The 144,179-nt window shown below is 38.6% G+C and overlaps 1 protein-coding gene across 4 annotated transcripts; it reads left to right on the top strand.

Moving 5' to 3' along the window:
• The first annotated feature begins 35,901 nt into the window (after positions 1-35,901).
• LOC120535113 (LIM/homeobox protein Lhx2) lies at positions 35,902-138,502 on the top strand. Of its 4 annotated transcripts, none has more exons than XM_039762704.1 (5): positions 35,902-36,158; positions 92,136-92,338; positions 93,895-94,271; positions 120,155-120,360; positions 136,560-138,502. In XM_039762704.1, the coding sequence occupies exons 2-5, from the start codon at positions 92,139-92,141 to the stop codon at positions 136,848-136,850; spliced, it is 1,074 nt and encodes a 357-aa protein (XP_039618638.1). In that variant the 5' UTR covers positions 35,902-36,158; positions 92,136-92,138; the 3' UTR covers positions 136,851-138,502. The 4 variants fall into 4 exon arrangements, with proteins under 4 accessions (XP_039618638.1, XP_039618636.1, XP_039618637.1 ...); XM_039762702.1 differs by lacking the exon at positions 35,902-36,158 and adding an exon at positions 79,485-79,567; XM_039762703.1 differs by lacking the exon at positions 35,902-36,158 and adding an exon at positions 88,254-88,570.
• The last annotated feature ends 5,677 nt before the right edge of the window (positions 138,503-144,179 follow it).

Here is a 144,179-nt window from a genome sequence, read left to right as displayed (position 1 = left end):
TCACATGAAGGTTCCAGGAAGAACCTTTATTTATTTAGATCTGTTATTTTATACAGTAAATAACCGTAGTAAATGTGTGAAATTCCAGTGGGTCATGATTTTAAAAACACATTTGCTTCATGCAATAAGGCTAAGTTCAGAATTTCTTAAGCTGTTAGTGTTCTGCTAAGTAGCATACCATACATCAAAGATTTCAGTTTTTTCTACATTTGAGGAAGTTTTTCAAACCACAAAAAACAACTTCATATGCAAAGAACCGTCCCCAGACTGAAATGATGCATTATTAAGCATTAGTTGCACTAATAACCACACAATTCAATAAAGAACCATAGAGTACCAAAGAACCATTGTACTTTACAGTCTTAAAAATAATGGCTCTGTAATAGCATTTTTGGGTTAAGTGGTTCCTTGTAGAACAAACACAGTTTCATTATGGGATATGTTCTTTGCATATGAAATTGATTCTTTGAGCTTTGAAAAGGTTCCTAATATGTGGACAAAACAGAACTCTTTAATGTATAGAAGACTACCAGAAGGAGTATGATAGATTGCGAAAACTTAATTGTTACTGTAAGCAACGAGAGTCCTTTTCAAATCAGAAGGCAAATCTGTTGTCATCTATTCATGGTTATTTATGGAGCTTGTTACAGATTTAAATACATGTGGATGATTCATCTGCAAATCAAAAATGGTTCCCTGATGGCAGGTTTGAGCAACACCAGTCCTATAGGGTCTGCAGTGTCTTCAGCTTTTTGTTCCAACCTAGTTGATTAATTAGACAGCAATACTTGACCGGATTAATGGAGTTTTTTAATTTTTTTTATTATTTTAACGGCTTATTACTGTTTTAACTCTGCCATGTCAGCTTATTCTTATATGGCAGATTTTTTTCATTCCAAGGATTTCATCCAATTTTTTGAAGCCTCAAATGGATAAGCAATTCTGAAATCTTCATTATTTTTCTCCTTAGTTTCCTTCAAAATATTTCAGTATATCAGATGATTAATACACACAGGAATAAATAGAAACATGTTTGATGGAGAACTGTTGGTTCCTTTCATTTGTAACTTATTGTTAATAAGGAGCAATTAATAGCAGAGAATTCAGCTGTTTAAGACTAAAATAAGAAATTAAGAGTGCAGAAATCTTAACACGTGAGGCAAGTAAAAGGAAGCATTGAAATGTTACTTGAGCAATACGTTCTTCATCGGCAATAACCAACTTCTCCATAAGGGACTATGTTGGAAAAAAAAAACTCGCAGACACTGCAGCCCTCCAGGACCAATGCTGCTTATCCCTGCCCTATGGCATTGTCATGAAGAACAACTTTGGCACCCTTATTTTTTTTTAAAGTGTAGATTTGGCTAAGTAGATCTTTCCACTTTAATTAATTTGAGTGCTGTAACTGCAAAGCTGTCAACATCCTTTACATTCCTTGCTTCTCACTTTCCACGTGTAGGATACTTTCAGGGTGAACATGAATCATGTAACTGAATATGCTGTCCTCTCACCTACACTTTTAAAAATGATGGTTCTGTAATGGCATTTAACTGGATTGTGGTCCCTTGTAGAATCATTACTAGACAAAGAACCATTTTATTCTGGGAATGGTTTCTTGCACATGAAGTTGGTTATTTGGAATTTTGAAAAAAGGTTCCTAATGTGTGGACAGAACAGAAATCATTAATATACAGTAGGCAACCTAGCAGAATTCCATCAGTTCAGAAAAACTCAAACTTAGCCCATGATACTGTAAGCAGCAATAATCCTTTTAAAATCAAGAATCTGTTTAATTATGGGAACTGTTAATAAATCTAAGTCAGTAAAAGTTCTTTCTGGAACCTTCTCTTTTGAGAACTCAAAGCTTTTTTCCCTAAGGCATCGTTCCAAAGAACCACTTTGGCATCATGTTTTTTTAAAATAGTGAATTTGCAGGTCTCCTTAATAAGCTTTGAGGGTTACATGGCCTCCGCCACTCTTCTGCATGGACATCTCCATTGAAATAAGAGAAAAGCTAATGAAAAATATTAACAGCTGCTCAGGATAAAAACAATTATTGTCAGCGGGGAGATACTAAAAGTTGTCTAGGCGTGCTTTAATGCCACATTTTCACCAGGGAGCACTACCCTGGTTTAAGTCTGTGGTTAAAAACGGAATACCAGACGTTGAAAACTATTGCATCCTCAGTGATTGATTGGCAAGTCAGCTGTGGTTATTTTCCAGAAAAGTCTAGAAGCATTCCGAAGTGCATTGTAGAAAACATGAATGTAACTGCAGGCTTTAGGCATTGTTCATGGCTTAAGTACTCTTAAAAATAATGGCTCTGAAATGACACCTTATTGGGTTGTGTGGTTCCTTGTAGAACCTTTGCTTGGCAGAGAAGCATTTCATTCTGGAAAATTGTCTTTGCATATGAAATGGATTCATTAGTTGCAAATCAGTTTATCTATTCATGGCTATTTATGAAATATGTTACTGATTTAAATAGCTTTTTTTTTTAATGTAGATAGATCTTTAAGAAACACCAAAATGGTTCCCCTATGGCAGTGGTTATAGCAATTTTTACATTTACCAGAAATTTAGGAATATTTCTATTTTTGTTATAGCTTTAAATACTTACCTCTCCTTTGTTGTTTTCCTATTGTTTTGCCTTTTTCTGTGTAGTTTGCTCGCCTCATTTTATTCTAATAATGACAATTTAAAACAAGTAGAGCAGATCTGGGGAAACAACACTGAATGGTGAAAGGTTGCAACTACTTCAGCGTTAGACCCACTAATTAGTAAATAATGGGTTAAATAACTAGAAAACATGGAAAAGCAGAATGAAAATCAGAATATAATTATTGTTAAAAAGTAGAAAATAAAAGAAGCATTATCCTCCTATATCTGCTTAACTCTTTCAGGGCGGATGTCAACTTTTGTCGAAATTCAGGGGTAGAGAACGGTAATTAGCTATAAACAGCAAAAAAACTTGCCATTATGTTTTAGTTCGTCTCTCATTGCTAGAAGGAAAGTTAGCTTTGTTGATGTCGCCTTGATTAGCTGCGCATGCGTGCGTAGCGAAGAGCAAACGACCTCTAAAATGGCATCAACATCTGGTGAGAGACCAAAGCAAATGCACAAAGCAAAATACTCCATTGACGACATTTTGAGTATTATCGCCGAAAATGGACTCTGACTTGTTGGACTCTGATATTTGAGGCAAGTGATCTGAAAACTAATCAGTGGTGCTGAACACGCTTACAGTATGTAGCTGATGCACCTACAGCAATGTTCGCCTGGGAGGACCGCCACTGACAATGACAAGAGGTACAGGCGAAGACAGGCCAGGCAGCCGGCCCGCCACGCATTCCTACTGGCCATCGAGCTGCCCCTACACAGCCACCAGAGACGCTGAACAGACGTCGACAGCAGTCACTGCAGCAGAAGTTCTATGTTGATTTACATGGGAAACCTTTGCTTTGTGTGCTTTTCAGAAAACTGAGTTGCTTGCCCTCAAAAAGTTAATCAATTTTAATTAAAAATTACAAAATTTAATTTTGTAATGCATACACTGACCCAAAAATACAAAAAAACTGGGATAAAACAGCTCTGTTAATTAGGCTAGGAGTCCAAGTAAAAACTGGAGTTGGTTGGAACATAAAAATGCAGACACAGTGGATCCCCAAGACCAAGTTTGGGATCCACTGCTCTATGGCAGCACTCTGAAGAACCTTTAAACACCTTCATTTTTAAGAATGTATATCTTCATAATCAGGTTCATTTTACTTTTTTTATGCCCAATCACCCTAACATACAATGGGAACTTTAGAAGGGACGTCTTGTCTGGCAGGAAGAAAGTCCATTATTGGTGGTGCACTCATAACCGTTACGTTCTACGAAGCATGCATATGTTCTTCTTGCACTCTTATTAATGTCTCTGAAATAGCACTCAATATGGGTTGTGTAGTTCATTGCAGATCTACTGCTTGACATAAGTCCTCTTTCATTCTGGGAAAGGTTCTTTGCATATGGAATTGGTTCTTTTTGCTTTGAAAAGGGTCTTAATATGTGGACAAAACAGAAATCTTTAATGTACAGCATGCAATCTAGCAGAATACTGACACATCAAGAAAACCTGAATTGTCAGTCAGTCAGTGTCTAACCCGCTTAGTCCAGAACAGGATCACAGGGATGTGCTGAAACCCATCCCAGCTAACATAGGGCACCAGGCAGGAACAAACCCTGGACAGGATGCCAGCCCAACACACACACACACACACACACACACACACACACACACATGCACATACACACACACACATCTGTGCTTCATTTTCAGGTATTGCATGACGGAGACAGGTTAGCTGGTCACATGCTGGCTTGATTTGTATCTCATTCTTGTTTGGCTGTGTAAATAAGGCGCTATATAGGCGCCCGACCTGACACAGATTCACACGGAGGCATGTGTAAAATCCCAAAGACTTTTATTTTTCTGGGCATGTCTTCCCCATGAACCCCACAGGCAATACACTGTCCCAAAGTACTTCAAGCACAGTATCACACAAACCAATCCTTCCTCTGGCACCACCACTCCTCCCAGGCAACCTCATCCTCTTCCTCCCGATTCTGGCCGTGGAATGGTGGTGGCTGGCCCATTTTATAGCCCACCCGGAAGTGTTCCAGGTGCTTGACCACCCGGTTCCAATTGCACTCCCGGGTAGGGCTGAAGACTCATCCAGCCGGGTTGTTGAATCCAGGCAGCGCCCCCTAGCGGCCACCCCAGCTCCCAACCAGGCTGTGGAGGACTCCATCTCCCATGGAGCCCTGTGGAAGGCTGGGGAATCACCGTCGGCCAGGGAGGCTGCCACCAAGCGCCCCGGGGGAGGTATTGAGCTGCCCATGGTTGCTCCCCAAGAACATATGCAGCAGGGGTGTCCCGGACTGGTCCCATCACAGCTGTTAATTCAGGAGACAAATAGCAATTAAGGGATCTGAGTCTTACGTTGTGTTTGTCATACAAAAGAGGTGGGGAGCTGGAAGTTGCAATTGCGTCATTTGCGACTTCTGCACATTCATGTTCACGTCGCCCAAGTGGGAGAGTAAACATTGATGCCTCCATGAAAGCTGGTATTTGGCTGGTGTTCTAGCAACAAACACTGAGTAATAGTTTCATAGTACTGATTGAAGATGAAACTGAAGAGCAAGAGAGGGGCAAAAATGTTGTCATATCTATAAAATATTTTTATGCTAATGGCCATAATAAATAGTACTGAATGTGCAATTAAAAACCAGTACAAATCAATCACTCAGTTCAATGTACAAATTGCAAACTGCTATAGCATTACTGTTTGTGCTCATAATGTAAATGTTTACCTTCTTAATATTCAGTACAATATTATGGATTAAGTAGATAATTTTAAAGTAAATTCTTTTAATAAACAAACCTAAAGGTGTTACTGTACTTATCAGCATTCAACTAAAATTTAAAACTTGTAATTTCTGATCTCCGACTTGGAAAATGGAAGGAAAATGCACCCTCAAACTCAGGCCTGGTCTCTCAGTTCTGAGTTCATCCAAATTCAAATTATGACATCAATGCAAAATGGTGATGTACACTGTAATCAGGAAGTATAGTAACACTTTATAGGTTTAATTTATTTATTAGAAGAATTTACTTTAATCGAATCAGCGCAATTCATAATACTGAATATTGAGAATGTAAGTGTTAACATTATTAGCACGGACTAACCAGTGTTAGGATGATTTGTGCTACTGTTTGTATATTGCAATCAGTGGTTACTTTGTGCAGTTTTTAAATTGCAGTTTCCAAGCAGAAATAGCACTATTTATCATGGCCAAGAGTATAAAAAATTTTTTAGTCATGACAACTTACTTTTTGCGCCTTCTAGGCTCATCAGATTCTTCTTCCATTTAGATTATAGAGCTATTATTAATGCTTTTTGCTGAAACACATAGTTAGAGCAAATATGCAGAGGTCGCAAATAATGCAATTGCAACTTCGACTTCCTATCTCTGCTGTACGACGAATGCAGCACTACAGTTTGCAATGCATGCCGCCATGTCGGGCTGACGTCATCATTTGAAGTCAAACAACTTGAGAGACTAGGCCTGAGTTTTTGAGTAGTAATTCTGAGTTTGGGATGTGTTCTCTGAGGCAGAGGTTTAATATTGCAAGATCTGAGTTTCAGTCGAATGCAATTGTGTATAGCAAGTCCGGTAAAAATAAGGCAAAATAAGTTAATTAGCAGTTGATCATCAATTAAGGAAACAGTTAGAATGTAAACCTGTAGCCACAGCGGATATCCAGGATTGGAGTTGGACACCCTGGCCCTACGGCTTTGCTCTAAAGACAACTTTAATATCTTTATTTTTAAGAGTGTGGTATTTTACGCTGTTTGTTAACTTTGATTTAATCTCCTATGTGTTTGTGCTGGAATCACCTAGCCACTGACCGCTGACTCACCTACCACATTTAACGCACCACATTAACCTGTATTGGAATAAGTAGAATCAGATAAGTGAGGAAACTTTCATTATGCAAAAAGATTTGAGGATCTGGCGCTATGTGCATTAATCATATGGCAGTCATAGGGTATTGTGCTTTAATAGTATTGTATTATTAATACATCTGTGCTCCATTGTAGACAGCTTGTGTAGTTCTCAGTCAGCCAACTGTGAAGGAACTATAAAAAAATAAAGTGAACTGAATTTTCAGGTGCTCCTTCACCCCCAAAGCTAAAATATATTCCATATATGTCTGTTTACTGTGTTTTAACTCTCTTAAAAGAGTAAAAAAAAAGAAAATTTCTTGTAAAACACCAGTCGTACTGCCCATTGTGAGTTGGTGTGTTTTCAATTAACAATTCAAGCTTGTTTATTCGCTTATTCTGAGGTATATAAGCTGTTAATGAATACTTTTTTTAACCTGCAGTGTATATTTTAAGAATGAAAATTGTACTTAATTTAAAAATCTGGGAATACCTCAGAAAAAAAATCAAAATATAAAAGTTTAATGAAATTTCATTATTGTTAAAATCCATCCATTCTCTGCATGAGATTGAATGAGCAGAACAGGGCACGAGTGTGTAAGAGCTGGTATTTGAAGGCCACTCAAAAAAAGTATTGGAACAGCTATATTTAATTACATTTAAAAGTACACTTAATTTAATATCATAATTCAATTCAAGCTCACCATGACTTGTTTTGGGTTTATTTTATAAAGACTTATTTAATATAATACTGGGCAGAAGCAGAATTCAACTTTACTATATTATTTTATATATTAATGTTTTCATGGTGGCGCAGTGGGTAGCAGGTTCACTTCCCGGGTCCTCCCTGCATGGAGTTTGCATGTTCTCCCCGTGTCTGCGTGGTTTCCTCCCACAGTCCAAAGACATGCAGGTTAGGTGCATTGGTGATTCTAAATTGTCCTGGGTGTGTGTGTGCCCTGGGGTTTGTTTCCTGCCTTGTGCCCTGTGTTGACTAAAATTGGCTCCAGCAGACGCCTGTGACCGTGTAGTTAGGATATAGCGAGTTGAATAATGCATGAATGTTTTATGTGATATATTTTTCACTACTGCTGTATATAATGCTGTGATAGTGTTATGTATTGTGTTATTTAATTGTATTCAACTTGTTATGTGTATGAATGCAACACCAACAGAAATTCTTAGTATCTATGTTTGCCTGGCAATAAAGTTCAAGTTCACAGTGGAATAAATTAGGTTAATATAACTTATTTGCATTAATAAAACTAATTTAATTAATAGCTCTTAACAGTATGGTTAAACCAAATTTCTATAGGTTAATCAAACTGTATTCAAATATATTAATGAAATGTGCTTAAACATTTTGTGATCATTTACCATCACATACTATAAGTAAACCCAAAACACAAACCTTTGTTTTTAGAGATTTTTTTTCCACATATTCATTACATTAACAAATCATTTGATAATTCGATCACCCACTGCCCATTCACCTCATTATTGAAAAGAAATGCCAAGTAACAAAATACACAATATGGCCTAAATAATATGTTAGGTAGGATCTGCAACCCTCCTAACCCTGAACGTCATGTTCTCTGGGAAGTATGCAATAGTTGTTCAAGATTGAAACCAAATAGCCTGAAGCCACAATCAAAATTATAGAAAATCTCTGGTACTTTCAAAGTAGTCTTTATGCAAGTTGTTCTCTTTCCTTGACGTTACACTATATGAATGACTGGAGACACCCAATATTCGTTGTTGTATCTTTATGAAAAGAGGGATACCTTATTGCAAATCAAGTACATTTATGCTAACAAGGATTTGTTTTGTTAAGACAAATAAATGTAAAAAATGTTAAAACAAATTGGAAATTGTCTCTAGCCCAAGACTCTTTTTACCTATTAGAAAATGTAAAACAAAAATACCAAATTTAGGGGAACCTGTCCACTTGGCAACACTGCTAACTGTCTAATTGCACTTATGATTGGTGATTGTAATAATAATAATAGTGCTTTTCTCACTACTCAAAGTGCTCAGCAATTGCAGGTTAAGGGCCTTGCTCAGGGGCCCAACAGAGCAGAGTCCCTATCGGCATTTACGGGATTTGAACCGGCATCTTTCCAATTGCCAGTGCAGATCCCTAGCCTCAGAGCCACCACTCTGATATAGTATAATATATATGATTATATACTAATGAAATTTATTGAGCCAGGTTAAACTTTTTAAAGTTGACATAGGAGAAAACATCCGTTGCTGAACTTTTTTGAGAAGACCAGTTATGTTTTCATCCCTGGTTCAGACTATGAGTGACAGTGGTGCCAAGAAATGTAAGGGATTCCACCCTGTTCATAGTGACAGCATTTACTGTAAAACTATGGGTGCGAGAGGTAAGGAGTATCTACTAAAATCCTCAATCAAAGTAACAAGAATTGTCTGCAATAATTGTATATTTTCTAGAAAGGTTTATTTCAAGCTACTACTTACTCAGGTAGGGCAGCATGGTGGTGCAGTTGTAGCTCTGCTGCTTTTGCAGTAAGGAGACCCGGGTCTGCATTGTACAGGGTGGTCCAGATCTAATTATGCACATCCAGATCGTCTGGATGACTTTGATTTATGTGGGGACGATTCTTCATGTCGTCAGTTCGCTTACTTCTTGATGGTCCGGGATTTTTTGAGTGATTTTCTAAGTAATAAACTTAATAATAGCATAATGAAAATTGCATAATTAGATCTGGACCACCCTATAGGTCTTTCCTGCATAGAGTTTGCATATTTTCACTGTGTGTGTGGGTTTGCTTTCCTTCAGGTGTTGCGCTTTTCTCCCACTGTCCAAAGACATGGAGGTAAGGTGAATTGGAGAGGCTAAATTGGTCCTAGTGTGTGTTTGGTAGATAGATAGATAGATAGATACTTTATTAATCCCAAGGGGAAATTCACATAATCCAGCAGCAGTATACTGATACAAAGAAACAATATTAAATTAAATAGTAATAAAAATGAAAAGAATTAAAATAAAATTAATGTTCGCATTTACTCCCCCGGGTGGAATTGAAGAGTCGCATAGTGTAGGGTAGGAATGATCTCCTCAGTCTGTCAGTGGAACAGGACAGTGACAAAAGTCTGTCACTGAAGCTACTCCTCTGCCTGGAGATGATCCTGTTAAGTGGATGCAATGGATTTTTCATGATTGACAGGAGTGTGTGTGTATGTGTTTGTATTTTATCCAATGAAGGACTGGTGCCCTGTCCAGGGTTTACTCCTACCTTACACCCTATGCTAGCTGGGGTAGACTGTAGCACCCCCCCCTCCACAACCCTGGTCTGGATTAAGCAGATTAGAACATGGCATGACTTGCTCAGATTGATGCAATAAAATCAGATTGATATGTGTCTATTAATTTAAGTGACATACTTTGCTAAGACCGTTATCTCTAGTAGGCTACAAGTTATCAGATAGTATTTGTCTTATTTACTGAGCAGTCACAGCATTAAATCCACGTTTGCCCTCTGAACTTCTTGAATTTGCTGGAGCTTGAATTTAATAAAGTGTTGAAAGTGTATCACAGGGAGGCTGTGTCATATTAACTCCACTGCGCCCCATACTTGTTGCAAATAAGCTGATGATAGATCTCTTTACAAAATAGCTTGTTACATCCCACAGATGTTTGATTAGACTGAGATATGGTGCCTGGGGAGGGCACTGCATTAAGATTAATTCACTGTCATGTTCCTGAACCAATCCCAGGATTTTCTTGGCTTTGTTACATGGAGGATTATCCATGTGAAAAACTCATTTGTAGATTAGAGCTCTGCTGCCATGAAGCAGTGAATGTGATCAGTGTGATGTCTGGATATCCTGTGCCTTTCAAAAATTCCTCTTCTCATATCACAGGACATAATATGTGTCACGAGTACACATTCCATAGAAATGGAATGATATATTGAACAACAATGCCAATACAAGTGCCCTGCATTGCTGATGGGATCCATGGCATCATACGGCTTTCATTATATTCTAATCAACAACAACAACATTTATTTATATAGGGCCTTCCAGTACAAAGTATAATTTAAGGTGCCTTACAGTAAGTGGAAACAAAGACAAACATTAATCAAATAAACAATTACACTAAGGATCAGATGGTCAGTGGGAAAAAAAAACAATAGAGTGCCATGAATGATGTTTTTCTAAATACTTTATGGATATATTTAAAGGTACATCACTACATGAATTTTGGGGGTTTTTGAACACGAGTAATCAAATTCTGAGGTAAGTCTTTTGAATCATTGCTTAATGTTTTTGTTGTGTAATATTTTGTCATCACCATTTTGCCTGTCATGAACTGCACTATTTGTTTACTCCGTCGTTAGATCAGTACCCATATTTTTAGGGGCAGTTCCTCAAAGGCTGTGACCTTCTGATTGTGATACGATGGGTTTAAAGGTCATCCTTTTCATCACATAACAATTAATCGCTCTGGTGTCTAATAGAATCTTACAACTTTATTCTTCTAATAACTGATTCAAAATGCACAAGATTTGTTTTTCTGCTGTTTGTTTTATGTAAATAATTCAGGGACAGATTAAGCCAAATCCAACTGATGCACTAAACACAGCCCAACAGGGTACCCTTCCATTGCTAACCTGCAAAGACATTAGGATTTAATAAATGCTAAAGGTGAAATAAGAGGTTGAAAAATTGTTTTCTTTCAGGCCAGACCCCATATTAACTATGAACTTTTTAAAAAATGTATTTAACACTGTATTCTTTCCTACAGCCCCTTGGGATGTTACTTTTAGAGCACTCCCATACAGTATGCTGGAACTCTGCATAACACTTTGGGACGGGTCTGATATTTAAGATGTTAGCTTCCAGGTTTACTGTAAAAATTTCTCTCATTTAGGTTTCCGAAAGTTAAACCTTGGTTTTGATTGTGTCTCTCTAGGTCTTATTATGGGCTTGATGTCAATTAGGATTGGTCGGTGTTAGGAGTTAGGTATGGGATTTGTGGTGGACTTTTTGAAATTTGGGTAGTGTATTGATGAGGCAAAAACCAGGTCTGGAGTGTACCCTTGTTTCCAGCGAGCACGTTGGAAGGATGGCTTATCTTTAACATTGTAGAGAATTGTGAGGTAATTAGCTAGTGCCCATTCTTCCACAGCTTCACCATCTTTATTGGTTTGACTGTATCCCCAGATGGTATTGTGACTATTAAAGTCACCTACTATGAAGTGAGCTTGTTGTTCAAGCTGGACTTCCTGGGGCCAATTAAATGGGGTTGGAGGAGGCTTATACACCGAGATGACGTTCATGTGTTCCATTTCCACAGACAGGATCTCAATCCCCTCGTTTGTAAAATCTCTGCTTGTCAGGATGGCGGATTTGTCCTGGACATATATCGCACTTCCATGAACCGAGCTTGGATGGAAGATGACAAGGCCCATTCCTGGTATTGTGGGAGGTGTAGAGGTTTTATAGGTCTCTTGCAGGCATATGAGGATTTGTTCTGTTCTGTGTATTGTACTGTATTGTATTGACACCCTTCTTTTTGACACCCACTGCACGCCCAACCTACCTGGAAAGGGGTCTCTTTTTAGATAGATAGATAGATAGATAGATAGATAGATAGATAGATAGATAGATAGATAGATACTTTATTAATCCCAAGGGGAAATTCACATAATCCAGCAGCAGTATACTGATACAAAGAAACAATATTAAATTAAATAGTAATAAAAATGAAAAAAATAAAAATAAAAAAAGCAGACAATAACTGAGTAATGTTCGCATTTACTCCCCCGGGTGGAATTGAAGAGTCGCATAGTGTAGGGGAGGAACGATCTCCTCAGTCAGTCAGTGGAACAGGACGGTGACAAAAGTCTGTCACTGAAGCTACTCCTCTGCCTAGAGATGACACTGTTCAGTGGATGCAGTGGATTCTTCATGATTGACAGGACTTTGCTTAATGCCCGTCGCTCTGCCACAGATGTTAAACTGTCCAACTTTACTCCTATAATAGAGCCTGCTTTCTTAACAAGTTTGTCCAGGCGTGAGGCGTCTTTCATCTTTATGCTGCCTCCCCAGCACACCACCGTGTAGAAGAGGGCACTCGCCACAACCGTCTGGTAGAACATCTGCAGCATCTTACTGCAGATGTTGAAGGATGTCAACCTTCTCAGAAAGTATTGTCTGCTCTGACCTTTCTTACATAGAGCATCAGTATTGGCAGTCCAGTCCAATTTGTCATCCAGCTGCACTCCCAGATATTTATAGGTCTGCACCTCTGCACACAGTCACCTCTGATGATCACAGGGTCCATGAGGGGCCAGGGCCTCCTAAAATCCACCACCAGCTCCTTGGTTTTGCTGGTGTTAAGATGTAAGTGGTTTGAGTCGCACCATTTAACAAAGTCTTTGATTAACTTCCTGTACTCCTCCTCCTGCCCACTCCTGATGCAGCCCACAATAGCAGTGTCATCAGCGAACTTTTGCACGTGGCAGGACTCCGAGTCATATTGGAAGTCTGATGTATATAGATTGAACAGGACCAGAGAAAGTACAGTCCCCTGCGGCGCCCCTGTATTGCTGAACACAATGTCAGACCTGCAGTTCCCAAGACGCACATACTGAGGTCTGTCTGTAAGATAGTCCACAATCCATGCCACCAGGTGTGAGTCTACTCCCATCTCAGTCAGCTTGTCTCTAAGAAGCAGAGGTTGGATGGTGTTGAAGGCGCTAGAGAAGTCCAAAAACATAATTCTTACAGCACCACTGCCTCTGTCCAGGTGCCATTCCCAAGGTTTCTTCCATTTTTTCCCTACAAGGGTTTTTTTGGATGTTTTTCCTTGTATTGTATTGTATTGTATATAACATCAACATTGAGTGATTTAAGGTGTTGCGCTTTGTTGGCAGACATGCCTTCAGCATTGAAAGGAACAACTCTAAATTTGGACATCTTTGGGGCCAAGGGTTTATCCTTTTACCACCCCTGGGTGAGTGCAGTGGACGGTGTAGTGTAGCAATTGGTCTCTATCTGGTAGGGCAGATTAACAGGTGCACCACGAGAAGGTTTGCTACATGCCCCCTATTTACCACTAAATAGCAGGAGGCAATGCCAAATACGCTGGTCTGCTCCAAAATCCTCCTGTATTATTTTTTTTATGACATAAGTATTTTTCATGCTCACAATATTATTTGAAGTATGTTTTGAGCTGAAGATGTTAGTCAAGGTGGAAACAACCTAAAATCAAACATATATTACACATTTTTTGCTCTCAAACAGTATTTTTTTCCTCTCATCTTTTTATTCAGCTGACATTGTTCTTGAATGTGACTTATAAAATAAATTTGAGATACAATTGGTTACACTTCTTCTTTCCCCAGTTGGGACACAAGCAAGGGAAGTGACTTTCTTATCATCATACAGTGTCAATAGCACAATTTATACCCACAATCTCAAGGTTTAAAATTCAAAGTCTTAATCTCTCCACTAGACTGACTGCACAATAGCCAGCTATTTAGTAAGGTGTCTTTTTATTGTCCAGAAGATACGTTGTTTTTATATAGCTGGGTTGATCCATCTATTGTCCTGAACAAGTGACGGGTAAGCAAACAGTGAAGGAATATACACCCTTCCTTAACTGAAAAAAAACCCTACTTTTTAGGAAAACAAAGCTGGATAACTATAAAGAACTAGTGGGTCGGCTTCTCTCTTCCTTACCCAGCCCTTGGGTGCATATTGTCTTAAAAATCCATTTCCTACACTCTAGTTTGAATGTTTTTCTCTGAGAACATGGGTGCAGTTGGTGATCGACATGGGGAGAGGCTCCACCAGGATAATCATCAAATGGAGAGATGTTATAGTGGAAAGTGGAGTGAATTTATTTTAGCAGACATCTGTTGATCATTGTGCTGTAACTTACTTCAGTGGGTTATAAAAAGGAAAAAAAAAAACTTTTCATAAGTAATAATTTTATTTAAAACAATTTGTGTAAATAGTTAATTTAAAAAAAGTATTCCCTTTTTTTTCCTAAAACAGTGTTATTTTTTAATTTTAAACCTTCATCTCTCAAAAACTAGATGTGACTGAGCGATTTGGATTCAGCTCCGTCAAATCTATAAATAAAACCTAAACTATTTGATAATAGAGTTTTTTTTTTGCAGTCCAGTGTAATTTACTTAACAGTATGGGGCAACAGAAAAAACAAATTTTCAAAAAAAATGTAGATTAAAGTAGACCAGTGCAGATAAAGACAATTACAAAATATCAACTAAAGAGTTAAGGGCATGATAGCTAAATGATGAACACTCTGAGGTGCCCCCCATCCCATGATTCCCTAAGTGCAAGTCAGTTGCTTTTTTTTTTGCTTAATGGTTAATTAAGGGCTGAAATAATTCCACAAAACATTCTTTTATATGGTGGCGCAGTGTTAGCGCTGCTGCCTCTCAGTTAGGAGGCCTGGGTTCGTTTCCCGGGCCCTCCCTGCGTGGAGTTTGCATGTTCTCCCCGTGTCTGCGTGGGTTTCCTCCCAAAGACATGCAGGTTAGGTGGATTGGCGATTCTAAATTGGCCTTGGTGTGTTCTGTGGTGGCTTGGCACCCTGCCCGGGATTGGTTCCTGTGTTGGCTGGGATTGGCTCCAGCAGACCCCTGTGTTTGGATTCAGCAGGTTGGAAAATGGATGGATGGATTCTTTTATCAATTACCTACATTCTCAAGCTCAGGGTCACAAAGGTCAGAGTGCAGTAGTATTTCAAGGCACATCCATGCATCTCTCCATGCTCTCTCATAATAAGCTACCAGCTACTCAGAATAAGTTACCGAGTAGTGTGGTAGACAATAAGACGTTAGGGACTTTCAAAACTCGACTTGATGTTTTTTTGGAGGAAACAAGTGGATAGGACTGGCGAGCTTTGTTGGGCTGAATGGCCTGTTCTCGTCTAGAGTGTTCTAATGTTCTAATATGCCAACAGATAAATTAAGCTGTGTGTATATGTGATGTAGTAAAAAATCTGAAGTACCCTGGAGAAAAATCTGCACAGGTACAGGGAGAAAATACTGTGTTTGAACTAAGACTGACAGCGACTAGAATTTAAACTCATCTTTTAATACTTCTTCAATTCTGTGAATGATATTATGCACCTAATAAAAGAAACACTCCATTATTTATAATAATAACTAGGCTGACCCGCCTTTTAAGGCGACCGACTTTTAAGTTGACCACTTCTTAACGCAATTTAATATGTAGATCAATTTGATATTTTATACAAACTCATTAATTTGGTTATTTTGCATTTGAGCGGCATTACTTTAATACTCGCAGTTTCTGTTATTTTTGTGATGAAATGTAAACTTTTTTCTATATTGAGGTCGCCCTTATGAACCCCCTGATATTTACTACGCGGTGAGGCATTTGTACTCCATCAACATTAATTATTTCCAGAGACATACTTTTGTCTATTTTTTCAACGTATCGCGCACAAAAGCAAGGGAACGATGGGAGCACCAGAATTCTGCTCACATCATGTCGCTTCGTACCGCAAGCTGCAAAGAGTAAGTCTGTGATAAGCGGAATACCGCTACGCTTTCCACTCACAGGACGGAAAGACAATCCCGACTGCTTTTATATAGTAAGAAAGAAGAAGAAGATATCGCACAGTCTGGAGTAGAAAATCATCTTTTACCTGGATAAACGAAACTACAAATCCCATCGTGCATTGCAAAATGGACGGGGCATGTGTGAAACTCCACGCCTGCGTAGCACTTACGGGACGGAAGGACAATCCCGACCGCTTTTATATAGAAGGATAATAATGGGGTGGCACAGTGACGCAGTGGTAATGCTGCTGCCTTGCAGTAGGGTTTGCGTCCCGGGTCTGTCCATCATGAAGTTTGCATATTCACCCCGTGTCTGCATGGGTTTTTGCAGGGTGCTCCAGTTTCCATCCACTGTCCAAAGGCATACAAGTTAGGTGAACTAGCGACACTAAATTAGTCAGAGTGTGTGGATGTGTGATTATGTTCACCCTGTAATAGACTGGTGCCTTGTCCAGAGTTTGGTCCTGCATAGTGCAATATGCTAGCTTGCAAAGCCTCCAAAATTGGCTCTGGTCTGGATTAAATGGGTTAGAAAATGGCATGATATAATAATAATGATAATAATGAAAATAATAATAATAAAGTTATATAACACCTTTCATATATTTAAAATGTAACACAAAGTGCCTTACAAATATAAAAAGGCAAAATAATAATAAAAAGTTGCAAATAGTAAAATAAGATTAAATGCAGTAATGATATGCTGTATATAGAGTCTTAACATGAACCGATGCATTAATTTCCTGGGCATCTACATTGAAAGAGGCAATGATGCATCAGAAAAGAAAAAAATTTAAAATAAACAAATACTAAATAAATAAAGTAAGTTTTAAGTTTGTTTATAAAACTATGCCTATCATATCTCAAGTGATAATATGTTCTGCATCTTTGGAGCATAAAAGGCTACTTCACCACTTATATTTTGTTTAACTCTGATAACAATTGGAAGAGCAGAACTAGATGAATACAAATCTCTACATGGGACATATTCAGTTAAGGATTCTGAGATGCTTGACACTGCTAAACTATTTAGTACCTTAAAAACTAGTAATAAAGCTTTATACCAACTCTGAAGGAAATGTTCAAACAATGCAAAGATGCCAATACAGGAGTAATATGTTCCCTCTTTCTTGTATGTGTCAGTACTCTTGTTGCAGCATTCTGGTCCAGCTGTAGCCTTTCTGTTATATAAATATGTACTTCCATAAACAAGGCATTACAGTAATCGAGCCAAAAAAAGCAAGTGTATTAGTAGGGTTTATAGCATCATGAAGTGTAAGATAGGGTCTAACTCGTGCAGTGTTCCTTAGACGATAAAAGACATTTTTTTAATTGTATTATTAATGTGAGGTTTGAGTGTTAATTCAGAATCTAGGATCACTCCAAGATTACTAACTTTGTCTCTAGACTATGTTGCCAGATTTTCTAGTCTGTTTACTGTCTCACTTCTATTTTATTCACTACCAATTAACTCAAATTTTATTTATCATGTACAAATTATACATATGGTACAATATGTAGTGAAATGCTTAGTTCTGAACTCAAATGACTGTAGCTTTAAGATGAATATAAAGGAACAATAACAATACATGACTTTATAGATATTCAAAAACCATTAATAGAATTATAAATATGTGATAAATAGTAACTAAATAAATAACTTGATAACTTCATACACATTCAATTCTGCAATTTAACATAGTCATGTCATATGTACTACAGATATGTAAAGTTTGATATCCTCAGCACAGCTGTGGAAGTTGACTCCATGTTCACTAATAATTTGACCCAAAGGCAGTATGCAGAGCGAGAACAATAATGGTCCTAAAATAGAGCACTGTGAAACTCCAAATAAAATTATTTTCCCAGATACATTTGAGAAGGTACTGAAACAAACATTGATCGTCTAATGGTTAGAATTGCTGTCACACAGACCTGGTGTCCTGTGTTTGAATCTCATGCTTATTGCTGGTGTTTGCACATTCCTTATGTAGTTTTTCGTCCAAAAGCATGAAAGTTGCATTTTTTTTGGCAATTCTAATTTGGCCTGAATGTGATTGTCAGGATGTATGTGTGTGCATGGGAGGGCCCGGGGTTTGACTGCTGCCTTGTTCAGGTTTGCTTGATGGAGGCATCAAGGTCTCCTGGGATAATTGTTTTTGAGCATGTTATGATATAGAACATGCATTAGAAACATCTGCTAATTTTCCCCACTACAAGATTTCAATTGTAGAATTTATGAAACGATAGATAGATATGAAAGGCACTATATAATAAATATATAGATAGATAGATTGATAGGTGAGGCACTGTATGATTGATAGATAGATAGATAGATGGATAGGAAAGGCACTATATAATAGATAGATAGATGTGAAAGTCACTATACAGTATAATAGATAAATAGATAGATAGGAAAGGCACTGTTTAATAGATAGATAGATAGATAGATAGATGTGAAAGGCACTCTGTAATAGATAGATAGATAGATGAGAGAGGCACTGTATGATTGATAGATAGATAGATAGATAGATAGATAGATAGGAAAGGCACTATATAATAGATAGATAGATAGATAGTTGTGAAAGGCACTATATAATAGATAAATAGAAAGACAGATAGATGTGAAAGGCACTCTGTAATAGATAGATAGATAGATGAGAGAGGCACTGTATGATTGATAGATAGATAGATAGATAGATAGATAGATAGATAGATAGATAGATAGATAGATAGATGGATAGGAAAGGCACTATATAATAGATAGATAGATAGATGTGAAAGGTACTATGTAATAGATAGGTAGATAGATAGATAGATAGATAGATAGGAATGGCAGTATATGAGAGATATATAGATAGATAGGTTTATTATTATCTTGAACTTCATAATTTAAAAATGTCTGCACAAGGAAATAGCAATCAAAAAGAGCAACTCACTATGTTTTGTAATTCATTGCCTCCTGGGCCCCCAGATCGTTGGCTGGAATGAAGAAGATAATAAGAACATAAAAGTTAACAAGACTCAGACTGTACCTCAGCTTTAATTATGTTGTCTAAAGCTACGCATGTAACTTGCAGCACACTTAAATACAAGATTGAAGACCATCACTAAATAAAAGCAGTTGTGGAAAGACAGGATGTGGGTTTCACTACAAATTTTTACCTCTTCTCTACATTTAGTTTTTACAAAATCTCTATTAGACAACTGTAAGAAAAAACATTCTTAATAGAAAATGTTTCCCTTTAAAATAATTAGGGGCACATTACACAACAAAAATATTAATTTGAGTATTTTCATAAACCTTTTAGCTAAGTGTTGGACAGCAGGGAGCAGGAAGCAAACCCTTCAGCAGCATGTTCAAGACAAGAACAGTCACAGACATCAGGGCAATTTAGAGTTATCGGAAGTCCTGACAGCATGTTTTACTGGACTGTGGATAAGAACCATAGTTAAGTCAAAGAAAAAGGGCAACTGAAAGCCATGTATAAGGCACCTCCGTCTGGAGCTGGACTTAGGGGCCAAGTGTTAAGAAGAAGCTAAGCCATTTTCTACACTCTGCACCAGAGTACTTTCTCATTCTTGTACTGGTGAGTCTACCTATATGGATAAGTAACTATAAATGAATAAAGAAGTTAGAGTGCATTATTATTTTTAGTGCTTCACAAAAATGGAACTTCCCTACATTTTTCTTTTTAGAGAGATAATTGTTCTGAATAAACTGAACATATTCATAATTGGAAGCTTGCAAAAGTATTTTTAAAAGCATTTACGTAAAATGGAAAAAAAATGTGAACAGTGTATGTGTTTGTTCCTGTGAAGGATTATCACTCTGACCAGGGCTTTTCCCTGCCTTTCACCCTGAATGGAATGAAGCCAGTTTGAAAGTGCTACAGTATGTTAATACTAGTAACTTAACTATAATCTTACATAAATTTATATAAACACACACAAAGTGACCTCATTAATGTATACATACTTTGCTAAACTGTTTACTCAGCTGCAATGATTACTAAAATTATCTTATTCTATTACTGTGATGCTTTGGAGAAATGTTCATTTTTATATGTTCAATTAACCCCTTCAGCCCTGAACTGTCTTATATTCTAAATATGTTTATTTTTTAGTGATACTCTGTCTCCCTCTCTCTATATCTTTCTTTCTTATTATGCAAATATACACATATAGTTTATTTACATCTATTTATATATGAAGGTGAATACATTCAAGGCATTCGTAGTCTGAATCACAATCTGACTGTATGGGTGGTTACCAACCAGGTAACGCTTGTGGTTGGTCAGCAAGTCGGCTAACATCCGCCACGGTGCCCTCTTTCAGTTGCGAGAAGAAGATCATAGAATGGTTGAAAAAGTTTTACTGTCAAACAATGTAAAGAGTACGCGACACGTGTTTCGCCCTAATTCTGGGCTCATCAGGCGTACACACTCACTGCACCCCCTCTCGGGAGTCGAACCTTGGACGTCAGCACCAGAGGCGAGAATTAGGGAGAAACACGTGTCGCGTACTCTTTGCATAGTTTGACAGTAAAACTATTTCAACCATTCTATGAAGGTGAACATATCCATGTCTTTCACAACCTCTCTGTATATATCTATACACTCACCGGCCACTTTATTAGGTACACCTTGCTAGTGCCAGGTTGGACCATCTTGTGCCTTTAGAACTGCTGTAATTCTTCGTGGCATAGATTCAACAAGGTGCTGGAAATGTTCCTCAGGGATTTTGGTCCATATTGACATGATAGTACCATGCAGTTGCTATAGACTTGTCAGCTGCACATCCATGATGTGAATCTCCAGTTCTGCCACATCCCAAGGTTGCTCTATTGGATTGAGATCTGCTGACTGTGGAGGCCATTTGAGTACAAAGAACCAAGTTCAAGAAACCAGTTTGAGATGATCTGAGATTTGCGACATGGAACGTTAATAATCCTCCTGGAAGTAACCATCAGAAAATGGGCACACTGCGGTCATAAAGGGATGGACATGATCAATAACAATATTCAAGTAGGCTGTAGCATTTAAATGATTCTCATTTGGTACTAAGGGGCCCAATGTGTGCCAAGAAAATATCCCCCACACCATTACACCACCACCACCCACCTAAACTATTGACACAAGGCAGGATGGAGCCATGTTTTCATGTTGTTGATGTGAAATTCTGACCCTACCATCCAAATATTGCAGCAGAAATTGAGACTCATTAGACCAGGCAAGATTTTTCCAATTTTCTATTGTCAAATTTTGATGAACCTGTACAAATTGTAGCCTCAGTTTGCCTGTTCTTAGCTGACAGGAGTGGCAAATGATGTGGTCTCCTCTTGTAGATGTGAAAGGCACTATATAATAGATAAATAGAAAGACAGATAGATAGGAAAGGCACTGTTTAATAGATAGATAAATGTGAAAGGCACTATATAATAGATAAATAGATAGACAGATAGATAGGAAAGGCACTATATAATAGATAGATATATAGATAGATAGATAGATAGATAGATAGATAGATAGATAGATAGATAGATAGATAGATAGATAGATAGATAGGAATGGCAGTATATGAGAGATATATAGATAGATAGGTTTATTATTATCATGAACTTCATAATTTAAAAATGTCTGCACAAGGAAATAGCAATCAAAAAGAGCAACTCACTATGTTTTGTAACCCATCTGCTTCAAGGTTTGATGTGCTGTGCATTCAGAAAAGCTCTTCTATGTACCTCGGTTGTAACGAGTGCTTATTTGACTTACTTTTGCCTTTCTATCAGCTCAACCAGTCTGACCATTCTCCTTTGACCTCTGGCATCAACAAGGCATTTTTTTCCAGAGAATTAATTGGATATTTTCCTTTTTTTTTTGACCATTCTCTGTAAACCCTAGAGTTGGTTGTGTGAAAATCTCAGTAGATCAACAGTTTCTGAAATACTCAGACCAGCCTATCTGGCACCAACAACCATGTCAAGTTCAAAGTCACTTCAGTCACCTTTTCTTCCCCATTCTCATGCTCAGTTTGCAGTTCAGCAGGTTGCCTTGCAATGTCTACATGCCTAAATGCATTGAGTTGCTGGCAAATGATTGTGTGATTGGATATTTTCATAATCAAGCAATTGAACAGATGTACCTAATATAGTGGCCTTTGAATGTATATACATACAGTACATAAATATATAATATACATAATATACTGTACATCATTTCTGTCCATTCATCAGCTTCAGTAAAATTAAACATGCTTGCTTTCAGGTAAAAGCAATTATACTACAATTACAAGAATCTAGGCTTTTGCACTTAATTTTTTTTAAAAGCTAGATGAATAGTCCATGTTTATTATGGACCTGGCCACCTTGTGTGTGTATACTGTGTATATATGCAACAGTGAAAAGATGACACTGACATGCTGGCCTAAGAGGCAGGGTTTCAACAAAAAAAGCCACATCTCAAACTGGCAAATTCAAAGAAAAGATTAAAATAGGCAAAATAACCTGGACATTGGATGGAAGATGAATGGAAAAGTCTGGACTTGTCTTTTTTCTATTGCAGATGACACAGGTATTTGGCATGTGTTTAATGAAGAATCCATCTGAGGACCTAGAAGGTGTTTGTTTCTCAAACTACACACTCAGTTTTCCTTCTCCTCTTATGCATTTGTCAATCTGGACATTCCCCTTCTTTTTTATCCTGTTATATTCAGTTTGTCCTCTTCTCTCAAGAGACTAACATGCTCCTTTGTATGAAACTAGTTTTGTGGCCATCAGTTACATAAAACAGCCTTCATTCTCCAAAAAAAAAAAAAAAAAAACAAAACAAAACAAAACAAAAAAACAGCAGACTGACACATTTTTTGAAAAACCTGTTTCATTTTGACCATTTTTGAACCCAGCGATGAACTTTAGGAATGCCAGTACCTTGCAATCCAAGTGAACAGAGTAACAGGTTTCAGCAGTGCTAATACATTTAGAAAGGTTTCTCTAATAACCGATTAGCATGTAAGTATGGCTTATTAAGGATAAGGGAGCTGACCATTAGGACACTGAAGGCCACTCAAAATGGAGCTTTTCGATCTTAAGTGAAAAGCAAATTTAAAATCAGTTATTTAAAGCAGTAACAGCCATTAGCATCACTAGGAATGTCTTGGCTGTATTTTGTGAAAAGTCAAGCAAAATTACACCTTTCATTAGCTAACTTAAAAGATTACAATATGCAAACTTTCGAGGCAACTCAGGCCCCTTCTTAAGGCAAAATGTAATCATTACATTAAATTTTGCCTGAAGAAGGGGCTTGAGTTGCCTTGAAAGCTTGCATATTGTAATCTTTTTAGTTAGCCAATAAAAGGTGTAATTTTGCTTGGCTTTTCTCTACATTCATAATGGCTAACACGGTACAACACCCTAGTACTATTGACTGTATTTTTAAATAAAGTTAAAGGTGTCTTCATAAAAAAGGTATTAATTTCTAGCAAATACATAAAAGCATGTTAGTGTGCTCAGACATTTGACTGGTACTGTAAATCTATCTATCTATCTATACTATATATTTATGCATATACTGTATTTACATTAGATTTATTTTTATCTACCTATCTATCTATCTATCTTTATACTGTATATACTATATATATTGTTTTATAATTGTGTCTTTCATTTTTCTATTCTTTAATATGTAAAGCACTTTGAGCTACTGTTTGTATGAAAATGTGCTATATAAATAAATGTTGTTGTTGATATGCATGTATATATTATATTTACATTAGATGTATTATCTATCTATCTATCTATCTATCTATCTATCTATCTATCTATCTATCTATCTACTGGATATACAATATATCTATGTACAAAGTATATATTGTGTTTACATTAGATGTATTTTTATCTATCTATCTGTCAATCTACTGTATATACTATATATGTATTTACATACTGTATTTACATTAGATGTATTTTTATCTATCTATCTATCTATCTATCTATCTATCTATCTTTATACTGTATATACTATATATCTATGTACAAAGTATATATTGTGTTTACATTAAATGTATTTTTATCTATCTATCTATCTATCTATCTATCTATCTATCTATCTATCTATCTTTATACTGTACATACTATCTATCTATTTGTCTATCTACTGTATATATTATATATGTATGTATATACTGTATTTACATTAGATGTATTTTTATTTATCTATCTATCTTTATACTGTATATACTATATATGCATGTATATATTATATTTACATTAGATGTATTATCTATCTATCTATCTATCTATCTATCTATCTATCTATCTATCTACTGTACATACCATATATGTATGTATATATTTTATTTACATTAGATGTATTTTTATCTATCTATCTATCTATCTATCTATCTACTGTATATGCTATCTATCTATCTATCTATATACTGTATATACTATACATGTATATTTATATTGTATTTACATTACATGTATTTTTATACAGTACATCTGATTGTCTCTTAGTCTAGCTGTTGGTTAAATTATTACTACTTACTTTGGTGCTTGCACTTTCTAATCAGTCTTGTATGTATTAATTTTAACTTGCTTTGAAAGTCGCCTTGGATAAAGACGTCTGCTAACTAACTAATAATAGTAATACTCATAACACATCTCCCATAATATGTGTAGTCTAATTGAGCTGGAGATCTTCGAAGTGGAGTTATTTACTTTAAAGCTTACAAGAAGCTAACGTTTCATTTTTAAAAATGTTCCTGCCTTGAATCTGCTCCTGCCAGGATCGGCTCCGGTTCGAGTGATCCATAAGTGGAACGAGCACGTTTTGCATATGAACAGAGGCAAGGATTTAGGCTAATAAGCGCTGGTCTATTCATGCGTAAAATAAACCGTTTTTTTTTGTGTAGCTCCCTTCATTGGCACTCGGCTCACTTTTACAAGCGCAGGGTTACAATAGATTAGCCCAGGATGGGGCTCAGAGTACTGTTCATATATATATATATATATATATATATATATATATATATATATATATATATATATATATATATATATATATATACACACCAACTATGAAAAATAGTAAAACGGGGACGTAGTAGCCCATTAGCGGATCTTTACTCGATTTTTACTGCACTTGACATGAAAGGAGAGGGCTATAGTGCCAGACTTTTGCGCAATTAAAAAATGACTCAGGACTGTTTCTTCGCAAATAATTAAAAATGACAAAGGTGATTGTTTAGGGGAAGAATAACAATTAAATTGGTTTAAAGTGCAGGGGGTTTAATTTCGTGTTTGGCCGGGCTAACCGTGCACGTGACTCTAATTTCGCATCACGAGACCCAGCAGTATTTAATGAGCCCGTCCTCAATGACAGATTCATTATTTGTATTCAGTCGCTTCAAGTCAAAAGAGATTAGTTACACTTAGAGCAATGAAGATTTAATGATTTTATTGTTTAACTTCAATTTATTTTGATTAACATCTCACTGTTTTCAATCCTGTGCGCAAATAACCGTATTGTAAGACCGTCTCTTTCCAATCTGTTTAAATTAAGGCTAACAAACGACAGATAATGATGTCGTTAAGAGTTAATATTTCGTATGCTGTTTAGGGAGGCGGCTAGATAAAATATTCACTTGAAGAAAACGCACGACTCTCAATCCAGTGCTCACGGACAAATAGCTTAATGCTTGTTACGATGATCTGTGCATGTTTTGTACATCTTGACCTGAAATAATTCACGCTCTTCTCCCCCGCCCCCCCTAAAAAAAATCCACACAATTTGTAAATTATCTTTTTCTAACTGAACATTTGCAACATTTCTGGCGCTCCTTCTATTTTATGTTATGCCAAAATGTAGACTTGTTAATTATATTGCATCAATAAATTCACTGCAAGCATTTTTGCGTCTTGGCAGTAAGTTATATGTTTGCTTCGAGCTGCCAGCTTCTCATTGTTAAATGTATATGGGTATAAGAAAAAAAAATCCCTTTGCACCCGCAAATTATATCCATCCATTTAGCGTTCCGCTTTCTAGACTGTTAGCCAGGTCGCTGTGTCAAGGAACATGGGAGCAAGGAGAGAACCAACCCTGGATGGTGGTGGTGGTCTGTGGGGCAGTATATCACATCATAAAGACATGGACATTTTTACACATTCTGATGAAACAATTTACCTTTAAGTTATGAGTCAAATGTACAGTATGCTGTAATCATCATCCATCCATCCATTTTCCAAACCTGTTTATCATGGGCAGGGTCATGGGGAAGCTGGAGCTTATTCCAGCAAACATCGGGCATAAGGCAGGAATCATCATAACTCTGTTAATTACTGTGTGATGGCCGTTAATACCATCATACACTCTTAAAATACTGGTTCATTAATGGCACTTTATGGTTCTTTACTGGGTGGTGTGGTTTTTCATAGAACCAGTTCTTGAGAAAATAAAAAGGAAGAGTTCCTTCCATATGAAGTTGTTTTCTTTGTGCTTTGAAAACTTTCTAATATTTAGAAAAAAATTGGAATTCTGGATGCATTGTAGACTACCTAGAAGGAGACTAACAGATTAAGAAAACCTGGACTTGACCTGTGTTATTGTCTGCAGGACTCATTTCATAAATCTGTTATCTGTATACTAGCCGACACCCGCCGTAGCATATGGCGGTGTAAGAATAGGACCAGGAAACGGTGAGATTCAGAAATCAAGAAGAAAGAAATACAATACTTGTTGAAAGACGTAGTTGTGAACATAGACATAGAATTACTAGACGCCGCATGACCAGCAGAGTCGTACATCAACATTGCCGCCATATTGTGAGTGGCACTGCTGTGGAGTGAAGTAATGGATAAAGGTGACTCACGCATGTGCTGCTTGGGATTGTACAAACCGCTGTACGCTCCAAACCAGATCCCGGGGGATTACATTTCATAGGTAAGGCTGAACAATTGTTTTGGTTATATTTGGCCATTAGAAAATCTTGTTTTATAATCTTAGCACTCAAGGCCACCTTACAATAAAATTAAACAACATTAGTAAAATTAAAACAAGAGAATGATGAATCAAAAGGCAATAATTAGCAAACAAACAAAGGTAACTGGCAGTAACAGTGCAAAATTCACAATTGGTATGCTCGAGACACTCGAGCTCCCATAGCACAGAGTCTGACGTGTGGTATAGAAAGTCGAGCTGCAGAGTAGGATCTGAGTGAGCGAGAGGAGTGTCAGTCTGGAGGAGATCAGCGAGGTTGTGGAGAGCTTTAAATGTTAAGAGCGGTATTTAGTATTGTATTCTGTAGTTAACAGGGAGCCAGTGAAGTTGAGAGAGAATAGGTGTGATATGTCCAGTGGATTTAGAGCAGCAGGTTATTATCCTGGCAGTAGAATTTTCAAGAAGTTGTAAGCGATGGATACGTTTTTGTGGGATGCCAGATAGAATAGCATTACAGTAATCTAAACGTGAGGTGACTTGGGCGTTAACAGATACTTTAGTACTGTGCTGCGTAAGAACAGGACGAAGTCTAGAAATGTTTTGGAGATGGAAGAAGTCAGTCCGAGAAATGTTACTTATATGGGAGGAATTATTTAATAATAATAATAATTATTATTTTTATTATTTAATAATTGCCATTATTAGTGTATAAATTAATATAAATAATTGCATTTAAATGATTCACCAAAATCTGTTGTATGTAAACGATACTGTTTTAAACGTTATTGTTTTTCATCAGAAAACCCGGTTTCCACATCTACCTGTATTAGTTTAAATGGCACTTTTGCCTCTCGCAATATGGCGGATGCGCTGATGTATCGTGTCGACTGGGCAACACAGTGAATGCGGCGTGTACCTATATATGTCTACGGTTGTGAATAGGTGTTTGGTAGTCCAAAGGAGGAATAGGAATCGAGAAAAGCGACGTGGGGGTGTATGGGAGGCTGCAGGCAGCATGATTAAGAGCTTGGAAGAGGACGAATAGGAATCGAGAAATGCCATGTCGGTTGTGTGTGGGTGGGACCGGTTTTGAAGAGGAAGCAGGACGAACAAGAAGAGAAATATATATATATATAAGAGATGATTATTTATGGAGTCTGGATCTAATAAGAGGTTCTTTCTGGAACCTTCATGTGAGGTTCATGCTTCACGGGAGTCTTTTGGAAACCAAAAATGGTTCCTCTATGGCATCGCTCTGAAGAACCACCCCAGCACCTTTATATTTAAGTGTGTACAAGGCAAGGGCTGTTTAAATTCATCAAACATACATTAACGTGTCTATTTCAGTCATTTCAAGTCTATTTATGGAAGCAAATGTTCTGATTTCATGTATCAGACTTTAAGCTTTAATTTAACACTGTTGTTAATTTTTTGTGAATATGAACAATTTAATGCAGTATCTAATCTGGCAGCAAGTGTAATATGCCCCGGCATTCATAAGTTCGGAATTACACAGAAATCTTGATGTTTTGATAAAAGTTGAGACATTCTGTAAAATCAATGTATCACTGAATTTATTTGAAAAAAAAAACAACAAAGAAATTACTATTGGTACAAATACATTCTTAAAAATAAAGGTACTATTGGAAAATAATTTTTGTATCCCAAAAGAACCATCCACATGAAGGTTCCAGAAAGATCCATAACAGGTTCTATAAATAGCCATGGATAAGATGATTAGAGATTTGTGAAATACCAATGGGTTTGTGATTTCAGAAGGACTCTTGTTGCATACAATAATGCAGGCTAAGTTTAGGTTTTCTTGATCTGTTCGAATCTTGCTACAATGCATTAAAGATTTCTATTTTGTCCACATATTTGGAACCTTTTCAAAGGCTAAAAAACAAACCTCACATGCTTTTCAGAATAAAATGGCTCTTTGTCAAGCAATGGCTCCATGTGGAGCCATACAACCCAATAAAGTGTCATCTTAGAAGCATCCATCCATTATCCAACCTGCTATATCCTAACTACAGGGTCATGGGATCCGCTGGAGCCAATCCCAGTCAACACAGGGCACAAGGCAGGAACGTTTCCCCAGGCAGGGCGCCAGCCCACCCCTGGGCACACACACCAAGCACAATTTAGGATCGCCAAAACCCTAACCTGCATGTCTTTGGAAGGAAACCCAAGCAGATACGGGGAGAACATGCAAACTCCATGCAGAGAGGACCCGAGAAGCGAACCCAGGTCCCCTAACTGTGAGGCAGCAGCGCTACCCACCGCGCAACCATGCCACCCCATCTTAGAACCCTCCATCAATTTTCCAACCTGCTGAATCTGAACACAATGTCATGGGGGTCTGTTGGAGCCAATCCCAGCCAACACAGGGCTCAAGGCAGGAATCAATCCCAAGCAGGGCGCCAGCCCACCACAGGGCACACACACACACACAGTATGGTCAATTTAGAATTGCCAATCCATCTAACCTGCATATCTATGGACTGTGGGAGGAAACCCACGCAGACACAGGGAGAACATGCAAATTCCACGCAGGGAGGACCGGGAAGCGAACCACTGCACCACCGTGCTGCCCCATCTTAGAACCAGTATATTCAAATTGTATAAAACACTAAACAAAAACAACAGCTCTCAGTGTTTAATGAAGATTCACTCACTTTTCACACCATTTATTTCAATTCATTGTCGTGGCATGCAAATGTTTTACACACCCATGCATGCCCAGCAGAATGTAACCTTAGAACATTAGATAAATTGTGAGGTGATCAGACCATTCAAGCCAACAAACTTGCCCATCCTATTCACTGAGCTTGTCCAAATAACATTAAGTCGAAATTGTAAGTTCGCTAAAGTCCTACTCTCCACCAATACTTCATTATTTATTTCATGCGTCTATGGTTCTTTGGGTGAAGAAAAACTTTCTAACTTGTAAAATCTGCCCTTAAGATTCCAACTATGTTTCCGTGTTCATGTTGCAAACTTTACTTTAAAGTAATAGTGAAGATCTAATTACCTTTATAATTTTAACCACTCCAGTCATGTCCCTTCTCAATCTCAGTTAGCTTCAACTGAAAAGGTTCAGCTCCTTCAATCTCTCTTTGTATCTCAAACTTCATAGTCCTGGAATCTGCACAGCTGCACTGCTTTGAACTTTCTCTAGTGCTGCTATATCTTTTTTGTAATAAGGAGGAAGGCTTAGTACTTCAGGTGAGGAGGACGAGGAGGTTTGAAGCATATACTGATACAGTTCATTACCACAACCACCACATGGCAAACCACCTCAGGATCCCAAATTAGGACCCGAGAGCAGCTGTGCAACGGGTGACATCAGGTGGGGCCTCACTTATATACCTTAAGCAATACCAGTCTTGACTTGTACTCTACACATTGTGACATACAGTACAACCTAACAATCTATTAACCTTCTTAATGCTTTCTGTCCACTATTTGAGAACATTAGAGGGTCAGCTCAAGTTGGATGGTTGGGAGACAAAGTCAGAAAGGCGAGATTGCGTTGGTTTGGACATCTGCAGAGGAGAGATGCTGGGTATAATGAGAGAAAGGTACTAAGGATAGAGCTGCCAAAGAAGTGGAGAAGAGGAAGGCCTAAGAGAAGGTTTATGGATGTGCTGAGAGAGGACATGCAGGTGATGGGTGTAACAGAACAAGATGACGAGGACAGGAAGAGATGGAAAAGGATGATCCGCTGTGGCAACCCCTAATGGGAGCAGCCGAAAGAAAAAGAAGAAGTTAAGCTGAAAGGTGAACTGTTACTCCAGTCTAAGATACATTCTGAGTGCATTCTGGAGCAGGTTTTATTGAAGGAACATTCTGTATTTGTCTGGATTCATCTGTCCCTCAGTTCTGACCAGTTTCCCAGTCATTATCACTAGGAAGCACCCCCTTAACATTGTGGTCGAATAAACGTCACAAAGTACAAAATAAAGATTTGGGGACAGTCCCCGTATATTGTCGTCAGACAATAAGAAAATGAAAGGATTCAGAGCCTTGAAAAAGTACAATGAACAATTTACTGTTTTGAAAATGGCGGTTATATAGAAAGCAAAAAACATGTGACAGGAAACGGTTGGCAATGTGGTGACGTTGCAACAGGATCCGGAAACAACGTTTTTCTGATGAGCCGGAAGTGAGGTGTTTTGTGGGTGCCGGAAGTGACATCATCAATGGTGGCCGGAAGTGACGTCATCACGGCCATTTGGGAACCCGGAAGTTGCGGGATTATTTTTCTTCTTGTTTTCTGTTGATGAGAGAAAAGAGTTCAGGTAAGTACCACGTGACAACCCCTTATCTCGCAATGTTTTACTTACCTTTAGGCTCTTTGACTGCCTCCTAATCACCCATGTGTGACAACATGATGCTGCCAACCACCATACTTAGATAGATAGTTAGATGCTTTATTAATCCCAAGGGGAAATTCACATAATCCAGCAGCAGTATACTGATACAAAGAAACAATATTAAATTAAATAGTAATAAAAATGAAAAAATGAAAAAGCAGACAATAACTTTGAGTAATGTTATCATTCACTCCCCCGGGTGGAATTGAAGAGTCGCATAGTGTGGGGGAGGAACGATCTCCTCAGTCTGTCAGTGGAGCAGGACGGTGACAAAAGTCTGTCACTGAAGCTACTCCTCTGCCTGGAGATGACACCGTTAAGTGGATGCAGTGGATTATTCATGATTGACAGGAGTTTGCTTAATGCCCGTCGCTCTGCCACAGATGTTAAACTTCACCATAATGATGGCATTAGGCCGGTGATGAGCAGTGCCTGATCTTCACCAGACACAGTGTTTGAAGTCCTGCCTAAAGAGTTCAGTTTTTGACTCATTAGACTAGAAACTCCGAGCAGACTGTCATATGCCTTTTACTCATGAGTGGCTCCTATCTAGCCAGTCATCGCCTGTTTGATGAAGTGCTGCTGTGTTGGTTGTCCTTCCAACAGGTCTTCCCATTTCATTAAAAGCCTGCTGAAGCTGTTTTTAGAGTGACCATCGGGTTCTTGGGCACCTCCCTTACCAATACCCGTCTTGCCTGGGTACTTAGTTTGACTAACTTTAGGCAGAGTTTTTGGTGGTTCCAAACGTCTTCCATTTCACTATAATTGAGGCCACTGTTTTCCGGGAAACACTCAGAGTTTTACAGTCAATCAATCAATCAACATTTATTTATATAGCACATATTCATACAAAAAAATGTAGCTCAAAGTGCTTTACAAAATGAATAGAAAAATCGAAGACACAATAAAAAATAAACATAAGTCAACATTAATTAACATAGAATAAGAGTAAGGTCCGATGGCCAGGGTGGACAGAAAAACAAAAAACTCCAAAGGCTGGAGAAAAAAATAAAATCTGTAGGGGTTCCAGACCAAGAGACCACCCAGTCCCCTCTGGGCAATCTACCTAAGATAAGTCAAACAGTCCTCTTTGTATTTAGGGTTTTCATGGAAGGACCTGATGATGATGGTCACGTAGACTTCTGGCTTTCAGTCCATCAATGTTGGTGCATCATAAATTTGACTGCACTGATGGGTGAGGAGAACGACCTTGAACTCAATTCTGAGAGGAACAGGGAGCCAGTGAAGGGTTTTCAGGATTGGGGTGATATGGTCATGCTTTCGCACCCTCATCAGTTCTGCACTCGTTGCAATCGATTGATGACTTTTTTGGGTGGTCCTGAGAGGAGTGCTTTACAGTAATCTAGTCGACTGAAAAGAAAAACGTGAACTAATTTCTCAGCATCTTGCAATGTTATAAGAGGTCTAACTTTATCACCCAGTTAGATGAAGGTCCAGGAGGGCCACAGTGGCTGCAGGTTTTTATTCCAACTAGTTTCCAAATTAGAAAGCAGTCCATGCTGATAATGAAACTTGGTATTGAACTGATTGGCTTGTTAATGCTTGCATTCAATGCTCTGCAGTTCGCATACCAGGAGAAGGTGGGAGTGGAGGATGCCATCATCTAAATGCTACACCGATCCCTCTCCCACTTGGACAGAGGCAGTGGTGCTGTAAGACTTATGTTTCTGGACTTCTCTAGTGCCTTCAACACCATCCAACCTCTGCTCTCCAGGGACAAGCTAACAGAGATGGGAGTAGACTCACACCTGGTGGCATGGATCATGGACTATCTTACAGACAGACCTCAGTATGTGCGTCTCGGGAACTACGGGTCTGACATTGTAGTCAGCAGCAAAGGAGCGCCACAGGGGACTGTACTTTCTCCGGTCCTGTTCGGCCAACATACATCAGACTTCCAATACAACTCGGAGTCCTGCCACGTGCAAAAGTTTGCTGATGACACTGCTATCATGGGCTGCATCAGGAGTAGGCAGGAGGAAAGTATAGGAACCTAATCAAGGACTTTGTTAAATGGTGCAACTCAAACCACCTACACCTGAACACCAGCAAAACCAAGGAGCTGGCGGTGGATTTTAGGAGGACCAGGCCCCTCATGGACCCTGTGATCATCAGAGGTGATTGTGCAGAGGGTGCAGACCTATAAATACCTGGGGGTGCAGCTGGGTGATAAATTGGACTGGACTGCCAATACTGATGCTCTGTGCAAGAGAGGACAGAGCCGACTTTACTTCATTAGAAGGCTGGCATCCTTCAACATCTGCAATAAGATGATACAGATGTTCTATCAGACAGTTGTGGCGAGCACCCTCTTCTATGCAGTGGTGTGGTGGGGAGGCAGCATAAAGAAGAAAGGACGCCTCACGCCTGGACAAACTGGTGAGGAAGGCACGCTCTATTGTAGGCAAGGAGCTGGACAGTTTGACATCTGTGGTGGAGTGACGGACGCTGAGCAGGCTCCTGTCAGTCATGGAGAATCCACTGCATCCACTGAACAGACTGAGTAGATTGTTCCTCCCCACACTATGTGACTCTTCAATTCCACCCGGGGAAGTAAACGTTAACATTATACAAAGTTATTGTCTGTTATACCTGCATTTTTATCTCTCTTTAATTTAATATTGTTCTTTGTGTATGCTGCTGCTGGAGTATGTGAATTTCCTCTGGATTAATAACGTATCTATCTATCTATCTATCTATCTATCTATCTATCTATCTATCTATCTATCTATCTATCTGTCTATCTATCTATCTATCTATCTATCTATCTATCTATCTATCTATCTATCTATCTATCTATCTATCTATCTATCATTTAAGAGCAATTTGAATTGCACGGTAGAGTGTCCTTCTGTGAGAACATTATCCAAGTGTTTTGTGGACCAGAACAGATTTAAAGGTAATGGTCCTTCCAATTCACCTCTCATTCATTTCTAAACATTTTTATCACAGATACTTCATGGTAAAAATGTGAGCTGGAGAGCTGCTGGCTTATTGGTTATCTGCATCTCATTATTAACTAATGTCTGATTAAGAAAACAGGTAACAATTAAAACTTAAATGCAGCTACTAATATCTAAAATAGGCAATTAAGGGTTCTGAATAGTAACAGGTAAGAGAACTAAAATTAAGGCCAAAGAATGTATTGCTTTAGTAATAAATAAAAGGGTTCTAATTAAGAAATTGGTTAAAGGGAAAACCTGCAGCCATAGCAGACCTCCAGGATGTAACTGAGGACCTCTGATCTACAAAGTAACTGAAATATGTCTTTGATGAATAAAGGCACTAACAAGGCATAGAGTTAAACACCAATGATCATTATCAGCAAGGACTGAGGTCTAGTTAGGACACTGGCTGGAATGAAAACCCGTAGCCACTGCAGCCCTCCAGCACTGTGATTGAGGACCACTGAGTTAGAGAAACTGGGGTGATAATTTCTGAGAAACCATGTTAACAGATTAACCTGGTTATGTGGCCATGTAAACCCTTAACAAGGTTTTCAGTTACGGATTTTGTAGTCTGTTGTAGTTAGTTCACCTGCTTAGCTTCAATCCACTTATCAGCAGCCATGGATAGAAACATCCACAAGATAATTTTCCAGAGGTAGATGCTCACACAATCACATTATTCCTTCTCCTGGTTGAAATAGTCTGTCTCAAGATTTACAGAAATTGCTAAAGTTATGTTGACAACATGAATGTACATTATAGTGCTAAGCTATCCAGCACAAATTTGGGAGTAGTATTGTGGGTAACACTTTAAAACTAATGTGCATTACATAGTCTGATTACTTTTTAAAGTAACGAGTACCCTAACAAAATTCTTAATGTAGTGAAGTAAAAATACCTGCATTATTATTATCTCAGCAGCAGAAGGCAAGAAGCACGTGTACTGGTATTTTAGTCCTTTGAAAGACTTAATCAGATGGCCGAGCAGTCTGGACACAGAACTCTATAATTAAAGTTTCAGTTTATTTTTCATTTTTCATAGAAACAATTTGGCCATACCGCCATACCACATATCATTGCTGGCTCAGGACAAGGAAGTAAAAAAGTGATGATGTTATTTACTTCATAGCACATGAAAGACTAAATGTATTTATGAAGAAAAAGAAAATTATCACAGGTTTCACACCTTCTTTTGGACTCACCTCATCAAAATTCACACCATGATTTTTGCAAAGGGTTTACAGTAGGTTGTCCAAAACCCAAAATCTCTGGTGTGTATCCATTTAGACTAAGAAAATTTAATGGCATCCATGTTTTAATGTCTTCTAGATATTCCAATAAAGGTTTAAGAGAATTTGTTTTGATCTGTTTCTGTGGGAAATATATCTGTGTATCATCTGTAGTCACATAGGAGACAGTTTACAGACTCAAATAGTGTTATGCCTCACTTGGACAGGGGGTTGGTGCTGTCATCTGATCCTTTCTCCTTCTCTCCCTCTGCAGACCAGCCGAAGACCCTGCCTCTTGACATCACCACCTGTCTGGCCCCTGTTGATGTCACTTCCAGTACACTCTGATGAAGTCATATGTGGTACCTAGAACCATTGACATAGAATTACTAGACGCAGCATGACCAGCAGCATCGTTCATCAACGTCGCTGCCATATTGCGAGTGGCACTGCTGTGGAGTGAAGTAATGGATAAAGAGGCCTCACGAATGTACTGCTTGGGACTGTACAAACCGCTGTACACTCTAAACCATATCCCGGGGGATTACATTTCATAGGTAAGGCTGAACAATTGTTTTGGTTATATTTGGCCATTAGAAAATTCTGTTTTATAATCTTAGCACTCAAGGTCACCTTACAATAAAATTAAACAACATTAGTAAAATTAAAACAAGAGAATGATAAATCAAAAAGCAATAATTAGCAAACAAACAAAGATAACTGGCAGGAACAGTGCAAAATTCACAATTGGTATGCCACTTTGAAAAGATAAGTTTTGAGGGCAGTTTTAAAATGTGTTATTGAATCGACCTGACGTGTATGAGAAGGAAGAGAATTCCCGAGTTGAGGAGCACAATGAGAGACGCTCGAGCTCCCACAGCACTGAGTTTGATGTGTGGTACAGAAAGTCGAGCTGCAGATGAGGACCTGAGTGATCGAGAAGGAGTGCAAGTCTGTAGGAGATCAATGAGGGTGTGGAGAGTTTTAAATATTCAGAGCAGTATTTAGTATTGTATTCTGTAGTTTACAGGGAGCCAGTGAAGTTGAGAGAGAATCTGTGTAATATGTCCAGTGGATTTAGAGCAGCAGGTTATTATCCTGGCAACAGAATTTTGAAGACGTTGTAAGCGATGGATACGTTTTTGTGGGATGCCAGATAGAATAGCATTACAGTAATCTATACGTGAGGTGACTCGGGCGTTAACCAATACTTCAGTACTGTGTTGTGTAAGAACAGGGCGAAGTGTAGAAATGTTTTGGAGATGGAAGAAGTCAGTCCGAGAAATGTTACTTATATGGGAGGAATTATTTAATAACTAGCAAAATACCCGCGCTTTGCAGTGGTGAAGTACTGCCTTAAAATTTTTATTAAGAATAAAAGTAAACCTTTTTAAACTGAGGGAAAATATACCAATAATTATTTGTTAAGGATCTCTTTGTATGCCACGTTGTCAGTTCGGTCCTCCGGTTGTAATATGACAAAGCTGTGCGCTGAGCTTACTCTTGAGCATGTAACGTACAGTTGGCCATGTGAAAAGCAATCTTGCCTCAAATATCACAGCTTGGATTGCTGCTGTCATAATCGGTTTGAGTTTCATGGTTTGTTTCAATTCCGACAGTATTTGTAGGACTTGTGTTGAAGTGACATTCGGCATCTGTCAAGCGTTGTAAGTATACAACCGGTTTCATCGATAACTTCACATCCAGCTTTTGAGAGTTTAAACATTCATAAACATTAAAGTGTCCACTACTAAAATCGTCACCTGTGAGTCTAAGATGTTTAAGAGGCATTGGCAGTTGTCCAAAGGTGTAAAATATTTGGCCATTTCGGTACACTTGAAAGCGACAAGCAAACAATTCAGTGGCAGCCATCAACTCACATGCAGAACCATAGGTGAAGGGCTTAAGCATTTCACTCTTCTAGTGCTCCTGTGTAGTCTAATTATCTCCTGTACCGTCATCAGTCCACACCTTGAACCTGTCCCAGTCATTCAATACATAAGACACAATGTTCCTCCGGATATCAAGAGTGAGCCTGATATGGCCGTGCAATATGTAACACAAAAAAGTAAAAGGCAGGTGCCATCACCGGGCAATAAAACAGCGGAGAAGCCGTGGATTAAATAAAAAGGCTACAATTATCAGCAGGGAGACGTAAATCCCGTGGTGAAGCAAGAAAGAAATGAAGAGACCGGAGCGACGGCTGGCCTTATATAGGCAGGCAGCCAAGAACGTGGGAGGCTTTGGGATGGGGGAACCAACGGCGCCTCACATGGTGACCGAGCTGCAGGCTATGGACATATATATGTACTGTACGTAAGTAGGATTCAGTTAGCGTTGGGAACCCGCGTACCAAATTTCTTGAAGATGGGCCCATAAGTAACAAAGACCATTGGAAAGTTCAATATGGTGGCTGACAGTGGCATCATACCACCGAAATAAGAACATACATCGGTTTCGGTTAGCGCAGGGAAGCCGCCTACCAAATTTCGTGAAGATGGGCCCATAAATAAGAAAGTTCAACATGGCGGACATTGTTGACCGTTATGACCGTTATGTGTAGAATTTCGAAATGAAACCTGCTTAACTTTTGTAAGTAAGCTGTAAGGAATGAGCCTGCCAAATTTCAGCCTTCTACCTACACGGAAAGTTGGAGAATTAGTGATGAGTGAGTGAGTGAGTCAGTCAGTCAGTCAGTGAGTCAGTGAGGGCGCAGCCTTTTATCAGTATAGATAATAATAATTATTATTATTTAATAATTGCGATTATGAGTGTATAAATGGATATAAATAATTGCATGTAAACGATTCGCCAAAATCTGTTGTATGTAAATGATACTGTTTTAAACGTTATTGTTTTTTCATCAGAAAACCCAGTTTCCACGTCTGCCTGTATTAGTTTAAATGGCACTTTTGCCACTCGCAATATGATGGACACGCTGACGTATTGTGTCGACTGGGCAACACAGTGAATGCGGCGTCTGTCTATATATGTCTATGGCTAGAACCCGCCTTCCTGCCACATCAGTTCCTGTTCTGTCCTCCCTGACTCCACCTCGTCCTCCATTTTTATAGAGCATCTTTCCAAATATTAGTCAGTTCTGTTTTGGACTCCTGTCTGTAAAGACCTTTTTTTTTTTTTGCATTTTTTCAACTATATGGGATGGCCATCCCCAAACCTTATTGTAACTCTTTTGCCTCCTTATTACATTGTGAAGCAATGTAAGGAAATATATTTTTTTAAAAATGTATCCTAAGGGCAACATATACAGTGAAAAAAGAATAAACTCCAGAATAGATCCTTGAGGGACCCCACAGGTGATCGGTGCTGAGGATGAGTAGAAATTGCCCATGCTGCCCATACTTCTGCCTGTGAGGTATGACCTGAATCATTCCAAAACAGTTCCTTGTATACCCACATAGTTCTCAAGATGGGCGATTAGGATGTCAAGGTCAATGTGTATCAAGTACTGCAGTCAGATCTAATAGCAATAAGAAAGGAGTATCCCCAGAATCACTTATTAAAAAGAGATCATTTACAACCCTTAAAAGTGCAGACTCCATGCTGTGGTGTGTCTTAAAACCAGACTGAAATACTTCAAAAATGCCATTTTCATTTAAGGAAGTTTGCAGCCATAGAAAGACAACCTTCTTCAGAGGTTTGAAGTTTGACAAGTCTGTAATGTCCAGATATGTTTTTTAAATTGAAATCTGCATCACAGCATGTTTACAAAAGTCTGGGACTGAACCAGTTTCAAGACAACTATTTATAATGTCCAAAATGCCTATTCACAAGGGTTTTTTACAGTCAGAGTACAAGCAGATTAGATGACGTGCACAGGATCACACATTTTTTAGACCCTGAAAATGAACCAGCAGTCTTATACTTGTAGTTTAAGGCCCAAGTCCTCAGCTACTGCATCACACTGTAAGAAATGTACTCAGTTTTACATGATAGCTCCAAAATAAAACATTATCATATTTTCTTTACCTGGAAAAAACAAAATATGCATGACCCCAGTTTCAAAAATTAAATCTATCTATGCTGAAATGTTTGGGTAACTGGATGATGAACTTTTGTTTCCTTAAAAGTGTATATGTACAGGGTGGCACGGTGGCGCAGTGGTAGTGCTGCTGCCTCGCAGTTAGAAGACCCGGGTTCGCTTCCCAGGTCCTCCCTGCGTGGAGTTTGCATGTTCTCCCACAATCCAAAGACATACAGATTAGGTGGATTGGCGATTCTAAATTGGCCCTAGTGTGTGCTTGGTGTGTGGGTGTGTCCTGTGGTGGGTTGACATCCTGCCCAGGATTGGTTCCTGTGTTGGCTGGGATTGGCTCCAGCAGACCCCCGTGAAAATGGTTGGTTGGTTTGGTTTGTATATGTACATTGTTAAGCCTGGTTCCCATGGTAATTCATGAATTCACCTCAATGAAAAGAATTCTACATTTTCAGTCTGCTGTCAGGGATGCCAGGGGCCATGACCCGGCCGGGACGCCAGGAGGGACCGGAAGAGGGTCAGAGCCCTGCCTGGATCACGTGGGGTTCGCCTTCCGGGTTGCTTTGGGGACCACGGGTCAAGGGCATGGAAGCCTTTTCCTGTAGGAGCCCGTGGTCACCGCCAGGAGGCGCCCAATGCCTTGGGACTTGTTTCCCAGCACTCCTGCCACACCAGGAAGTGCTGGGGGGAAGATTTATAACGCCGCCCGGAGAGCAGCCGGGAGGACAGCCGGCACTTCCGCCACGCTGGGGCGTGGCCAACGAAGGAATGCCGGGAACACCAGGTGCTCATCCGGGTCAGCTATAAAAGGGGCCGTCTCCCTTCATTCAGAGCTGGAGTCGGGTGGAAGGAGGACGAAGCAGTGGAGAGTGGAGGCGGCCCGAAGAAAGGCATTGTGGCCAGGACTTTGTGTTATTTGGGGTTTGTGCACTGAACTGGGTCTTTGTGACCATTATTTGGGGGTCTTTGTGACCATTATTTGGGGGTCTTTGTGACCAGTATTTGGGGGTCTTTGTGACCAAAGAACTGTAAATAGTGTAAATAAACGTGTGGTGGTTGTGAAAAACAAGATGTCTGCCTGTCTGTGCTCGGGTGCCGTTGACACTGCATAGGTACAAAGACAGTGTATGCAGCCAGCTCTCTATCAAAACTATAAATGTTCTGTTTACCCTTTACTTTTAAAAGAACTAGTATTACATGTAAAAGGAGAAAGAAGGGTGAAATGACACCATTCTTATAATTTGGACCGCAAGCAAAAAAGACCTTCTTTGCTTCCAAAGGAATTACAATTCATTCCACCCCAGCATAAACTTAAATTATTCACAAACAGAAATCATCTTTCTGGACACTTATCATTCACATAAAGGACGCTACCCTTATGACCTCTATTTTTCACAAACCAACAGACAGAAGGACATATCTGAGAAATGACAGTTTCCACCCAAAGCATATACGGAACTCCATCATCTACAGCCAGGCAATATGTTACAATCGTATTTGCTCAGACCTAGTGGATCGGGACACACAACTGCAGAAACTCAGGACAGACTTCATCAAACAAGGATACACTCCCAAATCAACAGACCTACAAATCAGGAGAGCTACGGTTATACCCAGAGAAAACCTTCTGGAATACAAAGGTGCAGAAACCAAGAACTGGGTCCCACTAGTTGTAACTTATCATCCATATCTGGAAACACTTCGCAAAATTATGAAAGAGCTTCAACCTGTGGTACAGAAAGACAACAACAACAACATTTATTTCTATAGCACATTTCCATACAAATAATGCAGCTCAAAGTGCTTTACATTATGAAGAGAGAGAAAAAAAGACAAAGTAAGAATTAAAATCAGAGAACACTAATTAACATAGAATAAAAGTAAGATCCAATGGTCAGAGAGGACAGAAAAAACAAACAAAAAAAAAAACTCCAGATGGCTGGAGAAAAAAATAAAATCTGCAGGGGTTCAGACCACGAGACCACCCAGCCCCCTCTAGGCATTCTACCTAACATCAATGATCAGTCCTCATTGTATTCAGGGTTCTTATGGAAGGACTTGATGATGACGGTCACATGGACTTCTGGCCTTTAATCCATCAATGTAGGGACATCATGGTGCTTTGATTAGGTGGTGGTGGTGCAGGTTGCCACTACAGAAAACCGGAAAAAGAACAGAAGAGAGAGTAGGGGTTAGTACGGATTTTGGAGCCACCATGAATAGTAATGATAATTAATTAAATATGCAGAGCATCGGGATTAAATTAAAATGAAGTTATGAGAAAGCCATGTTAAAGTAATGTGTTTTCAGCAGTTTTTTAAAGTGCTCCACTGTACTAGCCTGGCGAATTCCTATTGGCAGGCTATTCCAGATTTTAGGTACATAACAGCCAAGTTTTGCTCTTGGAATTCTAAGGAGACACTCATTTGAAGATCTAAGGTTACAATTTGGAATATAAGATGTCAGACACTCCGATATATAAGATGGAGAGAGATTATTTAAGGCTTTGTAAACCATAAGGAGGATTTTAAAGTCAATTCTAAATGACACAGGTAACCAGTGTAGTGACATCAAAACTGGAGTAATGTGTTCGGATTTTCTTTTCCTAGTTAGGATTCTAGCATCTGTATTCTGCACTCGTTGCAAACGATTTATGTCTTTTTTGGGTAGTCCTGAGAGGAGTGTACAGTAATCTAGTCGAGTGAAAACAAACACGTGAACTAATTTCTCAGCATCTTTTAGTGATATAAGAGGTCTAACATTTGCTATATTTTTTAAGAGAAAAAATGCTGTCCTAGTGATCTGATTAATATGCCATTTAAAATTCAGATTACAGTCAACAGTTACCCCTAAGCTTTTTTCCTCCGTCTTGACTTTTAATCTTAATGTATCCAGTTTATTTCTAATAGCCTCATTGTATCCATTATTGCCAATCACTAAGATTTCAGTTTTCTCTTTATTTAACTTGAGAAAGTTGCTATTCATCCATTCTGAGATACAAGTCAGACATTGTGTTAGTGAATCAAGAGAATCGGGGTCATCAGGTGCTATTGATAAACCTCGTACCCGTAACACCAACTCTCGTCACCTGTTATGGCCCTGGACAAGAAGTCTTTGTTATTTTCAAGCTCCATTTTCAAGTCTTTACACACATTGAGCTGTGTTCCGCTGGTCATCTGTTAGCAGATGGGGGACAAATTTGGCTGAAACACGGCTTATTTCTTTCACAGATTTTTGCAATGTGTTTCGTTGTTCTGGCTGCTTGAAGGACATCCAGAATGGGGTTTTTCCTCGATGCTTAAATTTCCATTTTTGAAGAGCGAAAACCATTCAAAAACTCCCACCCGACTCAGAGCTTCTTCCTTGAAAGCCATCTGAAGCATTTGGAATGATTCCGTTGGTGTTTTACCAAGTAGATAATAAAAGTTCTTTGTTCCGTGAAATTCAACATCACAATTTTGACAGGGTCGCGAGAACAGCTTCTAAAAACCATGACTGCGTGACACGTGAGATCATTTCACAGAGGCTTCTGCCTGGCTACTGACTGGCGAGGGATGAGAGAACAAGCACTGACCTTGATCCAACCCCCTCCACTCTCGTTTCTTTTGGGTCCCCCGTCGTATGTGCATGACATATATTATTTTAAAACAAAGCAAGAAACTGCTGAAAGCACCAAATTTATCCAACTATTAATTTTCAAACACTAATCAGGTACATTTTTTTTATTAAAAAGTGAAGAAAAGCTAATGTAGTGTACTTTTCAAAAGCTACTTACAGTACGTTTAGGTTGGAGTGGTGGTGGTGTTTTATTTCATTCGAACATTAGAACACTGTAGATGAGAACAGGCCATTCAGCCCAACAAAGCTCTCCAGTCCTATCCATTTATTTCTTCCAAAAAACATCAAGTCGAGTTTTGAAAGTCCCTGAAGTCTTACTCTGTACCACACTTCTTGGTAGCTTTCAGTCAGGGTTATTCCCGAGGCTGGGGTTCAATTCCTTGTTTGATGTCCTTTATTTATGCTAATGTTACTTTTGTTAAATACAGCATTTGCTTTATTCCTTATGCATGTGTTATGTTCCTTGTGTTTTGTGGCTGGTTCCACAAAAGGCAGGGCCACCTGCTCATCACCACAACAGATGGCACCACTGGGTGTAAGGTGGCAAACAATCTTACGCTGCCGACCCATCCTTGATAATAATAATAATTCTTTGCATTTATATAGCTCTTTTCTCACTACTCAAAGTGCTCAGCCATTGCAGGTTAAGGATCTTGCTCAAGGGCCCAACAGAGCAGAGTCCTTTTTGGCATTTACGGGATTCAAACCGGCAACCTTCCAATTGCCAGTGCAGATCCATAGCCTCAGAGCCACCACTCCACCTTGTTTATAATTGCCGACTTCAGAGTTGCTAATCAGTCTAGCACATGTGTCTATTGCAGTCCATACCCATGCACATTCATACAGGGCTTCCAATTTATTCATGCATGTGTTTGTGATATCAAATGATAATTTGAGTGCCCAGAGGGAAATAAAAACACAAACACCGAGGAAAATGCTGTAGATGCCATATGGACTGGATGGGCATCCTGGCCAGGTGAGGGGATGGTTCCTTGTCAGGACGGGAAACTCCTAACGGACAAATAAGCATCCCAGCCGTGGAGAAGAAAGGGAGCAGAACTGGAATGAAGAACCAGAAGGTATGGACAGACAGCCCATTGAAAGGAAAAAATATTGTTTTTTACTTCCCCAGCACGCTAGATCCTAGCACGCTAGCAATCCTGGATATTGGTGCCCAGTGGAAAGCCAGCAGAGCATGCAGGGAGATGTAGTTTGGCATGGCTCCTTGGGATCAACTGGTGCCGCAAGAGGGTGCTAAAGGGTGTAAAAGAGTAGAAGCAAACAGCGTAAAGGTTTGGGGTTTTCCGGCCCTGTATATTGTAGACAATCCACAATAATTCAAAAAGAAAGCAGGTCAAAATATAAACAAAACAGTTCATATTCGCGACGCCCTTCAGAGGCGCCGGCCATTTTATAGGGGAGGAGCCGGAAGTGGAGGAATGCTGGGAAGGAACCGTGAGGGAGGATGGGACTGCTGACGTCAGGAAAGATGGCGGAGGAAGGGCAGAAGTGGACGTACTGCGGGAAGGCTATGATGGCGGAGCGTCTCTTTTCCTGGAAGACAAAGGAGAAAGGTTAGTACCCCGCCACTCCCTGACGGCGAACGTCTTTCGAAGCGGTTTAAGGTCCGTCCGCGGCCTCATACTCGCGCATGCGTGACAAGGGATACAAGCTCCCTGCTGTGATGGACTTCCATATGACCCAGAAGTGCTTCCAACGGGTAATGGCCCTGGCACCGTACTCCTGGGTCCTTAATAAAAGGGACCATACTTCCTTGGCCAGGCGAGTTGGAGCTGGGAGGAAGAGAGGCGACACTTGACTGGAGGAGGGCAGTGTGGTGGTAATAGTTGAAAGGAGAGAAATTTTGTGAATATTGGAGAAAGAAACCTGTGGTTTGTGCTTTTGCAACTGTGAAACGTATTTTTGGTGAATAAACCAACCTTAATTTGAACCCGGGACTGTGTTTGTGTGTTTGTGTCGGGGTTTGGGCTCGCTCATGCCCTGGTTTCCATCACAAAGCATATCCCACATAGTCTGTGGCAGGGCCTGCAAACATTGGAATCAATGGATAGAAATATTCTGACAGCTGACCTTTGACTCGATTAGAACATTAGAAACATCCAGATGAGAACAGGTCATTCAGCCCAACAAAGTCCTATCCACTTAATTCTTCCAAAACAACATCAAGTTGAGTTTTGAAGGTCCCTAAAATTCTACTGACCACAAAAGACAGTATTACAGAATGCCCAGGAGGGGATGGGTGGCCAAATGGCCAGGTTCTCCAGGACTGTGATTGTGTCTGACTTTGTCTGTTATAATTGATTTTGGACCCTCCCCAGTGGTTTATTTTCTTTAGAGATGTTGCTGACTAGAGTTTTTGTTTATCTCTCCTTCATTGTCAACTGGCCATAGTTCAACAGTCATCAATGGGTGTATAGTGCTGGGCTCCATTAATGTTACTCTCTATTAATGTTAATACTTTGTGTGTTTCTGTACTCATGCAATTAGTACAATTTATACTGGCATTTTTATTTTACACCTCGGTGATGACCAGAACAATATTTTACACTGTGGTTTGCTGTGCTAGTAGCATCACTTCAAGAGAAGCCCACCTAATCAACAAGCTAATTGAAACAGCAGCCTCAGTTATGTGATGTACTATGGGCCCCCTGGAGGTAGTAATAAAGGAGAAACTTTTAAAAAACTCAGTTCCACTATAAATAATCCTACATATCTTCTTTCTTATACACCAGCATTGAGAACTTTTAGCCAGCAAATTATTCAACAGAAGTGTGCCTGAAATGCTACAGGATCTACTTTATACCAATAGCAATACACCTGTATAGTGCCTCACTGGCACTGTGACTGCCCAGTCAGTTGTTTTATTTTCTTCCTTTTCTTTTCCTGTTTCTTGGTCATTCTGGTGTGTGTTCAGACCATAGTGTGTGTATATTTATAAATGTAATATTTATGTATTTGTTTATTCAAAGAGCTTCTGTAAAAACCAAACTTCCTTTTGGGAACAAATGAAGTACTACAGTTCTATCTATCATTTTACCTTAGAATTTGTCAGAGCACTCTACACTTGTACTCATGAAAAACATAATACAAAATTAACTGAATACTAAGGACTCCAGCGTTGTGAGACAGTGGTGCTAACCTCTGCACCACCATGCCAATCTATCTACATGCACTTAGTAAATACTCTAAAGTTTCTGATTTTCACTTAAATAAAAAAGGTTTTAAATAGAGTTTGAAAATGGAAAGTGGATAGACTTGTTGCATTGGACTGTTTCTTAATGTTAGGAAAGACAAATGTGATTTGCAGTTTTGAAGTAAATTATTCCATGACTGGCACATATTCAGCAATGGTGTAGTCTGTGGAGAGTTGACCTCCATTTATCGTGTGATAATCGAATTGCAAGGTACTGTTCCCAACATTGCTTTAGAATGTCTAATACTGTATTGTTGAGCAGAAACTGGCAATCTTTTAAATTATTTCCTTTATTAGTGTGGGTAGTTCATATTAGTTTTTGTGGGGAATCTAGTTAATACAAGTCAAATCTTTGACTTGTATGCAATGAAAGAAATGTCTGTAGGAGATTAAAGTTAAGGGAAACTCTCTTGATATTATGTATTTTAAATATAATGTTAAAAAGAGGAAAAAAATACAATTTTATTAGTTTTTACATGTGAGTATGACAGTAATAAATAAGATGTAAGATACCCTCCACACTAGTACCATATTTTCAGTGAGGACAAAGCCCTTGGGTTTTAAGTATGACAGCTTGTGTATAAGGGTGCTCAAGAGAGAGCATATAAGGAGGAGGAGATACAAGAGCCAATTTATAAAGTAAACGTGCCATTAAAGACTTAGTGCTGTATGATTTAGAGGCCATCATGACTAATGCTGCAAAGACTAATAATGTGTTGTCCTAGAGCACCTTTAACCACCTGTTCATTGCTGGGGGTTCACTTTTCATTATCCCTGTTTCATCATTCTAGTTGTAAACAGACACAATGGCATATCTATCTATCTATCTATCTATCTATCTATCTATCTATCTATCTATCTATCTATCTATCTATCTATCTATCTATCTATCTATCTATCTATCTATCTATCTATCTATCTATCTATCTATCTATCTATCTAGTTCAGGGGTGCCTACACTTTTTTGGCTTGCAAGCTACTTTTAAAATGACCAGGTCGAAATGATCTATCTACATTAAAAATGCTAGCTATATATCCTCTTTAATAAAACCCCTGTGTGTGTCCAGGTGTCCGTGTGTGTGTGTCTTCTGGTGAAGTGCGCATGCGTGGGCCGCGCCGCACATCGCAGCATGCCCGCCCCTGCGCCGGCACCGTGGACGCAAACACACTGGAAGCTGGGCACACAGTGAATGGCCTAGCGCTGCCGCATGATAAGCAAATAAAGCACACACACTGGAAACTGGGCACACGGCAAATGGCCTTGCCACAGCCGCGCATGATAAGAAATAAAGGACACCATTGCTGTGGAGAGTGCTGATTGGGTAGTCGCGGTCACGCACATAAAATCCGTTGCTGGGGAAACGCCACACATACAATAATTAGCTGCACGCCCCCACAGATTACAATACTTGCTGGAGAACTGCACAGTACTTGCTGGGGAGACGCCACAGGCACAATTATAAGCAGCACGCCACACATTACATTAGTTGCTGGGGACACTCTGCTGATTGCCCACTGTTGGGACAGAAAATTAAAGTCATATTACGGACAACGAAGCCAGTATTACTGTCAGAGAAAATTACAGGCATTTTACGGAAATACAAACCAGTATTATCGCGAGAGAAAATTGATGACACACAATACAGTGATGCATATTACAGCCACATACAAGCCAATATTACTGTAGGAGAAAATATTACGGACGTATCTACTAACAGCATGCCACCCAAAAAAAAGGACACGTCAAGTAGGACAAAAGACACAGACAATCAAATCCTATATAAGCAACATCTCCTGGAAGCACGGTCAGCTAAACAAGTAAACATCAACAGAAGAAAGGCTGAAAGACAAAGAAAAATGCGAGCAAGTAGATCGATTTGAAGAAAAAGAAAATGACCGTCAGAAAAACACTAAAAGAGAAAGACTCAGAAGAGCAAACCTTAGAAAAAGTTGGCATTTACTTGCCAGAACCAGTATTCAGCCATGGTCAGTTAAATGTTGCATTATCAAGAGTAAGAAGTTTTCCTGATGTTGTTGTCAAGGTTGTAGAGATTCCTGAACAAGGCAAACTGTTGCCAAACTCAGACAGAATATTTACAAGAAATTTTGTCTATAATGAAATTGTATAGAAACATTTCATGAGGTAAAAAAATAGAAAATTTTACCTAAATATCTTCTTCAGATATTGTGTCTTACAGATTATTACAAACTTTTACACTAAGGCAATATTATTTATACTTACTGTATTGTCATATACGTTTCTATTTTATTTTTATTATTATTTTACTTTAGGCTTCTTGCAAAAATATTTTTGACAAAAAAAATTAAGACAAGAAACAGAATGAGGTCAAGGTCCCTTGCCATTTAATATAGACTGTTCCTACTAATGTTTATGCACTACTGTTCTAGCGCCCGTTATTGTAATGGGCTTAACGTCTAGTATATATATATATATATATATATCCATCCATCCATCCATTTCCAACCCGCTGAATCCGAATACAGGGTCACGGGGTCTGCTGGAGCCAATCCCAGCCAACACAGGGCACAAGGCAGGAACCAATCCTGGGCAGGGTGCCAACCCACCGCAGGACACACACAAACACACCCACACACCAAGCACACACTAGGGCCAATTTAGAATCACCAACCCACCTAACCTGCATGTCTTTGGATTGTGGGAGGAAACCGGAGTGCCCGGAGGAAACCCACGCAGACACGGGGAGAACATGCAAACTCCACGCAGGGAGGACCCGGAAGCGAACCCGGTCTCCTAACTGCGAGGCAGCAGCGCTACCACTGCGCCACCGTGCGCCTATATATATATATATATATATATATATATATATATATATATATATATATATATATATATATATATATATATATATATATATATATATATATATATATATATATATATATATATATATATATATATATATATATATATATATATATATATATATATATATATATATATATATATATATATATATATATATATATATATATACACACACATAGCATTCAAAGTCTGAATCACAATCTGATTATATGGGTGGTTACCTACCAGGTAACGCATGTGGTTGGTCTGCAAGTCAGCAAACATCCGCCACGGGTGCCCTCTCAGTTCAGATCATAGAATGTTACATAGTTAACTGTCAAATAATGCAAAAAGTACATGATACATGTTTCGCCCTATTTTGGGCTCATCAGGCGTACACACTCAACCGCACCCCTCATCGGGGATTGAACCTCGGACATCAGACAAATGCACTTCAACTGTGACACTGAGAGAAAAAAAAATCCTCTTCCAATTCCACATTCAGCCCACACCCTTCCCAAACAATTTTTTTTTTAAATCCCTTCTTTAGTCGATATAAATTGGAAGGCTAACTAGATCACAGCTGGAGTTTTGCAGTAGCTCGCGTTTGATTGTGTGTGCGGGATCACCAGTGTGTTAGAAGAAAAGAGATCTCAGACTGGCCGCCCCGTATGACAATCAAGTGGAAAATGCCATAAGGAGGATATATAATAGACTAAAATTAAAAAAAATTTTTTTTTTGAATGCAACACGATGTACCTGCACTACCTTTGCGATCTACCGGTCGATCGCGATTGACTCATAGGGCACCCCTGAACTAGTTTGTAGTGATGGCCTAGAAAATTTCTTTATCACATGTTTTTGTGGAGAACAGACATATCAAAGTTTCTATAGACGCAGGTCGCAATGGTGTCCAACACTTGGGAGTAGCAAATAATATCAAAAACTTGCGCATAGGTGATGCATATTGTGTAGGTAGCACAGATCGGGTAGTGACATCCCAGCCAACACTGATCGTTATAGCTCTCTATCTATCTATCTATCTATCTATCTATCTATCTATCTATCTATCTATCTATCTATCTATCTATCTATCTATCTATCTATCTATCTATCTACAATGGATGCAGAAAGTATTCAGATCCCTTAACTTTCTGCACACACAAGATCTAATTTTAAATTGATAAATTTGCCATTTTTGCCCAGCAAAACTCAACAACCCATAATGACCCATAGTGAATCATGCTTTCAGAAAACATTTGCAAATTTAAAAAAAATCCAAAACTGAAATCTCTTATCCATAGTCATTTGTGACACCCTTTGATGTGGCACTCCAGATTATGACTCCTTTTTGCTTTTTTCTTTAGACACAGGAATCAGAGGGTGATGGTGCAAGAAATGTTATCAGAATTGGCTGAGGTTAAAGGTGGTGACCTGCAGGGGTTAGTGCTAGGGCCACTGCTATTTTTAATATATATAAATGATTTGGAAAGGAATATGAATAATAAGCTGGCTGCGTTTGCAGATGATGCCAAAACATTGGCATCATTGGCAGATAATCTAGAATCAGCACAGAGGGACTTGGACAGCAACTAGGCTTGAGCAGATTTGTGGCAGATGAAATTTAATGTCAGTAAATGTAAAGTTAGGAAGTAAAAATGTGAGGTCTGAATACACAATGGCAGGTCTGAAAAATCAAAGTACTCTTTATGAGAAGGATTTAGGAGTTGTGTTGCACTTGTCATTATCAAATGCCAGACAGTGTTCAGAAGCCATTAAGAAGGCTAACAGAATGCTAGGTTATATAGCGCCTTGATGTGTGGAGTACAAGTCACAGGAGGTTATACTCAAGCTTTATAACACACTGGTGAGGCCTCATCTAGAGTTCTGTGTGAAGTTTTGGTCTCCAGGCTACAAAAAGGACATAGCAGCAAAAGAAAAGGTTCAGAGAAGAGCAACTAGGTTGATTAAAGGGCTACAGGGGATGAGTATTTAAAGAGCTGAGCCTTTCAGTTTAAAGACACGATTGAAGAGTTTAAAATTATGAAAGGACCTGATCCAGTGGCTTGAGACTGTTGCTTTAAAATGAGGTCATCAAGAACATGGGGACACAGTTTGAAACTTGTCAAGAGTAAATTTTGCACAAGCATTAAGAAGTTTTTCTTCACCCAGAGAACCATAGACACATGGAATAAGTGACCAAGTAGTGTGGTGGACAGTAGGACTTTAGGGGATTTTTAAAACTTGTCTTGATGTTATTTTGGAACAATTTAGTGGATAGGACTAGCATGCTTTGTTGGCTGAATGCCCTATTCTCATCTAGATTGTTTTAATGTTGTAATGTTTAATGAACATTGCTTAGGAAGGGACATATGTAGCTGTTGTGATGGGTGGCCACGGCCATTACCTGGCCTGGATACCAACACAATGGATGGACTGAGGGAGAGGGTATCAGTGAGGCAATACCTCCCATGGGATGCTAGAGGGCAGCCCTTCTGGGTGGCTGTGGCACCACGGATACCTGAAGGGCACACTAGGAGCCAGAGTCGGGAGGAAGTGGACAAAGAGTTGGAGAGAAGGAAACTAGGACTGTTCTGTGCTGTGCTTTATTTACTGTGCTGTGGGGGGCAGAGAAAAGCGCTGCCCAGCTATAAATAAACGCGTGTGCTGGACTGGAACTCGCGTCCTGTCTGTATGTGTTGGGTTGGGGCGTCTGTATGTGCCCGGGCTTCACGCTTTGTGTGAAAGGTCAAAAACTCACACTGAATGTAAGGACAAAACCAAGACAATACATCCATGGAACTTTGCTTACGCTTCCATGATAAAATTGTGGTGAGGCTTTCTGAAGCTTTGATTGTTCCCAGGAACACAGTGTCCTTAATAATTTTGAAATGGAAAATATTCGGAACCACCAGGACTCTTCCTAGGGTTGGCTGTGTGGGTCAAAATGAGAAAGAAAGGGCTTCGGTTATGAATTCTTGTAAGTGTTTTGCATAACTGCCAACCAGTGTATGACAATGACTTTGTGAAACTTTTGACAGCTCCTCTATTCAAAATTCCTTCAGTTGCAAAATATTTGGGGGTGTTCTTGCATGTCCCTCCTGTTTCAAATTCCCTCACAACCTTTCAAAGGGATTCAAATCAGGACTTTAACTATGCCAGTCCATCACCTTCCCTTTCTTCTTTTGAGCCATTCCTTGGTGGATTTGCTAGTGTGCTTCAAATCATTATTTGCTGGGCCAGCCAGTCCTGGACAAATTAACAGTTGTTTGAAAATCTACACCACCTATAAATGATTTTTCTTACAGTAGAACGACTGATTTCAAATAATTTGGTGATCTTTTGAAATCCCTTGCCAGACTCCAAGGCATTCACAACTTTCTTTTTGAGGAACTTAGAGAGCTCTTTTGATCTTGGCATGATGACAACACACACGTCAATAGCAAAGAGAAAACCAGACCCCTCAATATCTGTGGCTTAAATAAGACAGTAAGGTCCACCTGTACACTTCCTAAGGAGGTTCTAATCAGTAGCCCCTCATTTTGGAACACCTGATTCTAATTTTATGGATTTGAAGTGATGATAAATATAGGGATGTACTTGAGTTTTCCAAGTGATATATCTACATTTTTGTTCATTTTCAGATTATGGCAAAGAATATATCCTGTCAGTTTGATGTGTTATTTGTTCAAGTAGATCACCTTTATCTGTAGGCACTGTTTGCATGAAGCTCTACTGTTTGGCTATTCAAAAATGTTGGAAAACGTCACCAATTTCTGTAAGGGTGTACTTACTTTTTCACATAACTGTTGTCACACACGGGTGATTGGGAGGCAGCAAAAGAGCCTGAATAATGGTAGTTACACACTAGACCGGGGGTGGTGAGTTGCACTGACTTTCTTTCTCAATCCTCTGCAGACCATCCATGGGAAATCCCACTAGGTTCCGACGCCATTGATGACATCACTTCTGGCACCTGGTTCCATCGATGCTGTCACTTCCGGCTCCGATGACGTCACTTCCTTTCCCAGCCTTTAAAGCCGCCATATTCTTACCCTCAAATCAGTTCAGTTTTGGACTCAAACCTGTGAAGAACTTACACCAAATTACCCATTTGCAGCCAGGGCATAATACACGGATGGCTGCCCTTTTCGATGTGTTGTGACTGTTGTGGACTAAGCCCCGTACACAGACAGGAAGACATGGCAAATTCACCACCACACGTTTATTTGCAATACTAATATTTACAGTTATAAAAGTGCACACAACCCACTGTCCCCAAAGTCCAGGCCCTTCTCACACTGCCTTTTCGCCTCCACTGTCTTCTCCTGCTTAGTCCTCTCCTCACCCGACTCCAGCTCTGAATGAAGGGAGGCGGCCCCTTTTATAGTCACCTGGATGTGCTCCAGGTGGGTTCTGGCAATCTTCCACGGACACACCCCCGTGTGGCGGAAGTCCTGGCTGCATCCCCGGAAGCACTCCGGGTGTCCCTGCTCCTCTTCCCCCCAGCACTTCCTGGTGTAGCGGAAGTGCTGAGGTCCAGGGCTCCCAAGGCATTGGGGCGCCCCCTGGCGGTGACCATGGGCCCCTACAGGGTCGGGCTTCCAAGCCCTCTACCCGTGGCACCCAACACAACCAGGGCGGTCGCCCCCTTCATGGTCTGGAGGAGGCACAAGTCCTCCTCCGATCCTCCTGGGTGACCCGGCTGGGTACCACCCCCAGCTGCGTGCCACACTGTGTAGAATATTAATTTTGTTTTTCTTGTTTCTCCCAATGAATTTTGCATTAATACTGGCTCAGCTAAAGCAATCTAGTTTAATATGCTCAAGGAGAGTTTTAAAATGTTATGTGAATAAGTCTTTAAACAGTTTTGTGATTGTGGCTCCTAGGTAGGTAAATTGGTGTGAAACAAAAAGGGAAAAATGTTTACATTTAGATTTGCATGTGAAAGAATTAATAGCCAATAAAACAATGTGATATAAGTCAACACTACAACCTGAAATTTGTTGAACCTTTTGTTAAATTACTGAGTCTTAATCAGATATACAGAGCAGCATATGGATATGAGACAGGGGTTATTGTGGTACGGAACATTCCACACACTGCGGTGGGCTGGCACCATGCCCGGGGTTTGTTTCCTGCCTTGCGCCCTGTGCTTGTTGGGATTGGCTCCAGCAGACCCCCGTGACCCTGTGTTAGGATATAGCGGGTTGGAAAATGACTGACTGACTTTCCACGCAAATGTCAGGATATATAAAAGGAAACTTGATGGGTATATAGTTGTCTATAAGTCGGGTCTTGAAACCCGAAAAATCGATCATAAAATCTGACTCAGACTTATACGCCCGTTCAAAAATGCAACACTTATTTGTTTTGTTTTTTTTTTTAAATCTTCCCTCCTCCAATCTCACATCAGTTTCTCAGACACATCGAGTTTTGTTGCAGCAGCACAGTTATCAATTTCTTTCGCCTCTTCAACGACTTTTAATTTAAAACCAGCTTCATATTTTCTTCTGAGTGAATGCTCCATTGTAGATAAGGGATGCTCTTACGATAAAGGTGTATGAGGATGTGAGATACAAAAAAACACAAAACAGTGCAAACATCGTTTCGGAATAGTTTGGGTATTACTGTGTGGTCACGTAGGCAGAATACATAGAAAAAAAAAAGGCTGCGTGCTCCGTGGTTACTCTGTCAGGTGTGCATTAGCATATTGTAAACTCTTGGACCAATAGTGTGAGTTTTATACATTCGACTTATACGACCAACATTATAAAATACAAGAAATTATACAGTAAAATCAAGCCCCAACTTATTCACGGGAGAACTTAAATGCGAGTACATTTGGTTTTTACAGCAACTCTGATTCATGCGCACGCAACATTCTGGTCAAACCAGTTAAAAGACAACTCAAAGTCGTTATTATTATTTGCGTTAACATGACAAACACATTGCACTTCTAAAGTGTTGAACAGACTGTTTTTTAATGTTGTTGCATATTTGCACTGAAGAACTTTTTTGTTTTTCATCAATTTATGTTGTCTTTCTGTTATCACTTCTCAGAGAAACTGGCTGACCCGTCATAAATATTTCATCCAAGTTCAGCTCCATTGTGTCTGCTGTGCAGGAAGTCGCTAACTGTCACTTATGGCATGGGTGCACTTATATAAAACATAAAATTTTTTTGCCAAGATAAAAAGGCAATTTGCAGCAGAGTCTAGTTCTTCCAATCGGAGCTATTGAATGTACTCACATTGCAATAAGCGCACCTAGTGAGAATGAAGCTGCTTTTGTTAACTATCTGCAGTTTCATTCCATTAATGTACAAGTGATCTGTGATGCCAAGATAAAGCTAAGAAGCATTGTGTCTCCATGGCAAGGGCCAGCCCATGATTCATTTATGTTGAGGCAACGTAGCTTTGATAGACACGATGGTGCTGTAAGTGCTGGCTGGCTTGCTTGTTTGTGAGGTAGCAGGCTCAACTCTCAGTGTTTCATATGACCTGTACTATTTATTGTAACAGCAATCATAACCTTACCTTTGCCAGGTGTTAGTGGCTCCCTGCTCAGAAACTGGCACTTTATGCATTATGTGTAAATGTTGCATATGATCTTGAGATCTCAGTTGTGCAGCACAGCCAGATACACTTGAATGCATGTGGCGGGTTCTCAATGTGTTAAGAGCGATTCTGCTATACCAGCCAATGAAGTTCAGCGGCATCATAACTGCATATGTTGATTAGAATGCCCTGCATATGGATGTTTCAGGGCGGAGTTCAACACGTGTGCCCACATGCATATTGATAAGGTGCTTCTGATTTATTAAAGGATAAATTACATAGAAATGAGAGCACACCATAAATATATGTTTTTTTTTTTTTATTTGGCAAATGCATTGTCCTGTTTTTTTGGTGCGCGCATATCTTCACGTTCAAACCCACGCAAAGTTTTATAAATGAGGACACTGGAGACAGTAATGCAATTCAAAATCAGAGTCAGTGCCAGACAAAAGGTTAAAACTAGGAGATCAAAAATATATTGCGAAACAAGGCTCTGGGGCAAACCAACATTCAAAGTAAAAATCAAAGTCAAAAATAATTCATGAAAACGAAACAAACCTAGCAGTAGGTCTACTTGAAAAGAGAAGCTAACTATCACTAGAGATTAAAGTTTCATCCAACTGAAGAATACTTCCTACTTGTGCCACAGCCGTATTTATATAGGAGCATCCATGTACAGTATGTCATTGATGTTATGAATTGTGGTCATTTGACCCGTCATTCAAAGAGCATAAATATAAAAAAATAAATAATAAAATGAATTGTAAATCATATCAACAGTAGAGGGATATCTCTTGTTGGTTCTTCAAGAATAATCCAAATCTCTGAGCTGTTGGGTAGCAAGTGACTCAAATTCAATAACAAACAGAATGGGGAGCAACATTACGAGTGCCACTTCTTAGGGAACTTAGATCAGAATCTATATTGTTTAAATGAATTGAAAATTATTTGTTGAATGGTATTTCTTTATATGTTAAGTTGGTAATGGAGTAATTAGTGCTGTGGTTTCACAGGCCATTTCCTCTTGTTTTGGAATTACACCCAGCTGTCTATCTTACTGGAGTCTGCATGTCTATGTGTGTTTCTCAGTGGACACCTTGGTTTTCCTCTTTTATTCAAATAAGATTAATTTGTGATTTGAAACTGGGGATTTGAAATTAGCCCAATGTGGTTGTGTGTGTGTGCACATGAGAGGGCCCTGTCATGGACTGGTTGGTCACTGCTTAGGGTTAGCTTCAATTCCGAGCAAAGTGGGTGTAAGTTTAAAGTGTTATATATATATATTAAAGGAACACTTTTTAATCAGAATATAGCATCAAGTCAAAGAAACTTCTAGGATATTAATCTGGTCAGTTAAGTAGCAGAGGAGGTTGTTAATCAGTTTCAGCTGCTTTGGTGTTAATGGAATTAACAACAGGTGCACTAGAGGGGCAAGAATGAGACGACCCCCAAAACAGGAATGGTTTAACAGGTGGAGGCCACTGACATTTTTCCCTCCTCATCTATTTTGTCACTAGTTTTGCATTTGGCTACAGTCAGTGTCACTACTGGTAGCATGAGGACATAACTGGACCCTGCAGAGGTGGCACAGATAGATAGATAGATAGATAGATAGATAGATAGATAGATAGATAGATAGATAGATAGATAGATAGACAGATAGATAGATAGATAGATAGATAGACAGACAGACAGACAGACAGATAGATAGATAGATAGATAGATAGATAGATAGATACTTTATTAATCCCAAGGGGAAATTCATATAATCCAGCAGCATCATACTGATACAAAAAAAACAATATTAAATTAAAGACTATTAAAAATGCATATAAAAACAGACAATAACTTTGAGTAATGTTAGCATTTACTCCCCCAAGTGGAATTGAAGAGTTGCATAGTGTGAGGTCTCCTCAGTCTGTCACTGAAGTTACTCCTCTGTCTGGAGATGACACTATTAAGTGGATGCAGTAGATTCTTCATGATTGACAGGAGTTTGCTAAGTGCCCGTCACTCTGCTGCAGATGTTAAACTGTTCAACTTTACTCCTACAATAGAGCCTGCCTTCTTAACAAGTTTGTCCAGGCGTGAGGCGTCCCTCTTCTTTATGCTGCCTCCCCAGCATACCACTGCGTAGAAGAGGGCACTCGCTACAACCGTCTGGTAGAACATCTTATTGAAGATGTTGAAGGACGTCAACCTTCTAAGAAAATATAGTCGGCTGTGACCTTTCTTACACAGAGCATCAGTATTGGCAGTCCAGTCCAATTTATCATCCAGCTGCACTCCCAGGTATTTATAGGTCTGCACCGTCTGCACACAGTCACCTCTGATGATCACTGAGTCCATGAGGGGCCTGGGCCTCCTAAAATCCACCACCAGCTCCTTGGTTTTGCTGGTGTTAAGATGTAAGTGGTTTGAGTCGCACCATTTAACAAAGTCTTTGATTAGCTTCCTGTACTCCTCCTCCTGTGCACTCTTGATGCAGCCCACAATAGCAGTGTCGTCAGCGAACTTTTGCACATGGCAGGACTCCAAGTTGTATTGGAAGTCTGATGTATGTTGGCCGAACAGGACCGGAGAAAGTACAGTCCCCTGCGGCGCTCCTGTGCTGCTGACCACAATGTCAGACCTGCAGTTCCCAAGACGCACATACTGAGGTCTGTCTGTAAGATAGTTCATGATCCATGCCACCAGGTGTGAGTCTACTCCCATCTCAGTCAGCTTGTCCCTAAGGATCAGAGGTTGGATGGTGTTGAAGGCGTTCAAGAAGTCCAGAAACATAATTCTTACAGCACCACTGCCTCTGTCCAAGTGGGAGAGGGATCGGTGTAGCATATAGATGATGGCATCCTCCGCTCCCACCTTCTCCTGGTATGCGAACTGCAGAGGGTCGAGGGTGTGGCGGACCTGTGGCTTCAGGTGGTGAAGCAGCAGCCGCTCCATGGTCTTCATCACATGTGACGTCAGAGCAACAGGCCGGAAGTCATTCAGCTCACTAGGATGTGATACCTTTGGGATGGGGTGATGCAAATTGTTTTCAAAAGCCTCTGGACTGTCCCCTGTTCCAGGCTCAGGTTGAAGATGCGCTGTAGAGGACTCCCCAGTTCCAACGCACAGGCCTTCAGCAGTTGTGGTGATACACCATCTGGACCCGCTGCTTTGCTGGCGCGAAGTCTCCTCAGCTCTCTGCTCACCTGTGCTGCTGTAATTGCGGGTGGGGATGTAGGTAGTCCAACTTCTCTAGGATGGCACATCAATACGTGCCTGCCATTGCCAAAAGGTTTGCTGTGTCTCCCTGCACAGTCTCAGGGGCATGGAGGAGATTCCAGGATTCATACAGGCAGTTACTCTAGGAGAGCTGGACAGGACTGTAAAAGGTCCTTATCCCATCAGCAGGACCTGGTATCTGCTTCTTTGGGCAAAGAGGAACAGGATGATCACTGCCAGAGCCCTACAAAATGACCTCTAGCAGGCCATTGGTGTGAATGTCTCTGACCAAACAATCAGAAACAGACTTCATGAGTGGCCTGAGGGCCTGATGTCCTCTAGTGGGCTCTGTGCTCACAGCCCGGAACCATGGAGCTCAATTAGCAATTGCCATAGAATACCAGAATTGGCAGGTCCACCACTGGCGCCCTGTGCTTTTCACAGATGAGAGCAGGTTCACCCTGAGCACATGTGACAGATGTGAAAGGGTCTGGAGAAGCCTTGAAGAATGTTATGCTGCCTTTAACATCGTTCAACATGACCGGTTTGATGATGGGTCAGTGATCAGCGGTCTGGGGAGGCATCTCCATGAAGGGACGCACAGACCTCTACAGGTTTGACAACGGCACCTTGACTGCAATTAGGTATCGGGATGAAATTCTTGGACCCATTGTCAGACCCAATGCTGGTGCAGTGGCTCCTGGGTTCCTCCTGGTGCTTGACAATGCCTCATGTGGTGAGAGTATGCAGGCAGTTCCTGGAGTATGAAGGAATTGGTACCATTGACTGGCCACCACACTCACATGACCTCAATCCAATTGACCACCTCTGGGACATTACGTTTCGGTCCATCCGATGTCACCAGGTTGCACCTCAGACTGTCCAGGAGCTCAGTGATGCCCTAGTCCAGATCTGGGAGGAGATCCCCCAGGACACTATTAGGAGCATGCCCCCCCCTGATGTTGTCAGGCATGCATACAAGCACTTGGTGGCCATACAAACTACTGAATATGATTTGTAGATGCTGCAATGACATTTCAGCCAACTGGACTCGCCTGCCTGCCTGCCGCATCATTTGTTCCCTTTGATTTTCAGGGTGTCTTTGAATTCAGCCCTCTGTAGGTTGATAATTTTCTTTTCCATCAAATGATGTGGCATCCTTTCGTTTCTAACACATCGCCATATCAGTCCATAGCAGTAGAGATAGCAAGCAGGATTTTTTCCCATTGAGATCTGATCTGTTTTCAAAGTGTTCCTTTAAAATTTGTGAATAGGATATTTCATTGTTTGATTTTTCATAAGTTTGCAAACCTTTTTGAAAACAACTTTTCACTTCATCCTTATGAATTATTGAATTTAGATTCTTGGGCAGAAATGTTGAATTCATGCATTTAAAATTGATCTCCAGCACAGTAAAGTGCACGGAAAGTGAAGGGGTCTGAATACTTTCTGAATTCACTCTATATACAGTAGATATCCATGATATTTTCCTATCAAATACTTATTTGGATGATTTTAAAGGTGATCTTTACTATTTTGTAAGACTTTCATAATAAGGTGATTGGTCCAGAACTGAAAGGACATGCCTTAATCATAAATAATTATTTGTTAATGATTAGAATTTCATGTTTGATTGCTTAGAGAAGTTAGATGAGCATGGTGAACTACTTGACCTGTTCTGAATATTTTCTAGAATCACAACACACTGTAAATGTGCACAGTAGCTGCTGAATGTGAACATTCTTTTGGATTTCCAGCTCAGTAGTTACTTTATGTATGGAGTTTTGCCTGTAATATCTCTTTCCTTTGAGTATTGCAGTTTCTTCCCAAGACCCAAAGACATGAATCTAGTCAACTGCTAACAAAAATAACTCAATGTGAGTATGCACATACTTATAGGAATCGTTAGAATCATAATTCCAATGGAACGACATTCTGTCTGGTTATATCTTGTTCTCATTGTTTCCATAGCATGTTCTGGCTCACCCGAATTGAAAAAAATAACCTTCTCAAACCTGCTTAATCCAGTTCAGAGTTGAATGGGTGGAATGGGATGGGAGAAACCTATACTCATCCATCAAATGCAAGGTGGAAAATAAATCTAAAGGGGACAACAGTCCACCACAAAGTCCACTCAATCATACTTGAATATTCATAAAGGGACCATTTAGAATCACTGATCAACATAACACAAATCTCTCTGGCAGTAAGAGATCATCATGCCTAAAGAAAAACAGACAGACAGATAGATAGATAGATAGATAGATAGATAGATAGATAGATAGATAGATAGATAGATAGATAGATAGATAGATAGATAGATAGATAGATACTTTATTAATCCCAAGGGGAAATTCACATACTCCAGCAGCAGCATACTGATAAAAAACAATTTTAAATTAAAGAGTGATAAAAATGAAGGTATAACAGACAATAACTTTGTATAATGTTAATGTTTACCCCCCGGGTGGAATTGAAGAGTCGCATAGTGTAGGGTCTCCTCAGTCTGTCAGTGGAGCAGGATGGTGGCAACAGTCTGTCTCTGAAGCTGCTCCTCTGTCTGGAGATGATCCTGTTCAGTGAATGCAGTGGATTCTCCATGATTGACAGGAGTCTGCTCAGCGCCCGTTGCTCTGCCACGGATGTCAAACTGTCCAGCTCTGTGCCTACAATAGAGCCTGCCTTCTTCACCAGTTTGTCCAGGCGTGAGGCGTCCTTCTTCTTTATGCTGCCTCCCCAGCACACCACCACGTAGAAGAGGGCGCTCGACACAACTGTCTGATAGAACATCTGCAGCATCTTATTGCAGATGTTGAAGGACGCCAGCCGTCTAAAGAAGTATAGTCGGCTCTATGCAAACATGGGGAGAATTTACAGTCTCCATTAGGTATATGATTCAAACCCATGAGATTGAAAAAATTAATTTGGATATTAAGGGGAAGTGCATTTCATTATGGAAGCCTGAAAGCACTTCTTTATATAAAGAGTTGTGGAAATCTGAAGCAAACTGCCAAGTCATGTAGTTGAGGAAGTAATTGAATGAGATATTGGGATAACTTAGCTATTAGTTAAAAAAAATGAGCTTGAAGACATGAATGTCTCCTCTCATTTGTCAAATTTCTAATGGTCCTTTTCATTATCCTTCACTTGTATCAATTTGGCATACTGTATATCTTTTTGAAACCTTGATACATGAATTTTCATTACATTCAATGACTGAGAAGTACAAATGCAAGAGTCCTAGAGATGTGGTAAAGGGCCGATTCTTGAATAATGACTATGCTTCAGACAATAACAACCTTAAAACCGTGCCCGGGTGTCTGAAGAGATAACACACAACCTGTGCCTCCGCTCCACTGAATCATCTGCACCCTTTAAGTTTAATGAAAGTTTAAGAGAGTAATCCAGCTTGATAATGGCTAAAGGGCTAGGTCCCTATCATGTCAAATGAAATGGCTCATAGCTGAACAGTCATGCTCTTGGACTTCATTTGTGTGGCTAACAAAGTAGTATATACACATTATAATTTAGTACGAGGGTACATCAAAAGCGTAAAGGCAAGTTCAAAATTACACGATAACAGCAGTGGATAGAAGCTAATGCAATGCACCAGATCTGTGATGCCTTATGAGTAGTTCAACATGCAGGGCTGCATTCTGCCATTAGTCTAGTTGTAGCCAAGGTCAAATGAACATGGATGCTCCTCTGTAGAACTGTTCCATTGTTGAACAAGGCACCAGAGTAAAACCTGATGAAATTCACTGAAGGAGGTTAGCTAAATACAGAAGTGAAAACAGCATATCTCAACAAAGTGTTTATGAATGGGTACAAAGATTTGAAGCCTGAAGAAAAAGAGTGCTGAAGATGCTTGATCTGGCTGACCAAAATCACATCCAGATACGTCATAAAGATTAACAACTATACTAATGGCAGAGCGCTACGCTACGTGTGTTCGAAGTAACCATAAGCTATCATGAATGTGTGCATATTGCATATTGCGTCAGTTTTGATCCTTTGTGGTTACCACGTAATTTTCATATTGCTTTTACTTTGAGATTTACCCTCATATATAAAGAGACATGCAGCTGAAGCTGAAACTTTGAGAACCTTCAAGAAGTATCTGGATCTGATTTTTGAGGCATCTTAGCTCCACTAATGTGGTTTCCACTGTTTGTCAGATGTCTTATGTTCTTATGTTGGATCCATATGGCAGCAGCACAAACCATCTTCATCCATCCATCCATTATCCAACCCACTATATCCTAACTACGCAAGGCAGGAAACAAACTCCGGGCAGGGCGCCAGCCCACTGCAGGGCACACACACACCCACACACACAGCACACACTTGGGACAATTTAGAATCGCCAATGCACCTAACCTGCATGTCTTTGGACTGTGGGAGGAAACCAGAGCACCTGAAGGAAACCCACGCAGGCACGGGGAGAACATGCAAAATCCACACAGGGAGTATCTGGGAAGCGAACCCGGGTCTCCTAATTGCGAGGCAGCAGCACTACCCACTGTGCGACCCGCACTAACCATGTTTTTTCCCTGAAATAGAAAAAATGGATTTAGAAAATAGAACCAATTCACCAAGAAAAAGAAATGTTTTTAATCTTGCACAACCTGATTTTGAAGCTCTAGATTTTGACCTTTTCTCTGCTTATAAAGTAATCACAAGACTTGGCTTTCTAGAATGATCCACAACACTAAAAGGGATTCTTTTGGGATTAACTCACAAAATTTTTTTTTTTCCTTTCTTGGTTCCACATTGGCAGGGTGCAGTGATGGCTCTGTAGCTAATGCTCTGCCAAGAATGGCGTTTGGGGGTGACCGCTCCAGTCTACGCATCTAAGGGGGCCCCGCTTTTGAGGTCCACTTGTCCCGTTTGAGCAGATTTGTCATAATATATTATCCAGTATATACAGTATATACTGTATTTGAGATGCTTCTAAGAAGATCCCTTTGAAAATCCCTCTTCATGGTCACATTCTGTAAACATACGTCTTTGAAAACATTCCATAGTCCAAATATAAATGCATAAAAACATGTATCGCTAATGATAACCGGCTGACATGATATCAACGTGAGGTACGACTATGAAATCCTGCATATTGAGACTCAGTGTATACTTGCAATGTGGGCACTTTTCTAGAAGGCTAATTTCTGCATGTCACCTCATTGCATTTCGCACTGTCGTGGTATTGTCTTGAATTATGAATCGCCCTTTTTTAATAGATTATATCGTGATGTTTTGTTATCTTGCAAAAATTTAGCTGAATACTGTAATGAGAAAATCCAGTGTATGTTAACATTATTTTTATTAAATTCGCATGCAAGTTAATACAATCCACACATAACGGTAACAGCGTTTGACATAACCGGCCCCTTGTGGGGATGGTCAGCCCTAGGCCCTGCACACCACTAAGGCCACCTCTGTGTTCTGAACTGGTATCTGGAAGGCTGCTGGTTCAGATCCTGTTACTGCAACAAGGGATCCTACTCTGTTGGGTTCTTAATCAAGGCCCTTAACCTGAAATTTGTTTAATGGCCGACAATGCATTCTGACCCATTCATGCAAAAACACAGTTTCCCCTCAGAGATTAGCAATATCAAAGCAAAAAATAAATTTCAGTACCTTTGACCAATGCTGATATTTTATTCTGTTTAGGGGCAATTATTAATATGCATTATTTTGACTGCAATAAATCTGCATAAGTCACTGGACCAATGTTCTAAGCCTTTCTATTGTATCTGTTGTTCAGAGTGGGTACCATGGAAACCAATATTTCTAGCAGATGTGTGAAGCACAGGTTGAAGCTAACATTTTGAAAAGTTTCACTTTTGGAACTGCTTCATAACAACTAATGCAAATATGATGGTCACTAATAAGTACCATGCAGTATTACTTGTGCATATCTAATATTTTTGACAAAAAAAAAAGTTTAGGATTTTCTGGACCCAAAAGTGAGTCCTTATTTGTGAGCCCTTTTGGGTGGCACAGTGGTTAAGGCTTTGGTGTTCAAATCCTGCTTTGTGGGTTTAAATCCCATGTGACTATGAGCACTAAACTGGCCATTGCTCCTCTTTGGGAAAAAATAAATAGTTATAATTTTATCCTAAATTAGTAAACTGCCTTGCATAAAGGCATCCGCAGATTAAGTAACTAATAATAATATGTGATGTGATGAACAAAAGCTCAGTGATTAATGGAGAAATGGAACAATTAATTATGTAGCGGGTTTAAACTGATAAGGAAGAAGATGGGATTACAAAAGGAAGAAGTGGTGTGTCTTTTCACTCTCTAAAATAATGCTGTTAGTACCGGAAAAGTGCCAACGTGCAGCAGCTGCCCCTTAATTGCTGAAGTGTACCACAACTACCAGAAAACAGGGTGCCCACTGCATTCATGGGATGCACAAAAGTGACGACTCTTTTAAATGTAATCACGTGGCTAACAGACACATAAAGGAAAAAAAAATAGAAAAGCAATGGGAGCCATAAAATACCCTGAAAGGACAATACTTAAAATATACTAGCATTACTACTCATTTTAGCATTTTATTTACCTAGCTTTTGTTTTCTCTACTTGCAACACGTGTATGTCTAAACGAAATATGGAACATATTTTTATAAATCTAAACATGCGTACTTATTGAAAGTAAAACTTTATGAAAGTATGAAATAAATGGTTTTAGCCAATAATTCTTGAATGCTATATATTCTGACTTAGTAGTTCTAAAATATGGTGACTTAGTAAAAAAAGAACATTTCTCCACTGTATAATGTAATAAACTTGTATGAGTTCGTGCAATGTAATCGGCATAACCTGTTAGACTCAGTAAGGTCATTGGTTGGGAAATGGAAATTTTGCACAAAGTAAAGTTTAAAAAAGAAGGTGGAGTTTTAAAAAATAAACGTTCTAGATTTAAAGAACATAAAAAAGAAAATGCCGTAAGAGATATTTCCAGATGAATGTATTTCTAGTTATCCTGTTAAACGTTTGAGTTAAATTATTGCTTATCGTGTTGAACGGCTGGCTGTAAAGTTTCTAATAAAAGCCATTTGTGAAAAAAAAAAAAAAAAGTTGTCCTTTTCTTTCTTTTTTCTTTTTCTTTAAAAAGAAGAAAGCGCTGTGGAGGTACTTATTTGTTTCCGGTCTAACACTCCATCGGAAGGATTTGATTTCCAGAGACTTTGCAATGAAGGTAAAGGGCAAGGATTGAACTTATTAACGGGGTTAAAGTTGGCCCGTTACAATAACCTGGCTACGTGGTTATCAGCGGAGTATGAGGGTTGGATGTTTACAATCCTATTTTTACACAAAGTTCACTTACAGTTAAAAACCACAGCGATTTATAATAAACGTGTATTTCAGAAAACAGACGGCTTCATATTATTTAAATAAATCAGACTGATTGTGGTATGGATAAAAAGTTGCATAATCAAACAATGTGAAAGTTCATTTTTATACTGCTTTTCATGTCTATCTATCTATCTATCTATCTATCTATCTATCTATCTATCTATTATATAGTGCCTTTCATATCTATCTATCTATCTATCTATTATATAGTGCCTTTCATATCTATCTATCTATCTATCTATCTATCTATCTATTATATAGTGCCTTTCATATCTATCTGTCTATCTATCTATCTAGACATATAAACAGACTGAGCAAATTCTATAAAAAAGGCAATTTACGCAAAGCATGGGATTGTTGTGGGCAGCTTGTGGAGGGGTGGGTAGCGCTGCTGCCTCGCAGTTAGGACACCTGGGTTCGCTTTGGAGTTTGAATGTTCTCCCTGTGTCTGTGTGGATTTCCTCCGGGTGCTCCGGTTTCCTCCCGCAGTCCAAAGACATGCAGGTTCGGTGCGTTGGCGATTCTAAATTGTCCCTAGTGTGTGACTGGTGTGTGTGTGTGCGTGTGCGCCCTGTGGTGGGCTGGCACCCTGACCAGGGTTTGTTTCCTGCCTTGTGCCCAGTGTTGGCTGGGATTGGCTCCAGTAGACGCCCGTGTCCCTGTAGTTTGGATATAGCAGATTATTTTAATGGCAACAGAACCAGAAAATTGTATACAGTATATTTCTAATCATATATTGCAAATTCTAATGCTGATATTTGGGAGAGAAAATGAATAGATATTTCTAATGTGTGTTACATAACATAATAAGCTGAAAGACAATAATCCCAGTCAAACTGGATGCAAGGCATGAATCATCCCTAGACAAGGGCCCAGTCCACCACAGGGACCACATAGGTGAACACACAAGCACAAACACGAATACAAATTCAGGCCAACTTAGAACTGCCATATAATAAAACCTTTGTCTTCATACCATGGAAGCAAAACCACCCATTCACAGGGGGAAAGTGTAAAATCCAGCCACTGGACATGGGATTCAAACACATAATGCGGGATTTGTGAGGCAGCAGATCTGTTTATCTTTCTCAAAAAAAAAAGAAAATTCTTTCTTCACACATTACTTGTGAGGCAAACATTTCTTCATTATAAGTTACTATAGTGACTAGTCCGATGTAGAAGTATTGTTTGAAATATTCATCTCAATGTTTAGAACAAAATCTTTACTGTGGCCTATTTTATTACCAAGGTAGTAGAAAATGATTTAATCCTGTAAACATGTCTATTTCCAATTTAAAAGAAATGCAACAGGATAGGTACGGTGGTGGGTATTCATAAGACATAATGTAAGGAACATATACACTTAAAAATAATGGTGCCAGAACAAATCTTCAGAGTGATGTCATAGGGGATCTGTTTTTGGTTTTCAAAAGAAGCAAGTCACCTGAAAGTTCACGAAAGAACCTTCATTTAGATCCATAACATTTTTGATGAATAACTATGAATAGAAGATCACAGATTTATGAACTACCAATAGGTTTGTTATTCTGAAAGGGTTCTTGTTACATACAATAACACACATAAAGTTCAGCTTTTCTTGATGTGTTAGTAGCCTGAGAGGTAGCCTATTTATTGTATTATAGTGTCATTTTTTTAATTATAATTAGTAGGTAGGGTGGCACAGTGGGTAGTGCTACTGCCTTGCAGTTAGGACACCTGGGTCCTCCCTGTGTGGAATTTGCATGTTCTCCTTGTGTCTGTGTGGGTTTCCACCTACAGACCAAAGACATGCAGTTTTGGTGCATTGGTGATCCTAAATTTTCCCTGGTGTGTGCTTGGTGTGTGTGTGTGTGATGTGTGCGCCCAGCGGTGGGCTGGCGCCCTGCCCAGGGTTTGTTTCCTGCCTTGCGCCCTGTGTTGGCTGGGACTGGCTCCAGCAGACGTAGTTAGGATATAGCGGGTTTGATAATGGATGGATGGATATATTGGTGCAGTGGGTAGTGCTGCTGCCTTACAGTTAGGAGATCCGGGTTCACTTCCCGGGTCCTCCCTGCATGGAGTTTGCATGTTCTCCCCTTGTCTGCATGGTGTTTCCTCCGGGTACTCTGGTTTCCTCCCACAGTCCAAAGACATGCAGGTTCGGTGCATTGCCAATCCTAAACTGTCCCTAGTATGTGCTTGGTGTGTGTGTGCGTGCCCTGAGGTGGGCTGTGCCCTACCCGGGGTTTGTTTCCTGCCTTGCACCCTGTGTTGGCTGGGATTGGCTCCGGCAGACCCTGTGGTAGGAATGTAGCGGGGAGGATAATGGATGGATGGATTAGTAAGTAGCCCAATATACACTGAATATTTCTGTTTTGTCCACTTATTAGGAACCTTTTCAAAACTCAACAAACAACTTCATCTGCAAGGAACCCTTCCCAGAATAAAAAAAGGTATTTTTCAAGCAATAATTCTGTGAGAAACCACACAACCCCGTAAAGTAACATTTTAAAACCTTTACTTTTGAGAGTTTAGGGAAGACTTTCTCACTAATTTCTCAAACAGGCTCTCCTACCACTGTACAAGAGACTTGCAAACAAAATGCTGCTCTGGGTAGAAAATCACCACCATGCAGGTAAAAAATCAAAAAATCATAGATTTAAAACAAGCATTATTTCAAAGGTTTGAGAGACATAAGTGTACCTGGTTCAGCAAAACAGTACTGTCAGTGGACTAACTAGGATATCCAAATATTTAGAGAATAATGAAACTAAACAAAAATGTGTTTCGTTGGGAGATTCAAGTTGAATTGTCAAAACTCAAAAAGAAAATAATGTGTACTGAGTCAGTCATGCCATTCATGTTCTGGGCCTTTTTCTTTTACTAAACATACTAAACAACTTAAATACTGTGTCATGTGTCATTTTCCATCCATCCATCCATCCATTGTCTAACCCGCTGAATCCGAATAGGGTCACAGGGGTCTGCTGGAGCCAATCCCAGCCAACAAAGGACGCAAATCAGGAATAAACCCCGGGCAGGGCGCCAGCCCACCACAGGGCACACACACACACCCAGCAAGCACAGACTAGGGACAATTTAGGATCGCCAATGCACCTAACCTGCATGTCTTTGGACTGTGGGAGGAAACCGGAGCACCCGGAGGAAACCCACACAGACATGGGGTGAAACTTAAATGTGCATATTTACATTTTTTAATCAAGTATACATTGAATATATATAAAATATATGAAAAATGCAAAGAATAACACCTGCCATTTGTAACAGTTAAAACACTGATGCCTGCATATATTATAACTGAGAGAATATGCAGAATACACAGAGGAACTAAAGGGCAGAGCAGACTCTTTTGTCTTAAGAGACTGTGCCTCTTTAATGTGGGTAGTGACATCCTTCACATCTTCTGAAAGTCTGTGATAGCTGGTGCAATTTTCTATACAATGGTGTCCTAGGACAGTAAGATAACTTCGAAAGAGACCCAAAAAATTAACAAGCTGATGAGGAAGGCAGGCTCGGTTATGGGGTGCCCTCAGGACCGACTGCAAGTATTGGTGGAGCAGAGACTGAAGACAAAACTGAGTGCCATTATGGATAAAACAGCACATTACTACCATGATACACCATCTTTGAGGTCTTTCAGGTGGGGGTACTATACATACCTACACCTCTGTAATATCTCACTGGGACTACTCTCTTGCCATAAGCAATGTCAGAAGGGTTTGTTTTTGTTGTTATTTTTTGTGCGTTTGAAATGGTTGTTTTTGTTTTCTCTAATCCCGTTTGAGTTTCTATGAAAAGCTCAGCATCTCCTTGAGAACAAGTAAAGCATTATCTATCTATCTATCTATCTATCTATCTATCTATCTATCTATCTATCTATCTATCTATCTATCTGGCAGAAGTAGAAAAATAAAAACGAAAATGTACGAAAAGCCGGAGCGAAAAATTGCACCTATTTTCAAGCATGTTTTTTGCGGCTGGGATGGACTCACCTTTTAAAGCAGTATATTCCACCAACGAAGAACTACCCACTCACAGAACAATCACTCTCACATCAACATGGACTCAAAGAGTTCACATTACATTCATCTTGCTGTTGGCAGGCGTTATGTTTAAAGATATGTATTACTATATAGGCGCCCTTGTTCCGCAACGCTAGACTGAAATACGCAAGTTCAATTACTGTATGCATAATCAGGTGCAGTAAGAAAAGGGAGTCCAGTACCGTGGAGCATAGCTAACTGGAGTTTAAACATCACGGCTGCCGCTTCGATCTTTAGCTTGTCACTGTATGACTTTATCCAAGTCATTAAAAATACCTGTACTGCAGTTTTTGCAGGTAAACGGTTGTACTGAAGTACTTTGGGATAGTATGTCTAGATAACATAATATATTAAACAAAAATTGAATCTGTGTGTGCAGAAGCCATATGATGTTCTGTGTCATATATATATATATATATATATATATATATATATATATATATATATATATATATATATATATATATATGTATGTGTGTGTGTGTGTGTGTGGAGGACACAAATATTTTATGTATATTTTAGACTTTACCTGGCAGTACATTAACATCAAGGAAATTTGAATTTATCTTGTGCTGTTGTAAATAGCAAGGGTCCTTCTAAAATCATGAAATCATTAGTATTTCACGAAATCTGTTATCATTTGTTCGTGATAATTTATGGAACCTGATACAGATCTAAATAGATAAAGGTTGTTTCTGGAACCTTCTTGTGAGTGTTTTTTTGAGAAACAAAAATGGATCCCCTATGGCATCCCTCTAAATAACCACTTGGCACCTTTGTTTTTGAGAATGCAACTGGGAACAAAACATACAATGCACATCACATGCAAAATATATATATATATATATATATATATATATATATATATATATATATATATATATATATATATATACCTGTATTACGAATATTTGCAAAGCGTAAAGATCCGATTTCACATGCCAAGAACTCTTCACAGAATGTAATGGTTCTTTGTCAAGCCCTACCCAGTAAAGTGTCAGTTTAGAATCGTTACATGTGTTCCAATTTTATAAAGGCAGTACCAGGGTGGTGTTTTACTACATACGCGATACTACATAAAACAATTTGTATTTATTTGTGTGCAGATGTTTGTGTATATCTGGTGTTTTGTCTCAAGTCTCTTGCATGTGCCACTGTATGCTTTGTTCCCTACTTTTATTATGTGTACACCGCGCTGTACTTTGTTAATAGATATGATAAAGCTTTTGGGTAATCAAAGGGCAAAATGGCGATGGATATAAAAGTTTAATTAACCTCTAGCCATCTTCGGTTTTCTTAATTCGTTTTGGCATGACTGGATAGAGGTACACTAAGGAACGCACCGACTTAAAACAAGAACCGAAGATAGACGGGGCGCACTTAAGTACTGCACTTTAATGCTGCTTTTTAACATAAATTTCAGGCTTACTATAATCTCTCAATTGGGCGTCTTAGCTGTATTTTTTCACGGCATTTTTCGATGTAATCTCTTTCGGTGTGTGTGTGTGTGCGTGTGTGTGTGTGAGTGTGTGTGTGTGCACACAGTGAGCTCGAATCCTTTTTCAGACATCCGATGTACAATTAAGACCTATAAAGATTCAATCGTGCAAGTGCTTCTATAGCACCCGGAGTTGTGAAGAGCCATCCTAGTTTTCTCGCAGGGTAGCTTGCCTATCGAAATCACGGGAAGTCTTTCTTATTGGAGTAAACCCTTCCACACCTGTGTAGCGAGTTGAGGGAACCTACCCTATAGCCTTTTGCTGTATTGAGCGCGATATCGGGTATATTTGCCCTATAGAGTATGCAAGCGCATGAGGGCACTCTTAAAAATAACGCTTCTGTAATTGCACTTTATCGGGATGTTTGCTTCGTATTGCTTGACAAAGAACCAGTTCATTCTGGGGAGAGTCCTTTTCCTATGAAGTTGGTTCTTTGAGCTTGGAAACGGTTCTTAATATGCAGAGAAAACAGAAATATTTAATGTATGGTTATACGAGCAGGATACGGTCAGATCAAGAAAACTGATTAGTATTTTACAGATCTGTTACCATGTTTTCATTGAGTCTGTTAATGGACCAAAGTAAATTAAGGTTTTTTCTGGATGCTTCTTTTGGTAACCTCAAATAGTTCCCCTATATGGCATTTCTCCGATGAACCTCTTTGGCACCTTTATTGAAACTGAAATGTTAATATCGTTGATAAAAAAAAATCGAAATTGAATAGCACACAAAGAATACTTCAGATAAGGCCCTGGTACTGTTTCCTTATTTAACTATGCAAATCTTAATTTTCTGTGTATTTTTTCATTCCCTGGGCAGCGTCAAAAGATCTATATCTGCTTTACTTAACTTTGAAAACAGCGTACCCCTGCAATCGGGGAAATAGCAATAAAAGCTATAAATAAAACCTTTGGCAAACGCCTTTGAAACAGCAGGAAACTTATACTGTTAGGCATTTTAGGACCATTCAAAGTTGACGCAATTCTTCACTGCTGAGTCACAATTTTGATGTTGGAGCCGCAGCAGTCTGCCTGAACTCGCGCGTGTGGAGTTTTTAAAGGGGCGTTCTAACTTTGCTTCGCATATTGGAAACAGCGCTCTTTTTCTTACCTTAAACAGTATTAGATGATTGCATTTGTATTTGCGTATAAAGTGAGTCCTAAACAGCAATGACACGCTTAAAAGTGCTGAAACGTGATCCAGAAAATATGAAAATCAGTCTTGGATCCAATTGAGTTGGATTGACTTGTTACCAAACCGGGAACAATTGGGAAGTACTCTCTTTATTTTACGAATTTAAGAGTGGACAATGTGAACAAACAACACTATTGGGTATGAAGAACATGGTCAGCGGGGGAGTCATTCAAAAGCAGAAATAACACAGTAGTGTAAAAAAAAAAAATTGAACTTCCTGCGGCACGGTTTTCTATATGAGCTAATAATGATCGCCGTGTAGGTTAAAATCACACATGATCTGAGTTTTGTTTAAAAGAAAAGCCATCGATATTTTTGAAAAGAGACGATAACGCCACTCGTATGCAGGTAAGACGTTTTATCCACAGGTGTGAAAATATTTAGGGCTAAACCTCTGTTTTATTAGAGTGCTGCGACTAAGAGCCAGTGATTAATTCGTGCATGCATACTCCTTGCAATATCATATTTCATACACGCCTGCAGACATCCCCCGCACGGTGATGTTTAATGTATAAGCCAACATGATTCCAGACAGTAGACGTAGATAATAAATATGCATTTATTCAATTAAGCGTATTATGCAGGTTTCATTAGCATAAAGGTTTAGGGCCTGAGCGTGGTCCTTTATGTTTGGCATGTTAAAATCTAATGGTGAACTCGAACCCTTTATTGTTGCAATAACTGGTATAACATTTAATGTAAAAGTATATTATATTTATTATTATTATTATTAGACGTTGTAGGTGCTCGCCTGTAAATTGCAGGTACCTTAGTGCTCAAGGGTTGTCAATCACCGACTAATGACGTGCTTAATTGCCTGTTTGGACAACAGCATATTAATTCAAATCTAATAAGGTGATTTTTCGATCAAATATGATTTTGTTATTTTATTGAAATGTTCAGTCTTTGGAGCAGCAGAGCCGATAATAAAACAAATTGTCTTTATGTCTCCTTGATAATAGTGAACTGTGTATTGTAATATCATGGGTGTAAGTGAGGACCAGAGTAGCCCTATAGGACATTTAATTCTTTCAGATACAAAAGCATTTAGATCGCTTTAGTTCGGTTAATCCCTGGCACGGCTGGGGTTTCCTTTTTTTTTCCTGACACGGCTCTGGGTATTGTTCAGTTTTTTTTCTTCGCTTGATTGACTATCCAATGGATGCTAATTATCCAAATGTCGCTTCTGTTCTCTGACTTACTTGCCATTTATTACAGACAACTGCCAAGCTTTCTCTCCTCTCGTATCATGTTACGCCATACGAAGGGGCAGGCGTGATATAAAAAGATATTTTAATTAGTGCATGCCTAATATCTAGAGGATTGCCTGATACAGATTGTAAGGTTTTTATTTTATTACAAAGTCAGTTATTGAAACAGGAGATGTCCTTGCTAAACCAAAACAAACAACGGATTTGCATTCGTACAACAATCGATGTCTGAAACATTTTCATTTACCTAAGCACAAAATAATAATATTTTTTACTTTTAAGACAACGTGCTGGCAGCATAGTTAAGTTTTCTTCTTGTAAAATAGTACGATCCTCTTTCTTTTTTTTTTTTTTTGGCGCTTCCGTTTCCCTTTGGTTATTAACCAACAGAATCAGTGTACTTTTTACCAGGAGGGAAATTTAACTTACGCCGTTTAAAATCTGTCAGGGTATTTATTTACCTCATTTATGCTTACACGCTTTCGCCGTGAGAGCTTTTGGAGCAAATTAAACGGGATAACGTTATCTGTAGTAAAAATGTTGGTGTCGTAGATTTTGTTGAAGTGTATAGACTCATCAAATGATCAAATGCACATGATCAAGCTGCATGTGTTTGAGTACTCGGATGCCAACTGGTCCAGTTATTGATCATCACCACTGGACTGCTGCGCGGGTTTTATTAACTCCCAAAGGGCAGCGAATAAAGGAGTGCTACTCTACCGTCCTAGAAAGTCCGCAGAGAATATTGACATTTAAATACTACAAATGGTGTGCCTCACTGCACACAAACAAAAGCACATGCTATAGGCCTTAATGCGAAAAGTCTCCTGTGTGCCTGCATGCATGTTCACCCAGTATATAATGAAGGTGCGGGGCATGTACACGTGCGATCTTACAGGGGGCTCGGGACTGCCTTTAAATTTCAGAAAATGATGTTTTTTTTTCTCAATAGGAAATTAAATAAGCGACTAAGGTGTACTGAATTAATTTCATACATTTCTCACATGCAGTGTCCATTAATATAATAAAAGTGTTCCTGGACAAACTGCATCGCTCTTAAAAAGATGTGTTTCTTAATGGCACTTTCCTGGGTTGTGTAGTTCCTTGATGACAAATTGTGAGAATGAAATTTAGTCTTTAGGTTTCAAAATATAAAACAGACTATTTTTTTTAACGTAATGGCTATACAAACAGAAGATCAAGAAAACCTGAACTTAGCTTTTATCGTTGTATTTAGAGTCCTTTTAAAATCAGGAAATCAGGATTAAACAATCTGAGAATCGCTCCGTGGATGTGATATTGAGTATTTAGACCTTGAAAAGGGCCACAATATCTGAACAAAGCAGAAAGATATACTATTCTATCTATAGCAAAGTACAATAAAAACTTAGTTACGAAATAATAGTTGGCTACCTAGCAGGACGCTAACTGAGAATTGTTCTTTGCACATGGAATTTGGTGTTTTGGGCTTTGAAAGGGTTCCTAATATATGGACAGAACTTTATTGTACAGTAGGCTGCCGCCTTGCAAGATACAAAAGATGAAGAAAGCCTGAACTTAGCCTGAGTTGTTGTATTAGGAGTCTTTTTAAAACCAGGAAGCCATTAGTATTTGCCTGAGAAAGAACCATTTCATTTTGGAAAGGTTCTTTGCATGTGAAATTGATTCTTCAGGCCTTGAACAGGTTCCAAAAATGTGGACAAAACAGAATTGTTTAACGTATAGTAGGTTATGGAAACAAAAGATCAAGAAAACCTGAACTTAGCCTGCGTTGTTCCATGGAATTCTTTTAAAATCAGGAACCCATTGGTATTTGTTTGAAATAAAAAACATTTCATCCATAACCCTGTGTTAGGATATAGCGGGCTGGATAATGGATGGATGGATGGATGAAGCATTCTTTGCATGTGACGCTGGGTTCTAATAAGTGGAAAAAAAGTTCCTAATATGAAGACAAAACAGAAATGTATGGTAGGCTACCTCACAAATTATAACAAAAAAAAAAAAATTGATCACAAACAAAAATGGCTATAGCAAGATACAAGGTACAGACAAGAAAGAATATAACTTCACTTGTGTTATTGTATTTATGAAATCATTGTAAAATCAGGAACCCAATTGTACTTGCTTAAGAAAGACCCATTTCATTCTTGGAAGCATTCTTTGTGTATGAAATTAGGTCTTTTTACTTTGAAAAGGTTCAACAAAATATTTGGACAAAACAATGTTTTTAATGATTAGTAGGATATAGCAGAATGTAAAAGATCAAGAAATTCTGAACTTAGCCTGTGTTGGTTTATGCAGTAAGAGACCTTTTAAATTCAGGAAGTCATTGGTATTTGAGAGAGAGAGAGAGAGAGAGAAAGAGAGAGAGAGAAAAGCATTTCGTTCTGGGAATTTTTCTTTGCATGCGTAACTGAGTCCTAATATGTGGACAAAACAAATGTACAATAGGCTCCGTAACACATCCATCCATCCATTATTCACCCGCTATATCCTAACTACAGTGTCACGGGGTCTGCTGGAGCCAATCCCAGCCAACACAGGGCGCAAGGCAGGAAACAAACCCCGGGCAGGGCACCAGCCCATCGTAGTACCTAACACATTATAACAAAAATGTGATCACAATTAAAGAAGGCTATCTATATAGCCAGATATTAACAGATCAGGAAAACCTTAACTTAGGTTATTCTATTTAGAGTCATTCTAACATCCGGAGGCAAATGTTATCTGGGAAGCGTTATTTGCAAGTGAAATTAGTTCTTTGCACTTTGAAAAGGCTCCAATTATGTGGACAAAACAGAAATGCATAGTAGGCTACCTAAAAATTGATCACAAAAAAAGTTGGCTACCTAACAAGATACTAACTGGGAAAGGTTCTTTGTAAATGGAATTTGGTCTTTAGGCTTTGAAAAGGTTCCTAATATGTGGACAGATCTTTAATGTACAATAGACTATAGCAGAATAGAAAAGATGAAGAAAACCTGTAGCTAGTGTGTGTTCTTCTATGCAGTAAGAGTCCATTTAAAATCAGGAACTCATTGGTATTTGTTTTGAGAAGGAACCTTGTCGTTCTGGGAAGGGTTCTTTGCGTGAGAAAATGGGTATTTAGGCGTTGAAAAGGTAACGAATATGTGGCCATAACAGAATCGTACAGTTGGCTGCCTGGCAAATTATAATAAAAACGTGATCACGAAATAAATTTTGGCTTCCTAGCAGGATACTAACAGATCGGCAAAACTTGAACTTAACCTGCATGTATTATTGTGTGTAGCAAGAATCCTTTTGTAATATTTCACAAATCTGTTATTATACATTCATGGTTATTAATGCAAACTGTTACGGATCAAAATTAAGGATTTTTTTTTTCCTGAAACCTTCACCTGGATGGTACATTTGGTATCAAAAAATGGTTTCTTTGTGAGATTATTCTGAAGAACCATCACTCTGGCACCTTTATTTATAAGAGTGTACGGTTGATTAAATAAAGTGGGTAATTTTCATAATAACTCAATAATTAATGCACTATAACACATTACCTACAGTATATACAAAGCTTCTTACAGGAAAATGTTTAATATCTTCAAGAAAAATACTGCATTTTAATGTCCTTAAATTGATAGCAAGCTTTTATTCTCCCTGTTGAGGGCAAACACACAACATGGGATTACGTTCATGTATTTATATGAAATTTTGTAAACCTATATAATTTAAAACAATTGTAGTATTTTACGAATAAGTACATCAAATGAACACATTCTTCTAATAGGTCCGTTGCAAAAATCGCGGTGAGTACTTTTGCAAGTTTCTAATAAAAGTGATGGAAAAAGTACACGGTGATGCAGCAATAAAAGGTTTATTAACGCTTAAATCAAGATAAGGCTCAGACTTAAGTGAAGTTCTGTACTTTCAAATTCATCCTTTCAAAAATAATTTCTGTTTAAAAAATAAATAAAAACCCACCTGCTAGACGAAAACAAGTATAGGAAGAAACTGAAAATAGTTTACATTTCGAATTGCAATTAAAGTCAATCTGCTTTTTCACTGAAACATTCACCGTCCGAAAATGTATTAATAGAATCTATAAATTCAATATTACGGCTTGTCATACAAAAGGGAATCACGGAGCCTGTCTGTATTTAGAATCTTTTGTCAGAAGCCAGTGCCGTACAAAATGCACGTTTGCTTTAAGTGTTAGCATCACCGTGTTAGGCTGGGAACTTCCCGTTATTATTTCTGTTAAACGTGAAATGATACGTGCATTTCCCCCACAGCCCCGCACATTGGAATAATTCTGATTGGTTGGCTCGAAACACCCTTTCACCCCACTACTGTTGACCTACCACTTAATTAATCTGTACTCTTTTGAGAGCTGTTGACAATTTTAGAGATAAGAAATATGTTGATCAAAGCGTTGGATAGATCCATGGAAGTGTTAGGTGTTCTGCTAACTGTACCCTGATGAGTCCCTTCAGTTTCAGAACCGATATTCCTCAGCATATTGAGTAACAGCTGTTATGACGTTTAACATAGTCTATCTGGATGTACTCGGAAGGCTTTTGCGGGAGAGCTGTATTCTTATGCCTGCACCGACTACCGTATGCCTAGATGAAATCTGGCGCTAAAGTTACATTTTTAGGGGTAGGAGGGACCTTGTGAGGGGTGGGGGTTACTGAAATAATTTTAACAATCACAGCAGACGTAATGTTCACTTACTTCATTCGAGAAAGAACCGACCCGATGTGTCGCTATTAATATTGCTTTAAAACATACCCCCTTGCGCAAGTGAAAATTAGCTGACGGAAAATATATTCAATCGAAAGATGCTTTTGAAATATTTCTTTTTTTGGCAATCACTTAAAACGGAATAGACTCGCATAATCCCCTAGCGCAAGTCTCCGATTGATGCTTCAGGAATTGCTAATTAGGGAGAGAGCAGCTAATTGCTACTTGAGATAATGTACAAAGATGGTGGAGTAAGATTGCTAGAAGGTTGGTTCTGTCCTTTAAAGCGCTCTTTTTTTCTCGTTTTACTTAAAGCTACTTGTAAGGGCGATCCTGTAAATCTGAGCATCTTTCTATACTTCTACATAGCAAGCATTATGTTCAAGTGTTCAATTGAGGATTAATTTATGGTAATGCGAGGAGCACGATCGTTTGGTTGAGGGAAGGCGACGAAGGAGCTTTATTTTCCAGTGCAGGTGGCTCTGTTGAAACAACACAAGGTAGAGTAAATTACGGAGTAATTATTAAACCAAGAAGAATAACAAAATCATATAAGGATGATATTAATTAACGCACGCTGTGAGTCAAGGCACACAACGTAGATTCTGGATTTCCTGAAAGGATTACATCTTCTACCTATACTTAACAAAATATATGAATATTTTAATATGCATATTGTGCATAATAATTATCTATCTATCTATCTATCTATCTATCTATCTATCTATCTATCTATCTATACAATTTGTCAGACTACTGAATTCATGTTAATAATTGCATATTCAGTGTATATTTATTTGAAGAAATTGCGAGCAGTTTAATTGCTTTGATATTTGTCAGCGTTTCGTTAAAAAAGCAAGCGACTATATATATATATATATATATATATATATATATATATATATATATATATATATATATATATATAAATATGTCTGTAAAGGTAAGGAGTATGGTCTAGAAGTTATGACTTTACACTTTAAACCCTGAATTGTGGGTTCAAGTTCTGCCATTGACATCCTGTGACCATGAGCAAGTTAATTCACCTGCCTGTGCTCCCACTGGAACAACAAAAGAAACTGTGTGTCATATGTTGTAAAGGCGTCAGCCAAATACGTTAGAAATAATAATATAGTGATATGATAGGAGCTCCATCAGATAGATTTAACGGAAGTCGCACTTTGACAGGCGGAATAAACACCTTACTGAATACTGGAAAAGGACGCAAGATGACAGAAACTATAACGGTTATTTTAGAGCGTTGTGCTTAAATGAAATGCTTGAAATGAGGCAGCGAAAATCAAATCCCATCTTTGTCGCCGTGTTTTGAAACCTAAACCTTAAAGTAATTAGATACTGTTGTGAATTGTTTGCGAGGAAGAATGCGGATGTACAGGGAATTCAGTCTGAGTGTAAAACCCAAACTGTAGACAGACATCCCGCAGATTGTGCCTCCATCCCCCAGCCCCCAACCCCTCCTCCTGTAAACACCTATAAAACTGAAAACGTTCAACGTCGTTTCCGATTAAAGCGGACTCCGTGTTTAGGACGAACACCTTACAGTATCAAACAGGCAATGGCGGGGCTCTGTTAGGACTGGCTCTGTGCTGACAAGTATTTTAATTAGGTTCGTTTCATAGCATGTTCAGGATTCGTGCTCAACAGGTTCAATATGGGCGCAAGAGATTAAACGACGTGTCAAAAAATGAGTAGTTTGCTGATGTGCGATTTTTTTTTATCGTTTTATTTCTTGCGTTTCACTGAAAACGAATTGATCACCAGCCGCTGGCGTTTTGAAATTGTTGGACAGTGAAATGTGACCAGTGAATGAGCGCTTGTATTTGTATATATATTTTAAATAAATAAAAAAAAAAATCTAAAACGAGACTTACTAATGGAAGAGATGCAGTATCATATTTTACAAAGGTTTATTACTTTTACCACAAGCAAACACAAAATTTGGCATAATTGCTTCGGAACAAAACTGGCCTTATCTTCTGGATGATAAAAGAAACATGCGAAATGCTGTAATTGAAGCCATTCAATTTCAAACTGACACTACAGCTTTATGTGCGTACTTTTAAAACATTCATTTCGATTTAATATGGGGTGATATACAATCAGATATGCTTAAAAGCACGAAAGTTACATCATGGAACTGAAAATACACGTGCTTTCTATTAAGTAGAAGTGTTGCTTCAGAAAAGTATCTTCCACAATACGGTATAACTATGGAAATCAATTGTTTAAGGCGCTAAATATGACATCACGTTAAAAAGAACCTGCCAGGTTTAAAGAGACATTGAGGAAAGTAGTACAAGGTAACCACCAGAATCTCCGCCAGTGAGATATCAGGAAAATATTGACATTGCAGGGCTTTATCTAAAGGGATTATATACCGTAAAATTACTAGTGTTAAATTAATTCTTAAAACGTTAATGTAATCATTCATTATGTGAATTATTGAAAGAATGGACTGTATAATCTAAAGTGTTCATTTAACCCTGGTGATTTTGCTGTATGGGGTCCTGCCTGTGTGGAAGTAAAGATCAGTCTGTGTGTGTGTGTGTGCGTTTATTGAAGCAATTTACAAGAATAATGTACAGCGTGTATATTGTTCTTTATACGCCAGAGACGTTGTGCATGTGCTGTCATTGTCTGTCATATACTTTGACGCACATACTGTGCATTTATTTTGTGTTTTAACATTGGTACTAAATTTACAAAATAGCATGTAAACAATGTAATAGATAGAAAGAAAGAAAGAAAGGATATACTTTAATGATTTCGCCTTTGTTTACGTCAATATCTATAACACAAGTTTCAGAGTTACATAGAATTTTTCATATATTTCAATGGAAAACAAGCAAATATAAGACACCCTCCTCTTGAAAGGGAAAGGGAAAGGGGCATGGGCTGGCGTTAGCAATGCGTAGCTTGCGAAATTTCAAATGCATTCGATTTCTCGTTTCGTAAGAAGTGTTTTCAGATTTTTTTCCTTTCTTTCAATATGTTAGCAACTAAGTGGAATTTCTTTTGCAGTTGTAGCGCTAGCAAAACACGTTTTTCACATTGCCGAAAAACCTTAAACTCTGTTTGTTTGCGTCTTACCAGCACGTTACTGAAGTTTATTACCGTTCATTACTTTTGAACAGTTTTTCATGCATTTAGGACAATTTTTATTATTACCTATTTGTAGTTATTATGCGACTTACAATTGGCTACCTTTCTTTCTTTCTTTCTTTCTTTTCCTAGTTGGCGCACAGGCAGATGACGTGACTCGCTCATTTAAACCCACAACCTCAGGTTTTGAAGTCAAAAACCTTAACAGCTCTCTATACGTTACCCTGCATTTGAAAAACAGGCAGACATTACCGAGGGAACTCTTTCATTTTAGTCCTTTATCTTGCAGACTAATTTCATTTACCGATTAAAATAGGTTGTCAGTATAACCTGTAGCACTGCAAATAATGTGAAGCTCATTAAAATTGACAGAATTATGGACTGACAAAAGAAACATATGTCCATCCATCCATCCATCCATCCGTCCATCCATCCACTCACTCACTCACTTATCAACCCATCCATTCATTCATCCATCCATCCATCCACCCAGATTCTTGTAACTTGCATATCTAATTCAGCTTCTTAAAGAGCTGGTGCCTGTCTCAAAAGTACGGGGTGCAAATACGGAACCCTGTGCACTCAAAAAAAAAATTAATAAATAAGAAAATTACATAATAGTATTTTACTGCCATTATAGACAAATCAATGCGAAATGCAATTTACTCAAATAACAATACTAGTACTACCACCACCAATAATAATAATAATAATAATAATAATAATAATAATAAAAATAATAATAGTAATAATAATAATCGTGAAAACCATTTCAGGCTTTTTGACACATTCAGCTAATTATTTAATAGGAAATTGATTTTCACTTAAGCCTATTAAATTCATTCAGCCTGCTCACGTCAGCGGTAAATGCGAGTTTCTCTTTAAATGCATTTGCACACACGAAGGGCGCTGATGTTAAAAGACAACAGCAGTGTAGGAAAAAACAAATCTTCATGTAACTAATGTTATCTTATTTGAAAATGTAGCATTGTTTTACGCGATTTTCCTAACTCGTTATTTTCTCATTCATTCTTTAACAACAGCAATCTTCGAGTACCCCCTTAAACACATCTTTGCAGCCTTAATAACAATGATTAATTACACGATGTCAGGCACAATATGAAGATACAGCACCAACCTCAGAGAATACAGGAGATGCCTGGAGCTATACTCTTACATGTTTTAAGTCAGTTTATTTCTGGTCATCGTTGCCCAATAGAAACCGCCTTTCGAGAGACATAACAAGTATGAAGAATTAAATGCTGTTAAACAGACACCATATTTCAACACGAATTTGAACAGCAGTGGCAATTAAAAGGATTGCAAAAGTAAATGTGTTTTACAAGGAAAACGTAATCACATGTCCGTGCAGCCCCATTAACTGCACTCCTGGTTGCACGCGCACTTTTATGCAAATTACAATTTAGATCAAGAACAATACCTTTTTAGCTTAAGACAGTTATTATTGTTCTTTAAATAGTGCCGAAATAAGCAATACATATTGGTGTGAAACATTAATCTGAAGGTATTAAATTGTGCTCGAGTCGGCTACATTGGTACTACTGTACAGCGATCACAGCCCCAAATTCCCTTGTTGAATGAGGCGTTGTGTTCTTTTGTTGGGATTTAGTCACGGTTACTGGGTGAAAGCTGGTACTTTATTGTGTGTCTGATCTGGTTGTCTGGTACGTACCAGATGGTGCCGGAGTCGGTGACGTTCTAATCCGACGAGTAGGCAGAGTAACTCAAAGACCTGTGTTTTGTTCACCTGTCAATCTGGGAAGTTTGCTGTGTGAGAGAGGATTTATTGACAGTTATGTTTTTTTTACTTTAAAGATTCTTTGCATGTTTTGCTTTATGGAGTTATATTGACTGCTATTTATAATAATGCCAACAAATTGCAGTAGTAGAAATAGGTGTAAACAGGTACCGTACACTAAACCTAATACAGACATCTTTATTAAAACTAATTCGAATTAATTTCGCACTAGGACTATTTACATTTTTATTACCGTTGCTCCAAGCCAGTATCTGTATATCTGAATTAGTACTTTAAATCAAAACTGTTAAATTAGCACGTAAAAGTGTACATAAAGAAATAGACTTTCCATACATTATACAGGGCTACATTTAACATTATAACGGGTAACTCAGCATTGGTGATTTCATATAAAGACTTGTTTTTTTTTTAACTACATGCAAACATTTCTGTGCTTTTGGGTCGTATAGCTCATAAAAGAAAGAAAAGAGCTGAAAAACAGGAGACCGCGCTGGATGTTATTTTTCTCTTCTTTAATGAGAGATAAGAAAGGCGAATAGTAGATTCGCTTACTGCAGAGCAAAATCGTAGGAGTTAAATTAACACTTAAAGTGCATATAGCGGAACATTCTTTTCATATGAATACTCTAAAGAGTTACCTTAACAGTGATAGAGTGAATTTAACACTAGTTGTTTGCTTGCTGTGATGTGAGTATAGCTTCGGTTAAATGGATAATTCGTATTTAGCAAGCAAGTTACACCTTAAAAGAATCATTTTCAGGTTTAAGTTTTTAGACAATACATGTTTACTTAGATATTAGCACTACGGTTATAGTTAGATGTTATTTCAAGGGTCTGATTTGCTGATCAAGTTATTGGAGATCTCCGCTTTGTCTGCCTTTTTACTGCATTTTTGTTAGTATTAACAATGAGTGCTGTATTCGTGGCTAAAGCTGTGTTAGTGACAACGGAAAGTTGGAACAAGAGCGCTTTAATTAATAAAAATGACAGATCACATTGTTCATAAACTTTAAGACATCACAACTGATAACTTGGACTGTGGTTATACACTGCAGCTTGTCATTATTTTAGTATATGTTTTGTGTTAGAGATGCGTGTACTATAATAATCATAATGAGTGAACTAAATTACAACAAGGATCACTTTTTAAACTAGTAAAAGGCAGGTAGATTATCATGAATAGATTACAACAATGTATAAAACGACCAACCTTTATTTATTGTGACGAGAGTAGGGAGACACGTGGAAATATATAACGAGAAAGCATAAAATACCGCATCCACAGTAGCTAAATGAAAGTCTTGAAGCAGTTCCAGGCCTCTCTGCCAGCTCTACATCACCCCCTCGGTTGGTGAAACTGAGCTGTGATTGCTTCTCAAAAACACATGACAAACACTAATATGATGCATGGATTCACGGGACGTAAACAAACAGTGTGAAGTTGGGCAAGTCGCAGTAAATTGAGATGTTACTGTACTGCACTGCCACTCAGACTATCTATCTATCTATCTACTTTTGACTGTGTAATATCACTCACAAAATATATATGCATTATTGTTTTACACACCTTTCTTTGAATAGTATAAGTTGGAAAACCTCAATTTGCATGGTGCTCTAACACATTTATCGGTATTTACTGTATATGTTTAAAGCAATGTGTGCTATCAGGTAGAGAACCATGTTACTTCCTCCTTTCTTCTGCTCTTAACAACAATTTATTGCTCCAGTGTGTGTTCATTTTTTCGTCTTTTAGGAGACTGTGAGGTATATATAAACCTGCACAAGCAAAATATTGTAAAAACTTACAGCCACTTGTTTTAAGCATCAGCATCATCATCATCATCATAATAAACTGCTTGTATTCTTGTATCATCTATCAATAAGAGAGCGGTGAATAAATACGTTTCTCACATAAGGTGCTCGGAACCCACAAGGGACACAGCTAGAATAACCATTTAAAACAGATCTAAAATCATTATCACATTGCATAGAGACTAAAGAGCGATCAAGAACAAACATTTGATTTGAGTAAATGTTAAAAATAACTAAATGTCAACTTTTTGGAATTACAGTGTGTTGCAATGATATATGTTTGGTAATACCGTCAGGACAGAAGAGAGGGAAGGAAATAGCGATTTTTAAAAAGGTATTAAAGATGCATACATCATACGTAATATACACATATGATTCTATCGGTTTGCAAAACAACCTATCCGAAAGGAGTGAAAATTGTGCAAAAATAAATCCTGAAGTTAAGAGCTCAAGAAATTGATAGATAGATAGATAGATAGATAGATAGATAGATAGATAGATAGATAGATATTAAAGTTAAATTACAACATTTATTTATAGCACATTTTCATACAATGTAGCTCAAAGTGCTTTACATGATGAAGAAAGAGAAAAGAAGACAAAATAAGGATTAAAATCAGAGAAAACTAAAGAAAAATTACATACACGTTTAAAAGATACTGTGAATATGAAAGGCGCTGTATAACAAATAAGTAGATAGATGTATAGAACACTGTTTTGTTCCCAGGGGAAAATTGTGTCGTTTTCAGAAGCTCATAAAATAAACATATAACAAACAAGAACCCACGCAATAAGGGACTGATGGTGTGTTGCGTGAAAGACGCCATATAAATCAAAGGTTGTGTCGTGGTTAATATATAGTTGAGTCCTTAGTTTAACGTGTTTTTGAAAGTTTTTGAACGGTTTATACCTTACCGTTTTTCTCAGCAGGTTCTTAAGATTGGAAATTTGGATTGAACGCCTGCTCAACAATCGTTCCAATGTTTTGCGTAATGCACAATGTATTTATTACAAGTGAATTTCTATAAGTACATATAGTTGTTAGATTCATGTATAATAGATTAGTAATCAGGCATGTAAACAATGTCTTAAGAGATGGAGATAGATAGATAGATAGATAGATAGATAGATAGATAGATAGATAGATAGATAGATAGATAGATAGATAGATTGTAACCTAACAACAGTTATATTAACAGCCACGAGTCTACAGCATATGTAAAACATTTACAGGTTTCAAACTTTTTTGCACGTCCTTTACTATTGTACATTAATTTCCTGTAAAACATAAAACAAATAGATAGATAGATAGATAGATAGATAGATAGATAGATAGATAGATAGATAGATAGATAGATAGATAGATTAACTAGTTAATCAAATGTAGATTAAATTCTTCATGTTATGCATTTTTGTTATGTTGAAGAAACTCGCATACTTTCAGAAAACTTCTTAGAAAAAGAAAGATAGGGAAACATGTACTCTCTGTCTCTCTGTCTGTCTGTTATATAAGAAATATTGCGTTTTATATGTGTCCTGTACGGCAGAAACATTGAGTCAGGGTACTGCATCCCAACAGAGGCGACACAATCAGTCGTAAATATGTTGTAATGGGTGTGCAAATTACACAAGAAAAAACAATTTGACCTCACCATAAGAAACTTGTAATAGTGAATTTAGAAAGAGACATCCCCATTTAATAATACATTCCACGTGTCATTATTATCAATTTAAAGTTATTTATTTATCACTGAGGCCTACTGTGAGTGTTTTAGTAGTTAATTGCAGGGCTTTGTGTGCAGCGCAGGGGTTAATTTCACGGCGAATTTGCACGTAATGCCTAACTGTAAGCTGGCCATTGTACTTTAACTGAGCTTCTACCTTTTTGTGCTCTCTTCCCGAGTGATTAAACTAAATGTTTGTCACTGTTGACTTCATCGAGAGTGTCAGCTAGTAAACTTTAAAACAGTCACAGGCGGATTTTTTTAACGAAGGAAGCAGAACTCGTCGATGTAAAATGTTGATACGAGGTGTAATCTGATATTCCGCGACACTCGGAGGACTCCGTTATCTCCGGGCCTGAAACTCAGAATCTTTACAATTAACTGCTTCGAAGGGGGGATTTCGCTTTGCTTGGGACAGCGGACTACATGAAGTCTACTTGTACGGCCGCTCAAGTGTTAACTGAGATGTAACTTGCTTTTCGGCAAGTATATAGTTATTGGGGTACCCATGAAATGGTGACGAATGCAGTGAAGATATCAGCGCGTTACGTCGTCGCGAGGTGGGTATTTAGTATCGTGACGTGAGTTCTCTGTCTTACCTGGTGTGAGATCTACGTAATTTGTGAGTGGCATAGCAGCGATTGTTATGCGGTTAACGGGCGATTTCTAGCTCAGCCCCGCGACCGTCGATACAAATGAAAAGCGCGACACACAACAATACAGCGTTTAAAATAAAACACGACTTGGGACTGAGAACGGAGCAGTGGTGTTTTAATACGCTACCTCCAATGCGTTACTATAATAAGAATTCGGTGACCTATGTGGAGCCAATGGCGGCGCAGGGGGTTCTGTGACGTTGCGGTCCCTGTAGAAAAGGCGCGGAGTCTCGCGCAGGTCGGGAGAATGCGGCTCCGCGGCAGCGACTGTCTTGAAGGGGATTATACAAACTGAACGTATAGAGAACTCCTCCTCCTCAATTACTCACACACAGCTCTGTTGGCAGGAGAGAGAGAGAGAGAGAGAGAAAAAAAAACTTCTTAAGAAAACATCATCTCATTTAAGAGGTCCGCAGCCTTAGCGTCGAGATCTGATTCTGCTTTTTCATGTCTTGTTTTATTCTGTTTTATTTCTTATTATAAAGTTGATTGCAGGATTTTCGTGTATTGCAATTCTCAGTTTTGGTAGGAATTCCAAAGGCACCTTTTTTTTTTCTTTTACCGCTCACAGAAAGACTCTTTCGATTCTTGCAGATTCCTGTCGGCGTCAGTGAGATGCAGCAGCCTGCATCGTTTCGACTTTTCGTTAAGTTTCATTTGCTGCAGTTAATGGTTTCTAGAACGCCACGACTCGACCTTTTAGAGTTGTACAATTAAAAAAAAAAACAGCCAAAAGTGCTGGGGACCGTTACTACTGACTCTTTTCATTTGGTAAACTTTTCATTTTTTAAAAATTTAAATACATGTGTTCAGTGTGAAGCTGTAACCAGTTCCGCCTGATTTCTTAGCTGCTCTTTAAATATTTATCATTTGAATCAGGACCCTGCGAAGATTGAGAAGAGATCTAAAACTTCAGACCTCACTAATCAGACATCTCCAGTTTTATCATTTGCCATTGGTGGCATTGATTTGTACTACAAGAATCTACGCGCACCGATTTGGTGTAATTTATCTGCGCTGCAAGAAACAGGAAGAAGAACGTGATTTATTTGTTAATATCTATGTCTATTAGATAAAAAAAATCCATGACTTGAACTGAATAATGTAACTTATTGATTTTAAAACTAATTGATGCCACCGAAACACGATCATTCGCCAAGCTTGTTTTATTTTGTTTAGTTTATTTTTTTTCCTTTTCTTTTTTGTTGTCTCTCACTTCGGGACTGATAAAGAACGGACAACTCAAGGTGGTCAATCAGTATAAATGCATGGGTTAGGTTTGCGCCTTATGGAAGTTTTGGGCTGCAGATCCGAAGAAAACACGTGTAATTTTCACCCTTCGGCAGCGGCAGCAGCGATGCTTTTCCACGGCCTCTCCGGGGGAGAGATGCACGGCGTCATTGACGATATGGACCGGAGAGTGAAAACTGACTCATCGACGATCAGCTCGGCCATAGATATGGGAGAAACTGAAACGGTAGGCAAAAGACAAGGGGGCTGAAAGTAATGGAAATAAGAAAGCAAAGAAATAAAGGACGAAACAGAACGCGGAAGAGATATGAGACACAGCAGTACTGTCATGATAGAGAATGTCTGGTAAATAATAAAGCCGACCAATTAAATGAGTTAAACGGAGGATGACTTCTAATTGATATTTAGTCAGTAGATTTTTACACAAAAATAAGTAACGTTGAAAAATCATTTTAATATTGGCAGATACCATGCCAGTTTTTGTAGTTCTCATTAGGATTAGAATGAATGATAACAATGCATTTTATTTAACTCTAGGTGATAGCACCTTCATAAAACTAGCATTTTGTATGAATTCTTGCTGTCTTGATAATAATAGTAGAATTAATGATTTATTAATAGTATAGTGAAATTAGCATACTTACACAAAAATACGACGAGTAATTATTCAGTCTGAAAAAAAAAATGTTGGTTTGTGGAGTAAAATTTAAGTTAAGACTCATTTATCCTGAAACATGCAGGGGCAATCGAATTTCATTACTACACGGAAAGCAAAGCCCGATACAGCACACATTACAACGAATTCAAAATATAAATTCATTATAAAGAGTAAACACGTTAATACAAATACACCCACACAGTTTTAGTTCTTGAAAATCACGGGCTATTAAAATAATAGCGTAAAAATTAGGTGGCTATTGTGAAATATAAAATTAATACTACATCAATTAATTTGCCGCAACTTGATAATCATTTTTTCCTATCGACTCAATGAATTAAATTCAATTTATGAGGATTTCCTGATTTTAAAAAGTCACCTTTACGTCTGCCCTAAACTCTCGTTGCAGCACAGTTCACAAATTCATGTTAATATAAAAAATTACACTCGAGGTTGATGAATACGGTTAAAAATAACAATATGTATATATGGTGGTTTATTTATTTTACTGCTCTCATACATATATACATATGTATATATATATATATATATATATATATATATATATATATATATATATATATATATATATATATATATATATACTCGTATACGTTTAAAAGTGCAGAAAATGCGTTTTTACAGTATGGACTATCACAGTCCTCTAACACATGATGTAAAACACAATTGTTCCACAATAATCAGATAGTTATGCACCAGTCCTTCCTCCCCCTTGTAAATATAAAAATAACTGTAATCAAGACTAGTGTTTCTACAATTCCATTTTCTATCACCTGTTTCTATAGCTGATCAAACATATTTTAATATCAATAAACGTTCACTTTGCTTTATTATTTATACACATTCATGCATCTGTGTTCTAATTAATAATGAGGTAACATGAGGTAGCAGAACGGGTAACAGGAATTTTACATCTTAAACTTTAATGCTCGTTCGCTCGGTTTATTGATGCTTGCATTCGCTTTATAGTATTTTTGTTGCTTTAACCTGACCCCTGCCTCAGTTTTACCTACATATGTTTAGGTTTGTTTCTGAAATAATCTGCCATTTGTCTTAAGCTATTTTTTCCACCTTTTAATGCATTGTAGTGCAGTGCTAGTGCTTACATAGATTTTATTTCTATTTCCCGGCTGCTTATTGGCAGTATTTAATGGAATGGAAAACACATTTTTCAATTAACAAAGTCTTACTACGCATTTTACTCCTGCATTCACGTTTACTTTATTTCCTTATGTTGAACAAATCATTAGTTAAACTATTTAATCGTTTTCTAGTTTGTTGGACATGCAGTCGTTTTACTGTCACTTAGTTGAAACGTAAAGTCTGCAAATAATTATATATACTATATATAAATATATATTACTCAAACTGTACGTCTAAGAAACTAACGTCTTTGTTGTTCTTCGCATTGATTGTGAGATAACTGAAGTAGTTTGCATGGTGTTGCAATATTTCATTGAATTATCAGAAAACGATAAAAATGTATAATATAGATAAATCATTCTAAGTGGGTGAATATATTGCGACTTTTAAAAATAATTGGGATACCTTTAAAAAAATGAACTTCTTTGCCAGTACTGTAGGTGTGTATGGTCTGTTAAAGGGAAAAGGATATGACGATCCATTTCAGAGAGGCTATTCAGCAAATGCCAGACCTAGCGAAACAATACAGTAATTCAGAGATTTTGATCAATTTTTGGCAACATAGTCGGAAACTTAAGAGTGTAACAAGGAGAAAGGGGGTTGACACAAGTATCATATTTCAGACTTTACAGAAGATTTTTAATATTGTTTTCAAAATAAAACTGTGAAAAATGTGTTAATTATATGTGTAGCATTTCTTAAAATGCAAGTACAGTTTAAAAAGCTGGTGTTTTTCTTTGCTGATTCTTTTTATGGGCACATGGCATTACCAATTTGAATATCCACAAAACATGTTATTTCTTGGCTTCTTTTCCAGCCATCCACATCTTTATCTTCTTCTTATTATTATTGTTATTATTTTTACTATTATTATTTTTTTTTTTGCACCTTTCCTTGCAGACTATGCCCTCGATAAGCAGCGACCGCGTGGCTCTGTGCGCTGGCTGCGGGGGAAAGATTTCAGACCGCTACTACCTGCTCGCAGTCGACAAGCAGTGGCACATGCGCTGTTTGAAATGTTGTGAATGTAAACTGAACCTGGAGTCGGAGCTCACCTGCTTCAGCAAGGATGGCAGCATCTACTGCAAGGAGGACTATTACAGGTACTCAAATTATTTCAAAAGCGAGAACACCTCACAGTCCGAGCACCAACGTGCGGACATTTTAAAAGTGCGTATTCAACAGATGAGCGGCCTGTAACAAAGAGAACTTGATGAAGTATTTATAAAACAGATGCTTCCGAGTTAACCTCAGAGGTTCTGATGTATTATTACAGCAAATAACGGGATTGTACAAAACAGCAACCTGGTAAAGAAACGATTGTCCTTTCCCTTGAATTACGATTACAGTATTAAAACATACATAAAGCTTCATCATACCTTGATCCAATATCCTCAGCATTATTGTGCAGTTATCAAAGTCAATATTAAATGAACAGGCTGCTGGTTAAATATGTACATAGAGTATTACATGATTCAAAGATACAATTCGATATTTGGACATACACGCACATAAACCAAAGTATATCCCCGTAACCCTAACCTTAACCCTCCACATTTTACAAAAGTATTTTCAATTCATTATTTTGGGATTCTAAAATACTTTTATTGCCTGCGGCCCCCTCAGTTTCTCTACGTGATGAATCAGATGACACTACTTTGCATTTGAAATCTATATACAGCATCTGAAAGAAAAATGTAAAATAATTTGGAATTCATAAGTGGATCCTTTTTAACATATGTTGTTTGCGTCTGAATCTGGTGTGTAGACAGGTAATGCTTTTCTTCTTTTTTTTTTGTCATCCAGAGATTTAGTCCGCTGAATCAGGCAGCCATGGCACTCATCCTCCTGGGACTTGTTAAAAATGGTGTGGGACCTGGCGTCTCACTTTTATTAAAAGAGACGATTTACTATTTATGAAGATTAGCCGAATCTATCTATCTATCTATCTATCTATCTATCTATCTATCTATCTATCTATCTATCTATCTATCTATCTATTTCGACTGTGTAATGTCTTACACCAAACCTACGCGATCATATGATGTGTTCTTTTATTAAACGCCTTTAATTAAATCTTTCCTAAATTGTTTTATTAATGAAGCCAGGCTATACAAATCGGTAATATGAAGACTCCTTTAAATATATTTTCTCAGTGTTTTTTTTTTAGACAAAACTGAATGCCCTTAGGGGGTTAAAGCTATTGAAACTGTGTTTATGCAGATGGCATCCGCACACTTTCGGACTGTTTATATGATACCAGCTGAGAAGAAAAAAAAAAAAAAAAACAGAAGAAGAAAAGAAAATAAAACAAGCTTTTGTAATGTCATATAACTTACTAACTTTTTCACAATCTGATCCCTATTTGATAACGGATCTTGGTTTGACAGTGTATGCAGATTTTGCGTTGGTAATATTCATTGGTAGGATTCATTACAATTTTTGCTGTTTAATACTTGCTAGGAACATTTCTTTCTGTTTTCTGTTGCAAATATGATATTTAGTAAAGCTACGGAATAAAGCTACACCACTTACACTCGGATTAGTGTTGAAACACAGATGTAAGGAGGGATTCGTTTAATCTTACTGACTATTTCTCCTAACAATCATCTCATCTGTTCTGATCCTCACATAAATTGTTTTCTTTCATTCCATCCAGGAGATTCTCCGTTCAGAGGTGCGCCAGGTGCCATCTTGGGATTTCTGCCTCAGAGATGGTGATGCGGGCCCGGGATTTGGTCTATCACTTGAACTGTTTCACCTGTACCACCTGCAACAAAATGCTCACCACCGGCGACCACTTTGGCATGAAGGACAACTTAGTTTATTGCCGGCTTCACTTTGAGACTTTAATTCAGGGGGAATACCAATCTCATTTCAATCACTCGGACGTAGCTTCCAACAAGGGCGCTGGACTTGGGGCTGCCAACACCCTCGGACTGCCTTATTATAACGGGGTCGGTACTGTCCAGAAAGGACGGCCACGGAAGAGGAAGAGCCCGGGACCTGGCGCTGACTTGGCGGCGTATAATGCAGGTAAGGGACTTATCATTTTCTTTAAGTGGGAGCCACTGTTAAACAAGAACATTGTGCGTTTAATTAAAGAGTATGGGCCACCCGCGCCCCCAGATAGGGATCAGTTTATTTGCGATATTTAGGAAACTCAGATTTGAAGGCTTACTCAGTTATAATCACTACTAGATTTCTATGAGTCTTCAAAAATCTATTCCAAAATGACCTGTAATCCAACTGTTGTCTGTGTTCACCATTCACGGGGTTTCCTCTGAACTGCAGGTTCCCGTCGACTTGAAAGTTTAGACTTGGAAAAGAGTATTAACTCTCTCTTTCTCTCTGTCTGTATATATATATATATATATATATATATACACACACGACAAGGGAAGGGGGTCGCGATGGTGGCAGTGTTGTGTGTATGTGTGTGTAAGCAGGGGGGTAGAATGGGGACTCTTTCCGGGTATAGATGGGCAGATGGTCCCTTGAGTGTTTCATCCTAGATAACTAACGGTGGACAATCATAAATCCATTTTAATGGGCGGGTGTGGGGTAATGGTTATTAACTTCACATTAATCAATACATTAATCAAAATTGTTTATGAGAAAACATTTTTCACGTAGTAGTTGTGTGAATATATTGTGCAGAATTATAGAATACAAAAGGCGTGAGGCTGTAACAGATTTCTGAAGCACAGTACCTGACAATTTCTAACACCTTTCTTATTGTGCTGCAGATTATCCATTGTCGTGCTAACATTTTAAATGGTAATCCTCATTTTTTTTTTTTAATTCTACTCATTTGTTTTCCAGAAAGATTTGTGAAACATTTTAAATGTAAATTGTTTCTCCAGCGGCACATTTTTCTTATCCATTAATTGAAGTGTTGGATACATTTATTTACAATTTGTTATCCATCCATGCAATTATAGACACACTGTCTCTCACTCTCTTTCTCCAATACACACACACACACACACTATATATGTATTTGTATGTAGGTATGTGTGTGTGTAAAACATATATATGTGTGTTTATATTTATTATATGTGTGCATATATTTATGTATATGTAATGCGTAATTAGTAAATTTATATATTTTTATACAAACATATAAAACTTATGACTCACTCTTAAAAATAACGCTTGCCTATAATGGCACTTTGGGCTGTGTGAATCCAGAGCCATTGCTTGATAAAGAAACATTATTCATTTTGGAGAAGTTCTTTGCAGATGAAATTTGGTCTTTGGGTTCTGAAAAGGTTCCTGCCTTACACTTTCCTTCTGTTTGGTTAAGCCTCTTGTGAAAACTGAAATATTTATTTGATGGGCTAGCGCTTAGTTGCTGCTTTACATCAGATGCTGTCCTTATAGGCTCCGGAGGTCTCATAACCCTGAACTAGAATAAGCGGGTTCATAAAATGAATGGGTGGGTATTTATTTTGATGATTAATATGCTCTATTTAAATGCGCTCTATTATTTTTTATTTTTATTATTTTTTTTGTGCAATCTTAAATTCATTTAGTCAAATCAAAATGTTAGGATGTTTCCACTCTTGAAAATAACGGCACCATAACGGCAGGTTCCTCGGTTGTTTGCTTAAACCATTGCCTGGAAAGAATCGTTTTGTTGTGGGAATGGTCCTTTGCGCATGAAATTAGTTCTTTGGATTTTAAAAGAAGTTCTTAATATTAGGACAAAACAAAAAAGAACATTTTAATCGCACAGTATACCTTAGCAGGATACTTACATATCAAGAAAACCTGCACTTAGCTTGTGTTTTTTTGTCCATTTTAAATCAGGAATCAAATGGCATTTCACAAGTCTGCGTCCATCTGTTCATGGTTAATTTTTGGAACCTGTTAACGGATGAAAAGTAAAGGGTTCTACCTGGAATCGTCATATGGATGGTTCCCTAAATGGTTCGTTCATGGTTTTGTTCTGAAGAACCACCCTGGCACCTTTATTTTTAAGCATGTGCACACTTCATTTTAAATACACTTAAGCATATCTCCCTTTGAAAATCAATCGAACGTAGATGGACCGGAATACTGAATAGTATATTTATTGAAATAATGGGTACACATTTCGCAACTGCACCCCAAAAACAGCTAAAGTAATGTATACATTGTTGGTAATAACTACAAATAAAACAAAGTATAAGAAAAAGTTTAGGGACACCGATATCAGCTCACAGGTAACTCTTGTAAATGTCTTCCCGAGTTAAACCTGTATTACATACGGAAATAGGCTAGATCATTTTCAGAAATTACTGGTGTAAAGAGACAATCGAAATAAACAGAGAGATCGAAATAAGTGCGTCTAAAAATGACATTTCTTTGCCAATTGATGCAATAAACAACCTTGTGAAGTGCAGTCACGTGAAGGAAAGCAGCCTTCGTTAATTGTTTCTCCTCTTCTTTGTTGTGGCTCTGTAAATTCAGTAAGCTTGTAAATTTAAAGCGAATAGTCACTAAACTGATCAGGAGTACAAATCTGCAGACTTCATGTTGAAAGCTGCACGCGTTGGAACATGAACGTTTTATTTTTGTGGAAAAAAAGAGAGTTTAATCAAGCCGTGTCTTTATTTTGTGCAGATGAAGGCAATCGCAATTAAATCGTCATGGAAATACATCGAGTACGTTTATTGTAAGGAATAAAGAGAACTGCTCATTAACCTGGTGTCTGTTGATCCAATTAAAAAAGAAACGGATGCATCGGTGCAAGTTGCTTATGAATAAATGTGACTCCTCGAAGGGCCTGCATCAAATAAATCGAAATTCTGACCTAGGAAGTAACACGTTTAACAAGCAAAATATTTTTTCAACTATTTTGTTACTAAGTAAAAACCGAGAACTTTGCTGGTATTTGTGGGGCGGAGGTACGCTTGTTTGGCCTGCGGGGCGTGGTGGGGAGATCGGGACTTGTTATGGCTCTAAGGCTTTTTTAAAAGTTTGATGAGTATAAATACGAATCAGTGTAAAGTAGACGTTTGTTCCCTCACTGTTTTGTACAGAGATGCAGGCATAGCGTCCGAATGGGTTTCTGATACGCTATTTTAAAATCCCGATTAATAAGAGTTAACGGTTTTGCCTACTCGCCTTTAACAGCTTGTATCTTCAAGCACTTTGTTCGCATAAGTATCTTTTGCCGTTGACGAGGACAAGAGACACATATATACAGTTTACTTTCTTTTGAAAATTAGTAATTTATTTTAATAAGCGTGTCTGCACGTTCTACTGTTTTCAGTGGACAGAGGGATTCCATTTACAGAGGATCGCCCATCAACGTCCATTTTTGTAAGAATTATAACGGTTTGCTTCTAGCACGTATCTGCTGTATGTGGCAGTCGTATCTATCTATCTATCTATCTATCTATCTATCTATCTATCTATCTATCTATCTATCTATCTATCTATCTATCTATCTATCTATAGTGCCTTTCATGTCTATCTATCTATCTATCTATCTATCTATCTATCTATCTATAGTGCCTTTCATGTCTATCTATCTATCTATCTATCTATCTATCTATCTATCTATCTATCTATCTATCTATCTATCTATCTATCTATCTATCTATATCTAAACGTACACCATGTTCTAAAACGCACACAGAAGTTTCATTATACAAAATTAAGTCTTGTTGTTAAAAGCACCGGCAACTGAATTCACATTTAAGTTAATACGTGTTTGCATTTTTTCCCTTTTCTTTTTATAGAGCACTTCTTGTAGATTGGGAACTGTTTCAAAGGGGGAGGGATTGTAAGGATTACGGGGACCCTGTTTCTTCTTCTTCTTCCTCTTCTTGTTCTTCTTCTTCCTCCTCAAAAGCTGAAACTTTAAATTGGCCCCCTTTCTTTAGCCAGACAAGTCCCAGTTTGTGGCGAGTTACACAGAGAGAGCTGGTCTGGAGGATTTTAGACGAGGATGGAGGCTGACAAGTGGAAAAATGGCTCACATGGAAGCCGGAACTTCAAAAAGATTTCTTTATAAAAAGAGGGCTTCTGTGATCGTAATTTCTTTTTCACTTGTTGAATTGCAGTTTGATGGGTTTTTAGGTCAGTAAATCAATGTCTGAAAGCTTGTTGAACACAGAAGCACCTGTACATAATGCTGAATAAAATGCCCCCTCTGTGAATTGGAGAAAGGGGGGAAAGCCTCCCACAGCCGGGAATATTTTATCTATTCATACATCAAATGGGATTTAGGAGTCGGAAAGAGGAACTGCGGCTACCAAATTTCGATAAACACTGCCACACTTTTCAGTCTGATGAATTTGTAAAATTCTTAAGTTCTACTCCGAACACTGAACGGTTTTTTAGCCCAACCCCGTATAATAAAAATCCTACAACTTCAGTCTTAAAAATAAAGTGCCAAGGTGGTTCTTCACAGCGGTGCCATAGGGGAACCATTTTTTGTTCCCTAAAGAACCATCTGCATGAAGGTCCTGAAAGATTCTTTATTTATTTAAGATCCGTTAACAGGCTCCATAAATGACAATGAATAGATGAAAGGAGATCTATGAAATACCGATGGGTTCCTGAGTTTAAAAAGACAGTTGCTGCATGCAATCACATTGGCTTAGTTCAGGTTTTCTGGATTTGTCGGTACCCTGCATGTAGCCTAATAAACATTAAAGATTTCTTATTTTTCCCTAAAGAACCATCCACGTAAAGGTTCCAGAAAGATCATTCATTTATTTAGACCAGTAACTGGTTCCATAAAGGTATATAACTATGAAAAGATAACAGCAGATTTATAAGATACCAATGGGTTCCTGAGTTTAAAAAGACGTGCTGCGTGCAGTACCGCAGTTGAAGTTCAGCTTTCCTTGATCTGTCAGCACACTGCAGCCTACTGGACATTAAAGATTTCATATTCTTCTACATATTAAGAACCTTTTCAAAGACCAAAGACCCCATTTCACATGCATAGAACCCCTCCCAGAATAAAATAGTTCTGTGTAAAGCAAAGGAGCCGCATAATCCAGTAAAGTGTCATTTTATAATCTAACGTCCTGGCATTTTGATATGATAAAGGAATAAAAGATTGCACAACAATTATTTAAAAAAATGTTAAAAAACTAGCCATCAAATAAATGCCCACACCTTCATTTTCTAAATCCGTCTATTCTAGCTCACAGTTGAGACCCCGGAGCCAATAACGGCAGCAGGTGGAGTAAGGCAGCAACTGAGCGCTAAGTCCATACAGTAAATGCTTCAGATCTCACAACAAACTAAATCATACAGAAATCATTTCACCATCTAGTTATGGAATTCATGTTTTCTTCTTGATTAGCGCATGAATAAATACATTTTTCAAGGAATTAGCTCAAAAGATTATTTGGGAATTATTTTGACAAACACCCAAAAGAAAATCAACAAGAATATTTTAACAAAGGTAAAAAAAATATTTAAATATTGATTATGCTTGCATTGCTTATCAGAATAACTTGCAGCAACAAATAGAATATTTTTGCAACACATTTTCATACAAAGGCTATATAGCTCAAAGTGATTTACAGGATATTAAAGAAATTGTTACAGGAAAAGAAAAACAAATTAGAAATAGATAAAAATAAAAATGAATAATACATACATACACACACTCACAAAAATAGATAAGTTAACTTGCGACTGATAACTGGCTCAGTAGCGTGTATATTGCACTGACTGAGCACCATCGTCCAATCCGGGGTGAGTTTTACCGAAATGCACTGGAAAAACATGGTACAAATAATAGTATTATATATATATATATATATATATATATATATATATATATATATATATATATATATATATATATATATATATATATATATATATATATATATATATATATATATACATTTAGATTTATTATGCCACACATACATATATGTATATAACTATATCTATTTCTCTCTCTATGAATATACAGTATATATATATATATGTGTGTGTGTGTCTTATTAGTGATTGAATCGATTTTTGTAACAAAATTAGATGTTTGATCTTTATTTGAAGTAAGTTTAATGTATGTTATTTCACACGGAGTCAAATCTGCATAACATACACCTGAGCTATGTTTTATAATCCTCGTTAAAATATCAATAGGTATGTTGCATATTAGGTTTTCACTTATGTTCTTGAATTTTAAAAAAATACGGGTGGGAAATGAAGTAAGTACACTTAAACACTGCTTCTCAGATCAATTGAATAGATTTAATTGAGGGTGAAAAACTCCAGATCAAAGTGTCTCTTACACCTCCATTAGAAAATTAATAGCAATATCTCGCTTACCCCCGTCCCATTATGTAGTGAACCGTGCTTTATGCTAAACACTCACTCAATAATTGACATGACCAGTAATTATGCATGATAGACCCTAAGCATCCTATGTTAGTAAACCATCTAATTTTCATTTGTATTATATAATTTACTCCCGTAATTCTCTTTTGTTAAAACATGTTTAACTGGCAAATAGATTTATAATCTACTAAAGGCTTTATCTGAGTTTAAATAGAATTAAATATATAACAAATAACAACTTCATTACTGAAGACCGTGTGGGATTATTTTAGAGCTCTGGTGCCCCCTAGAGGTGTATAACGGAATGACATTGTATTCACTTAACCGACTTCGAATCTTTGTTTTAAAGTAAGACAAGCATCCAAGGGAAAACAATCGTGTTAGAAATTCACATAAGAAAATCTATATTGAGACGTGGATTGGTTTAAGTAACATTTACTGGGAACATATGAGAAACGGAATGAGCAATGTATTTATATCCTGGTTTCTATTTGTTATTTTATTCAGAAATAACATTGGCTGACTTATAAAGACCTCAACGCTCTTTTGTGTCTGAAAATTAAACTTGGAAAATTTGAATATAAATACGTATGGCAATGTAATTGTTGAATGTATCATGTTATTAAGTTATATATATATTTATATATATATATATTTTTTAATCAAGAATGATTAATCATCCTTACATGGCCCTGCACTCTACTAAATTGTTTAGGAATAAAAAGAATGAAAAGTTGTACAATACGCGCTGTAAATAGTAAATATATTTCAGGTAGTTAATCAGCCATTATTTCACATAACACTGGTCACAACGTGCATCAATACAGTGTGCATTACGCGACTTTTTCAAATACAGAATTCACTTCTTAAACTGTATTATTCAGAGAACAGTTTTATACTGAATATTATTACACACACACACTTAACCTGCAATCCTGTCAGAAAATAGGTGACGAATTATATTTCTTTATTATTTATAAACTTATTTGCACACTACTTAATATTCGTAAGACTATTGTTGGGTATTTGTAAAGAGTAATTAGGATGAAAATAACGTTGTGCATTATAATATGTTCCCGGATGCCAGTCAATTCAGGCTCAAGCTTTACTTGTTTTTCTCTTCTCTGTGACCCCTCCATTAGTCAAAGACTGTCAGCTCTTAGTCACCCGCTGAACTGGGAGCTGACTAACTTCTAAGTAGGCTAATCCTTCTGAAACAAAAGCTAACGCCGTGTCGTCTGGGATATGGGACCATTTTCACAAGAAATGCATAAAAAGAGCTCAGGAGCGCTGCACGTTTAAGACAAATAACATTGTGTGGAAGTCAGAAAATCTCTTTAACCAACAGAAATCGAACCTTTCTCAAATTTTCACAATAGCGATAACAAACATCAATTCAATGTAATAAATAATGATTCTAGATTGCTGGTGTAATATGTAGACCAGAAAAATGACAATGAGTAAATTACATTAATTCTAAACATAAGACGAACACAACTGCTACAAACAAATAACAATTACTATATTAGTACCATTGCATACTACTGCTAAAATGAGACTAACATCAAAGCGAAGGAGCGAAAGATCGGGACATGGATGGTGACCACCGTTAAAGAGAGTTGGCACGCCAGGGTAATAAATACAGTCTGATTTATTCATTGAAACATAATTTGAGATTGTGCCAGTTGATTCAGATATTAAAATCTATTTTTTTTTGTTAATAATGTGCATTTCCTTTTAATACCTTTCGTGATTTATGTTACTTTAGATTACCTCAGGCATTAATTAAGATCTGTCTGTCTGTCTCTGTCTGTCTCTTTGTATGATGCCTTTTCATGTATGTATACTGTGCAAGCAGGTGTCTGTTTACTCATTTTTATTTTGTTCCTTTCATAGCTATATGTATATGGTTCCTTTCTTATGTATGTTTTTATATGTCTATTTTTGAGACCCCATTCATATCTATCTACATAAAATATCTTTCTTATGTATGTATTTTTATGTAATCTTTTTCACATATATCGAGTACCTTATGTATATAATCTATCTATTCACCTGTCTATACATATATATACTATATATATATATATATATATATATATATATATATATATATATATATATAAGCATTTGGGCATATGTAGTGGCTTTTTATCTATGTACATGTATCAGTGTATCCATTTTATGTAGTCCCTAAGAGTGCCTTTCTCCTATATATATGCATGCATTTTTTTATGGTATCTGTCTATCTATCTATTGCGGTGGGCTGGCGCCCTGCTTGGGGTTTGTTTCCTGCCTTGCACCCTGAGTTGGCTGGGATGGGCTCAAGCAGAACCCCGTGACCCTGTAGTTAGGATATAGCGGGTTAGATAGTGGATGGATCTATCTATCTATCTATCTATCTATCTATCTATCTATCTATCTATCTATCTATCTATCTATCTATCTATCTATCTATCTATCTGTCTGTCCATTATATAGTGCCTTTCATATCTATCTATCTATCTATCTATCTATCTATCTATCTATCTATCTATCTATCTATCTATTATATAGTGCCTAATATCTATCTATCTATCTATCTATCTATCTATCTATCTATCTATCTATCTATCTATCTATCTATCTATCTATCTATCTATCTAAAATCACAACACTGGTAATGATATAATATGTTATCTTGAATCGGAATCGTCTTCATTTCATCTGATTTCGCCTAAAGGGTTTAACCATTATGGGGTACCGCTATGGTCAGCGTGACATGGGCATGGGACCAGGAGAATTTTTTGAGAATTATGTAATGTGGGATTTTATAAAACACTCATTAAGCTGACAATTAATCACAGGACTAGCAGCGGAGCTGACCTTACTGATACGTGCTGTGTGGGGAGAGCATCTGTATTGATAAAAAGCACTGAATTATTTTATTCTAATGGATAGACTCGTTAACAGCTTCTAAAAAAGAAACTTAAATATGTAATTCTTCTCTTTTTTTTTTCCTGTTTGGCTTTTACTAAATATAACAGCATTTGCCAGACACAGCCTCGCTTGACTCTAAATTATACACACTTCCAAAAGAAGATCCTTGATAAAGTAAAAAAGTAAAAGTGCATATAATTTGGCATCATTCATTCGACATCTTTTCTTAACGTGGGCGCCACCAGAAGAGTTTACTCAAACTGTAGTTTGCCCCTACCCTGCGTTATTTTGTTATGTTCAGGAGGAGAGGGTTGAGGGGGCTGCTGGAGGCTGCAGAAAAGAATGGTGGCCATTGGTCTGCAAAGCCCATTCAGTGGGTGCCAGTATGCAGCCAAGCTGGCGGAAGTACTTGAGCTTGTGGCTGTGTGGTGGGGAGCCGAGCAGCAGCTGCTCGCTTGTGTCTGTGGAGGGGCAGGCTGGAGCTTGTCAGCATTTCTCAATCTGCATTTTGAGGGCCGCTGATTAATTTCTAACTGTATGAAAAACACGGCGTTCGCAACAGCAAATGCGTAATGGTACATCACTTTCCTGTTCAACCCATCAGTCAATCAGTAAATCGTTATTTTATAGAGTGTAAAGAGAACCGTTACAAAGCCCACAAGAATACAACTCAATGGAGCCTAAGATAATTCAAATAAAAGACAAATGGCTGGCAAAGACTGAGCCCACAAACTCCTCAACATCAAATCGGCACAGCAACAATGAAGTGAATGTACGCAGGAGTCCATTAACGTTAAGAAGTGACAGCAGAGTAAAGCCGACATCAAGAGAAAAGGTGCAAACGAGTTATTAAAGAAATAAACACACAGAGCGTCGGAAATGTAAAAAGTGAATTCATTTTGCCTTGGACAGAGCCAGGAAGAGAAGGATTTAGTATCTCCAAAGATGAGCATCACCTGGCACATCATAACAGACTGTTTCAGAAAATGTGCACTCTCAAATATTAATTAAAAATGTTCACATATTACAAAACCTTTGCACATTTTACTTTGAGTTTCGCTTTTGTGCATTAGTTTCCAATATTAATTATCACATTTCATGAAAACATTAATAAGAGTAAATATTTATTACCGGAGTATCAAGAGTAAATCCACATGGATATGGAGAGAATATGCAGACTCAACACAAATAAAGGCAGTCGAGTCCGGGTATGCCGTTCAATATTCTTGGGTTTTCAAGTTTATTTTGACATTTTAAAATGAACATCCATGTTTGTTTTGTCTGTGAGAAATACTGTGGCTTCACAAATCCTGCATCTTGGATTCACATCCAATGCCTGGCTGCTGTCTGTGGAAAGTTTGCACATTCTTCCCGTGTCTGTGTGGGTTTTTTTCTATTATTTCCTCCCAATATCCCAAAAAACACGGGTGTTGTTTTAGTTGGTGGTCTTAAATCGGCTGCATGTGTGTGAGTGAGTAGACCTGTGAAAGGACCGACTCTCCATAACAGGGTTAGCTTTGTGAATGATGTTTCCAGGATAATCTATGGACCCTCATGACCCTAAATTGGATTGAGTAGGTTTATGGATGTGGTGTGGTTTATGAATTAGGGGCCGTGGAGGCCAAGTGGTCTACCAGTCTCTTACACCCAAGTTCAGATTCCAGCGATTGCACTGCCTGTGTAGAGTGTGCAGCTTCCTTTCAGGTTTCTTCCAGGTGCTTCCACCTTTCTGTGAATCCCAGTGATGAACTTGCTGGGCTGAATTGGGTCTGGAAAGAGTACAAGGAGAGATGAGGCATTTTGTCCAGAGTTTAGTTTTGCTCTTGTTTGCAAGGTTCACTTTAGTGGAATCCATCCATCCGTCCATTATCCAACCCGCTGTATTCCTAACTACTAAGGCACTATATAATAGATAGATAAATAGATAGATATGAAAGGCACTATATAATAGATAGATAGATAGGTATGAAAGGCACTATATAATAGATTATTATGAAAGGCACTGATAGATAAATATGAAAGACACTATATAATAGATAGATAGATAATTATGAAAGGCACTGATAGATAGATATGAAAGGCACTATATAATCGATAGATAGTTAATTATGAAAGGCACTGATAGATAGATATGAAAGGCACTATATAATAGATAGATAATTACAAAAGGCACTGATAGATAGATAGATATGAAAGGCACTATATAATCGATAGATAGTTAATTATGAAAGGCACTGATAGATAGATAGATATGGAAGGCACTATATAATCGATAGATAGTTGATTATGAAAGGCACTGATAGATAGATATGAAAGGCACTATATAATAGATAGATAGATGATTATGAAAGGCACTGATTGATAGATAGATATGAAAGGCACTATATAATAGATAGATCCATCCATCCATCCATTATCCAACCCGCTATATCCTAACTACAGGGTCACGGGGTCTGCTGGAGCCAATCCCAGCCAACACAGGTTGCAAGGCAGGAAACAAACCCCGGGCAGGGCGCCAGCCCACCGCAGGGCACACACACACACACACACACACCAAGCACACACTTGGGACAATTTAGGATCACCAATGCAACTGTGGGAGGAAACCGGAACACCCAGAGGAAACCCACGCAGATACGAGGGGAACATGCAAACTCCACAAAGGGAGGTCCCGGGAAGCGAACCCAGGTCTTAGTGGAATCAGATGTTGGAAATAAAAGAAGCAAATAAAGGTGATTAAGCCCCCTACATTGGCTCAAAATGCTCAAAATAACGTGGCTACCCACTAAACCTCTATTTTTATAATATCCTTCTTTAGCGAGTCCCATCCAGACATATTTTATGCGTCCTTTTTTAACACCGGCACAGAGGAAAGTGAGGTGATTCAGTCAGGTTGAATCAGAGATTGGGACTCAATCGACATCCTTGTGATTTACAGACAACTAGACCAAGATCCTGTTGAAGGTGGACCCTTTTCTCTTTCTTCTCTGTGTAGCATCACTATTACCAGTTGCACATTTTCATTAGCTATCTTGTTGCCCCCTGACACGAGAGCTGATAATCATGTTAGGTGATTCCATCCATCCATCCATATTTATTATCTGCTCATCCACATCCAGAGCAGGGTGATGGGGAGTTTGGAACAACACCTGACCAGGGACACCAGTCCATCACAGGGTGATGTTATGCATTAAGGAACCATGGAGACTCAGTAGTGTGTTAGTCAGGACACCTGGGTTCAAATGTTAGCCATCTTTGACTGCCTGACCTAGAGTTTGCAGCTTCCCTTTGGGTTTCTTACAGCTAGTGCAACTTTTCTGGGAATCCCAATGGTTTGCGTGTTAGGCTAAACTGGTCTAGAAAGAGTGTGAGGATAGACTAGGTGCCTTGTCTGGAGCTTAGCTGTTCGCTTGTTTGCAGAGTTCACTTTATGGAATCAGAAGACGGAAATAAAAGAATTAAAGAAAACCCCGTTGAGCCGCTTTATTGGCTCAAAAAGTTCAAAATAACAGCACTGTTACCCAGCCAAACGTCTGTTTTTACAGCATGGTGGGCATCTTTGTTTTATAACATTGGGACAGAGGAAAGTGAGGCGTTTCATGCAGGTGGAGACTGAATCTGCATCCTTGTGGGTTCCAGTCCACTAGACCAACTTTCTGTTGAAGACGGACGGTTTTCTTCACCACCTCATCTCTTGTTGCCCCCTAACATGGCAGCTGACATTCATTTTAGGTGTTTCATAAATCCATCTTCCTAATCTGCTCATCCAAGGAAGGGTTGTGGGGCAGCCAGAGCCTGTGCATCAATTATCGGGCACCAGACAGTAACAATCCCTGGACAGGGTGCCAAACACACACTCACTGGGGCCAACTTGGCAATGCCAGTTCACCTTAACCCACATATTGTTGTACTATGGGAGGAAATCGAAGCACCTTGAGGAAACTCAGGGGAGAACATGCAAAATTATAAACACGTGAATCACCCAGCGTGGGTTTGCTCCGGGTACTCCGGTTTCCTTCCACAGCCCAAAGATATGCAGGTTAGGTGCATTGGCGATTCTAAATTCTCCCTAGTGTCTGCATGGTGTGTGGGTGTGTGTGTGTGTGCCCTGCAGTGGGTTGGCGCCCTGTCCAGGGTTTGTTTCCTGCCTTGTGCCCTGTGTTGGCTGGGATTGGCTCCAGCAGACCCCCGTGGCCCTGTAGTTAGGATATAGTGGGTTGGATGATGGATGGATGGATGAATCACCTAGAGTGGGAACCCTGGCCTCCTTGTTGTTAGAGAGCACCGTTACTACTGGACCACCAGGACGCCCTTAGGTGTTTTAAGGCACACTAATCATCTCTATTTATATAAAATCCAACGTTTGTCTGTCCGCCTTTCATGGGAGAACTACTTAATGGATTTATATAGTTTTTTTCTATAATTTTGCTTGAACCTTCTGGTTGATTTCATCGTGCTAAGAATCATAGTTTGCATGCGGTACCGATTTATTTGCATGAATCCGAGAGAGACGCAACGGGGTGGTGCCCTCCTCAATCATGCGCCAGCCTCTGGGCATATCTTATATCCTGTGATAGATAGGCACTGTCGTCCCCTTGAACCCTCAGATCAGTCGCCAGACACCAGATAAAAGTCCAAATTATTAATTTATTTAGACAATACAGTGCACAGAGCACCTCCTCTCCACAATACTCAGTAATCCTCCACTCTCTCAGACGCGTTGCCACCCTTCCACCCAGCTCAGCTCAACGACTGGGATCTCCCACAGTCCTTTTATATTTCCTGACCCAGAAGTGTTTCCGATCCTTCAGTCCACGTGACTTCCTATCACTTCCGGGTCAGATCAAAAGTCCTCTTCTTCATCCCGGAAGTACGTCGTTCCTCCTGTCGCTGTGACTAAGACGTAGTTCTGGGTTATAGGGCACGTAAGAGTCTCTGGGCCTCCCTGCAGCGTCCTCTGTTGGCCCCCACAGTATCCAGCAGGGCTGTAAAGGAAAACTCCACTGTCCATGATTCCCTGCTGGTATTCGGGGTACCTCCATGCTGCAGGGAGAGCTCCACCTCGCGGCCTGGGGGTATTGGCTGGGCTAACTGGCCGGCCATATTCCACAATCCACTTAGCTAGCGAACAAGAGAACTACTTAATAGATTTAGATCAGGTTTTTTTTCTAGAATTTGCTTGAAAATTCCGGTTGATTTTGCGGCTTCTCTCATTGCGCTAATAATCATAGTTTGCTTGCAGGAGTGATATATTGGCGCTAATCTGAGACATCTTCCCGGGCCGAGGGGAGAGGGAAGTGTGACGTCAGGGCAGGGACCCTCCTCACTGTCCTCTTTCACTAAGCCGCGGGGAACGGCTAGTTCAGTGTAAGAATGCCATCAGCACTTCTGAGCTCACAATTGTTAGTGATTTAAAAACTGAAAAATGTATTTCAGAAACAAAATCTTTATGTGCCCCCAACACCGACATCAACATTAACAGTAGTGGAGAAAGAGCCTGTCTTTAGTGCTTGTCTGCAAAGGATCTTTCGGGATATTTACATGTTTAAATTTCAAGAGTCATTAGAGGGAGCCAGGGTATGAACCCCTGGAAAGAAGTTTCATTTTCATCTTTTCAACCATTTCCCAGACCTGTTTTTCCTTTGAGGAGTTGCTGGATGGAGGTGGTCAGTCTCACGCTGGACCTGCTAGAATAGGCTGTGAGAATGAATGAAGAGACCAGAGGTGGAGAATTCAGTGAATACGAAGGCATGGCTGCACAACATTGTATGAATAGAACTTGAGTAGGGTCCTGCCTCATGAGGGAAGTGTGGCATTATGGGGTCTTGTTGGTTTAGAACTTGAATAAAAACGAATGGATCCTCGTTTCTGTTAAAGGGACCTTGAGGAGCTTAACCATATTCCAGCAGGACTGAAAGAAGAACGAGTTCTGAATGGGATGCCAAGCCATATACATATTCACGCAGGGATAATTTAGAAACAACAACAACAGCATTTATTTATATAGCACAATTTCATACAAAAAGTAGCTCAAAGTGCTTTACATAATGAAAAATAGAAAAATAAAAGACACAGTAAGAAAATAAAATAAGTCAACATTAATTAACATAGAATAAGAGTAAGGTCCAATGGCCAGGGTGGACAGAAAAAACAAATAAAACCTGTAGAACCTAAAATCTGTAGGGATTCCAGACAATTCGACTGCCCAGTCCACTCTGGGAATTCTACCTAACATAAATGAAACAGTCCTCTTTGTATTTAGGGTTCTCACGGAAGGACTTGATGATGATGGTCACGTAGACTTCTGGCTTTTAGTCCATCAATGTTGGAGCATCATGATGCTTTGAGTAGGTGGTGGTGGCGCAGACCGGAAAAAGAAACAGAAGATAGAGTAGGGGTCAGTACGGATTTTGGAGCCACTATGAATAGTTATTATGATGAATTGAACATACAGAGTATCAGGATTAAATTAAATTGAAGTTATAGAAAGGCCATGTTAAAGTAATGTGTTTTCAGCAGTGTTTTAAAGTGCTCCACTGTATCAGCCTGGCGAATTCCTATTGGCAGACTATTCCAGATTTTAGGTGCATAGCAGCAGAAGGCCGCCTCACCACTTCTTTTAAGTTTTGTTCTTGGAATTCTAAGGAGACACTCATTTGAGGATCTGAGGTTACGATTTTTAATATAAGATGTCAGACATTCCGACATATAAGATGGAGCGAGATTATTTAAGGCTTTGTAAACCATAAGCAGAATTTTAAAGTCAATTCTGAATGACACAGGTAACCAGTGTAGTGACATCAAAACTGGAGAAATGTGCTCGGATTTTCTTTTCCTAGTTAGGATTCTAAACACCATTGATCCATCCATCTTCTTAACCCGCTTATTCAGGGCAGAGTCAACCCAGAAATTATCGGGCACAAGGCAGCAACAACACCCAAAATTGAATTTAACGTGTCTATTCTTACAATATGCTGTTGGCATTCACATGGACTTGAGGGGAAAGTGTCGATATTCCACTAGGTTGGCCTCCAACATGGGGGCAGTGGCACTTTTTGAAGGCCACTGTTTGAAAATTTGCTGTTATTTTACTATTAGGAGCAGCACAGCGGCATGGCAGTTCATCATATACTCTGCATGGCAATTTTCCCTTTTAGTTTCAATATTATTTTTAGCATTTTATTTGCATGTTATTTTGTGTTTTGAAAAGTATTGCGTTTCTAATTAGTTTATGACATGCTGGGCTTACAAGCGTGGATGGTAGTACGGTGTGTTTGCTATGGCATTGGGCTTTCAGGCTCAAGCTGGTTGGTTCAATTTCCATCTCTGCCTCACACTGTGACCCCGAGCAAGTTACAAATCCTGCCTCTGCTTCAGCTGTCAGAAATATCCAGAAGCAGTTGTAACATATCCTGACATTTTAAGCTACCTTGGATGAAGGCATCAGCCAAATAAATAATATTAATAATAAAGGTCTGCTTAATAGGAATACATTAAAATTCTTCCATCTTAGAGCTCCAGGTGGCAAGCTTTGATTCACTATTCAGTCACCATCAATACAGAATTGTCCCCTGCTCCCCATTTCCACAGTGCGTTTTTCGGCAGATAATCCGTTTTTCCTCCAAAAGAAACGTGAGTTGGGTTTTATTGGGCACTCTAAAATTGAGAACTGGTCATGCTGTGAATGTACCCACATTGAAAGCTGATTTATTATTTCTTTTAGTAGATGCTACTGGGACAGTTGTAGCATCATGAGACCCAGAATTAGAAAAATCAAGTTCATGCAATAGATGAACAGATGAATGTTGCAATTAGGATTCATTTGTCACTAAAGCTGATGTCACATTATGTGACTACTAGTCGTTGGGTATGTCAGACTTGCTGACCACAGTTACTGATCTTGTCACCAGACCGTGTCAATTAGTCAGACAGTCATTGTCCAACCCGCTATATCCTAACACAGGGTCACGGGGGTCTGCTGGAGCCAATCCCAGCCAGCACAGGGCGCAAGGCAGGAACAAATCTCCGGGCAGATCGCCAGGCCACCGCAGCCGTGTCAGTTATATAAAGTAAAAATCGCTGTGCACTTCAAATTTACCAATTGCATTCCAACCTTCCAGCACAGTTGTTCACAAGAGTGGCGTATGAGTGTGCAAGTGTGGGCGACCCCCCCCCAGGCCCCGCACCTAAGGGGACCCCACTTTTGAGGTTCGCATGTCCCGTTCGAGCGGATTTGTCAAGTTATATTCTCTAGTATGTTTATATTTGAGATGCTTCTAAGAGGAACCCTTTTAAAATTCCTCTTCAAGGTCTTTGAAAATATTCTCTAGTCTGAATATTAATGCACAAAAACATGTATTGCTAATGCTAACCGGCTGACATGACATCAACATGAGTTATGACTATGACATCCTGCATATCGAGACTCAGCGTATACTTACAATGTGGGTACTTTTCTAGAAGAGGCCCTGCTAATTTCCACATGACACCGGCATTTCACACTTTTGTGGTATTGTCATGAATTATGCATTTCAATTTTTTAATAGATTATATCATTATATTTTGATTAAGTCTGCTTGTTATCTTGCGGGGGCGGCACGGTGGCGCAGTGGTAGCGCTGCTGCCTCGCAGTTAGGAGACCCGGGTTCGCTTCCGGGGTCCTCCCTGTGTGGAGTTTGCATGTTCTCCCCGTGTCTGCGTGGGTTTCCTCCGGACGCTCCGGTTTCCTCCCACAATCCAAAGACATGCAGGTTAGGTGGATTGGCGTTTCTAAATTGGCCCTAGTGTGTGCTTGGTGTGTGGGTGTGTGTCCTGCGGTGGGTTGGCACCCTGCCCAGGATTGGTTCCTGCCCTGTGTTGGCTGGGATTGGCTCCAGCAGACCCCCGTGACCCTGTATTCGGATTCAGCGGGTTAGACAATGGATGGATGGATGGATGTTATCTTGCAAAAAATTTAGCTGAATACTGTAATGAGAAAATGTGGTGTATGTTAACATTATTTTTATTAAATTCGCACGCAAGTTTATACAGTCCACACATACCGGTAACAACATTTGGCGTAACCGGCCCCTCGTGGGGTTGGTCATCCCTAGACCACGCACACCCCTAAGGCCGCCTCTGGTTGTTCTTGCCCCTTTCTGACAGAGTTGGTGAACACACACAGCAAGTTCATCCGCAATCTCTGCCCTTTTTTCCCATTCTTTTGTGATACGTAATCCGTGAGACATCAGACAAGAAGTACATCCCTTCTATTTGAGAGATCCAGAACACTTGCATTCCTCATTGTTGCATTATATGCATTGTACTTCTGGATGAGCATCCATTGGTTGTCAGCTCTCATTGCACAAAAAGACAGACATTTTGTTTGGTGAGGGGCTAGTTGACGTGAGTCTCTGGGCATGTCATAGTAGATGACTAACCTTCATGGGATTGTGTCACCAACTTGCTAAGGTTTTATAAATGAAGGCCATGCTTGAAAATTGCTGGAAAAGGCGTCTAATACAGCGTTTCTCAACCTTTAAATATTTGTGATCCGAGTTTTTATATCAGTTTTAATCGCGTCCCCCTAACATTTTTTTTACCAATATGTTCTTTTTTAATTAATGATATATCATGGATGCATATTTTATTATACCTACTTAACTTTTATCGACGTTTAGCTAACTCTATATTTATTTTTCTAGTATCAGAATGTAGTTTAAGTTAATTTGTTTTGGTTTCAATAGATCTATTTTTTATATTTTTTTCTTCGCACCCCCCTTCGCCCGCCCCACAGTTTGAGAACCACTGGTCTAATATGACATGGCCTTAAGGGGTTTGGTATGGCACGATAACCCATGGGAAAGGAAAGCCATCTACCTATGAAAGTGTCTGGAAGAACATTTTCTTTTGTCTGCCTTTCACAGGTGGGCCAACCAAAAATAAAAGAAAAACTTTGGAGTAGAGCATTTGAAAGATTTTCACGAGAACAGGCCATTCAACCCAACAAAGCTCGCCAATCCTATCCTCCTAACTGCTCCAAAATTACATCAAGTAGAGTTTTGATGGTCCATCAAGGCCTACTCCGTACCACACGGCTTAGTCATTTATCCCATGTGTCTGTGGATCACTGTGTGAAGAAAAACCATCTAACGCTCGTGCAGAATTTACCCTTAAAAAAACTCAACTCAGTTCAACTGTGCCCGGGTGTTCTTGTTGAACTCATTTTAAAGTGAGCGTCTCGATCTATTGTACTAATTCCTTTCATATTTTTAAACTCTTTGATCACATCACCTGTTATTCATACATTGCTTTAACTGAAAATGCTATACTTTATTACTCTCTCCTCCTGGCATCCAAACTATCACAAACACGGCGGCCATATTTATAGCATTTAATGTTGTGTTTATCACTCTCTGCATGTTCATCCATATGTTAACGATGTAGCGTGGAAAATGTGTAAGCTGAAATGAAAAAGCCTTTTGTTTCTAATGCTAAAAATGTGCAAATATACCACTGTTTTTTGGCTTTTGAAGAATGAATGAAACCTGAGCAGTCATGCAAGTCCTAATTAGTGCAATAGGGGGCCATGCTCTGCTGATGTAAAATAATAATAATAATAACAATGATAAATTCTATCTCTTGGATAGCAATCAAATGATCACTAAATGATCTTCCTGTCGAACTTTTCCAACCTCGAGCCCTTCACAGACTTTAATCCTTTACGTTTTAAAGGTCTATCTGCTTCTTAACACATCCATTATCACATTACATTTTGGGTCACAAGGTGCTACATAGAGTGTAATTCGGCAGGCTACCATGGATACACCACTCACACATTCATAATCAATATGCCAGGTGTGGTTGAAGAAGGTTGACACAAGGTCCAAAATAAATATGGGTGCGCCAGCTGTGTTGCCCATTTAATAATGATATCAACAAGAACCAAAAACAAATGAAAATGCTAAACTGCATTGCCTCTCATGAGCAGTCAGGTCTAGGGTAGAGCTCCATCCTGCGCCGAGTCTACGACCAAATGAGAGGCTGCCTTGAATTTATAGTCCTCTGACCGGAAGGGGCGGAGTCAGTTGCACTCATTGGGCATCTTCTCAGAGCTCTGGGGGTCAGAAAATGGTGATACTGTTAGCAACAGCGTCCCCTTTCATCCCAGGGTAGTATTGCTTACCTCGGATGAGCCTGGAAGGTCAGCCCCTGACATGCACATTTGACTAGTGATGAGCGAGCACCAAAGTGTTCGGGTGTTTGGGAGTTTGGTCCGAACACATCGCGATGTAGTATAATGTAAGTCAATGGGAGACAATCAGGCACCCCCTGCTCTGAAGAGGGCAGGGTGCCTGGTTTATTGGAAAAGGTCAGAAAGTGACCCAAATGGACCGGGAACAGCATGAGGACGATGTCTGGATGCATCTTGGACTCCCAAGTTGCTGCTGGGAACCAGTTTGTCCGAGTTGTACACCACTTTTACAGACTGACAAAAACACGCCCAAAACCCCCCAAAAAAATCAATTTTACAGGAAAAATGACACTCTAAAACATTATATGACAGTGCCTGCAGGTGAGCTGACGCTCTAAAACATTATATGACAGTGCCTGCATATATAGCACCCGATGACGTGTTCCGGCCAGCCAATCACTGTAATGCCAGCCCCTGACATGGCTACTGGCATTACAGTGAGGGCAGTACTTACCTGCCCCTTGATTGGATGTCTCCAAACCCGCGAAACGTGCAGGGCGGAGACTCGAGCATGGCGCACGAGCACATGTGGTGCTCATTCGAGTAGCGCCATGCTCCGAGCATAGCGATGCTCGAGCTGAACACATGTTCGGCCGAGCATGCTCACTCATCACTACATATGACACAGTACAATTTGTAGTTACAAATAATTTTAAACTAATTTGTCTAGCTGAAGGTTGCTTTGGTAATAAGTTGAAAGAGAACATGAAACAAATAGCATTTTTATTGGCTTTACCATTCCAGAAAGCTCTAAGTGCACATCTCTTACATGTATAAGTAGGATAAACAGATTTGGATTTTCTTCATCTTCTACCACATTCCAAAAATGTTTGTATTAGGGTTACTTGGCAATTGTAAATTGAACTGATGTCCTATGCAGAACTGGTTCCATCCTTATACCTGATGCTGCTGAGATAATCTGCATTTAGGTTGAAGGGAGCTGTAGCCTAGGTTTGAGTAAAGATGTAATGCTGTGTTTTTATTTTATATAATTTTACAGCACACACCACCCTAGCACCATTTGTAGATGCTGTAAAATAAAACAAGAACAAAGGAATATGGATTGGGGTCCCATGGGATGCCCCATTTAATTTAGGCGTCCAAAGGACAAACCAAAAACAAAGCACAAGTGTGGTGAAGAAACAATTGTGTTAGCGTCATGTGGAAAAGAGGTCTTCGGGGCGAGGAGCTTTGTGGTCTTCAGAAGTTGGTGTGCAATTGAATGTTGACTTCCGATGGGGCGCTGGTTTATATAGAGATGTGGCCGGAAGGTTTAAAGGGGCTTCAGGATCTTTTCTTCTCTTCTGCTTTAAGGAGACAGACAGGACTAAAATTAGTGGAGATGTTACGCCTAATTCCTTCCCTGTACTCACCCATGACAGACCTGTAAAACACTCCTCACGCCCATGTGCCTGACAGTACCCATGTGGTGCCATTTTCTACATACTGGATATTTGTTGTACAGAAAGGCTGTGTGACTTGATCAGGATCACTCAAGTTCTCATCGATAGGATCTGAATGTTTATCCTTGTGGTTTAATATTCAGCACCTTTAAGAATAGTCTGCTTTATATAGAGCACCATTTACAGTATACACCATCACAAGACACTGTATACATACACATTTATGATTGCACATATAGATATTTATGTTGAATTAATTGTCTATGTTAGAAGCACAGGCAGACCCATCACGCTGCTAAGGATCACACAGTGAGCCTTCAATGGGGATTAAACTGCCAACTTTATGGTTTAAAGTTCAACAAATTACAATCTACCAGTCAATTAGTGTAAGTTCTGTATAGTGCCATTAACAGCATGCATGTCCTATAAAGCAAGTCGTTAAGTAGAGATCTATGATTAAATGTATATCTGAACTATGGGTAGGGTGGGTGATGCTCTCAGATCATTGTGAATTATTGAAGCTGATAGAAACTCGGCCACTATTGCCTTATTCACTGCTCATAAATGAATCCTTATTTTATATTTTAATAGCACATCATCACAGGGCACTTTTATTAAACTGTTTTTCCTGGTGAGGGTCCTGGTGGCAGCAAGATAAGCAGGTCAGCCCAGACTTCCCTCTTCCCAACTACAGATTCCAGCTTTTCCTGGCAAATTCCTAGATGTTCTCAAGGCAGATAAAAGACATTATCCCTCCAGAGTGTCCTCAGTCTGGCACAGGGTCTCTACCTAGTGGGATGTTCCCGGAGCAGCTATAGTGAGAGCCACCCAGGAGATGTCCTTATGACATGTTCAAACCACCTCAACTGTCTCCTCTTGATCTGAAGGAGCAGTGACTCTACTATGAGGGTCTCCAAAATCATTGAGTTTCTCACAGTTTCAGGGTCAGCCCAGCCAGCCTGTTGAAGAAACCTCATTTCTGCCATGTGTACTCACAATCTCAATGTTTCGGTCATTGCCCACAGATTATGGGCATTGGTGAGGACAGGTATGTAGATGGGCTGGTAAGCTAAGAGTCTTTTATCTTTCGACTCCGCCATCATGGACTGGTATGTATATTTTGACTGTGGGCAGAGTTTGTGACTTGCTTAAGGTCTATTCAGCTTTATGATGGGACCAAAAGCCTTATAGTTTTACATTTATGCCTTATTCACTATCCACCAATCAACCCCTATTTTATATTTTAACAGCAAATTATCATTAGGAGGCACTTTGTAAGGAGAGATCAACAATACACGTTTATGTACATTATGGTTCAATGGCTTACTTAGAGTTGAACAAATAGTTATTGATAGGGACCTTCTAAATTAAAGTCTAAAGCCATAGTCACTTTTAGTCACTTTGTATGTTAACAATACACATCAACAGAAGATAATTTAAAGAGCAAACAAGACTACAATAACCTCAGCAAACAGTCTCCAGCTTCTCCTGCAGAATTTCCAGACACTTCCAGCTCATCGGAGAGCAATAATCCCCTCCAGTGTGCCATGGGTCTGTGCCTGTGAATTTGTGCCAGTCACACTTTCCATCATAGGTGCCTGGGGGGCATAGTCAATACACAACAAAACCGTCAACTGGCTCATCTTAGTCCCAAATAGAAGCTTTGAGCTTCCCAGCACAACAATTCATGCTTTTGAAAGTTTTCAAAATCCTCAAAGGCACTGATCAAGCAGATCCAGCAGACTTCTTTCAGCTTAAGGGTGAATCACATACTTGAGAACACCAGTACAAATTATGGTAAAGGGCATTTAGAACTGATGCCAGGAAATACATTATTACGCAAAATGTTGTGGGACTCTGGAACAAACTATAACATACAGACGTGTAGTTGAAAGGGAAATCAGATAACCTTTTAGAAGTATCTGGATTAGATATTGGGATAGCTTAGCTATTAGCGAAACAAACAACCTTAAGGGACTGAATTATCTCCTTTCTTATGTCAATTTTTTTGTGTTGTTATGTTTATCACCAACTCACTGAACCTGATGAATGTATTTCAGGAGTTGTGGGAAGCTGAAGTCCATTCTGGCCAATGCTAGGTATAAGTCAGGAATCAAACTATAAATTTTAGTTGCAGTTAATTTTGACCTTTGTAATGGGCGGCTGGGATTCTTAACTGGCTGGGACACCTCCGTAACGGAAGAACTGGGGGAATGACCTTACACTGGGCAATACCTCCCTCGGGATGACAGAGGGCAGTCTCCCTGGCTTGCTACATTGGCCACGGAGCAGGGAAGCTCAATCCTGCTGGGTCCAGTGGCCACAGCCAGGGGGCATATGGATAATTACTGAACCCTCCTCTGCAGGGCTGCTGTCACACCCGGAAGTGCAGCTGGACGGAGATCATGGAACACCCGGAGTACTTCCGGGTGCTCTATAAAAGGGGACAGCTGCCACAACTCGGGGAGCCAGAGTCGGGTGGAGGGAGAGGAAGCTTGCCTGGAGGAGTGGGGAAGGAAGAAAGAGAAAGAGAGAGACAGAGACAAAAGTAGAAAAGAAAAGTGCTTGGGGACTGTCTTATTTGTGGGGAACGGGGAAGGCGTTTCCCATGAGAGAAAGAAGAAAATAAAAGTCCTGTGTGCTTTGAAGTTGTGCCTCTGTGTGTGTCTGTGTCGGGGTTGATTTCACACCTTTTACCTTCACACTTTTGCAATGCCATTTTACATACTGTTTATTGGGCTATTGCTGTTTAATTTTATTTATCTCATAAGCAATGTTTGCTTTTTTCTGAACACACAGTGCTTTTTGACCTACTTGAGTGAGTGTGCTGAGCGTAACATGTGATGGGCTGGATCCTGCCTTATGCAGAATCTTAACCTGCAACAATTTAATGGAAAACAGAGCTTCAGGGAAGGAGTAACTATGCAAACACCAGTGGATGCAACACATTTTCTCAATTCCATCCGTGATAACTCAGTCTAAGCAAAGCAAGCCTGTTGTAACGATAAAGACCCTTTATTGTATTAATGGTCAGGAACACTTTAAGTCTTCCTCTACTTCCATCTGGAGGTATGCATCTGCTAAATCTAACTTTGAAAACGCTGACCACCCGACAAACTGGCAAAATGTCCTCAATTCTCGGCAGAGGATACTGTTCAGCTTGTAGCACAGGATTAATGGAGACCTTAAAGTCCCGCAGAGCCTGACTGTACCATTTCTCTTTATTATTGACAACTGGGGTTGCCCAAGGACTCCAGTCTACTTTAGAAAGTATGCCGTTTGACTCCAACCTATCCAATTCCTTTTCAACCACGGATGGCATAGGGTTGTGCCTTGTGGAACCGTGAGGTGCCACTCTTAAGTACAATTTTACTAATGTGCTGAAGAGTCCCAATGCCACTCTTTGGGCTTTTCTTAATATCAGCTTGCTGTCTGTTGCACAACAGGCAAAACACGGAGGCTTTTAATCTCTCTCCAGTCAACTCCCAACTTTCTTAACCACTCATAATGGTGCACCTCCATTTTGTAATGTGTAAATCAAGTACCTCTTTTCTTCCATTATACTCTACTGTCACATGCAGCACTCCAATAGGCATAACCTTTTCACCTGTGTATGTTCTGAGAAGAACAGAAGAGGGTTCAGCTTCTCCTTCTTGAAATACACCTTGTAATCTTTCAGTGACATAACTGAAACAGCTGAGCCAGTGTCCAATTCCATTTTACCACCTGGCCATCTATCTTGGGGTGAGCCAGATTGCCTGCTTGTCTTTTCCACTAAGGCTAAATAATTCCAGACTTGCTAATGTCAATGTCAGAGACTTCTGCAACATTATGATTTTTCTTGTCGCTGTGATGCATTTTGTGTTCCGCACTAAATTTGGTGAACCTTATCCTGTTCTGAACGTTTTTGCTGATAATGGGAAACAAATGTAGACAGTGTTGTGCTTGGGGAGAATGGAGGGTATTTATTGGTTTCCTGGGTTCATTGTGGTGTAACTTTCATAAACAGTTGACTTGACTCTTGTTCTAAAATGCAACCTACTTTGGTTTTGTAGCTCTGAGTTGCAATGAAAACGACGGTGACCACTTAGACAGAGACTCCCAATACACCTCCAATCAGAAGACAAAGCGCATGAGGACCTCTTTTAAACATCACCAACTGCGAACCATGAAGTCTTACTTTGCCATTAACCACAATCCGGACGCTAAGGACTTGAAGCAGCTAGCGCAAAAAACAGGCCTTACTAAAAGGGTTTTACAGGTGAGACTTAACTATTGTGTCTTAGTGGACGTGGAAGTAGTGGTCATTGTTATGCATGTTAAAGCAAGAGTTCAGCCTTTTCTTACACTTGCATAGGTGGCTGTTCATTTTTGAGATTAACACTGCTTATCATGCTTGGGGAAGTGGTGGTGGGGGCTAAGGGAAATTCAGTAAAATAATAATCTACCAAAACTTTGTAATTACAATGGAATTGTAAGATGAGTAGCAGGTGCAGAGTCTTCAATCTAAAATCGAGCTCTGCCACCAATAAGGCGCTCAACTGAGTCTTCTAATAGTTAAAGTCATACAGCGGAAAAGAAAATGAACAGAATTCTTTTTTTCTGGTAAATCCAAGCAACACAAAACGTTGAACTCTTGCTCTAATAATTGCTTCTGTTCACAGTAGATGTGTTCCCACATAAACAAGCATTTGGCAGTGAAGCATACCCTAAAATAGACGGCAACTTCAAGTATAGCTTTTCCACTGCTGAAGGACATATTGTAAAATAAAAATAGTTTATGTGATGTGAAACATTAGGCTAAATGGACTATAATTATAATTCAGATGGTGTGAATTGTAGTAAATATCACTCATTTGTATGCATGCTTTGAGATAATGAAAGTCGAGCATTAGCCTTGAACTTTATGGTCTATTTTAAAACCTCTCTATTGCATGCGATAAGGAAAGTATCTTAGATGCATCCTTGGAATTCTTTTTTTTTTTTCACCCTCTGTTTCCAATTGCAATGCAGACGGCTGGATTTATAGGCGAATCGCTAGCTGTATGCTGTGAAAATGCCAGACTAGCCTGTTCAGCTAGTGAAGTCTTTATTTCAGAAGGGGAATTAAACAGATGGTATTTCTACATGCCATCGTTTTGCATCTCCTATGCCGAGCCTCTATTACTTTCCCTCTATCTCCTCCTTTTTTCTCAAAGTACAGATTTAATGAGATATAGAGATTAGTAGTCATTACATTCTTTAGTAAGTTAAGATAAACTTATGTTAACTAGCTTTCATCAGTCGGCAAGGTTAAATGCCAGATTGTATACAGATAGTCATATAATGTACAAGGATCAAAATAACAATAATCAAAATGCTGCCCTTTCTTTTGCTTGCTGTTTTCACGTCTTCAAATAAAGGTGTTGTTTAGCAGCACTTTCTTTAAATAAAAGTGACTGAAATGTATTTGTAACAGAAAACAAAGTCTGTCTGTTTTTAAGCCATCTGGGGTCCTTAGCTTGAGGTGAACAAACAGGGGATGAGAGCTTCAAAAGCGACTGGGAGGAATTGGAAATTTACGCCATTTTAAGCCTTCAGAAAAGAGATATTTTACATCAAGCAAAGGAATGAAACCGGATGCCCCCTGTTAAAAAAATGGGATGTCTGCCAAAATACAAATTGGTTGTATTTCACGGCTAACAAGCCGGTGATGGCAGGATATTCATTTCTAACGGTTTAGAAGGGGAAATACTTCACTCTGAACAGTACACCCATCGTCATCGAGTGATTTCGACACAGTTTAGGAAATGTATTGGAAAATAGGTTAATAAACAAAAACATGGGATGCCTATGAAAAGAATTCGCAACATCTTATTTTTTAAGCTTTAAAGCTTTAATAAAGTTCAATTTAAAGTTCTATAAAGTGCCGGCTCTCCACGTCACTCACTGATTGGGATTGTGAAGAGATGGAGCTCCTTTGTACTTTAATCCCATGTGACCTAAAGAAGGCCTTGTGAGGATATTTGTAATATTGTGCCTTTATCTATCTATCTATCTATCTATCTATCTATCTATCTATCTATCTATCTATCTATCTATCTATCTATTATATAATGTTTTTCACATCTATCTGTTCTTTATATAATGTTTTTCACATCTATCTATCATATAGTGCCTTTCGCATCTATCTATCTATCTATCTATCTATCTATCTATCTATCTATCTATCTATCTATCTATCTATCTATCTATCTATCTATCTATCTATCTAATTGGGATATATTGCAAAAAGTCTACAATGTTAAAGAAATGCTGCACTCCAAAATTACATATTTTTTATATTTTACTCACCCCATGTACTTTGTAGTAATGGCTGTGAAGATTTTTTAATGTTATGTTTTCATGCAGAATGGGGAAGAAAAACTTTAACGTAATGAAAGCCAATTATTGCCTAAAGCTATACAAGGCAAGCAATGTGAAAAAGTCCATAGAAATATGCAAAAAAAACCAAAAAAGACCTCACGTTTGTCATGTCGCATATTATCCATATGTTACTTACCCCATAGATGAAAAAAAAAAATGTAATCTCATGTTTTCATGAGAAAGGAAACCCAAAGCTTCCTAGGAAGAACTTTTCATATTAAGGCTGGAGTATTGACCAAGCAATGATCGGTGAAAGGTGGATTTTAAATTCAACAAATCATTCCGATGAGGCTTTAGGTTTTCTGTTTATGATGTGCAGTGATTATTTCAGAAGTACCCATTTAACAATATTTTGGCATAAACAAATCAGGCATTTTGCTAGGTTTGAGCATATGACTGGCTAATTGACATGTGGATTATGTGACACGAGTAATGTTCATTTTTGTTTCTGTTTTCCATGCACATTTTTCACATGGTTTGCCATTGTACAGCACCAGTCACTATTACCTTCTATTATATCATAAACGTTTTTCCCTCTATTTTGCATGAAAACATGATATTACAAATTTTTATTGGCCACAGCTACAAAGTACACGGGGTAAGTATCATATAAAAATATAATTTTTGGGTGGAGTATTCCTTTAAAGTGAACAGGTACACTCAATGTTTTTCATTTAACTTTAATTTCACTCCACCTTTTGAGAGTCATGGTGGTAACACACTGAAAACACTTCCTGGTGAATTTCCAGACATTCCATTTAATAAACCTAATTCCACCAGTGTGTCCTGAGTCTGCCACTGGGTCTTCTTGTAATAATAATAATAGTACTTTTATTTTTATTTAGCACCTTTTACATTTTCACAGTGCTTCACAAACATTCCAAAAAGGCACAATAGGAGTAGAAGCATAGAAAGAAAATCACAATAGATAACACTGGGTAGAAACCAGTATGAAAGCATGAAACACCAAAAGACATAAACGAATGTAATGTAAAGTATGGATTAGAAAAGTAAAACAGATAGAAATAATAAACAATAATATACAGACTTACATACCCAAAGCACTTCAAGTGGCTCATCTCAGAGCTTCAACTCCAAAAATAAACTTCTTTTTAAGGTACCTAGAAAAATATATTTCACTGCAACATTTTTAAGACTTTACTCTATTATAATATGGAAACTTAATGTATTGAGCTGACTTTATGGCCATTAAGAACTACAAATAACTTTGTAATCTCAGAATGAAAGATAGCACCAGTATTCAGTATTCATTTGAAAAGATTTTTATTTGGAAAAATGTAAAATAAATAAATTAACTAGCATGGAGCCTATAAAAACTTTGCATTTTTAAAAATTTCTTACAATATGGACTCTTAATGTATTTATTAGGGATTTCTGCTATTGATTGCTAGATAGTTTTTGACCAGTTTGACACTGAGTACAATAAAAAGTTTGAAAAATGAAATTAAGAGATAAATAAACCCCATAATGTCAAGTTTCATAATTTTGAATGAATATAAGCAAATAAAAAAAAATCCTAAGCAATATACTGCAGGCATTTTACATGATTCACAAAACATAAACTCATTGTGGGGACAACCTGGAGTTCATTAGTGCATTTCCTTACAAAACTGACCTCATAAAGAGAAAAGAAAATTCAAATAAGATCTGAAATAAAGCTCATAAAAACACCAGTCAGGATAGGTGGAGAAAAATTATTTCTCGGGGTTGTAAAATCTATTATAGATAAAAAAAAAGACACGCCATAGAAGAAAGCACTGGTATAGGAGAAGGAATGAAAGGAGTAAATCCAATTTGATAATGGAGAGCAATAGGTGGACAAAATCTGTAATGTCAAATTTCAACATTTTGAAAGAATATAAGCACACAAAAAACACTCCAAAGCAGTGAATTGCAGTTTTTTTTACATGATACAGGAAACATAAACCTATTGTGAGGACAGTTTTCTTAAGAAGACCTCATGAAGACCAAGGACAATAGAAATAAAATTTGAAATTAAGCTAACAAAAAACATCAGTTTGATAATGGAGAGAAAAAGACAGATAAACTCTGTAATGTCAAGTTTGACCATTTCATAGTTTTCAATGAAATATATAATTTATTGTGAAAAGAGAAAAAATGAACAGAATAAGGGTAGGGGAACCTCCAGGCACCCCATTCAGTTACTTCAGCAAAAGTAAGTTGTATTTAATAAATCAAACATAAAATCAAGGAGATGGCTCCACTATCCAATATACTGCAATCTAGGCTTGAAAATGTGCACTTCTGTGGCAAGGTCTGTCTCCTTCAGAGGCTGGTCCCTGAATGAATTCCGGTAGAAGGGGCAGAGTTTCTGAGTTCATCCTGGAGGTGACGTCACTGTTCCTTAGTCGCCTTGTCTTCTGCTCTAAGGAGGGAAGAAGAGAGCACATGAACAAGTGAGCAGCCCCTTGAACTCGATTCCACACCTTCACGTCGCTCAGAAGGCACTTCACTAGCATATGTGCTTGACAATATACTACTACTACTATATATATACAGTATATATATCCTCTTTAATAAAACCCCTGTGTGCGTCCAGGTGTCCGTGTGTGTGTGTGTCTTCTGGGGAAGTGCGCATGCGCGGGGCCACATGGCACGTGTTCAGTCTCTTCCTGTGCATTCCCTGTGCAGAGAGAGAGACAGACACACACACAGAGGCGTGCGTGAGACACACACACAGGTGCGCACGACACACACACACACACACACACACACACGAGACAGACACACACACACACACGTGAGACAGACACACACACACACACACATAAGACAGACACACACGCATACCCGGGCACGCGCGAGACACACACACACACACACACACACACATGCAAATGCACACGGGCGCACACAGAGACAGACAGACAGACAGGCAGACACACTCACACACAGGCGTGCACGTGCATTGTTGTAATGTTACTTTTCTTGGTTGTTTATTACATTACGGTTTTTCAAATGTTCATTTTTTTCCCTGTGCTTAAAACTCATTAAAAAAAAGGATTTTTAACGAGAGGGTCGTAAGACTATAGTGCGAACTCTTGCAGTGTTAAGTTTTCTCTGTTGTTCAAGGTTTTCTTAGTGTTATTCAATGTTTTTACTTTTAGTTTACTATTACGCTGTGCATTCAATGGTATAGTTAACTAAATTTGTGCTTAAAAACTTAAAAAAATATATATTTACATACAGTTCATATGGTCTGGAATGGATTAATTGTATTTACATACAATCCTATGGGGTAAATGGCTTTGGTTCCACCGAGGTTCCACTGTATTACTGTCTGACAAAATTACAGGCATTTTACAGAAATACAAACCAGTATTACTGAGAGAAAAAATTAAAGGCACACAATACAGTGACGCATATTACAGCCACATTCAAGGTCCCTTGCCATTTAATAGACTGTTCTTACTAATGTTTATGCACTACTGTTCTAGCGCCCTTTATTGTAACGGGCTTAATGTCTGGTATATATATAAAATCCTAAACCTAAAAGTGCAAAGATTTTGGGCAATGATTTTATGTGACATTTTTATGTTACATTTTAATTGTTATGCTTTAAATCTGCCTTATTTTAAAACCTACATATATATGTTTGATATCATTCTTTTCAGAATTTATCGAACTTTAATGTGATCTTGTTAGATTTTCAGATTCTTATTCTGTTTCTAAATTATAAAATAAAATATCAAGAAAGTTGTTTGTATTTAGGTGATTTAGCTAGCTGAAGGTGGAGTTACGATGACCCCTTGCATACCACTTTAGTTTTCACGTAATTTTTCCTGTTATTTAAATGAGACTTTTTTAAAAAAATTTTTATCTATAAGAATGGCAGTTAAAATGAAAGGATCGCTTATTTAGTCTCTTATAAATACTCATCGAGCATAGTGGACCTCAGTTTAACGAGAATACCAGAATCGGTAAGAGAGTAAATACTTTATTCTCATTTTATGATTTTTACTCTGTTAAAAAATAATTAAGTTTTCTTTTACATATTTATAGAATTTCAGATTTTTGGCTGCAAGTGTGGCAGCCTACCAGGCTGCAACCGGGGATTGGCCATCAAAGGCGCCAGGGGCTTGGCCCCTCTACTATCCTTCTATATAAAAACGGTTGGGATTGTCCTTCCGTCCCGTGAGTGCTACGCAGGTGCGGAGTTTCACACACGCCCCGCCCATTTTGCAATGCACGATGGGATTTGTAGTTTCGTTTTTCCAGGTAAAAGATGATTTTCTACTCCAGACTGTGCAATATCTTCTTCTTCTTTCTTACTATATAAAAGCGGTCGAGATTGTCCTTCCGTCCCGTGAGTGCAAAGCGTAGCGGTATTCCGCTTATCACAGACTTACTACTTGCAGCTTGCGGGCCGAAGCGACATGATGTGAGCAGAGTTCTGGTGCTCCCATCGTTCCTTTGATTTTGTGCGCAATGCGCTGGAAAAATAGACAAAATGATGTCTCTGGAAATAATTAATGTTGATGGAGTACAAATGCCTCACCGCGTAGTAAATATCAGGGGGTTCAAAAGGGCGACCTCAATATAGAAAAAAGTTTAAATTTCATCACAAAAATAACAGAAACTACGAGTATTAAAGTAATACCGCTTAAATGCAATATAACCAAATTAATGAGTTTGTATATATTGAATTGCCTTAAGAAGTGGTCAACTTAAAAATCGGTCGCCTTAAAAGGCGGGTGAGCCTAGTGTATATATATATACCGTATATATACAGTATATATATGTGTATATATATATATATATGTATGTATAAATATATATATATGTATATACACACACTTTAAAATGTTCTTCAGTAAATGCCATAGATGAAATTAAATAAGCTGAAGTTAAACTGACTATATACATTTATAAAGTATATAGAGCATTCACACTCTCTAAATTAAATGTGTCTAACTGGGTTTTTTGTCATTGATATACTCAATAATGTAAAAGTGAAAAGAATGACAGACCTTTATTAAGTCATTTTGATGCATTTAAATCTGATTAGTTTTATTAAAGGAGATCTTAAATCAGAAACAGGCTTAATAAACACATGTGGTAGCTGTAAAGAGTACTTACAATTCGTTTTTACATTTAACTAGCTGTCCCTCGCACCTCCACCCGCGTAGTAGTGAAACAGGACAAACTAAGCGTAGGCAAGGGACACTTCAAAACGTGGCCAGAGGGAGGCTGGCATGTGAGTGAGGAGGGCCCATCCCGGCTCCCCATTCCTGACGTCTCGCCTCTCCCTCCCCTCTGTCTCTTGGATTAGCATGAATATATCTCTCCTGCAAGCAAACTCTGATACTTAGTGTTACGAAAGAAGTCGCAAAATAAACTGGAATGTTCAAGCAAATTGTAGAAAAAAAAAAGACCTAAATTCGTTAAGTACTTCTCTCGTGAAAAGCGGACAGACAGACAGACAGACAGGCAGATGTTGGATCTTATATATATATAGGGAGATCGTTTTACAATATAGAATCGTAATGTTTCAAATTGTCATTAATCAAGGTAAACAATTTAAAGTGAAACTGAAGAAAGTTGCTGCCATTTTATTAGTTGTTGTTGGTATCATTAAATATATTCAAATCCTTTAAAGAAAACCTAATTTAGGAAATGGCAAAGAGAAACGAAAATACTGCATGTCAAGAGCATCAACACCATCTTTATGTTTTATTGTGATATAAAATAGAATTTTTTTTTGTATTTAATGGAGTCTGTTTTTAAAACAAAAGTGGAGAAAAACAAACTGAAAAGATGTTCTCATCATTATGTTGATATATTTAAACATATTAATTTCCTTTAATGAAGAATCAAATTATAGGATTGTTTATGAAATATTTAGTTTTTCTTTTTTTTTTTCACATTATATTGCGTTACACTGGAATGTTTTAAGTCATAATTTGTGCTCACACTTGTCGAGTGATTTTAATATATTCAAAAGTATTAATATTCTATAAAGAGAAATAAAAAAAAAATCAGTCCTAAGCAATGAGTTGCCCGTGTTTTACATGAATTAGAAAACACACTCCTACAGTATCTTGGGGACATCCCATAGCTGATTAGTGCATCTCCTTACAAGGCCGACCTAATAAAGACAAAGACATTTTCAAATAATATCTGAAGTAATACTGAAATAAAACTAAGAAAAAGCACCAGTCAAGACAAGGCTGTAAAAATCCATTATAACAAATGCAAAAAAACCGCAGATTTGCATTGAACACGGCATCCTTGGTATTAGGAAAGAGAGAGAGGGTGAAGAAGGTAAACTAACAGTACAGTGGCAGCTCTAAATAAACTACAATGTTCCATGACTGAGAGGGTCAATACTGTAAATGGTGCAAAGATTAAAAAAAAAGACTGATGCTAGATGTTCAATTCAATTCAGTTTATTTTTTTTATATTACTCGTCACGGAGTACAGGCGCAGAGCGCTGTGACATGTTCAGTGGTAAACTGCAAGCATACATTTTACAAATAACGGAATACAGCATATGCACAGATGAAGACACAGATTTGTTTAAACACACAGGAAAACAAAACAGAAAAGGATTAACATAAGTAGGGCCTAGCACAAGCACCTTGAATATGGGAAAGGTGCTATATGAATATAATGTATTATTATTATTATCCATCCATCTATTATCCAACCCGCTATATCGTAACACAGGGTCACGGGGATCTGCTGGAGCCAATCCCAGCCAACACAGGGCACAAGGCAGGGTGCCAGCCCACCGCAGGGCACACACACACACACACACACCAAGCACACAATAGGCACAATTTAGGATCGCCAATGCACCTAACCTGCATGTCTTTGGACTCTGGGGGGAAACCGGAGCACCCGGAGGAAACCCACGAAGACACGGGGAGAAAATGCAAACTCCACACAGCGAACCCAGCAATGGCGTAGCTAGGAGGGGGCGGCACGTTTTTGGGGTTTTGGGGCTTAGTACAATTTGTGTGTAAGCAGCAGTCAAAACAAAAGTCAAAAAGTCAAATTCTCTGATTTTTTTAACCACAAATGCTTGAAAAATAATGTTCAGACTGTCCTTCTGCATCAGACTCCGCAGTTGAAATGTATGAGGCAATGACAAAAATAAACATAAACATTACCCCGATAATAATCTCTAGGAAGATAAACAACTAATTTACAATTTATAATTTCGTTATCAATCCGAATGCATTCTTGCTCTGCGCAGAAAACATCCCCACCTATCACTTGTACCCTACTTTGGTTGTGGTTTTCGTAGCGTAATTATATTAAACTAATAATCAGAACACAGCTTATCAGTGCATCTATACTATATTCTTGTCTAGTTGATGCTTATAAATGTATATAAAAAAATATTGCTGTTTCTTTATATATGAATAAATCTATGCAAAATGTATCTTAATTTTTCTCTATATGTCATTTTAATTTTCTATTTAAATAGTTTAACATATTCAGATTTGTTGGAGGGCGACAAATTGAAGCACTGCCCGCCCCGAGCGGCACGAACTCAAGCTACGCCACTGGAACCCAGGTCTCCTTACTGCGAGGCAGCAGCACTACCACTGTGCCACCGTGCCGCCCTATGACAAAAGTGAAGATTATTACTAAGTTACCTCCATATAATCCAGTAACAAGAATTACAGTTTGTTTTTACAGATACTGTATATGTTAAGCAAATAAAAAGAAACAAAAAAAAAATGCCTACAAAAGCATATACTCATCTAGAATATAAAACCAAAACGTGTGTTCCTTGGTTTTCCCTTTAGGAAGGAAAGCAGGGAGTTAAAAGTAATCAGTGAAATCAACAGAATGATTAAGTCATCTGAGCTAATTATGAAATAATGATAGTAAAATATTATTAAAAACATTTAAGGGGTGATCAAAAGGTTTTGAACTTGACTTATTGAGAGAAACACCGGTAGAAACCAAACACGTTTTATTTTTAGTATAATCCCTGTAAACACTTTAGCACTTGTTATAACATTCGCTATTCTTTTCCATGCCAATCAGATATAACGTCTTGCTTGTGACACCACTTTTCTATTGCTGACTTGATGCCTTCATCTTTCACATACCACTGTTGTGATCTTTAATTTTCATACATTTTTTAATATCTTTTCTGATTATATTCCTGCCATTCCGTATGCAGAATATTTGACTGGGCAAAGATTTTGAGTTTTTGGTCAAAAATGGCTCATTTCCAAAGCGTATCTTTTGTTCACATTATGCTGCAATACCATTATGTTTTCCCTGTGAGCACCACTATTTTAGAACCTTTTGCCTTTGCCGTTTCCCGGACAATATTTCCCAGAATACACTGCAGTGCTCTCGCTTGAGATGTCATCAGAGCGGCAGTGTAAAGGTCGTCCCCAGCAGTGTTGGGTCACCAGAGTATGATGGTGTGGAAGAACAGCCCCTGGGCACAGACAGACAGACACCGAACGTCCTAAAACACGCACATTAATTAGCCTATATAATAAACAGCACCACAGTGCCTATATCAGCCAGTCTCAGTTCCTTCTTTTCTTCCTCCTCTCAGCACCTCTGCCACCTTTACTCCTCTCCTTTCCAAGCTCTGTCTTCTTCCTCCTGACTCCGGCTCATCCACTGCCCCTTTTATAATCACTCGGATGTGCTCCAGTTGGTCCATGACGATTTTCCGCCAGCACTTCCTGGTGTGGCGGAAGTGCCGCATGAGCACCCGGAAGCACTCCGGTTGTGTCCCTGGAATTCCTTCCGGCAGCACTTCCAAGTGTGGTGGAAGTGCTGCCATCCAGGGTTCCATAGTCATCCGGGCGCCCCCTGGCGGTGGCCACGGGCCCCAACTGGGATGAGCTTCCAAGTTCTGATCCCGTGGTCCCCATGTAGGCGGTTGCCCTCTCGTGGCCCAGGGGAGGAACTGGCTCTCTCCCAGTTGTTCCAGGTGTCCCGGCTGGGTAGGATCCCCAGCTGCCTGCCACAATGGGTAAGCCCTTGTTTTGCTGAGATAAAGAATGTTCAGTTTTGCTCATCTTGGATGCTGTTTTGTTTTGTTTTTTTGACTGTGATTTGTTTTTTTGTTTGCCATTTTGGTTTTAACGATTGATCATGTTGACTCTTGGTTTTGATTATTTGCTCATTAACTGGCTATGACTTATCCGGTCATTTCTCATTTTTTTTCCTTTACTGTCTCTTTCAAGTCAGTACAAGCACACTCTATTAAGGTAGCCTGACTTATTGGGTAGCCATATGTGTGTTCCTCTGGATCATGGTAGGTGGTGACATCTCTTTGTAAGCACACACTTGAAGAGCAGCCTTTGTAATCTATTGCGTTGATTTAAAGCATGGTGGATATTCTCAACGGTTTTCGTCACCACCTTTCTCTGCTTAACCATTTCAAATGAAAAAGCCAATCAGTGAAATGTTGACTGGCTATTTAGGCCTTTGTGAAGCTGTGTGGACAACACCCTCAACATCATAAGAAAGCTGTGCACATGTATTACCAGTGCTAGCTTGGACCCTGAATTACGCTGGTGTTGGAAAATCGCCATGCTTCCATTGAAAAGCTTTTTAAATTTCTCCCTGTCTTGAGATTCTCCTTGGAATTTTGGATGCAGTGATGCTTTATTTTTGGAGTTACCATTTTGGGAAACAATGTACATATTTAATTGTTAATGCAGAATGGATTCAACTGATCCATAACGGGTTCTTTTAGTGTCTTCCATCTCGTGCATCATTACTCTTTCCATTCTTCATTATGTTTTCCTTCCCACATTTGTGTTTTTTATTGAAGACCAACCAGACCTTGGGTCATCTTTTTGAGATCTGTCTTTTGACTGTCATGTATAGAGAGACAAGTCCTATTACATGAACAAGTTCGGGTCCAAAAACATACATATTGACTTAGTTATGAAATGGGGACCATACACTATAAAGCAGAAATGCACATGTTTTACTACACCGGAGCCAACCTTCGCTATTTAAAAAATGAGCACCGCAGAATAACTCTTTCAAGTTCAGACTCAAAACTTTATCATTCATCATGGATGAGAACATAACAAATTTGACAGCTAGAGAATAGCATATTGAGCGTATTTGGTTAGTACATAGTAAAAAATTAGCAATCTCTCATTCATACACTTTTTAAAACTGTCAAGAACTTTGATGCTTTAGGTTGATCCTGATTCCTATGTGGGAAAAAGTTCTTCCAGAACTCCATGTTGAACGTTTCCCACACAATGTAAACTCTATCTGATGACTTGGAGGTCATGTTTTCATGACCTCGTTATGACATGTACAGCATCAAGTAGGTTACTGGATTGTATTTTTGGATGGCATGGTGCCTCAAAGATCCCAAAGAGTTATCTGGGCACTTTATATTTAGTTGTCTGTGTGGCCTTTTTTTCTTTTTTTTGTAGGTACTCCAGTTTTCTTCCCACATCCCAAAGATGTTATGTTATGTTCATAAGAGAATCGGCCCACTTATAATTTATTTGCTTAGCAGAAGCTCATATTCAAAGCCGCTTACTAAAAAGGTCCACATAATTGAATAAACATTAGTTTAGGGGACTGTTTTAGACCAAGTGTTACAGGAGAACATTACAAAATTGATCATCACAAGTGAAGAGCTCCGCAACAAACCCAACAGCTACTATAAGTTGGACAGGAATTGGCTGAATAAGAGAGCCTTCAAACTCTTCTTAAACACATTGAGAGAGTCAACAGTTCAGATGGAGGGGGGCAGCTAGGAGCTACCCATGATAAGAATCGAGATTGGGATTTGATGCCAAGGTGGCATCACTGGATCTTAGTAGATGAGAAGGAATGCAGGACCTCACATGTGCCTCCATATGTATGCAGTAGGTACTGAGCCACTGACAACCCTGTAGGCAAGAATCTAGGATTTGAACTTAATGAGTGCTGCTGCAGGGAGCCAATGTTGTGATTTGAAAAGAGCAGTGACATGTGTCCTCCTTGGCTGGCTGAACACCAGAGGTGTGTCTTTTTGTGATATATATATCAAAATGAGGTGCGTCTCATTTTGAGTTATTGGCATGGGCTTGGTGACACAGGCCAGTACTTTTTGGTGGCAGAGAATTGCAGTAGTTCAGACGTGATAAGACTGTACCAGAAACTGTGCTGCATACTCTGTAAGATACGTTTTAATCTTGTGGATGTCGTAGAGAGTGAATCAGCAAGACAGAGATTGCTGTGACATGGTCAGTGAAGGGTGGCTGGTCATCGATCACCAGCACCCAAAGGTTGGTGGGTGTTAGCATTAATGAGCTAAACTGAAAAGAGAAGGGATTCTGAATAGACAGAGGAGTTAGGATAATAAGAAGGTCTGCCTTTGCTGGGTTGAGCTGGAGATGGTGCTCCTTCATCCATGTTGCAATATCAGTGAGACATGCAGAGGTCCTACCTGATAGTGTGTAGTCCTCTGGAGCAAACAAAAGGTATAGCTGCATATCACCAGCCTAGCACTGATATAAGAAACCATTGTTCAGGATGGTAGGGCCTAGTTAGGAGGTGAATAGTGTAGTGTGCGGCCAGGGTTCTTTCCCAGCTGGGATGTCTCCACGCTGGGAGGAATGGGGGAGTAAGCGTGGCCAGGGCGTTACCTCCCCTGGGATACTAGATGGCAACCCCCCTGGGTTGCAGCGGAACCTCGGACTCCTGCGGTTCTTCATGGGAGTTGGAGTGTGGTGCAGCCCTGTTGGGATCCACAGGCGCCGCCAGGGGGTGCTGCAGCAGGAGCTGCTGAGCTCTTTTGGGCAGTTCTTCTGCCACACCCGGAAATGCTGCCGGAAATGAGTATTCAAGCACCCGGAGCACTTTTGGGTGTGTTATAAAAGGAGCCAGCAGCCTCTACTTAGGGAGCCAGAGTCTGGAGGATGAGCGACGAAGCTTGACCTGAGGAGATAAGGAGGAAAAGGAAAAGAGTGAAGAAAAGAGACTTGTGGTATTGTGCTGTGCTTCTGCTTGGACTGTGTTATACTTGTGGGGAACGGGGAAGGCATTTCCCACAAGGGAAAAAGAAAATAAAATCAAGAGTGGGTATTAAACTTGTGTTCCGTGCTTGTCTGTGTCGGGTTCAGCTGGTGGTACCAGCCTGGTGGGCTACAATAGAGATAAGAGAAGAGGGCCCAGCACTGATCCTTGGGGCACCCCCATGTTTGCCTGGTGCACCCTTGACATTTTCTCCTTGTAAAAATCTGCCCAAGAAGTGGGACTCAGCCTACCTGAGGGAAGTTTCAAGGGTGCTAAAGTCAGAGAGGGTGGCATGGGGGATCTGATGGTAGACCATGTTGAATGTAGAAGGATTATCCAGCAGATGATAAGAGAATAAAGGTTTTCAGTTTATAGTGTCACTATTATCATGTGTAGAGAGTACAGTCACAAATGGGTTCAATACTTTTTTTTTTTTTACAAATGGAACAATTCAAATGCTTTGCTTCTCTGTTTCTCTTTTGTGTAGAGGTGATTAGCCGGTAATCAGTCCAGGAAGAAGAAGGTTTTCTTTTTGGCCTCTTCTCCCTTCGTTTTTAACAGTGTTGTAAATGGCTGCAGTCCTGCTCCAGCTATTAGCACTTATTTAACAGAGAACTATAAATGATTTAAGTTACCCTTTATACACGGGCCAGAAAAGCGTTCCTGGGCTACAGCGTACTGTTTTTTTTATTGCACCATCTGGTTACCCCATTAAGAGATGATGTCTTTCTTTCTTTCTTTCTTTCTTTCTTTCTTTCTTTCTTTCTTTTTTATTGACACTTTTACTGAGCTATTCCCCTTACTTAATTCTGCTTTGTGTCAATGGTAGCCTGATGTTTCACTCGGGTGCTGAAATTGTGGTTTGAGAAGCCTTGCGTGAATTTTATGAAATTAATAAAAAAAAAAAAGTCTAAATTAGCATGAGTCACCCTAATTCGGGGTGTTTATTAGAGAGGTAATGATTTTCTTCAGGAGGCAGAACTACTTAATAAACGAGAATAGTTGGGTGAAATATTTGAAATATTAAAAGGTGTGCTTCGATTTTAATGTTTAATGTCTAACTGTCCTCGATTGTAATAGAAATTTGTCATTTTCCACCCCCTGACAGAGGGCTAGATCGCTAGTATAGGATCACAAATCAAAAATAACATCATATTCACTAACCTTGAAATAATCTCCAACAATACCCCACATGCTTATGTTTGAAATTTGGCATTTTTAATGTCCTGGCAGTAGTTCTTAGAGGGCTAGGACCACCAGAAAAGATTCACATATCAAAAATATCATATGATGGACGTTCAAAAAGTTTCCGCACTTTTATATTTTCGTTGGAAACGGTGAAGGCGGGAGGAGGAGTAGTAATTGGGCATTGAAAAAAATGGTACGACACTGGAAAAATTGCATCGCAAACGAAGGTGACTAAGTTGAAAAATGATGTCATTTGTTTTTGAAATTCTTAATAAATACGGTTATAAAAGAGTGGGGAAACGTTTTGAACGTCCCTCGTAGTTGTGATCAGCAGCCTTGAAAATCATAAAATAACACTCTGCATACCTTTATTACAGATTCCCACTTTTTTGAAGTTTTGTGAAAAGGAATAACTTTGACCCCTCATATCCCATTAGGGGGTCGGTTGATGTGGCATGCACAACTTCAAGTCCTTCTGATCATTTTAACTGAAGACAGCTATTTCTTCACCATTTAGCATAATGGTGTAATTTCCTGCACAATATATGGTCTGATAAAGAGCCTAAAAATGAGGGTGTTTAGGACTAGAGGGCTGAAAATAACAGCAAAAAAAAAAAAAAAGCCTGTCGTCTTACATACCAAGACATCGATGCGAGTTGAATGGTGCATCATACGTAGTGATTTCAAACCATTCGTAAGTAATTCTTACATAAAAATGGGGTTAAAAAAGGCAACAGATCCTCAAGGGGATAAACTGATGACAACGGAAATATCAGGGCACCTAGCCTGAGTAATTTCACCAGAGTTGCTCAATGTCCATAACTCACACTGACTACTGTGTCCTGTTCGATTGGTTTACAGGTGTGGTTCCAAAATGCCAGAGCCAAGTTCAGGCGGAATCTCTTGCGGCAGGAAAACACGGGTGTGGACAAAGCATCGGATGGCTCAACGTTACAAGGTGGAACACCATCGGGCCCAGCGTCTGAAATCTCCAACGCCTCGCTGAGCCCGTCCAGCACCCCTACCACGTTGACTGACTTAACCAACCCCACTATGCCAACAGTTACGTCGGTTTTAACGTCAGTGCCTGGCAGTCTAGAGGTCCACGAATCTCGGAGCCCTTCACAAACTACTCTGACCAGTCTTTTCTGATGTTTCTTCTATTTGCAATTCCTATGGAAAGAAACAATTCAAAAGAAGAAAGAATTTAGTTTTATCCCAGGTCTGTTTTAGTCCCTTTGTATGACTGACTACCTAACAGCACTAAAGAGCTTTTGTTTTTTTTTTTTGTTTGCTTTGCTTTTTTGAGGATTGAAGCAACTGGTTTTTTTTTTTTTGTTTTTTTCAACAACATGTTTACAGACTGAAGAAGAATGAAACTCAGAAACTCGTTCATGGATATAAAATGTGACACAACATTTGTGTAACTGTACAGTTTTTGCGGACCGAGTAAGGGAATGAATTGTCAAAAGTCAAGAGAGAACGACAGCAGCATCACCTCCCCCAAAAGATCTTGTTGTATGTTGTGTATTTTCAAAGACTGTCATGTGCCTTATACACTGTCTTTTTTTATTACGCCAACTTTTCATGCCCACCTCCTTTGATCTGAATTGAATGCAGGTATCTGATTTTATTTTCTCAAATTAACATTGGGCTTTTGCTTCCTTCAGTTAACATTTCATGATGACTGCTGGATAGATTTCAGGTGACGTCTGTGTGTTTCAAGCATATTACACGTCCTTAAAACCCATAGAGGGAGAGAGAGCTTGGCTGGTAACACACAGTTTGGGCTTACTCGTTCGTCCTGGTAACTTTATATTTTCAAATGACCAGATTTTACATTTTCCTATCCCATCATAAATAAACGCTCTGACCGTACAGCTTTCCTTGACTTGTGCCAGGTTCACTCCATCTGTAAATGGCGGTGTCTGAGAGATCTAAAGAGGGCCTTTTTAATTTTTTTCAAAGGTTGTAGAGAAAGTGAGTTTAATCCTCCCTCCCTCTGTGTTTTGGGTGTAATTGATTTGAAACATGTGCCCAGAAAAGAGGTTTGCATAATTTTACAAAAGTAAGAACAGCTACTTCTACCTTTCCAAAATGCCCAATTCTGTAGATTTAAAATCAGATACAGTTTCTTGCTATTGTGTAGTCATGACAGTTTGTTTAAATGACATGAAGATGTGTTTGAAAATTGCACAGTAAAACGCCTAATCTGGTCTTAAGTTTGACATGTAACTTAAATGCAAACAATAAGAAGCTAAAGGATACCATTTTTGCCTTTATCTATTATTAGATTTAATACGTCGATCAAAGCTAAACAAGTAAACGAAACTGACAGTTGTATTACCCATAGTCACAGTTCACAGAAACTGAATTGGTTTTTGCTTCGTCGACTCATTATTATGCATTCATTTTAAAATGACTATACCTCAAAAACATATATACCTGAAATACATTTTTAAAATGAATCCAGTTTTAGTGATCTAGGCACTCCTTTTGACACACACACACACACACACACACAGACACACACACACGCTTGCGGAAAAAGAATATTCTGGTGATATTTGTTTATTCCTTTAATCCCACTTCTGAAAAGGAACAAAAAAGAGAAACAAACAGAAGTGACTTTTTAAGTGTATAAAAAAAAGCATTTGTATTAATTAGGATGTAAAGGGTTCTTTTGTTTATTTTCAATGGCTGTAGTGTAATATAATACAAATGTAATACAAAGTTTTTATGCATTCAAGTGTTGAATCCGTTCAAAGAAATAAAATTACAAAATATGTTGATTCTTCAGTGAACATTCATTTTGAGCAAATTCTTTATTTAAAACTCTGAAAAAGATAATATATGTATTATATACATATATAATATATACATACATCTATATGGTGTTTATATAATATTTATGCACCCCTGTAATGGAAAAATTTGGGTAAAAAATGTATGTATGTATACATGTATGTAGGTGCGTGTGCGTGCGTGTGTGTATATCGGTTTTAGAAGAGGAAATATGTATATCATATATAAAGTGTGTGTGTGTGTATATATATATATATATATATATATATATATATATATATACATGTATATGTATATATAATACAGTATATATACAATATATGTGTATACAGTTTATATACACACATACATATATATGTGTGTGTGTTTATATTTACTGTATATATATGTATAATAATATTCGTATATATAAAAACATGTACTGTGTGTGTGTATCTGAATTTTTTGTTGTTTCTAGACCTGCTTTTTTCATGTGGTTCATACAATATTTATATTTATATTTATATATATATTTATATATATATATATATATATATATTTATATATTTATATAATATAGTGCCTAGAGATAGATAGATACTGTAGATAGACAGACAGATGCATATTTTATCTAAACTTGCTATTTACTTTAAAAGCTCATATATAAATTGTAAGATCATGAATAAACATGGAAAAAAATATACAGTGTATAGCTGGTTCATAACATGTACAAAATGATTTCCAGTATATGCATATATCCAGTAATCCATGTTAAGTCTGCTTTTTTCCCTAATAGCTTAGTAGATATAAATAACAATTATATACCATATGAATCATATTATATATCTATAATATGTATTATATGGATATGTATTTAATATACTGAGATACATTTAGGACTCTTTAATGGAAAAAGAGGATTTGCAAAATGGCTCAGTGAATATAGAAATCCAAGTACTCTGATGTGTTTGTGTGTGTGCATCCATATATTGATGTAAGAATTAAAGAAATAGTTACATATATATAATTTTTTTAAACTGTTAAACCAATACACACATGCATGCACATTTCTCTGAATTCATGAGCTTATAATGAAAAAGCAGATTTAGAAAGTATATGTATGTATGTGTATTATTTGTTTTTTAATATATATATATATATATACAGTATATATGTAAAGTGTATATATGTATATATATATACAGTATATATGTAAAGTATATATATATATATATATACAGTATATACACGAGGGTTATTCAAAAAGTTTCAGCACTTTTATATTTTTGTTGGAAATGGCGAAGGAGGAGAAGTAATTGGGCATTAAATAGTTGGTACGACGCTGCAAAAATTGCATCGCAAACAAAGGTGGCTATGTAGAAAAATGATGTCATTTGTTTTTGAAATTCTTAATAAATAGAGTTTAAAAAAAAGTATGGAAACTTTTTGAGTATCCCTTGTGTATATACACAGTATGCACAAATGCACATTAACAAACATATACACACACACACACACACACACACACATATATATATATATATATATATATATATATATATATATATATATATATATATATATATATATATATATATATATATACACACACACGTCTAATATTGTCTGGTGCTTATTAAAGCCAAAATAAATTTTAGCCAAGAAAGAGAAGTCAACATAAGAGAGATTTGTTCCAACCGATTACCTCTGTCCTGGATCTGGGAGGCATCCCTGTTGTTTTGACATCATAATCGAATTTAATTTTCTTAATCTTAACAATTCTATGTTGTCATTCCTTTTGAAAACATGAATATTAAAAACAAAATAATTCTAGTGTGGATTAAAACTGATACTCTTCTATGTTGAAAATAATTTTTAAACTGTAAGGATGACGCTATCCTAATATACTGTATGAGCTCAATTGTAACAAGCCGATGTTGTGTGAAGTGGGATGTTAACGAAAATACGTCAATATTGCCTTTCAGTCCTGTTTGTGGAAACATCCCTTAATTTGTTAAATACATAAGCGCTTCATCTTGTTTTATATGAAAACAATCAGGGATTTTTAAAATTGAAAGAGAAAAAGACTATGTAATATGAATATTAATAATGATAATAATAATAATAAGAGTTTATTAAGGGACACTGGGATTTCATATTTGTATTTAGTGACATGCTGTCCACAGTAATGGCTTTATTGCTGTGCCATTCTTTGATTGTTTAGAGTTCACTGGGTTTAAAATCTGTACGTTTTCTACGTAGCAGTCCTATTGTTTTCTTACATGCTTGTACAGTTCCATATTTGATGTATTTAGTCCTCAGTTCTGTTAAACATAAAAACTGAACATTCCTTTTTCTTGAAGTTTTTATTTGTGTACTTTTCAAAATGCTCATTGCATCCTGAATGTATTTTTTACTGTTAAGGATGTTAAGAGCTTAGTAACTGTTCTGTTTATTCAGGTTATTTGGTCAGTTAAATTGTCCTATTATCTCATCTAGATATCTTTTTTAAATTCTGAACTACATCCATCCATCTTCCAACCCGCTGAATCCGAACACAGGGTCACGGGGGTCTGCTGGAGCCAATCCCAGCCAACATAGGGCACAAGGCAGGAACCAATCCTGGACAGGGTGCCAACCCACCGCAGGACACACACAAACACATCAAGCACACACTAGGGCCAGTTTAGAATCGCCAATCCACCTAACCTGCATGTCTTTGGACTGTGGGAGGAAACCGGAGTGCCCGGAGGAAACCCACGCAGACAGCATGCAGGATCCATGCAGGGAGGACCCGGGAGGCGAACCCGGGTCTCCTAACTGCGAGGCGGCAGCGCTACCACTGTGCCACCGTGCCAGCCCTATTATGAACTACACGACTCGTTGTGTGAGGAGGTGTCTCCTGGTTTCTCTTTTGATTGCACTTTGCTTCAGCCCCACTAGGTGTCCTCAAGTACATGCTTCACTATTGAATTGAAAGATGTCTGCTGGACTAACCAATCTGAAGTCTTTGATTTGGTCACAACACGTTGCCTTCACTGACTAAGTCTCAGCCCTCAGTAGAGTTAGCTATTGGGTTTATGCTGTACGTGTACATAACTTGATTGATGTTGCTTGAGTAGGCCTCAGCTCAAGAGTCTTAAAATGACAGACAAGTATGGAAAATGGACAGATTGATGACTTTATAAAAATGTTTGCAGAGGACGGCCACTTAAAAAAATACCAGAAGGTTATTTGGGGCTTTCATCTTAAATTGAATTACTCAGAGGAATGTAAAATTCTGACTGAAATGTAATATAACGTTCATCCATTCATTATCTGACTTGCATATCCAGTTCATTGTCATAGGAAGCTGGAGCTTCTTCCAGAGGCACTGAGTGCAAGGTGGAACCTAACTTGGTCAAGGCTCCAGTCGATCGCAGGACACACTCCTGCTCATACTCACACACACTCAAAGCGGGCCAAATTAGAGCCACCAATTAATGTGAATATCTTTGCCATGTGAGTACCAGGAAGAAAATCCATATACAAACAAATAATGGACAACTCTGCACAGACCGAGCATTCAAACCCAGCACTCTGAAGCTGTGAGACAGTATTGGTAACCACTGGACGACTAAGAATATAACAATGCTTGATGCAAATGACAGCTATCATCAAAGATGCTAGGGTAATTCATCCATCCATTTTCTAACCCGCTGAATCCGAATACAGGGTCACGGGGGTCTGCTGGAGCCAATCCCAGCCAACACAGGGCACAAGGCAGGAACCAATCCTGGGCAGGGTGCCAACCCACCGCAGGACACACACAAACACACCCAGCGCCAATTTAGAATCGCCAATCCACCTAACCTGCATGTCTTTGGATTGTGGGAGGAAACCCACGCAGACACGGGGAGAACATGCAAACTCCACGCAGGGAGGACCCGGGAAGCGAACCCCAGGTCTCCTAACTGCGAGGCAGCAGCGCTACCACTGCGCCACCGTGCCGCCCTAGGGTAATTCAAATATCTGAATACACTGGATATCCATTTTATTTTTCAAACATTGTACTTAAAGAAAAACAATGAATATGAAGGACCGCTTCAAACTAAATACAAATATCATTTCAGATTGATCACGTAGGAGTCTGGAGAAACATGACATTAACTATTCTTGAATTTAGTGTGTTTAATCACGTAATGATGCTGACACATTGCATTAGATCAGTGGTCTCAAACTCCGGTTCTGGAGGGCTGCAGTGGCTGCAGGTTTTCATTCTAACCTTTTCTTTAATTAGTGACCTGTTTTTGCTGCTAATTAACTTCTTTTGAATTCATTTGAATTGAGTTGCTCTTGAAGACTCAAATTCCCTTGTCTCTTTCTCCTTAATTAGCAGCCAAGCAATAATGAGACATAAAATGAGCCAAAAACATGACCAGCAAACTGTGTCCTTCATACGATACCTGAAAATAAAGAAAGGTGAAGGTCTCAGGAATGTTGATCTGCTCAGGTTCCCAAAACATTTTACCAGCACTCTTAGAAAAGAGAAAATCCACAATTTTGGAAATGTCTGCTATTTGCACAATGAGAGCCGCAGCAAGCCATGGAATTGAAGAACGAGTTTAATTAATAACAAGACTCGGCGCCTCATTAAGCAACCGGTTGGAGCGAAATTAGTTGCAGTCTGAGGCCCTGACTTAGTTGGTCTTCTGTCGGCTCACTCACTTGACCTTTCATTTCTGTTTGGGTGTCATTTAAGGAAAGAAAAGAAGCAATTCAGAGGAACGATGAAAAAATTCAGGGGAACAAATCTTAAAAAAACAAGTCAATTAAAATGAAAGGAAAAGGAGTTAATTAGCAGCAAAAACTGGTCACCAATTAAGAAAAGGGTGGCCCTCCAGGACTGGAGTTTGAGACCATTGTATTTCAGAGGTGCTGAACTTCAGTCCTGGAGGGCCGCAGTGGCTGCAGGTTTTCATTCTAACCATCTTCTTCATTAGTGACCAGTTTTTGATGGTAATTAACTTCTTTAGCCTTAGCTTTAATTAGCTTGACTCAGGCACCTTAGTTGTTTTTTCCTTGATTAGCAGCCAGACAGTAATGAGACATCAAACAAGCAGGACATGATCAGCTCATCTGTACCCATCAAACAAAATCTGAAAATAAAGATGAAGTAAGGCTGATCCCTCAGGTTACCAAAACATTTTAGGAGTTCTTAGGGAAAAAAACCCAGAATATCAGCAGTTTTGGAAATGTCTGCTGTGGCAGAAAGAGAGCAGCAACAAACCGTGGAATTGAATAACGGGTTTAATTAACAGCAAGAATCAGCTTCTCATTAAGGAACTGGTTGGAGTTTGAAGCCCCAATTTAGCTGGTTATCTGTTGGCTCGTTTCATGTCTCATTTCTGTTTGGCTGTCATTTAATGAAGAAAAGAATTAATTCAGAAGACTTAATCCTTAAAAACAGGGCTATTAAAATAGAGAGAAAAGAAGTTAATTAGCAGTGAAAACTGGACACCGATTAGGAAAAGGGTTAGAAAGAAAACCTGCACCCACTGTGGCCCTCCAGGCCTGGAGTTTGACACCTGTGCATTAGATGAACCGAGCTAAACATGTTCTCCTGCTGTCTAGGGAGAGGCTCGGAGTAGAGCTGCTGACCCTCCTCATTCAGAAGAGCCAGCTCAGATCGTTTGAGCATGCCTCCCTGTTGATGTT

This window comes from Polypterus senegalus, chromosome 9, assembly GCF_016835505.1.
Source record: "Polypterus senegalus isolate Bchr_013 chromosome 9, ASM1683550v1, whole genome shotgun sequence".
In the NCBI taxonomy this organism is placed as follows: Eukaryota; Metazoa; Chordata; class Cladistia; order Polypteriformes; family Polypteridae; genus Polypterus; species Polypterus senegalus.
Note: the sequence above shows the minus strand (reverse complement) of the source record. Positions and strands in the feature narration are given on the sequence as shown.

What these genes read in the sequence shown, in the direction of transcription:
- LOC120535113 (XM_039762701.1), top strand. Translation starts at nt 89,427, where the DNA reads ATGCATGGGTTAGGTTTGCGCCTTATGGAAGTTTTGGGCTGCAGATCC. An exon ending in ATATGGGAGAAACTGAAACG is followed by an intron (nt 89,640 to 92,135) that starts GTAGGCAAAAGA and finishes CTTTCCTTGCAG; the next exon opens with ACTATGCCCTCGATAAGCAG. An exon ending in TTACTAAAAGGGTTTTACAG is followed by an intron (nt 120,361 to 136,559) that starts GTGAGACTTAAC and finishes ATTGGTTTACAG; the next exon opens with GTGTGGTTCCAAAATGCCAG.